The sequence below is a fragment of the Dryobates pubescens genome, chromosome 8, assembly GCF_014839835.1.
Source record: "Dryobates pubescens isolate bDryPub1 chromosome 8, bDryPub1.pri, whole genome shotgun sequence".
Classification (NCBI taxonomy): Eukaryota; Metazoa; Chordata; class Aves; order Piciformes; family Picidae; genus Dryobates; species Dryobates pubescens.
In genome coordinates, this window is record NC_071619.1 from 15,196,309 (window position 1) to 15,321,789 (window position 125,481).

The following is a 125,481-nucleotide window of genomic DNA, read 5'->3' on the forward strand; positions in this document are numbered from 1 at the left end:
AGGTCTCAGTATAGTCAACTTCTATTTTATGTGTTCCTTCTCTTTACATAAAAAAAAAGTTTCTGTTGTAGTTGTAATGATTGATTTTTATTCCCCCCCCCCTCCCCCCCCCCAAGGATTCTGTTCAATATATATGTATTTATTTTCTTTACAGAAAATAGACTTTTTGGACGTCACACGGGGCGATGCATCTTTGACATGGATTATGCCTTTCGTTGTCTTCTACAAGCTGCAGCAATACTGCGTGTGCTACAGGGGATTATGGGAAGAAACAAGCTGAATGCCAATGTTGTAGTAAGGAGCTGGTTTAAAAATGTTTGTATTTTATGTCAGTAATCCAAGGCTGGGAAAGCCTAGTAGCCCAGAAGTAAAAATCCAAAAATTACTTTTAAAAAAACCAAACAGTCAAGAACAAAAAAGTAGTCAATGCATATTTTCCTGTGTGTTCCCTGATTGTTTAGCACTAAATCTTTTATTGCACTGAAATTATGGTGTAAAGTTTGGTAGACAACGCCTCCTGCCCTGCCCCAGTCCCCAGCACACTTCCAGCAACTAGAGGCTATATCAAGATGACCTCTGAGGAGATGACAGCGTCTGTTCTTGTCTCTGTGGTCCAGAGTAAAGTGATACCTGCCCAGTCAGCTGGAGATGAAAATACTGAAAATGCTTTGGACACCAGTGTTATAAAAAGACATACTGCCCGTCTGGGAAGGCAAACCACACATGCTCTCTCATACCTACACAGACTTGAAGAAGAAAGTCTTCAGGGCTCAGTGCCCAAAATATTCTCTCTGGCGAAAAAACGACTGACTAATGACAATAGTAATGAAAACTTCTGGGAGAGGAACAGCTCCATCCCTGATTCAGTGGAATTTCTTAACATTAACTGTAACATTGTACAGAAAAAAATCAAGAGCAGTGTCCCCTGCAGCCAGTTGTATAAATCTTGTGGGCCTTCAGCAGGAGAAGCATGCCTGGAAACTGGAATTCCTGTTTCACTGGAAAGAGCCATGCTTGCTGAAATTCAGTTGAAAATGAATGGACCTCCATTAAGAAGTCAGACAGCAGTAAGTAAGAAGGATGGCAATGATACTGATCAAGTGGCCTTTTTTCACTTTCATTGTGCTAGTGAAAGGAATATATCAAAGGCTTTGTGCAGTTTGCACAACAGCTTCATTTTGGACGACTGCTTGCAGCCAGCAAGTGTTGGCGAAGGTAACACCACCAGTTCCCCTGCTTGCACTTGCAGATTAATGGAGCTGACAAACAATTGTGAGAATGAGAACGGGCAGAAGTTTTATGACGACACTTTAAGGGATAAGTATTTATGTCTGGAAAGAGCACCACGAAAAGTTAAAATGGCATGCTCAGGTCACAACTTCTGTGGAAATAACTTTACTGGAAGAATGCCCTCCAAGCCCTTTCTGAGCCATTTTGAAGACTGTAATGATAACTGTGAAGAAGAGCTGGAAGAGAATTTCTTTAAAAACAAAAAGGATCGTTCCACTTTATTAATAAGACGCTTCTGTAAAAATGATAAAGAAGTGAAAAAATCAGTTTATACTGGAACAAGAGCAATTGTCAGGACTTTACCTTCAGGGCATATAGGAACTGTTGCTTGGAATTACGTTGAGCAAAGAAGAAACAACGCTGACTTGAAGCTTTCTAGGATTACAACAGAACAGCTAACTAGAATTCAGCCCTTAATGAAATGGGAGTTTACTTCATTTCTTGAGAAGTCTTTATGGCATGAGGTAAGTTTTCCATAATGTTGTTTGGTTTTGTTTTTTTTTGCCTGTAAAGGTTTTGATAGCATGATGACCTTATTCAGAAAAGGCCTTCCCTAGTAAAGACATAATAACACAAGATTGGATGTGTCATTTAACCTCACTGAACCTTATGTTGAATGCTGCTTTTTAGAAGCATGTAGCCTCGTCCTTTAAAATACTTTAGAGTTAAAAACATATTATTTTATATCTGTATAAAATGTATACATCTGTATATGTAAATGTGTATCATGTAATTCATATATAAGAATGTAATATACCTATATACAGATAAACCCATATACACATTCTATAGATGTAGAATCACAGAATTATTTAGATTGGAAAATATCTATAAGATCATAGAGTCCAACTGTAAAATTGATGAAGTGGGTTATATCATTTTATCAGTGATAACAGAAGATTAGCCTTGGTGGCTCAGGGGCTCTGTGTCAGTTGTACCCTCCAGTAATATCCTCCTGTGCTTCTAGAAACTAGTGTTTTTTTCTGTTTAAATAGTGTAGGAATTCTATGAAAATGTGTGTCAGGTTTTTGTACTAGGTTGTAAAGTTTGATGGTGCTGTTCATTATTGTGGTACTCCCTATCCTAATCAGTGAAAGTACTATCTTGCTGGTACAGCACATGCCCTGTGTGGTGCCTGGTCATGCTTCCATGAAGGGATGAATGTAAGTCATGTATTTACCTAACGGGATATCTGCTCAGCACTCTCTGTAATTACAATTCACAGAATATTTTCTTATGGTCAGAAGAAACTCAAACCCACATAATTCTAAGTCTCTGTTCGTTCAGGTGATGACTGCAAGTATTTTTCTTCTTAACTTCTGTATTTGATTTCTTTATGTATAATATGCATCAAGCATTCTTAGCATTATTTTAATGTTATTTTAGTGTCAAATATTATTACTACAGTAATATTTCTATGTATTTATGGCTTATATCATTAGCAATATATATTTTTATTTTTTTTTACTCAAACACAGAAACCGACTTAGTGGATGTGACAAATATATGGACCTGTTGAATATATGCACTGAGTTAAAATAATGAATTCTGGGCACTTTTAGGAAACTTTCATGCTAATATTCAAAGGAAGAAGGAGAAAGTAGTAAATGAATGTGGTAATTTGTTCTTTCTTTCCCCTTATCTCACCCTTTGAGCATGCATTCTGTTTGGAACAGCTAAGCGAACAGTAGTTCTGTTCTTCAAGAGGGGAAAAAAAGTTCGAGAAATTAAGTTTTCATAGCAGTACTGGTGTAACGTGGAACAAAAGAGACTTTATGTTTTAAGTAGGAAAATGTGGGTCTTATTTGTTCATAGCCCTTACATAAAAATTCTAGCGCTATGAAAGGAAAAGCACTGAATTGTTGTCTTGACAAATAATTTTTTTATTTCCCTACAGAGGAAGATGGGACTGAGGCTTTGCATTCTATAGAAAATACATGAAATCCTTTATTTATGTAGAATATGATCACTGTTTATAGATATTTTATATGCAGATGTGGACTGCTCTGGATTAGATATGTATTGCATGAAAACATTTTAACGTTGAATATGTTTTCTGATTCTCCGTGTAGTTTTTGCAGCTATATGCAGTGCTGTACTTATCGTACCAGATGGATGTAACATGGCTGTTGTATCTATTAATGAGAAATTTGCTTGTCTATGTTGAAATAGTGCAAGCCCCTCATATTACTGCATGTTAAAGAAATGCAAATGCAAAGAATTTGCCCTAGAAACAAATAAAGCGAGTGCAAGCTTTGGTGTTGGCTTTGCTTGGCCTGGCACAATGTAGCCACTACTTGAGTTCATCTCAGCTGTGTATTATGTTAGAAGTCTGACTAATTACAAAAGTCAGAGCTTTTGGAATCATTGAACCGTCTGTATCTGTGAGATGTTAGGTATGCTGCTGCTTTTCCTCATATGATGATGTTTCTGCAGTGGTGGTAATATAATACAACAAAAGTAGCCAGCTCCGCCACTGACTAGATACTAAATTTGAGCAGCTCACTAGACCTATGCAGGGTGATTCTTTCAAACCAGGTAGTGACCTCAAAATCCCCAGATAACAGCTGCAACAACATAGTTGCAATGCATAATAGCTGAATTCTTTAGTTAAGCTTATTTTGTAGGCATCAGTACCATCTTTGCTGTGTCATTACATTCCTGATGCCAGTAGTTAGAGCTTTAAGAAGCAAGAATTCTGCTGTCTTTTTCAATTCTGCTCAGATTGAAGTTGGCACATTAATATATCTCTTGATTTTCATAGCTGCTAAATCACTGTTGAAAATCCAGATAGTAATAAGGGTGACAATTTAAAAAATGCCCCCCACAGAATGTTAGAGGTTGGAAGGGACCTCCAGAGATGGAGTCCAACCGCCCTGCCAAAGTAGGATTACCTAGAGCAGGCTCAGCAGGCACACATCCAGGCAGGTTTTGAAAGTCCACAGCCTCTCTGGGCAGCCAACTTACTGCAGTGGTCTGTTACACTCACCTCAAAGAAGTGTCTCCTTGTGTTGAGGTGGAAACTCTTGTGCTCTAGCTGGAACCCGTTGTTCCTTGTCCTATCACTGAGCACCACTGAAAAGAGTTCATCACCTTCATCTTGACACCCACCCCTCAGATATTTATAGATGTTGATAGGATCCCCTCTCATTTGTTTTTCACACATCTATTTCCAGATAGAATAGTGATTTTTGTTATAGATTTATGTTGTAGGACTATTTATAGGAATTTTTCATAGTTACTGTAATGATTTGGTCTAGTAGTTCAAAGTTTGTTAGCTTCAAGGTTTTTTTCATCTAGTGTAAATAGTGTTTTTATGATTCATGTGTAAAATCAATGTAATGCTAATGTATGTATGGCTAATGTGAGGAGCCTTGTGTTAAGAATTATTTTAAAGTTGAGCTGTAGTCAGTTGGTAGCATCTGTTAACAAAGAGTTAAGGAGAGGAAAAGGATTTGGAGGTAAAAAAAAATATAACACTGCTCTTTATATTGAAGTTTGTGCTATACTGGTCCTTTTTTTTAAGGCAGTTTGTGTTCTGTCTTGTGGATTACAGACAGATACAGGGATTGAGATTTTTTTGGTTTTCCATTTTGAAATGAAATTTCTAGTCCAACATTCTGGAAGGAATTTACAGTAAGAAATGTAAATAATCTGCAAGTGTTTGGTTTGTCATGCACTCTAACAATTTTTTATCTGACTGTGCATGAGTATTTTGCCTACTACTAATGTTACAATGTTTTTAAACATAAAGGTTTATGTACATATGTTAAAGCAGTTAGTAGGTATGGGTGAGCTGTTGGGTTTTTGTTTGTTGGGTTTTTTTCCTACCTGGATCCTCTGTTTCTTGGGTTTTTGCTTTAGAGTTTCAGTCTTTTCTTTAAAGCACAGTGTTCACAAACAAAATTGGCTATTTGGAAAAAAAATCAGGGGGGCAAAAGAGAAACCAAATAGGCATGAAATTATATTTATCTTCAGTAAGTACTGTGAAAACAAACAAACAAACTTTGTTAAATGAAGCTCTGTACTTATATTTACTTTGGGTTGAGTTGCTCCAGTTTTGAAGACTATCTTTAAAAACAGAAACTATACCCTCTGCATAGGTAGTCAGTTTCATTACCATAATGTGTGATCCAGTTAAAGATAAATCTCTTAATAATTTATATTACTTTATAGTTGTCTCATAGCTTTAACAGTTTGGGGCCAAATTATGAACAATAAGTTTTAGCTGTGAGCACACTTAGGTATTCAGAGCCAATAGTGTGGGAGTTTTGGCAAGAGCAATATTATGCCTTCACTTTTTCCACATTTTCTGACTTTCCTTCTAGTGACTGTTCATTAACTATAAAGAAACTGTTTTAGAAAAATCTCCCTGCAGCCCATTAAAGAGTTCATTTTAGAGTGTTAGAGTTGGATGCTCTTCTAAATTCCTTCTCAGTTGAAACTAAGTTATCTCCATTGCCTATATGAACCATTGAAAAGTTAGGGTGTTTACTCTGATACGAGTGAATAAAAACTGCTGTATAAAGGTCACTCTGGTGGTGAGTGAATAATTAAAATCTGAATTTATGAGATCACATACATGTTTTAATTTGTCTTGCTTTTCTGCAGTCGTTCAGGATCTTTTGAGATCGAGAAGAAAGTTTTCTAAAATGGCATGAGCTCGGGTTGAGAAGAATTGGTAGGCATGTGTCTCATTAGTATGAAATTTCAGAAGGGACTTAGAGGAAAAATCTCTACTGTAAAATTATGCTTGCCACAATATCTAAGGCATCCTCTGTGAGATATGAGATATTGTAGTTGTGAAAAGTTATTTGCTATAGTATGATTATGAGCCTCTGATCATGGTTAATTTTGCTTGAAAATACGGACTGGTGATAGCTTAGAGAAAAGAAAAGCAATTGAGCATAATACAACTGTTAGGTGCTGTCCAAGTACATATGAGCTGGAGTATCAAGGGACAGGAAAGCTTTGAGAGTGCTCCCACACCTACCAAAGCTAATTACCTCAGTGCAGCAGTTGGAGCCAGCGTGACTCAGGGCAGTGTGACAGCATACAACTTTCATCAGGAATGTCGGAAGTGGGACACTGCTGGAAACATAAACATTCAGTTCTGGCATTTGTAACCACTTTTTTGTTCTGCTGTTGTTTTGTTTTCATTCTCCTAATAACTTCACTAAAAAATGATATTGTTAGAAGCTATTCCTTACCTGCAAAACACATGTATCAGGCAGTGCTCATATTGTCCTGCAGTTTGTGTGGAAATATTAATTTCACTGTAACTACATATAATAATTTTTGAACTGAAATTGAAGACTTACTTTTAAGATGCAGTCATCAATCCCTTAGCTGAGTGAGAAAAATATGTTGGGTTGTCTTGTTTTCGTCTTACTTTACAGATGACTATTCTTGTCCTCTCATTTGTGTGGAGCTCAGAAGAGTCTTTCATCTCCGGGATTATAACACGTACTGTAAAAACCTAAGATTTCCTTTGTATAGCAGATAAGTTTGCTGTCATAGTATGGAAACATGGAACAGTAATGGAGAAGTTTTTATCAACATGCATATGTTTGCAGGACTCTGAATAATTAACTCTTGTGAAAATAAAAGATTAGTTTGGTTTTTTTTTAGCTTAAGTGTAATGCCTGTTGGCTGTTACCACCATTTGGACTTTGAATCCACAGTAAAATAATGTGAGCTTCTTTGAAAATGATTGGAAGTGATTTTTATGTGTTCTTCCTATTGTTTTTTACTTTTCTGACACTCTAAAAATGCATTTCAAGAAATCACTACAGATACAGACCTTTGTTAATGAAGTGTGGGCAAAACAAAGGTTCTATTATTAGCTGCTCTAATTTCTTGCTAAATAAGTCTTAGTTCTTAAAGTGCTTAGGAATTCCCTGCAAGTATTAGAGAGTGAGTGAAATCCTGGCTGTAATGTAATCCATTTAAAATCACCTATTGAGGTAACGTTGCTTGGAGGGAGAAAAGCAAAATGGAGCTATTGGCTTCTCGGGAACCATAATTTTACATCCAACATTTAATAGACAAACATGTTAAATGTAAATTAAGCAGTTTTAAACTGAAAATATTGTCTATATACATGTGTGTAATGCATTGTAAACCAATTCAAGTAGTATTGTTAACATGATATACATATCACTTTCTTCAGTACCCTTCAGTTGCATATGCTGTTATTTACTGTTTGTGTTACCATACTGTTTGGAAGCCCTGCTTCTGGACTTGAACTTGCCGTGGTAGGTTTTTTACAAACAAGTCTTGTTCTCATCTGTTCTGTAGACTTAGAAGCAGTTAGTTTTTAGTGAGCTCACTCAGGTTTTGGAGAAGATAAACTTCTCCCAAACACTCCCCATATGATGTGGCTGCATTTTCTTTTATCTCAGCAGGCTTAGTAGCTGTGTGCTGCACTGTAGTCTGCAGAACAGACAAACCCTAAGTTTCCAATGAAGTAAAAAAGAAGAAAAACCATTTCCCAACAGTTCTGACTGTTAGGTAATTTTAGAGTTATATTCATAAGAGCAAAGACAAAACTCTGTGGGGTTTTTTATTGTTTTTTTTTTTTTTTTATGTATGTGGCAAATCAATGCTGAATTGCTTGTAGACTGAATAAAGGTCTAAATGATAATTCTGAATACTTTATTGTTTGGCAAAAACATAAGAAAGCATTTGGGCTGTGGGGAATTGCTGTTAATATGATTGTGAGTTGGATGAAGAAAAAGACCCCTGAGAAAAAAATATCATCAGTCTTCTCTGTTTTAGATTAGGAATTTATCTTGCATAGTTTTGTAGACTTAAAAGCATATTGCCACAAACTTGAAGCAGTTGTAGTTCTGACTGTGCATATATAAGCATTTTGTGGTTGACATGGGAACCATAACATTTGGACTTCTTGTCTGTTGTTTACAGTCTTGGGACTACAGTAAGTAGCTTCCATGTGTAAATACAAACATAGATCTTCTAGAGGGAAAAAGAAATTATTTCATGAACATTCAGAACATTTCCCCTTCATGAAACTAACTTGTATTCTGGTTCACCTATGTGTCCTTTTGAAACTTTAAATACAGTCAGTGCAAAAATAATTTGCTCTGTGACTATTCTGTTGTTAACTAGTGATTTGACATTGGTGTGAAGGAGGTTTTAGTGTAGTAGCACCAGGTCACTCAACAGATTGAGGCTGTAGAAAAGATAGAGGTTATCAACAAGCATGAACTATAAACCTGATCACGTTTAATAACAGCACTGTGATTTTTTTCTTTTCCCCTTTCAGCAACAGATTGGAGATGGCCTTTGATAATCATTTGAATGCCCTTTTTTGAGCAACAGAGTTCCTTAGATTTTCATCTTTAGCAGACCTTTGTGGATAATTGCATATTTAGTTTAGCTTGCACTGTGTTTCCTTGACATTGTAAATGATGAGCAATTATTTTTTTTAGTAATTTTTAATGTTTACTTTTTTTTAAGTTTTAAGCACATTTCTCATCACACTTTAGCTTTGACCGGCTGATTCCTACTGTTTTTCTCCCAGTGACTCTCCTTCTGAGGAGACAAATGCATCAGTGGTTTGTTTCTGAATGAAAACTAACTTTATAAAATGATGTAAGAGTAACACAAGTAAGTTGGACACCATTGCAAGTTAATTTATGGTGAAAATTGGAAGAGCAAGCATTGTTTGTTGTACCTCAATCTTTAGTGGATTACAAAGTTTTTGCCACACAAGTTGCATTTCATACAAGAAAATTAATCCAACATCAGAAACACCAGGATAAAGCTTTGTGTGGGGAATTTGGGTGTGTATGAACAAAATTTTCAAGCTCTTCCAAGTTTTTGTGTTCATGTGAGAATATTTTGATACTCATATTTGTCCTGTTCAGCCTCAGCTCAGTGTTTTTTGGACTGATTTGGTAGAGAATATGTTCATTTTTTGTATTAATACAAAAATTTTGGAATTATATAATGAAGCTTGTATATGTATTTTTGCAGAATAAAGCAAAGCACATTTAACAGGGAACACAGGGAAGCGTTAGTATATTTCCTGTTAGAACTGGTTTGTGCAGTACCCTCTTTCCTTTTGTTTGTGGTGTACCTGCCTGGCTTCAGACAGGTGTTTATGTAGCTGGTAATGAAAATACTACCTTCTGTCTACAGAACTGAGGTGGTCACTTCTGTAGGAAGGATCTCTTGCTGCCCCTACTTTTTTTGTCCTCTTGTGGCAGGCTCTTATGTGACATACAGCATCACTTGTCCCCTGTTCTTCTTTAGTTCTCCCTGTAACCTAAGTGGTCCGATTTTATTTCGTTTGCACTCTCTGGCACTGGCAGAAAAGCACACAAAAGGAGACAGTTTATATCATGTCAGCTTCCAAGGGGCAGGGATGCTTCCTGGATTGAGGGTTTTAAATATTCTTTACCTGAGTTTCTTATCACTGAGCAGCAGAAGAGCTGGGCCTTGTGGCCATTACCACATCCTGTCTTTAGGGCCCTGCAGAATTCTATAAATGCCAGCCTAGATACCATTTACCTTAGGGCATGGTTCTGCTGTTGCTGTTTGACAAAGATCCTTGCAGCTTGCACTGTCTTAATTTCTCTTTGGTTTTTCCATGCTTCTCCCCAGATTCTTTTTGATGGATGACTCCAAGATTGTCTGTCTCTTTCTGGGCTTCTAACCCTGGAAGTCTCCATGGGGTTTCTTATTAAATTCTGTGAGGGGAAGGGGGATTGATCCCCTTCCTTCCTTGAAAGCTCTAGTTTTTATAACTCCTCCTAAGTAGTTTGTACTTCAAGTCTATCTGTAGCTGTCTGTTCCTTAATGCCATTCACCTGCATCTTGCTTAGTGTTCTCTAGACTGGTGGTCTTTATGTAGTTTCTTTTATATTTCAGGCTTTGGTATAGAGAAAAGACTTCCTAATGTGTTTCCCTTTAGTTACTAAGATTACTGAATAGTATTTTTTCATAGTATTCACAATCTATTCTTCAACCAAGTCTAATAGTTAAGGCTGAAGTTCCTTCTTCATGCAGTTGTGTGGTCTTAATGGGCAGTGCTGGTAGCTTTGAGTCCAACTTCGTTGAGCTTATATAAATTTACATGTGGCATCTGTACCATTTGTAGCTATTATGTTTTGGTTTTAGCTTTTTGGGTTTTTTTAAGCCTTGATCCTTTTCATGTTCTTTATGGGGATTTCTCCCCCCCCCAGTGAATTAAAATAAACAGCATTTAAAGTTCACATTGGATGATTGATATGCACATGCTTGTAGTATTTTACTTCTAGACTGGAACTTCCAAAAAGAGCTGGTAGGTCTAACTGAAGGTAAATGTCCATTTCCTTAAAGTATCAGAGAGAATAGTATATTTGTAACTTTTTTCCTATTGTACTCATTAGGAAAGAAGTATTTGTTAATTAGTTATTGGTTTGTGATTGCTATTAGTAATAAGTTGCTAATTCATGAGGCATTAAAGACCAGATTCCTCTTGCTTAATTTAAATTTCTCCAAGCTTCTAAGAAACACAAGGAAATCAGCAGCCAAGATGAAAGCAGATTCATAGGACACACCTATGTGGTTGTGACTCAGGGGGTCCAATAGAACAGAAACTGAAAAAAACTTTTTCATTGAGTAAAAGAAGAGGTAATTGACTTAACAGTACTGGGCAGAATTTGCTAATGAGATGTGAAAGGTAGTTAACTGAAAGAACTAACGAAAAGGAGTCAATGTTCTATGAAGAACTTGGAAAGAAAATAAAAGAGATAGTTGACAAAGAGTCCTTTGAGTTTTGGGACTTAAAAAAATGTAGAGAGCAAAAAACAACAACGAAAATTTTGTTTCCAGATCTAACCAGACCCAAAGAATTTGCTGTTTTTCTGTGCAGCTAAGACACTTGTGAACCATTGCATGATGGTTATGTACAAAGGTTGAACTTTCAAGAGGAAATGTAAGGAAAATTAATAGTATTTAGGGAGACATTGTTAGTCATGATTTGTTTTCTAAACCATTATGAAATGAGGCACTCTGGCAAGGCTGGGTGTAACAAGGCCATTTTGGCTGTTTTGCTAGCTTCTTGGGTTTTTAATTAGATGATGTTTTATAGCTGGTTGTTTGGTGTTTTTTTGTTGTTTGTTTGTTGTTGGGTTTTTTTCTGGAACATTTCCTGCTATGGAAAGTATCTGATGAAAATGACATGCTTTGTAAAAAATGGTTGAGTTAAAAAATTAAAATCTGCAAGCAGAGTGCCTGGGTCTCAGGTTTGATAAAAGTGAATTTCACATTCTTACCTGGACAGCAAATTAAATAGTGACATTGGATGAAACTTAATTTTGGAAAGCTTAGAATAACAAAGTTTCTTAGAAGACTAATATGAGGCGTATGAAAAAAATTCAGCGCTGCTATTGATATCTTGAATCTCTGGTTTTGTTTTTTTGGAGCACAGAAGAAAAGTTGATGTTAAATGTAATTTTACAAAATATATTAAAAAGAAAACCCCCATAAACATGTTTATATTCCTGTAGTCTTAACTTGTGCTTCTGCCCTATCCATGTCCATATTTTCCTGTTTCCTTGTGTGCCTCTTGTCTGCACTACAACCTGCAGTGTAGATCACTTTAAACTTTGGATTTTAAACTGCTGCTTTCTTCACTATGGTCCTTTTGTTAATTTCCTTCAACGTTTTTAGTAGCTTGAGGACACTGAAGCTCAGAGCCTAACTCCACTAAAAGTATGGTTTGCTGAAATCTTGCAGACCTGGAGAGTTATTGCAGACCACACACCATCCACATCCACCATTTTATCCCCAGATAGAAAGGGAGGTTGGAAGGAAACTCTGTTCCTTTTGTTAGCATACCTAAGATGCTTATCTCTTAGGCTTATGCTGAATCACACTCCAAAGCTTCTGTTTGTACTCTGTATGCTTGTGTCAGCTGCTTCTGCTTGAGAGGGAATCCTACAACTGTACTAAGGTGCAGCTTCTAGGCGAGTAAGGCCTGAATCGCACAGCATGCTCAGAAGATAACAAAACAAGTTTTCCAATCATTTAGTTTTGAAAAAACTCTTGCCATGTTTTTAGGCCAAAATGTTAAGGCATTAAAGTCTTCAGAACCCCTTAAGTCTGGGAAACAACTTCTTAATAAATTGTCAAGGTTACCATTGTGGGATAAAGAAGCAGTTTGGGGTGTATTTATCTAGAATCGTTATTGAAAACCATGTCATTTTGGATTCTAGATGTTTGCTTCATTTTTTTTTTTCCTCAAGAAGAAAGGTCCCTGAAATTAAAACAAATTAAACACTGAGACATTATTAACTAGAAATTTGAAAGCACACTGGCTTAGTAAGGTGGAGGCGTTGCTGCCACTGAACATTCTGCAGTTTTGATTTTGTATTTCTCTGATTTTTATCATACATTGTATAAGCAAGTCACTGATACCAGTTTTTCTGTAGCACAAAATATCTGCTTATTGAGGAACGTATCTTGATTCTTTCAAGACGATTTCATCTGATCTCCTGTAGTTTGAAGATCTCCCTATTATGTCTGTTAATACACATGATGTAGCTGTTGATCCTCTGCATTTATTAACATGAGACCTAGGTAAGAATGAAGGATGTGAATGAAATTCTATTCTGTTTCCTGCTTGAGCAAAGTTTGACTGCAGGACTTGACTGGATTAAATGCCTCCAGGTCCGTGAGACTTTGTAGATTCCTGGTGCAAAGGCTCGTCTATTTGCTAATCTTTAGAAGTTACTGCTGTCCAACTAGCTGTTGACATAATGTCTAACATGGTGCCTTTGTCTTGGCCAGATACCATGGGTAGGTGCAAATGATCTGACTGACATCAGTGAAAAAAAGCATTAGATTAGAACTATTCTTTATCAGAACTGATCCCCCAAAACAGGAGGGGAGATGATAAGAGAAAACTTTGTTTATAAAGTAATTCTCATTATACCTTTTGGAAGGTAGAATTCACACTTTAATGGGGGAAAAAAAAAAAGAAAGTAAAAAGTTGTAGCTAAAATTTTTTTTAAAGGCATTTAAATTAGACATCAAAAATTGAGTAGTCTACTGAATAAAACAATAATGGTTTTATAGATGCTAAATGCTTTGGGGTTTTCATAATCACCCCAGCAATATTTACAAGTCTTGGGGATTTACAGGTTTGATTTTTAAGGGGCTTAAATTCCACCAAAACGCTCTGGAAGTGTTGATAAGGTTTCTTTCAGTTGACTATGGTATCTGCATAACTCTTGTCATTGGTTTGCATAAATATATATAAAAACATTCACACACACATACATTCAAATCATAAGTAACTGAATACTCAAAACTGTAAAATCTTTGTCTTGCTGCAGCTTCTATGTTCTGCTTGACCGCAGAACCTTCATTAGAGAAGCTGGATGAACTATAGTGATAGAGGAATCCTTATACTATATTTATGCTGACCCAGATCTCTGTGAGGATAGTTTTACAGGTATCCCTTTCCTGGTAGAACAGTATTAGCATCTGCTTGCTAGAGGAGAAAAGGCTAATGTTTCACAACAGCTCATAAATGACTGTGTATTGTAAATGTGGAAATTGATTCATTTTTGCAACACATATTTGTTCCTTTGATGAAACTGTAAAAATCTAAACTATTACTGAAATTCGTACATTAGAAGAAAGAAATAGCACAAGTCTGATCTTTACCCATATAGCTGGACTGTCTTTGAAGCAAAATGGAAAGCATCTGCCATCTGGTGGATAGAACTCTTCATACAGTTCTATTGATCATTTCATATATCTAACAAGCAGCATCTCTTAAGGTTTTAAAGCAATGTCTGTTCTATGCTGCCTTACCACTTTTAATTGGCATTAACGAATATGTCTTTAGTCAGAACTAAAGGGGAAAAAGCCTGGAAAACTGAATTCAAGAAAAAATGGTGTTTAAAGATTTAAAAATGTATGCCAATTAGACAAGCATCTCTGATGTACTTTTCTCAACCCTATTGCAAATTATGATCTGTTTAGCATGGTTTTTGCAGAAAGACTAGCTAGTCCTCTGTGTCTGCACTGACGTGGCAGGTGTGAATAGAGCAACCTTGCAGAGCCTATAGACGCAAGTTCTTTGCTTGCAGGTCAGAACTGATTTTTGGCAGCCATTTTGTACATTTTCTACAGGATTTTGTGATTTTAAAATCTTAGGCAGTGAGCAGGTGTCAATGTATGTGTGACTTAGGTATTTTAAAAGTGTAGCTTAGGCAGATGCAGTAAAGACTGTGGTCAGTATTCGGTATTTTTCTTTTCACATCATGGCGCATGGGTGCCATGCATTCAAGATAACATTTCAGGATGGGTTTACACAGGAGACACAGCATGGGATAACAAGTAGAGCAGTTAATGTATATTGAGTCTGATAGAGAATGGCTGTTATGTTGATGGGTAGTTTTTATTCTTTGCTCTTTTAGTGGACATGGCGGAGTCTAACGTGCTGTTATCTACTGGAATACTGACGCTGCAACCTCCTCAATTTATATTTAAACTGATTAAACCAAATAATTATTTTTTTCTAAGTTTATTCCTAGCAAATTAGGAACTAATTGAAAAAATACTTCATATGTCTTTCATATGGTAATATTCTACACATTGGATGAGATAAAAGCAATTTTGTGCTTGTAGTCTGAAAAGGAATTAATTATTCAAATACATTGTAATCAATGCATGTGTGAAATTGTCATTACCATGTTATGTCATCCTTCCATTAGCTAATGTAGTGGCAAAGAGAAAGTTGAAATACAACACAATGGAAAAAAACCAACAGGTAATGCTATTGCTTCCACATGCTCCTGATTTCACAGATCTGGTTCAGGGGCCTTGCACTGTGCTGCACCACATTCCCAACTCTGAAGGTTTATTGGTTCAGTCATGGTGCACAAACGAGATGGTGATTTAATTGCACGTGGAAACATTCACGGTTTGGTTTATTACTGGATGTAACTGGCTACTTTAGAAGTGTTTAAAAAAATTCTTCTCGGCTTAGACTCAACAGACTTTATTATACATAGGACTCCAAACTTCATGGCTCTGTTACTCTTCTTGTTACTAATTTATTTCTCAACATGCAAAGATAAATAACGTTTAAAACTCCCGAAGAACGAGTGTTCACATTATTTGCAAAAAAAACAGTTGAAATGTTTTTGCACTGTAGTATTAACAGAGCTTCTTTCTGAACTAAGCTGCTTTGGCACTTTTCTATGTTGAGTATTTCAAGAAAATGGAACAGCATGTACAAGCTTACCCACATTTAACTCTTTCAATGGTCAGGAAGCACTCGTTCAACCAAAATGGCTGCAGGTTTTTACTTCTTCACATGGCCTTGTATTCTTTCTGACAAGAGTGTATGCCACATTGGAATTAAGTTATCTGGTTAGCACTATGAATCTTACTGTGTCTGAAATGTTTTCATAGAATTGTTAAGGCTGGAAAGTGCCTTTCAGATTGAGTCCAACCATAACCCAGCTATCCCCAACTAGCTGGGCCAAAGGCCAGCTAGAACACAACCTGGCCAATGCTGTGAGGGATAACAAAAATTTGTTTTTACAAATACATCAATAACAAAAAGAAAGCCAAGGAAAATGTCCACCCTTTATTTGGTATTGGGGAACACTTCTATAATGGGTGAGCAAAAGGTTGAGTCACTTAATGCCTTCTTTGCCTCAGTCTTTAATAGTCAGACCCATTATCCTTAGGGTATTCAGCCTCCTGATAGGGGTTGAGGGCAGCATCAACTTCCCATAATCCAGGAGGAAGCAGCTGATGACCTGTTACGCCACCTGGACACTCACAAGTCTATGGGGCCAGGTAAGATTCACCCAAGAGTGTCGAGGGAGTTGATGAGGGAGCTTGCCAAGCCACTCTCCATCATCTGTTATCAGATGGTTAACAGGGGAGGTGCCAGATGATTGGAGACTTCCCAAGATGACATGCATCTACAAAAAGGGCTGAAAGGAGGATAGGATAAGATAGACATTGAGGTCCTGAAGCATATCCAGAGAAGAGAAGGATGCTGGTGATGGGTTTGGATGGCATGTCACATGAGGAGTGGCTGAGGAATCTGGACTGTTTAGTCTGGAGAAGAGAAGGCTAAGGGGAGATCTTACTGGTCTCTACAACTACCTGAAAGGAGGTTGCAGTGAGGCTGGTATTGGTCTCTTCTCCCAAGTAACTAGCAGAAATGGATTTAAGTTGTGCCAGGAGAGGTTTAGATGGCACATTAGGAAAAACTTCTTTACTGAGACAATGGTGAGGTATTGTAACAGGCTGCCCACGGAGGTAACGGAGTTGTCATCCCTGGAGGTGTTCAAGCAGTGTGTAGATGAGGCTTCAGGATACAGTTTAGCCTTCCTGGGCCCCTTTGCCCTTCAGGACTGTCTCTCAAGGGACATTCTTAACCAGTGTCCTGAACAATCCCAAGTCTGCCCTCCAAAGTCCATGGTAGCAGTCGCCTTCCTTACTTTTACCAAGAATCAAGAATTCCATCGTGATCATTAAGTCCAAGACAGCCTCTGACCACCACATCATGCACCAGTCCTTCCTTGTTTGTAAACAGTAGGTCTAGCGAGGCACCTCCCCTGGTAGGCTCATTTAACAGCTGTGTCAGAAAATTACTTTCCATACACTCCAGGAACCTCTTACATTGTTTCTTCTCTGCTGTGTTGTATTTCCAGCAGACATCTGGAGAGTAGATTTGTTTTTCTTATGTTTGGTGGAAGGAGGGAAGTGTTTTTATGGTACTTCAAAATTATTCTAGGATTCCTTCCGGCAATTCGAAAAGTTGGGCAGAAATTTTCTTGTTTTCATTTCCAACTTAAGAGCACAGTTAGGGAGGAAGGTGTTTTTCCACACTGTCGGACCAAGAAGAAGACTTAACTCTTTTCATAGCCTTTGTGATGTCATGTAGGTCACTTAGTCTAGATCACACATTTTATTGAGAAGCATAAGGTCCATGACCTGTAAGTTAAGCCTCATTGTGCTGAGATTTCTCCTCTGCTTCCCCTTTACCAGCTTGGGAATCTACCCAAAATGATGTAAAGTTGGAGGTTTGGTGTTTTGCTGACTTTCTTCTACAAACCAGACAAAATAATCTTTCTCTGAGGTGAATTTGCCCATCATGGAGCCAACCTCCCTGGTTTTTTGTGCTTATATGGCTTCAGCAGAGAGGATATTTTTCTCTTGGATTGTCTTATGTCATGACAGCTATGTTTATATGAATATAAACAAAAAAGAAGATTTATTCTGAGCAATTTATCTGAATATAAAAGATGAATTTACTTTGTTTTGTTGCTTAAAATGTCTTCTGTGTTCACTTATATGTTTGAAAAACATTTAAAAGTCTGTGTTTATGAAAATGTGCTTGGCAAAATGATGAAAGAAGAGAGTTTCTGTTTTCATGTAAAGAACAATGCAAACACTAAGATAGATTGTAAAAAATCACTTTAAATTATTTTTTTCAGTCTTCACTGCTACGCATTTCAAGCAAGCTTAGTCTTTAAAGTTAATATGTTTACAAAAAAGTTAGTGAAGCCTGAGAACAGCCTGTGAATTAAAAAAAAAGAAAATAAAATCTCTCCTTAAAGTCTTCACTGGCAGATTTTAAAATGCTGGATATCAAATTGCTTGATGGAAGAAAACTGATTGTCAATTTTACTTTCTACTACTTGAGTAAGATTGTGGGCAAAGCCCTTTTTGCTTGTTTGTACTATTGTCATAGATAGAGAAAACAATTTTTCTACCAGTAGGTGGAATCAGATGAAAGTTTTAACTGTTAAACACAGTGTGTAGCTGTGTTTTTTGATCTGACCAAAAATCTGAGTAGCTCCATTTTGGAAGTTCACAAATAATACCATTTTACTCAGAAGTATACAAATTAGATTGATAGAAACTTAACGTTTATATTTAAGTATAGTATGGCTTTGATACTGGTTCTGTATATGCACTTTCAGGGAGTACTCCTGGATGGGTTAAAAATGGACCATTATTTTTTGATGTTTGTCAGAGGGCCACAAGGATGATCAGAGGGTTGGAGCACCTCTCCTATGAGGACAGATTGAAAGAGTAGGGGCTGTTCAGTCTGGAGAAGAGAAGGCTCCGAGGTGACCTAATTGTGGCCTTCCAGTATCTGAAGGGCACCTACAAGAGGGCTGAGGAGAGACTTCTCAGGATATCAGGTAGTGATAGGACTAGGGGGATTGGAATGAAGCTGGAGGTGGGGAGATTCAGGCTGGATGTGAGGAGGAAGTTCGTCACCGTGAGAGTGGTGAAGCCCTGGAATGGGTTGTCCAGGGAGGTGGTTGGGGCGCTGTCCCTGGAAGTGTTTAAGACCAGGCTGGACGAGGCTCTGGCCAGCCTAATCTAGTGTGAGGTGTCCCTGCCCATGGCAGGGGGGTTGGAACTAGATGATCCTTGTGGTCCCTTCCAACCCTGACTGATACTATGACTCTAAAACTTTGTCCTGAATATTTTCTTGGAGTATGTTCTGGTATTTTTGCATTGTCTGAGTGAAAGAAAATCCTCTTATTTGTTAGTATCCATAGCTATCCAGCAGGCAGATTCTTCAGGGCAATTTATTTTTATTTTTTCATGGAAATTTGAAATTAAAATCTTCAAACTACAAATACTGTTGGTCTTTGTTTGGTATAGGAAATGAAAGCTAGCCTTCAGTCTGAAATCCTTTAAAATGATCTTGTGAATTTTTGTCTTCCTTCCATCTTAACAGTAGTGTTATGGGCTGGGGAGTTCCCATTTATGTTCTTGGAAGAAATAATTTTTCATGAGAATGTTTTTGTCCCTTCACTGAGAAGCAGCTTTCCAGGGGTAGTTTGGATCTAATCATACAGAATATATCTGATGGAGCTCAAAGCATAGCTCACACTTTCTCAGTGAAAGGACTGGAGTACTTAATGTATTGCAAATGCATGTCGTGGTACAGAGAGAGGTTCCAAAATCTCATAAAAATGAAGGCCCTTCGGGATAAACCTACACAGACAAATTTCATTAAAAGTATGTGGGAGAACTTGTAACACCAGAGTTCTACATCTGGGTTTTCAACTTTGTGACAGACTTGGCAAGGAGACCAAAGAGGGTATGTTGGATGTTATCTTAATTTCCATTCCCTCCTCTCTGCCCCCAGACTGTGTAGTGTAGTGCAATGCTGTGCAGGTATGTGCTCTCTCCAGTTCCGTTCATATAGAGAAGTAGGAAGTTAATGAGATGTGTATTTAATGGTTTGTAGGAAACAGGAAGTTTGCTTCCATGCTGTAACACAAATTTTCTGCTCTTGGCAGTGTCAAAGAAAGTCACTGTGAAATTAAAACAATTTTAGAATTGATAGGCTTTTGATTAAGAAGTCGTTAGTCTCCTGCAGAGATGGTTTGTTCTCTTTGGAAGGAGAACAAAGCTGAGTAATAGTGCACCTCCACCTTTTTGTCAAGAAAGTCCTGCAGCTGGGGAGAATGTCATCTTAGACTAAAGCAGGTTGCACCATTTATGCCTCGTGCTGGCACAATAAACTCTAAACTGTCACCCCTCAGGCATTCTGCAGTGGCTTGTTTACCTAAAATTCTTTGACATTATGGAGAAAACAGCTTTTCTTTCTTGAACTGGAAGAACTACAAATAACAGAAGAACTGTCGGTGGGGGTTGGAGGCAACAACATTTGTTGTGTTCCACAGATGAGTGGAATCTCTTAGAAAAAAACCTACTCACGTTACTAGGTCCATTGCTTGTGGCACTGAAAAATAGACTAAAAATGTGTTTTGTTTTTTTTCTGCTAACCTTTTGCGAAGATGAAGAGAGCTAGAATATCTTACTAGTGCTTTACTCCTGACTGACTTAGGCATGCAACACTTAATTTGTATCCTGCATGAAATACTTGGAGTTCCTGATGAGATACTAGAAACAGCTCAGGCCTGAAAACTTAAATGAACATAGTAGCCTTGTCAGCCTCCTTCTCCCAGTCTCCTTTTTTTCCCTTTTGTGTGTAGGGAGGCAGGTTAGGGTGCTGTGAATTTAGTTCAACAAGCCTCTTTGTGTAGAAAAGAATACGTTCAGGACATGAGACATGATGATCCTTAATTTGACTGAGAGAACATTACCAAACTATATATGGAATGTAGATAGTGTTTTGTTCTTCTGCACAAACCCGAAGTCCCCAAAGAGGAAAGAGAATTTCATTGTTTATCTGCCAGAAGTGCACTTAAATTGTATTTGAACAAATCAAAGCAAAATAGATTTTGTTTTGTTGGGACTGCCAAGAACAGATTGGCTGTCTTGAACTATTTCTTTGCATAGTGGATCATGCTGCACATTAAAGAAGCTTAAAAGAGTAAAGCAGTTTCTGTACTAGATGGTATCAGGGTTCACACGATTTGAATAATGACATAGTCATAGTCATTTAGGCTGAAGATTTTATTGTGAGCTCCAGGAGTTAGGAATTTTCAGTTCAAATTACAGCTTTTGTTCAGATGCTTTGTTCTAAATTTTCAGAGGACACAGAGTAGCTATGAAGGAATGTAAGTCTTAGCAGCATATAATATATGGTTAAAGCTACAGGTTCTGGACCTGCTTTAGCTGAATCCATTGCATATTTTTAAGCCATTATCTTTTTACTTCAGTCCTGTTTCTTATAAATTACTTTTTGTTTTTTTCAAAGCCATTTTGCTAACACGTCATTAATATGTCCTTTAAAATGTCTGTGGATTTGAAAATGTCAATACATTATGAACTAAATGCCTGTAGATGTTTGCCAACAAACTTCACATTTATCTTGGAATAAATTCTCCTGTATTTAGCAAAAGCAATTAAAAACACTTATCCAAACTTTATTATATTCCCTAGTTTGTTTAATTCAGAATGGCTGAAGTAGGGCTACTTTTTGTGAAGCAGTTTCAACGAAATGAAGGAGCAGATTTATCATGTAAGATGTCCTTTTTCTAAATATTAGTGAGTAGAGAGTATCTGTAGATCCAGTTATAAAATTGGCAGGCTAGCTAAGGAAGAGTAGCTGGTTTCTGTAACTTGTAGTTGCAAGACATGTATAATGATAGGGAATTTCTTTGAGGAGCTTATGTGTGTTGCAAACTTCAGCTGCTTAGAAGTGTATCCAACCTGTGTTCTGTGGGAGAAGTATCTTTAAATATTTATATGGTATGTCTCTATCAAATATTCTTGATTTTGACAGATGCTCTTCAAGAGAGTTAATCAATAGCTAGAAAATAGAAAGCAGAATGTATGTACCTACTACATGATCATGTAGTAGGCAGTCTATAGCTATCCCTCTTACTGGTTATCCACATGAGCACTCCTTCCAGTGCTCAAATGTCATTGATCAATCCCCGTTTCAAAATAATGTAATGAAATTGGTGTGTGTAGAAGAGGTGTTTAACTTTTGTTTTCATGCTTGGGAGTTCCATGTAAAGGCTTATGTCAGTATTGATATCATGAAAGCAGGTTGTCTTTTAGATGCATATCCTTACAGTAAAAAAGAATGAGATTTAATAATATCCTATATTCATGCCTTGTCCATCAAAAGTATGTTTTCACTGACAATAACAGGTAAGAAATTTTTTCTGGCTTCCAGCACTTGAGGAAATAAATGCCAACTGGGATTAGGGAATTTTGGCTACCAAAGCAGGAGTTATAATATCAAGGCAATTCCAGAAAATCGGTGATTAGAGATAAGGAAATTATTTTTTTCTGAAGATCAATTCTCCAGAGGTGGTAGATGAATGATATTTAATTAGATTTAGTAAAAGTAAAGATTCTGTAGAAAAATAGAAACCACATATTCTAGAAGTTCTTACTCAACAAAAACATGCATGTGAAATGGTCTTTGCTCCATTTTTGGAACAGTGGAAAAAACTGTATTGTAAAGCCAGAACTTACCGTACTTAAAATGGCTATAATGTACTGATCTTTACTCATGACAAGGTTTAAATGATAATTTAAATTTAATGACAAGGTTTTGTGAATATTTGTTGGGTTTTTGTTGTTGTTTTTGTTGTTGTTGTTGTTTTTTAATAGAACCCAGCTATTTCCCACTATTTTTATATTACTTGCTAGATGGCATATTTAATAAGTATACTCTTGATAAGTACTAGTACAATAATATTGAAACATTGATTGTAAGTATTTTTCAGAAATCATTGCATCTGTTTTCTGTGGATAGAAGTCAGGAACAATGGTGTCTGCCGTGTTCCCCTTTTCTGTATTTGTTGCTGTCAGTGTCTTCTTACAAAAATTAACAGAAGGAAGCTGTCAGGTTTTACTGATATAGTTGGATGGTTTGCATTTTTATATTTTATTTTTTTCTGTGTTAGGCCTTAAAGGGGGGGAAGATAAAGTAATGGGTGAGTCCTGTTATTTAAACTGTCACATCTCCTATTCAGTGGCTTTGTCTACTTTTACCTTAATCATCATTACCTTTACCACACTCACTTCCCCCACCACCCTCCCTTCTGTGACTTGTTCTCATCTACTGATGCTTTTCAGTCAGTATTTGTCCATGGATGAAGTTAAATGTTCAAGAGCAGTATTTGAGGATAAACTAAATAGTAACAAGGCCTACTTCTCAGATGAAGTTATTCAGGTTACCAGATACAGATTTATTCAAATTTGATGACATCAGTTGTGTGGGAGTGTTGATCTGCTTGAAAGTAGGAAAGTTCTGCAGAGGAATCTGGACAGGGTGGATTGATGTGCCTAGGTCAAATCTATGAGGATTAGCAAGGCCAAGTACTGTGTTTTAGGTCAGTTAGGTTGTTTAGGTCACAATAACCCCATGAAACTCTACATGCTTGGGGCAGAGTGGCTGGAAGGTTGACACTCAGCTGAAGAAGAGCTAGCATTGTGCTCAGGTGGCCAACAAGGCCAACAACATCCTGGCTTGTATCAGCAATAGTGTGGCCAGTGGGAGTAGGGAAGTTATCATGTGCTTATACTCAGCACTGCTGAGGCTGCACCTTGAATACTGTATTTAGTTTTGGTCCCCTCCCTAGAGGAAGGGCATTGAGTTGCTGGAGCATGTCCAGAGAGGGGCAGCAAAGCTGGTGAAGGGTCTGGAGAACAAGTCTTAGGAGGAGTGGCTGAGGTAACTGGGATTGTTTCATCTAGAGAAAGGGAGGCTGAGGGGAGACTTTATCGCTTTCTACAACTATCTGAAAGGAGGTTGTAGTGAGGTGGGTCTTAGTCTCCCTAGTATCGGATGAAAGAATGAGAGGAAATGGCCTCAAGTTGCACCAGGGGAGGTTTAGATTGGATATTAAGAATAGTTTCTTTTACTGAAAGAGTGGTCAAGCATTGGAACAGGCTGCTTAGGGAAGTGGTGGTGTCACCGTCTCTCAGGTCTTCAAAAAAACACGTAGACATGGCACTTCAGGACATGGTTTAATGACCATGGTGGTGTTTAGGTAGTCAGTTGGAGTCCATGACCTTAAAGTTTTATTCCAACCAAAATGATTTTATGATTCCAAGTTTATTTCAGATGTGACCCGCTTTAAAGAGTCTTCCAGAGGAGCATAAGGCCATGAAACCACAAAAAAACCCCACCAAACCAAACCCCAAAACAACACAAAAACACCCCTTTGTGTTACTCTGACTCTTTTAAAGTAGCATACAGTCATCCTTGGAGTTTTTAGGTCTGCAAAAATGACTGGTGAAAGAGGCCTTTCCTTTCTGAATTGTGCCCCCTTGTGAAGAACAGAGTCAGTAGAAAAGGATGCCTGCGGCATTACAGCAGAGCAGTGTGCAGCAATAGGCTTGGGAATTGTTTCAAGGACAGTAATTAGAAATAATCTTCTTTTGTTTGTATAGTTTGGCTCAGAGTTTTTTTTTCCTATTAATCTGCATATTTTTTGCAATATTATAATTTTATTAGTAGCTTAGACATGAGAAATCAGAAGTGGGAAGAACTGTTTCACTTCTATTTGTAATGAATTTACATCATTCCAATGACGACATTTTCTGTATTTATAAATATATTTTAGAAATTATTTCTAACACTGTAAAGTATTTTTCCTATAACTTCATGCAATACCAGGCATCTAAAGCAGTGCTTTCAGATAAATTTAGCATTGCATCATTTAATTTGCAGTAATGTAAACACAAACTCCAGTATGCCAGCAAAATTAAATATCTCAGATTTTATTATCAGTGTGCCTGTGATTAAACTGAAATCCTCACAGAGTTTTTACAATGAACAGATTTCCACTGACTTGGAAGAGTAGACTTGTAGGAGCTGCAGAGGTGAGGCAGCACCATGAGAAATGCAGCGACGGGATTAAGATTTGGCAATGTACTGCTTTTCTCCCCAAGCTCTTAGGCAGTCTCTGTAGACGAGAACAGACTGTCATCTTGTATTGCTGAAAGCTAACTTGCAGTTTCTGCTTGGTGCAGCTTGTTTAATTTTCTATACTATTTTGTCTTTTTTCCTACCACTTGATGTGATATGGATATGGTGAAACACAGGGGGAAAAGGTATGGTACATGTTATATAAAATATAATAAACTTTTTCTTTCAGCAGGAATAACAGGGAGGCTTGCCCTCTTCAGAAGGGTGAAGTGCTGCAGAAAAAGATACTCTTTGTATATTAAGCAGGATATTTCTTACTGGAACATGCTTCTTTTCCAGGCAGTACTTACCCTGCAGATTTAAACAGCTAGTAATTTCTAAAAGTCTGTGTTATTTCCTTTTTATTTAAACATATACTGTATGTGATTGTTTACTAGCTCACTGTGTTTAATTGATTGTAGAGCCACTTACAGATTTTTAGTACTAAAAGTTATAAAACTTCTATTAACGCCTATCTACTTGTTTGCTTAATACTGGGTTCTAATTCTATAAACAAACTAATATGATTACAGGCTTTTCTCTTTCTTACTTTGCTTTTTGATAGAATGCTTAGTTAATGAAGTCAGCATTAAAGCCCCCAGTGAATACCTCACTGTTATTGTAAATCAGCGAAAAAATACTGTATGTACAGCAAGGATTTGTAAAAAATGCTTGCTATTTTAGTAAAGTGTATTGAAATCAAAGTGAATATATAAGATTTGGGGTTTTGAATAGTCAGTAAAAGTATAAATGATAGCAAATTCTGTACCTATGACTTCACCCAGTGCAATCAGCAGAAAAATGTTCAGTAGAAATAACAATCTGGATGATGTTTGAGTATTGTGCATGGTTTTATGAATGCTAAAAATATAATGCTCATGAAATTAAAATTACAGGCAGTACACTACATACTAGTGGTGATAGTGGGAGAATTTATTTCCTTTTCTCAAACGTATGTAGCACTTCTAGATAGTAAAGAAAAAAAAGAGAAAGGAAGGAAGAAAGAAAATTGTGTAGCATTCAATGTACTGGACTAGTTAGTCTTTCAGTAAAGTACTATGTTTCAGGAATTTAAACTATGAACAGTGCTTTTGACTTGGCCCATGCAATTTATTGTGTTGGTTGGTTAATGAGAAATCCAAGTACCTACTTGCAAAAATAACATAATAATTTTACTTTTTTTTGTACATAAGCTTTAACAATTAGTAAGACTGCTTTGTGATGGTTATGCTCAACTAGCACAGACTCTATTTCTGTGACAACTTGTCCTCGTTTTCATTTACATAGCTGTAGGAGTTTTAGCTCTCTTGATAGTTTTGTAGTTTAGTGTTGTAGCTTTACTATGTTAAAAGCAAATGTGCCGTAAACCTTATGACAAAGCTTTTGAGGTTTTCAGTAAAGGGCTCAATCATCTACTTTGTGACGCTATTAAGTGACAAAACAAAAAGTAACTGAAGGTTGATACATTATGAAGAGTGCTAAAAGTTACATATGCAGTGATAATGTTTGATACCATTAGGCTGTGGGACTTACTTTTCAAGGAGCTGAATATATTCATAGGAAGACAAAATTCCTGTTTTAAAGCGTGTATACTTCCAGAAAAGGTGAGCTGTAGGATATACAAATATAATGATCATATTGATAAGTAGCATGTATGTGAGTATGGACTTTCACTGTTGATATAAATTCAGACAAATAATGCTCTGTAAAGCCAGTCAGGAGATGGAAAAAATAATGACTAGAGTACAATGTTAAATGATAGTCATATGTATGTCAAGTACACGTTAAGGGTGCATTATCAAAACCGTCGCAACTTACTTTATGGAGTAGTATTTGCTGCCATCTTTACTCCTCTTTACTTCTCTATTATCAAGTTTGAGAGAAGCTGTGACTCTTAAGAAGTGTCATTTTTCTATGTTATTTTAATAATAATGAACTAGTGCCCAAACTTTCCAAGTTAACCTTTGATAGGCAACTAAAATTCTGTTGTTGCTTCATTTTCTGTATTCATGTGGTCTTTGATGGATAGATCTTCACAGGCAGGTTTAATTATAGAAGAATGTATTACTGGAATATAAAGACTCAATTTTAAAATAGATTTAGAAGAACGTGTCTTAGATAGAAATTACTTCTTTCCACCACAGCATTGCCCTTTTCCATGCTGGTATTATAGCAGGTTTATACATTTTATGTAGGTTTGGTGTTTGATGAAACCTCTGTTATTTATTAAAGATATGAAAACTTTACCTTCCATGGGAGTTGAATGTTGTTGATACGCTACTGGGAAAATAAGGGCCTGGAAATTCTCTCTGCTTGTTTATTCTGTACTACAGTAAAGATCCATTAGATCTATGTAGCCTTTTTTCTGTTGGTTTTGTTGGAGGGTTTTTGGGTGGTTTTGGGTTTTTTTTCTTCCTGATGGCTTCCTCAAGTCCTTATCATAGCAATATTTGAACAGAAAAAGTGTCCTGCTTATTCTCAGAATGATACTACTGTGACAAAAATGCCCTCTAAAGATCTTTACAGTGTACTTGTCAAGTTTAGAGTATTTGAGACTTCAGTAAAAGGTTTTGCTGTTACTAGAGTTTCATGGAAACACACAGTGTTTTAAGGTTTTTCTGTCCTTGTATGATAATTATTTAAAATGAGAGAGCAAACAACCATTTTTGCTTGGGAGTTAACATAAACATTCACTAAAAATTTTCCTCCCTGAGGCACATGAATACTTTATTATGTATGTGAAAACTTTGTGCAGTTAATTCAAAACAAATCTGTACTCTGCTCCCCCAAGGGTATTGGAGGACACTTGCTCACTAAGGTGGAAGTTTTGAGAAAGTTTTTAAAGTCCTGATTGAGTAATTCTAGATAAATGAGTCAAAGTTATTTCAAAAACTGGTGTGATGGTGTGAAAGAGAAGCTTATAATAGGATTCTGAGTTTTGTCCTTCATTTTGAGAGGTTAAGCATATACAGAGCTCACACATGTAATTTTGTGCAAAGTAATAGCAATTTATAAATGATTGCACTGAGCAGAGTGGCTATGCAGTTTGGTAAGGAAGCTGTTGAGTATACAAAGTGCAATTGAAACTAGCGCTAAAGTAAAATAAATCCTGTGGATGACAAAACTGTAGTCCCTTGGTCTCTAACAATCCCCAGAGAATAGGGAAAGTTAATTTAAAATATTTTTCTTCTTCTGGTCTTAAGCCAGATGCCTTGAATTCTGCAAATCAAGCCTCAAGTGACATTCCACTCCAGTGGGAAAAGAAAGGAGAACATGCACTGTGGTTCTGCAGAACCACGCTCATTAACAATTAAAACGTATAATTCAAAAACTGAACTAATGCTCTCTTTTTCCCACTCACTCTAATCCTCTCTCAGAGAACCCAGCATATTTACTTTTATCACAGTTAAAAGGTGTTTTTTAAAGGAAACCTTTTGAAAACTGAAAAACACTAGATTATCTATTTTATGCATTTCAGGCAAATAGAACTAAATTGGAAATCCAATTAATGAATCATTGTACTGTGTTTAGATCTTGAAATTGGCTTCCAAAACTCCATTTGGAGACAGCAAAGTAAACTAATCAATTTTAGTGTAATCATACTGTTACCAGAATTTCACCTTTTTTAGCAAATTTGCATGAAACTCAGAAACTCTTCCAGTATCGATTACTTTGGTAAATACAGTTTTATTGTAGTACACAGTTATCTTAGTATGTATGGCAATTGATGTGTATTAGGTACTGTAGCTAAGTACATTATCTAAAATAGACGGTAATGAGGATTAAAACTCCATGTCAGAAAGCAGACTGAAGTAATACTATCCAAACTAGTGTCATAAAATAAAAATATGATGTGAAAATTGAGCATGCTGCGTTCTGCAGGTCAGTTACTTAGTTCAAGGCAGTATTTGAACACCCTAGCTGGAAAGAAAGAAAAGAGGAAATAATTTCTTTAGGTCACTGCATTGTGTATTACCTGTTCATGTTGTCTTCTGATCTTAAACTTTCCTAAACTTGCGATATTTTCTATAGCTATAACACAGTCTTCCTTAGCAGCTAATGACTGGGCAAGATAATAGTGTTGAAACTACTATGTTACCGATTCAAGAATCCAAGATTCCAACATCAATTAAAATGGCTTCATTGTTCCATGCTGCATTATTGTGATTTCTTAGTATTAGCTAAAAATTTTCTTCTAAAAAATTTACAAGATAGCCTTTTTGGGATTGTTATTAAATATTCATTGTGGGCAGTGATGAATGAAGAGTCAATTCTTATCAGTAAATGAAGATTAGATGTGTAATTTGAAAATTAAGTTCAGAGTAGTATTATTCTGTTGCTACTATAGGCAGGGAATGGTGCCTTTTCTATTTCTAGGTAATAAAAAAAAACCTTAAAGTGGAAAATCCCTCTTTATAGAACATAGCTATTTTGTTTCATGGAATCATGTTCTGTAGCCTGACCTAAAACTCTATTAAACAATTCGGTCATGAAAACTCTGAGAATTTCCTGGCCCCTAAGTACTACCCAAAATAAGCTTACAATTATGCATGTGACCCTCTGAACCCAGCAGATGAAGTACAAGCAAACAAATAGGCATAGAATCAATGTCTTCAAAATTAGAAAATGAGAACTAGATTTCCTGTGCTAAGGAAAATGCTCCAAGTTGCCCTTTTATTAGCTGTATGCATGGGTAGGACACATACATTTTACAACTGTAGTAATGAACCTACTGATTTTTTACAAAATATCAATTGCAGTTGGTTAGAAATGCAAATATTTATAGATACAGCAAAGCTGTGTTGCACTTTATATAATACCTATGTTTCTGACGGTAGATTTGAACTGTAGACTCTTTTTGATAGATTTGGAAGGATCTGATTTTCAATATAAATCCAGAATGTATAGTACAATAAAATCTCATTATGTATCTTTCTTTTATACAGATGATAGGGATTGCATAAATCTGAAGACCATTTTATTACAGGTACATTGAGCTTTGACACTTCTACTTCAAGCGTAAGCCCTTCATAAGCAATTCCAAGCAGTTCTTTTTAGTCACCATACTATGTGAAACCAGAATTAGCCACTGCCGTGAACTTCTTTAACACCTGCTATTGATTATCTTTCAACTTTTAGTATCAGAAACACAGGAATGGAATAGACTGTATCCTTTCTGAGTCAGTTATGTAAATATACATATTAAAATGTTACACATTTTAAAAGAACAGGTAATGGCAAGAGTTCTGCAGAAGCAGTAATAGGTAACTTTGGAAAATAGATGAAGTTGTAGGAAGAGGGTGACAATCCAGACATGTAAGGGCTGGTGAGACAGGGTCTTCGACATCCATGATTTTAAGGTTTTCTGTTTGATTCTTTGTTTTTAAGATGGCCTTGTTGATAGGAGATCTCTAAAGTTTTTTTTCTGTACTCTCAAATCCTCAAACCTGTTCTGTTACCCCTCATACTTACTGTCAGTTGTTATTCAGGCATATGCAACTAAGCTCATCTTTCAAAGTTGTTTGAATAATCTGCTCACATGTGTGGAGATGCAGTTATTTTTAAATGTGTGAGTTCTTTGGAAGTCTTCCCGCAAATAGGAAGATAATGGTTGGTAGTAAGGTACAAATCCATGCAAATTTCTGCTGTGTAGCTAATGTGTGTGCATTTTTCTGTTAGAGGGAGAAACTCTAGGCTCACTGTCGCTCCGTATGTAGCATAATAGCTAAAAAAAACAGATGTGGGAAGGGGGCTGCTGGGTTCCTCTGCACTGAATGCTTGGCTTTCACCTGTGTTGAGTACACCTGTCATGCTGTCAGCATTTCAAAATGAGAAAGATTAGCATGATGCCAGTTAGAAACCTCTAATGACCTAATTAAAACAATTAATTTATGTCTACCTTTGAAGAAAGTAAGCCTTTAAGGATACACTGAACAGAATTTTGGGTGGCTTCTGTTAATGTTTCTTACTGTTTTTCCACTTGCATTTTGAAAGCTCAGAGATGACTTATAATAGTAGCATGCCATTACAGTTTGATATTCCCAAGATGTACAACAAAAGGTGGAATTTAAAATGAAAATGCTGGGTTGAAATTATTCACTCATGGCACACTTATTATTCTAACATCTAAGTGGTTTGACTGTGAATTATTTGAGTCTGCTTTCTGACATGGAGTTTTAATCCTCATTACTGTCTATTTTAGATAATGTACTTAGCTACAGTAAAACTTCTATTCTCTATTGAAAAGTCAACCTACTAGTCTTTTCTTGTTTTAATTACTTTTTATAGCACACCTAAGATTTATATGAATGGAATCTCTTTGGTTTTCAACAGTGAGAGTTGTCAAAAGTCATTATTAAAATTTATTTTAAAAAGTAATATAATTTTAGAGCAAGAGTTTGTGTGGTGCATCTAATTCCATGTTAAAAAATCAGTAGACAATTTTGAAAGCTAGTAGCTCAAGAAGCTCCGATCTGTGTGACTTGGAATCAGGTGTTCAAAGACATGACCCACATCAGACTAGTAAAACTATCATCTTCTCAGTAAATAAAGGTGTGTATTGGCTTAGTAGTTACATTTAGAATATGTAGTTACTTTTTTGAATAAAGCTGAAATAGCACAGATGTTTGAATGGAGGATGTTAATTCATTTAGAAGGGCAGCATATTGTTTCTCAGTGGATTTGTTGATAAAAGTTGGAAGTGAATAAACACTCATTTAGAAAATAAAAAAAATAATACCAACTGCACAAAGAATTGACAAGAGTAGGACATGTAACAGAATTTTAGCTGAGAATACCAAGTTAGGAACTATTAAAAAATATAAAAATTAATATTTAGACTGAAGAAGTGAAAAAGAGAACTTTGTGATCGAACAATTAATAACTAGTAAGAATTTTTTGTTCTTTATTACGTATCTTTTTGTGCCACCAGAAGTAGAAATAGCTGATCTGGCTGACTAGAGAATTGTATTTTAGGCCTTTTCTGGATAAAATTACTGAAGTCCTTGTCACTGGCAAGGGCAGGTAATGGCTTTAAAAATAATTAGTACCATTACCTTACAGAAATGTAAAATTAGTAAGTAATATCAACCATGTATTATCACAAGTTAATGTGACAACTTTTTAGAGGTTTGGGCCTGCTGTTACATTTTCTTGTCATATGTAAATCCAACTCTCAAGTGTATTTGTATTTTTTAAAACTGTATCCCCATTTTATTATGCTCACAGATGAAGAGATTTCCTTACTAAAGACATAGGGCACATACCAGAACTGAATGGGGATGGCTGCAGAATGTTCAGTTAAGTCAAGACAGCCTAATCCTCATCAAATTCTGCTCCTTCAAATGATCTCATCCTTAACAGGATGCAATTCATAAGAAATATTGGCTGGTGAGGTAATGCACATTCTGTAATTGCAATTGAAGCTGTAGAAAGTTCACAGAACATCGATTAATGAATATTAATATTTGTGCACATCTGTCCTTGTTCACTTTCTTGGCAACCTTCCAGCTGCCATCAATACTGCTGCTCATGTTACCAGGGTGAACTCATCTGTTTTCCTGCTGCTCCATGCCATGTTGCCTGGTTACAACTTGCTGTGTAAAATTTCATACACAGCAAAAATTGTAATTGGGCATTATTGCTCTGTCTCACAGTAGTCTGTCTTGTGCTCTGCCCTGGGACTGTAAAATTCTTTCTAATCATTGAGGAGAGAGCAAAAGTTTGAGAAGCCTTTGGGAACAGACTTTACAACAACAATATTGGCAATACAATTGCTGAAAGGGTGACCTAAGGGGACATATCACTGCAGTGCTTTGTTTAAACTGTTAGAAACTGAAGCTCATTTGTGAAAAGCAAAGGAAAACATCTGGGCCTCCTACAGTGACTGTAACACTAGAGGTTATTAGAAAAGCCAAGAGTGAATTAGTTTGTCATGAATCTCCTGGAATGGTACCTGAAGACTGTTACTCCTTTCCTGTGACGTGTTCTTTCCTTCACATGTGTAAGGGATCTGGTCAGACTCTGCTGCATGCACTTCATCTGCTAGGCATACACACCCTGCCTGGGAGAGGGAAATTTCCTTTTGAATCAGTGGATTTGTGTACTGTGTTCAATGGTGTGCCAGCTGATTGGAGGCTTGCCAACATGACACCCATCTACAAAAAGGGCTGAAAGGATGATAGGGTAAGAAAGATGCTGAGGTCCTGGATTGGGTCCAGAGAAAGGCAACGAGGCTGCTCCAGAGGAGCGGGTCTTGTGTGGCAAATGGGTCTTGAGGGAACTGGAGTTCACAGAATCACAGAATGTTAGGGGTTGGAAGGCACCTCAGGAGATCATCTAATCCACACCCCTCTGCCAGAGTAGGATCACCCAGAGCAGGTCACACAAGAATGCATCCAGTTGGGTTTTGCATGTCTCTGGAGGAGACTCCACAACTTCTCTGGGCAGTCGGTTCCAGTGCTCTGCCATCCTCACAGTGAAAAAGTTTTTCATTATGTTCACGGGGAACCTCCTATGCTCCAGCTTGCACCCATTGCCCTTTGTCTTATCACTGGACATCACTGAGAAAAGCCTGTCTCTGTCCTTCTGACACTTGCCCTTCACATATTTATAAACATCAATGAGGCCAACCCTCATTCTCCTCCAAGCTAAAGAGACCCAGCTCCCTCTGCCTTTCCTCATAAGGAAGATGTTCCACTCCCTTGGTCATCTTTGTGGCTCTGCGCTGGATACTTTCAAGTAGTTTCCTGAGGTCCTTCTTGAACTGAGGGGCTCAGAACTGGACACAGTATTCCAGATGCAGCCTTGTCAGGACAGATTAGATGGGGAGGAGAACCTCTCTTTGCCTACTAGCCACACCCCTTCCAATACACCCCAGGATGCCATTGGCCGCCTTAGCCACAAGGGAACATAGCAGGCTCGTGGTCATCCTACTGTCCACCAGGAACCCCAGATCCCTTTCCCCTATTGGAGAAAAAGAGGCGAAGGGGAGACCTGATTGCTCTCTACAGCTACCTGAAAAGAGGTATAGTGAGGTGAGTGCCTGTCTCTTCTCCCTAGTAACAGGTGATAGGACAAGAGGAAATGGCCTCAGGCTGCACCTGAGGGGAGATTTAGATTAGATATTAGAAGAAACTTCTTCACTGAAGGGGTTATGAAACACTGAAGCAGGCTCCGAAGAGAAGTGGTTGAACCCCCATCCCTGGAGGTGTCTAAAACATGCAGAGATGTGGTGCTAAGGGACGTGGTTTAGCACCAGACTTGGTAGAGTTAGGCTGTGATTGGACTCAGTGATCGTAAAGGTCTTTTCCAGCTGAAATAATTCTATAATTCTATGATTTATTCTTATTTTAAGGAGAAAGTGATAATGTATGCTAGACTGTGTCTTAGCATTGTGTGTCCCCCTAGTTTCTGGGCAGTGAGGGTGTAACATATTGTTTGTTTTTTCTTAGTGCCCGAACTAGCAAATTATGCAAGCAGAGATTTGTTTGTTTGTTTTTAAAGCACAGTCTTGTTAAATGCATTTTTTACAAGGACACACAAAACCAACCAACCAAACACAACAGAAAAATAAAAGCCTTACTTAATTCTACTGTTACTGCTTTCTTTCTTCTTTTAGTTATTCCTTCTGTTGGCTGCATTTAAAACATCCTTGATGCAGTGACACTCAAGTTCTTTCTACTTCAGCTATCTACTCACATATTCTGCTTTCTCATTCCTGATGCTTCCATGCTGGTGTGCTGCTGCAGTAAATAAACTTTCCTATTTCTTGTTTCTCAAAATAGTTCTTGGTTTTCTTCTTTATAGCGTCCTAGGCAAAGAAGGGGCAACACTTGTGAACCACACCACCCTGAGCATGCCTGAATCACCCTATAGTAAATAGTGCTTTTGTCAAGTACTGGGCAAAATTGTAGCAGTATTAATTACTTGTGTGCATATTCTGATCAAGGTCTTCTCTCTGTCCCCATACTCCTCAAGATGCCAGTTTCTCTAGTATGTTATCAGGTACACTTCAGATGTATTCACTGATTTTCTAGGCATTTTTTTCCAACAGAAAACAACGTTTCAGCAGTCTAGGGTTATTTTAAGTTTGTTTTTTTCCATTACAAAAATTAACATCTCATAGTCAAAATACTCTGTTTAAGCACCATGTGAAAATACATTGAGAGAACAGCATGTGAGCAAATTAAGATGTAGAGGACATTGTTAACCCCTGATGTTCTGAAGAGTCTTTGCACAGTTGCATGTAGTTCACTGCAAGTGTGTTTTTTGTAGTTCCAGCTTTCTGCTGCTGCTATAGCAGCTCTGAGATTGCCTGCATCTCTCAAGGTTATTCTTTGCCATCCTGACATGTTGTAGCAGATGGTGACCATGTCACACTGTGACAAAAGAGTATTTTACTGCCTTTAAAAAAACACCAACAAAAACCCCAAACACAAATGCAAACGTGCACCAAATGCCTGTATTCAAGTGATGATCATTCTTTTTCTTCTGCTTCGGACAGGCTAGCTGGCAGGAACCACTGCTGAAATTGCTATCCGTTTGTGCTTTGAAGGGCAGTCGTTGGCTTGCAGAGCCCAATGAAGGGTGACATTCGAACTGTTGAGTATGAAGAAAGAAACCTAATCCTTTTTCTTTCTTTCTTTTTTTTTTTTTTTCTTCAATCTGAGATGATTGTTAATACTTTTAGAATGTTGCTTGTTAGCCAAAAAAGATGGATCGTGAGATTCTAGGAGAGGATATGTGGGAATTTTTGAGTTTGACCCCAGCTTGCAAAACCGCAGTTGCTTCCCGATAGCTTTTTTTTGTATTTGCCACAGTGCACCTAGGGGGAAGCTTGGCAATACAGTGTCATGACAAACAAGAAATCAGAGAAGCTTGAGATAGGTAATTAATCTCACCCAGATTTAAGTGGCAATGCAATTTAATAAATCTTGTGGATGATTATTTGTCATTATCCACTTAGTCTTGATTAGTAAGTTAGGAGTGGGATTTGATTGACCACAGATTTTATCCCTTGACCTACTTGTAAAAATACCAGAACTTAGTAAGACATGTAGCCAAAAAATTCGATCAGCTGTTCTGGTTTGTGCTTGTTTGGTCATGGATCACAGAGTGCCATGAAGAAGATAATGTCCTAATGGTCTAAATGGCTAGCTTTTGTGCTCCAAACACTGACAAATACTTTGAAAAACCCTTGAATTAGTTCGGTTTCTCAAAAGAGTTTCTGAAGGCCTCACCTATTTGATTGCTAATGTGTACAAGACCTGTCAGTGAATGTAGCTGAGAAATAATCCTAACAGGGCAGATATTTCTGCTGTTCACAGCATCATCTCTGTCATAGTAACATCCTTTTAGATTGAACAACCTGTTGAACTGTGTGAGATGGGGGGGGCTCTGGAATGTCTTCTTCAGCAAATCTTAAGTGGATGATAGATATATACATTATTTTAGATATAACAAAAAATGCATTCAGGGTTTAATCTATTTCAGTTCTTATCATTGATACACCATTAGAAATTATTGTAACATATTAAAGTTTTGGATTTTAGAAAGTTACTTAATTAAAGATTTCCTTTTTCCTGAGAATCAGAAAAACAGACATGCTAAATTTGTGGCACACCATTCTTTCTCTTCTGTGAAAGTCATGAAGGGATCTTGGATCTTTTTTGAGTGCAAAACATTTGCAGTGATACACATTTGAATGCAATACTTAATTTCTTCTGCTGTTATGTTATTTAATTTTTTGAATGTAATTTTTTTGGTATAACCCTTGGAATCCATACCTAATGTATAATAACATCAGATTTCTTTCCTGAAACAGGCAGGTGTAAAAATGTGGGAAAAAAAAACATATAGTAAATGTATTACTTTGTTAAAAAAACCAAAAACACCACAAAGTGTTTGCAGATACTTCCAGTTTAGCCAAAAACTTGACTTTTTGCAGGAGAAGCTTGAGTCCTAATGCAGTGTTGCATACAGTTGTTTGTTACCTTGCTGTTCAGTGTTAAATACTGCTTTCTATTAGGCATGTCTTTCATTTAGATTTTCGTGCAACTTAAGTAAAATATTTTTCAAAATTAAGAGTTGTTTTTTTTCCCCCCCTTGAAATCGCAAGCATCCATCTGCACAGAATCTGATTTCTTGCTGTCATAACCAGATTTTGTAGTGATTGTTCTGCAGAGATGCCTGAGGAGCACAGAGAGGAAGTAGATGACAGAATCACTGTAACTAGGTTCTGTATTACTGTAAACTCTAAGCATGCAGAAGCAAGTAAGCATTCTCAGAAATGGGATCGCTGGCAAACACAGTGCTGAGAAACAGGTAATTTGTTTGGAGATAGAAGTCAGAAAGCTGCAGTCCTTTTCTGGAGATGGCCTTTAGAGCACTCTCCAAATGTCTTTTTACCTGCAGTGTTTATTCAGACTTGGTAACTGTAAAATAAAATGTGGAGAACTGACTGTCCAAAATAGTGTGATTAATTTCTGGTTTTGCACAGCTACCATTATTTTTGAAAATAGGAGGTAGATTAAAAACAAGTCTACTAATTACTCTGTATTAGCAAGGAAATCTGTATCAGTTCATGTGACCTGACTTTAATCCCAGATCAGTAGCAGACCTTTTTTTTCAGAATTTCTGAGGATCCCAACTGACAGTTGTTTGTTCCAGCATCTTTGCAAATGGACTGGTTAGCAACTTAGCTTTGCTCTGAGAGTAATTAACTGTCTGGTTCTCTCACATTGACCTTGATCAAAGCATAAGTGTTCAAAATAATTCTGTCCCAAATGGCTTTCGTGTTTGTAGCTAAAAGAAATATCCCTTGGCCTGTTGCCTCACTCTCGTTTTAACAGAATAATGTTGGATGGTGTTTTGAGATTAATTAGCTGAACAATTTTTCAGAGAAGAATGTAGGAAATAGTAGTTTATTAACAGAAATGTCATTATGAAATGTGCTTATTTCCACTTTTAAAGTAGTATTGTGTTTTCAGAAGATGATAATAAGGGCAAACAGGTGATTTTTTGTTGTTTTTAAAACCCTTACAAATCTACTCCCCAACATCCTTAGAAGAAACTGGCCAGTGACAAGTGCTGACTCTAGGCATGCAACATGTTTACAAAAAAGCATTTCTTAATCTATTCTACATTTGTACTTTAGCAGTGATAATGTCATGGGCTAGTCAGTGTGAGCCTAGTCATAACCTGAAAGGGATAAATTTGAGAAAACCCAATACCTTTCCTAAACTGATGTGACTGTCAGCACCTCCTCTTTTTAAATTTTGAGTAATTAAATGCTCCAAAGTGTGATGCTGGAATGCTGGTTATGAAGACACAAAAGTATTGACTAACTGTCTGTTAATGCCTGACTCTTGTGCTCTGAACAAATTCTTACTCTCGTGTGATTACTCTTTCAGTGTCTCCTCCTCTCCACTGAAGTACACTTTATGCATTATTTTCTTTCTCCCTAAAGTGTTTGTTCCAGAGCAGACTGCTGTCTTATGCCATGCTATAGATATTTGAGCTACAATGTGATTGTAACTTGTCCATGGCTTCCAAGAGATTGCTGTTAGCTTTATTTGGTCAACATTAATGAGAGTCTTCTTCTGAAAAACCTTCAGGTTGTTTACTGATTTCAATGAAATTTCTCTTAGAACAAATTTGGAAGAGCAGGACTTCCTGTAACATTGTTAATTATGTTTAGGCTTGTATGTTCTAGAAAAAACTTTGTGTTTTCGAAGGAGTTATTTAGGTGATTTTCAAGACACAGTGTCCTGGGAGTTATTACTTGTTGATGTACCATTCTGGTTTACAGGCATTTAAAATTGCTTCAAAAACATGCAACAAATGAAGGCTTCACGCTGCAGGAATGCTGCACATGGGCAGTGAATTATGAAAGCCCCTTTAGGGCCTATTTTCTATTATATTTATAGCAATAAGCATAATTTTTTATGGCTGTTCTTTACAGTAAACTTCTGTATGCATATTCTGTATAATCGTGGCAATATTAGAGAAATTAATGTCCTGAGAGTATTTGGTCTGTTCTTAATTCCAATTTGGGGGTTTCGTATGTGCCAAGCAGCACTTAGATGTTTTGCAGAGTGCTGACATCCTTCCAGATTCTAACCTAAACTGCTGCAGCAGAAAAAAATATTAAAAGAGAAACAAATAATACTTTACAGTAATCAGGTGGAAGAGTTACATGTAACTTTAAGTAAGAAGTTGGAGGAATTATTTTTATGAACTACTATATCAAATATTTCCAGTGCAGCAACAATAGACGATAGGGCTAAGAATGGCTATGTTGTTCAGGTTTCTGTGTAGTAAACCTACAGTAATATGTGTGTAGAAGGGGACATAATGCAATTTGCAGTTGTAGAGAGAAATAGAAGAAAAGATTCTAAGTGAGATCATTGCAGAATAGTTTCAAGGCTACCATGAGTTACTTGTCCTAATATTTATTTTTAAAGAACATCCTAACAAAATATTGTCACTGTAGGAAAGTTTATTTGCCTAAAGGTTATCAATAAGTTAACTTGCAGATACCATTTTAAGTTGCTAGAAGCAAAACTGAGGGATTTTTAAAGTAAAGTTGTAATGATTTATTGCATACATTATCGAGAGCTAAAAAACCTGGTTTGTTTCCATTTATTTTCCAAATATGGACTTGGTTGTAAATATACAAGGATGGAATTCTGCCTGAATTTAATCTTTATTTTAATTCTAGTTTTTATTTTTCAGTTGAGGACATGTTTTTCTCCCTAGTGGAAACATTTATGTTTCAAATAATATATTTTTTTTTCCTTACAATTTTCCTTACCATTTTCCTTACCATTTTCCTTATCATTTTCCTTACCATTCCTGTTTAAAAATAGAGGAAAGTAAAAAGCTGTCCAAGATATAGTATACTGGCTTTGGAGTGTTTGGGTTTCCAGTTTCAACTTATTTCTTATTTTTAAACTATTTGGGGGAGAAAAATAAAAAGGAAAGAAAAATTATCAAAATGTATATGTTTATTTACTAAAGTAAAATCTTTAAGTAATGTAATGGCATATACATGTTATCATTTATGTGTGTGCTCATTACAGTGGTATAGATAAGAAAGTTCACTCTAAATTCCTTCTTGTTAGGTGTTGGTACTTTGCGCTACTTTAGATTAGTTTTGAAGTACATTAATATTACACTGCTTTTGGATCTATATATTGTACCCAGCATCTTGTGAAATACTGCTCTGTATGTAGTATGTGACATGACCACATCTGACTGCAAGTGACTTTGAAATCTTCATTTTGGTACGGACGCAAAAGTGAATTAGTGTTATGCCTTTGTGAATCTTGTGTTTTTTATAGGTAGCTGTCAGTTTACTACTGCATTACATCCTTCTTGGCTCACATTCACTTTTAATTATGGTAGCCATTCTTTGGTAGTGATACAGGTAAATGTAACTACATCTGCCAGGCTAAACTGTGAATGTTGGCTTGGAATAAACTTTTTTTGTCTCCCAGGCAAGATTAAGTTTCCCCAGTTGTCTAGTGCAATCTGACTGAAAAGTGATTTTCCCTGTCAGCTACTTGAGGGATATATTGCTATCCTGATTGTTTCAGTTCTTTGCAGTTACTTATAAGTATTCATATTTTAAGTCTCTTATATTTTTATAGCCTCATTGGTGTGCAGCAGAAGTAACACATTCAGAGCTTTAAAACATCAAAACAGACAGTATTTTAAAATGTTATATGAAGTACAGAGTCTTTGGGAGGCAGCTCGTGCCCTGAAGTCTACTTTATACAAAAGAGATTAACACCATTTTTCTATGTATAATCTCTCCAGCAAAACACTGTCGCCTGTTTCTGTCAACAAATGGTTTCTTTGCTTTGGCAGCTGAAAGAAACTTTAGTCGTGCACTCAACAGAACATGACTTTATAAGTTGCAGAACCTGATTTAAAAAATATTTTTGAAGGTGGCTGCAGTTTTGAGAAGTTAAATTATTTTCATTAACTAAATATTTTTTTAAAAAGAAGCTAAAAAGACTAAAGTCTGCTAGATGTGACACAGTCATAATCCATGCATGAGAGGGTTGCAATTTTATTGTATACTTTTTGGAAAGGTGTGTCATATGCACATTCCACTCTTCCTTGCAAATAGCCAATTAAAAGGTCTGCATATACTCTATCCAGATAACCCAGGCTGTAAGAGTGCATTTTCTTTCTGAATAAAGGTAGAGATGGGCAGTGTTCTTGCTGAGAGTCTGAGAGTCTATAAACTATTGCATACCAAAGGAAGGAAGATAAAGAGGCTCAAGTGCAGGCTTAATATTTCTAGAAGCCTCAACAAATAAATTTTGGAAAATTTGCAGGGTTGGGAGAAAGTGTGAACTAGACAACCAGAGCGTTTCATTGTGTAGTGAATCACAGAAGCCATTTTTCTAATGGAAGTGAGCTATGAAAGTCATAGTTAACATGTGAAAGACTTTTACTTTCTGTTAATAAGTGTCTGCTCTTTTTGAAATAATTGAACTATGTCATGAGGGAATAAACTAATCTCTCTTGAATAAAACTTTACTTGCTTTCTACAATAAGTTATTAATAGAAAAATTAAAGCTAAGCTAAGAAACACGCATTAAATACTGCGTTATTTGATTTTATGATTGATGGCAAAGATAAATGTGATACAAAAAAAAATTACCAGACTTTGCATTTAGCAGCTGAATCAAGGCTTTGGCAGTTCTCAATTTACATGGATGAAAAAATTACATCATTGTTCACAATCTCTGTTTGTAGAGGGTCAGATACCTCATGAGAGCAGAGTGTTAGAACCCACCTCACTTACATGGCAGGGTGAATTCAGGTGGTAAGGCAGAAGAGGATATGTGCGCAGATCCCCATGCTGGGAGCCGCTTCACTCCTTGGTTACATGGCTGGGCGCGTACATGTCCTGTGGTGAGGGTGACAATGACTCCAATGTGTGGCATGCACAGACTGTGCAAACAGTTTCTTACCCTTTGAGCACACGAGTACTTGCATCATAGGACTGAATGCAATTTCTGCCACTTTGATGGATAACTGTGTTTTGTTTATATATAAGTAAGGATGGCAACAACAAGCCATTAATCACAAAAAAAAAAAGCATTTAATGATGATTAAGACATCAGCTTATTTCTTGTGCACAGCTAAGGACTGATGGAGTTCAACCACATGAAAATTATCTGAGCACCTGTTCTGGTAACTTTCTTTACGCTCATTTTTGTTCTGATAGTTTACAATTTGTAATTGCAAAGCACAGATTGTTGAAATGAATTATTGATGTCAATCAGTAAGTCAGCGAACAAGAACGCAAAGAGTCACGTTTCTTTTTGTATTCTAAATGAAAAGATTTCTTCCAGATTCTTTCTTTGATCATTAGACTCTTAAATAAGCAAACATTACTTAGTTGCTAAGCCACAGGCTGAAGTTCATTAGTGTGTTAGCACAAATATTGGAAAAAGAGTACTAAACCAATATTAGATAGAGGACCTGTGCAGAGGCTGGAAGTAATGCAATGAACGTGACACCAGAACATTTTGAATGATTGCTCACAGTGATTAAAACCACTTCTGTTTGCAAAACTCCACTCAGCAAGGAAAAGTGCAAACCCAGAGGAGACCTGGTTTTCTGCTACTCATGTCTGTAAGACTTCACTGAAAGTACAATAGAGTTAATAGTCTGCAGAATAATTTTGTGTATATTCCTTATTTTAAATGTTGACTAGATCTATTGATGCGGCATTTTTTTGTCTGGTGGTGATCCTTAAAATGGCTTTCATTAGAATGCTTTTAACCATAGCTTGGAAGCAGAGTTCTTTCTTAAATAGCCTATTTGGGAACCCAACTCAAAAGCTTCACAGATCCATTCTGGATTCATAGATATTTCAGGTTCAATGCGTGAATGCAATATTTTAACACAGATCCTTTTTGCAGAGGCTGCTGAAGTTTGCAAGAAGTCATGCTAGTTTGGAGTATTTTGATATTCGGTTTATTAAGTAACTGAACTAATGGTTCATGCCTTTGTGTTCTTTACAGATATTCAATACAGTGAGAGAAGAAGGAGCAGAAGATATTTTTGAGTGTTTTCCTCAGCTTCTGAGAAATCTTCCAGCGTTTGATACAAACTGTATATGCAAGGGTGATGGTTTTTGCGTCAAACCATGTGTAACAGGTGCTTGCTGCCAGTATCGTGCCACTTCACAGAGAACTGCACTCTCTAACTATATAACTGGTGCTTTACTAGAAGCAACTACATCATTAGGAGCAAGAAGTGGTCTTTTGAATATCTTTGGAGGATCAACTGGAAGAACAATGCTTAAAGGTAAGGAAGATACGAATTTTTGAATCATGCTGACTTTTAAGTGTAGTGTGTAATGCAAAATACATAATGCTATATAATATTGTGTACTTATGTACTCATAAGTGAAGTTAACAGATAGAAAAGATTTTCATATTTTCAATAACTGTCTTAAGGACTAGCTATGTTAGTTTAATCATGTAAAAATGCATGCAAAGCTGGAAGAATTCTTATTACAGAATGGACACCTTTTTGTATGGTTTTGGTCTTTGATTTTTTTAGAAATGTTACTGTCTGCATCAAAAATTAATACCTAGGCCATTGTTGTTGAGGTGTCCCTCTGTGTAGTTTCTCTCATCCACCAAACACTCAAGTTTATGGGCTGACTTGGTTAAAGACTCGAGCAAGGTGTATACTCAGTCATTATTTTTGTCATTATACAACTACCTGTCAGCAGTGTGTGGTAAATATGTTCAATTAATTACTGACTTACTGTTGGTTTTCTCCCAGGCCTATCATCTTGCTAGTATTGGATCATTTCAAATAATGTGGGTATAGTCTGTGTGGAAAATGCCTAATGAGAGTGGATGTTACGTACTAAGTTTCCATGCTGTGATTTAATTCGGTCACTTTTGGAAGCTAAAGAGGACAAAGGCATTCTTGGTACAATTAGTGACTACCTTTTATATTACTTTTTAATTAATGCCTAGAATATTTCCTAAGGTACTCAAGGATTTCAGGATTTATCATCATCTGTAACAAAAAATGTCATATCTCAGTGATAGACTTGAAGTATGTGGCTATTACAGCATGCCCAATATTTTACAGGAATATGACAAAGTACAGAATTCTCAGTGTCCTTAACTAGTTCAGATACTAACCTCACTTTTACAGACTGATCAGATTGTCTTATTTTATCCCAAGTAGTGGTCCTGTCTAAGTTTAATTAGTCTCTCTTAGGGTGAATCAAATGGCAAAGAGAGGCACTAAACTGATACTACAGGTACAGATGGCAAGCTGTAGCTTCTGAGGGAATTTCAATCGTATGTTGAGCAATGTTATGTTGAGCAACATTACTAAACTACGTGTACCTTCATCATCTGTGAAAGACAAGGATATGTACAATACAGTGCCCTATTTTGGTAGGATTTTTCCATTTTATTTTGTTTGGGTTTTGCTTGTTCTAGGGAGATGAGCACTTTAGTAAAATAAACACCTACATTCCTGTGGCAGCTCTGGAAAGCCAGGTTGAAAGAAGTGTGTCGTGTACTTGGTGGTGCAGTGCGGTGAACCTTCTTCCTGCAGAGTGGGACAAGAAAGCATAAAGTTTTGGTGTCCCACACATGATCAAGTACAAATGTCAGGTTCCCATGGGCATGTTACTGCAGTGCCTGAAAAGCCCAGCTGGCGAGTCTCACTGCAGAGCTGCAGGCTCCAACCGAGTTCTGAAACTGGAAGTACCGGCAGTAATTACCTTAGGCTCACTGACATGCTAATATGGTTGTATCTTTTTATAGAGTCTGACCTTGTGACTGCATGTGTGCTTTGTGTAACAGCACGCTTTGCACTGGTTTGGGGATCACTGTGATGTCCATATTATATGGTGGTGTTGGATTCTGAACCCAGGGATATGAGAGCATAAAAGCCAAGATCTTGATTTGCAATTCCTCAGGCAGCTTGTGTAGGCAATAGAGATTTTATTTACTGTAGTAGTCTCCATTGAGGAAGAGGTGTCCTGCAGCTTTAGAATATTGAGGTATTTTCTGTATGTAGGTTCACATTTAGGTATATCACAGTGATTTAATACCCCTGTTCAGCCTGGAGAAGGCTCAAGGGAAACTTTATAGTGGTTTTCCATTACCTGAGTGGGGCCTACAAGAAAGCTGAGAAGGGGCTAATTACAAGGGCTTGTAGCACTAGAACAAGGTGCAATGGTTTTGAACTAGAGAAGGGTATATTTAGATTGGACATTAGGAAGAAGTTCTTTACTGTAAGGCTGGTGGAACACTGGAACAGGCTGCCAAAGTACATGTAGACAGACAGATGTTGGTCTCTTCTCCCAGGCAAGCAGTACCAGAACAAGAGGACACAGTCTCAGGCTGCGCCAGGGGAGGTTCAGGCTGGATGTTAGAAAAAAGTTCTATACAGAAAGAGTGATTGCACATTGGAATGGGCTGCCTGGGGAGGTGGTGGAGTCGCCATCACTGGAGGTTTTTAGGAGAAGACTTGACAGGGTGCTTGGTGCTGTGGGTTAGTTGCTTGGGCGGTGTTGGATTGGTGATGGGTTGGACGCGATGATCTTGAAGGTCTCTTCCAACCTGGTTTATTCTATGTATTCTATGTATTCTATGGTGGAGGCCCCATTCCTGGAGACATTCAAGGTCAGGCTTGATTGGACCCTGACTAACACAATCTAGTTGGGGATGTCCTTGCTTACTGCATGGAGGTTAGACTAGATGACCTTTAAAGGTCCCTTCCAACCCAATGCATTCTATGCTTCTATCTTGCTGAAGAATGGAGGGAAGACACTTAATTCTGTTTCAGTGTTCTTGATCAAAACAGTAAAATGTTTCTTGTTACTGTGTTTCATGAGCTGTGGCAGGATAGACTTTCAAGTGTTAACTTGGTTCCATAAAAGCTTCAAGTTATAGTTTTTCAGGTCTTTGTATTTAATAATTTATGTTTTAAAGTTGCGTATTAGAGCATGTCCTTATAGTTCTTCTCTTAAAATTGTACTTGAAATAGGACTTGCAATGCAAGAAGCCATCATACTACAATCAAAGGTCCAAGCATAATGTCCTGATGGCAATATAGGAGAACACTGTTGTAATGGCAGTTTCTTTCAGAAAAAAACAACTGTAGACATCTGGTTTGTGCAGGGTAGTGCTGTGTAGAGACACTTGACCTGTTGCTGACTCATTCAGACCTCAAGTGGAGTATTTTCATGATGCAGGGAAATACCCTGTTTTGCTTATTTGAAAACAATATAGGCAGCCCTAGTTAATAATCCTTCAAAATAGGACCCTTTCTGGTAATGGCACTAACTGAGATGGTGGCAGTTTCGGTATCATTGCACCATACTTTGCTATTCAGAGGCGGGCATGCCCAAAGGCAGCAAATGTATTGGTTACTTGAAATAAATAAAAAGAACCACTATCAAATGAAAATATGAACACCAATAGCACTGGCATAGGTGGAACCAGAATGCATTATGAAAAACAAGATAATGTAAATTTATTTTAAAATATCTTCTAAAGTAATTTGGACTATTACGTAAGTGTAAGTAATTGTTGAACTATCTAGTTACAGTTCTGCCACTCAGAAGTTTGATCTCAAACTTCCTTTGTGTCCTATAAATGTTGTATTAGCGAAAAAACTTTGTGAATAAAAGCTGAAAGAAGTGGTGAATTAGTAGGAAGTAATTAGTGCAAACTATTTTTGTGGTGGATCCAGTTCCAACAGATCTTTACCTTGTAGATACGCACCATGTGAAAGTGCTACGGAAGACCTGCTGTACTGCTTGTGTTACACTATATCCAGTTTTGTGCCAAGGACGTGTAATGCGATAGTTAGGTCCACATATCTTCCACCAGGTAAAATTGTTCCTCAGCTTGCTACAAATTAAGCTTCAGCACAGCCATGAAACTGAGGACACAGTTCAGACCACGAAAATTCTATGGTAATTATTAGTGCACTTGGAATGATTTTCAGGAAAGTTCTAAAAAAGCTTCAAGAAGTGAACTTATTTATTAAAACTGGTCTGTGTCAGCCAGCCTTGAAAAGATCACAAGGGCTGTTGGATTTATGTTTGGAGGACCTCTTCTGGACCAGACAACATTCCACTAATTTTCTTTCAAAATGTTTGCAATTCCTGGAGATAAAGTTCAGCACTCTTTTGCAGAGTCCATTTAAAGAGAAGCCCATTACTTTCATTAGGGTTGTCCTTCCTGATTTAAAAGGACTTCTCAAAACCTTTATGTGTTCTGTAGTTAGGTATTTTTTGTAATGTCTGCCCTGGGAATAAGAATACTGCAGGCAGAGAGTCCCTGATTGTGGGACAGCCTCCTGATTTTATGTCTCTCTAGCATGGAACACATTGCGAGTTCTTCATGTTCAGTCCTTCACAAGTTATTTAGTGACCTGAGCAATGAACCTTCCAGTCTTAAGTGTTCCAATTCTAGGAAATAACTGTTCTAAGTTTTTGTTCTGTAGCTAAGAACCCTGAATGATGTCCCCAGGGTTAGGGTAGTCTTGTGCCCAGATCAGTGTTGTTCATTCCAGAGAAGGCTTCCAAACATAACAGACGTCCAAAGCCAGAATTCCCAGTCACATGGATTTGGGACTGGGAGACTTTAAAAACTCCTATAGGACATGTTCTGTAGGAGACACCTCTTGTGTCTGGAGCAGTGAATCTGCAAGCCCAGCTCTCAAATGGCTCACATTGCTGTCAGGCTCCCAACTGAGAATCTGCAACTCTGGTCCTGGTAGCACAGGGACAGTCTGAGAGTAGACTCCCGGGAACCACAGATGTCTGGAGTTCCCACAGTTGGTTAGTGACATTCACATCCTTGTCAGCATCTTTGTTACTACACAGAGCATAATTTTCACATATGAACACTGAAGATGTTTCAGCTACTCTGTTTTAGCACCTCTGCATGTAACTCAGAATTTCTGGTTAGTAAGAAGGTTTGAGACTGTCCTTCAGTGGGATTTGGATTGAAACCAGATTTCCTGCTGTAGAAGGGAAATCCTGCTTCTCAGCCTGTTCTGTTTCTTGCAAATTGATTGTTACAGAAGGTTTGTTCATAGTTGTGAATGGGACAGAACTTTCACTGGAACCATATTTGAAGATTGAATCATTGTCACAGGACATGTGGTGTCTACATGCAGGAAAAAAAAATGTTTGGGGTCTTTTTTAATCTTAAAGAAGGAACCAGAGTATGAGAAAATGTTTGTGCTTTGTATTTGATACCTGTATCCAGAGTAATTGTTGGAAAGAATCTTATACCCTCCCTTCCCTGCCCCCCTGTATGGTCCTCCCTCCTCCAAAGATAAATTCTGTACCTTTGTAATCTAACGGGGGGGGGGTGGGGGGTGGGAAATAAGTGAAAGTAAAAAAAGGTTTCTGAGGATGGAGCAAACTTCAAACATTTTGTATCAGTATTCTTTTCACTTTAGTGTCTTTAAAAACTGTGCAAGTCTGAGACTGCTTTCTTAAGTGATATAAATCAGACTACACCATTGATCACTGTTGTCCCTCTTCCGGAGAAAGTTCACTCAGAACTTAAGTAGGCAACAGCATATTTGGCCAAGAACAGAAAGAAACTGATTTGTCATGAAAGTGGAGGCAGACTGTATTGGTCTTAAGAAAACCTGCTTCATACATCCCTCAGTATTCAGAGATTACCCCTTTTCTGTAATCAGACTCTGCCATCAGCAAAAGTTGGGCAGCAACTGACACAAGACTCTGTGGCTTTTCCCACTGCTGTTTCTTGTACCCTTTGCACAAGACTTATTGTTACAATATCAGGGAAATTCCAGGATCCCTGAAGCTGGGGCAATTGACTGACAGTTATATGCCAGAGTCATAGGCAATAACAGGTCTTATGTTCACAGATTTAGGAAGGCCAGTATGATTTAGCTGAGCTGTGTGTGTTTGGGCTGAAGATTTAAGGCTATCTATAGTAAAGCCGAATAGAGCTGAGATTCAAACAAGAAAAAGATGTAACATGTCTCTGACTGAGAATCTAAGGTAAGAAGATGTGTCAGATAACACACTGTGGGAGAGGAAGTCAAATCCAGAAGATACATCAGACAGTAAGTAGATAATATGACCCGAGGCAAGGGTGTGAGTAAGGAAATCAAGGATTTCATGCTGCTCTATTGGCTCTGGGGAGTAGGTCAGGAAGACAGGAGCAAGTGCAGGTCATCTGGTTAGGGGAAGAACTAAAAGTGACATGTCAGGAAGCACCGATCAAGGCTGAGATGACAGAATGAAGGAGAAAGATTTGGGAGGAGAGCTGTAGTCAAGGGATACCTAAGACCATCTGGAGCTGGCTATGATGGTTGTCTCTCTAAACTGGCAGGAAGGAAAGATCACTGTGGTCAGTCTCCCAGACCTCTCACCCTCTGGTCAACCTGGTTGCAACCAGGTTGGTCGCAGCAAGGGCAGCAGGAGAAGGACTTAGGAAGATCTTTGCCAACGTTAATTTAACAGAAACTTCCTTTAATCTAACATGTTTAATTCATTGTAGGCACAAAGAATTAAGCTCTGCCAGCATAGCTTTTCTTGAAGTCCATTTTCTGAGTTCAGTAAGGTTTATTACTGTAAGATTAAAAGATATGGAATTGATACAGACATTAGATTGAAGTTAACTATGTGAAAAAAGATTCATCTACAGAATTGTTCCTTTGGACATAACAGGTATCATACTCATGGTACACATTTGTGTGGATCTAGATATCCTCACCAGTGTATAGAGCTAAGTAGTTAAGAAACAGAATGGAGTTTTGCATGGCTTTATGTAGGTCTTAATTCAATAATACTGTGTGGGAGTTTGGGATACTGCTGAGTCTCTGCTTACAGCAATATCTTTGATGGTAGTCCACCAACAGAAAAAAAGATTTTAAATTCATAGAACAAATCTGATTGTGGTATTAGAACTTTGTTGCAAGGAAGGGAATGAAAGACATACTAATATCTGTTGATGAAGGCTGAGAGAACTGAAGTTTGTGCAGTTTTAAAATCAAACTTCTTAATTGTTTTAATGAAGAGTAATTATTCTTTAGGAAAAAAAAGTTGAATAGGATTCTCAGTGCAGAGAGTTAATTCTTGAACTGTTTGTTATTGTTTATTATTATAAAGTCTGAAATTTTGTTTGAATGGGCCCTGTATAAGTAGTATCCATGGGAACTTTTGAAGTGTAGAATGGAACTTTGTCAGTGTGTTTATGCTAGCCTGTCAATCTTAAGCAAAAAAACCCCAAGGACCTCAAGATTCCCTTGAAGTTTCTAGGAAACAAGTTAGAAGGAAAAACCAACTTTGTAGGATAATGCTGTTTTATTTATATCCAGACACAATATTTCTTGGGTTAAATTCAAAGATACATAGTACAGTTTCCTTAGTAGAATCAAGAACATTCTGGGTTATTTCTTTATATTTTCAGATATTTGCATTTATTCTTAGTGGAAAAGTCTTTAGTATTGACCTGTAATGACAAGAAATGTTTAACCTGATGGATTTTTTTTTTATTATTATTTTTTGGGGAGAAAACATTAATAACATGGATATAAAAATAAAAAATTAATTGTTAAGATTCCATACTGTATTCCCATGTTAATTAACACAAATTCTTCAGCGATCTAAGCATACTGATTTCATCTGGAAGTTGGAAGCAACACTAAATTGTCATTTTTTTCCAACTAAGAAATAATAGGCTAGTGTTGTCAATGAAAAAATAATGGGGTGTTGGCTGGATCCCATCATGGTTCCTCCAGTAGAGGTTTTTCAGACAAAACGTGTATTCCCTGTATAAACAACATGACTCTGAGTGTACTGCTCACATTCCAGTTCTGCATGGATCACACTTTGAGACTTTCTGGGGAAATGGAGAAAGATTTCTTGTGGCTGTGTATTGTTTTTCACACTTGTGTACTCTAGTAACTTTTGTAACTAACTTTTCCCTGGTGTAGTCCTGCTGCTTATAAAAGCAATGTAAACTGTATGTAGACAAGGCTGAGGTTAGAGTGCAAAAAAAGAAGTGATAAAAAGTGCCAGCCTGATATTAACGGCTGTTGGGATCAAGGCAGAGTTCTGGTGTCTACTTCGTTTATGAACATAGATGCTGCCTGAAAGGCTATGGTATCTTTCTGAGACTCTATTTTTAATTTCTTTATGGTTAATCAAAATTCTGGAAGCCTAAGGGAGGTTTTCATCTTACTTCCCTCTCAAAGAAAGTTGCCTAAGTCATCATAGTCCTTTTGTCCCGCTAAAGCTAATGCTGTTACCTTTTATTAGAGACTCTAGTGCAGAGGGTGTCATGTCCGTGAAGGTAGGGCATTTGCTAATAAAGAATCCCATGTTGCAGTTTTTGGAATGTTTCAGCTGAAGTTTCCTAAAACAAAACTTAACTCAGTTTATTACTTTTGGCCTGTTTAAACAACAGTGATATAAATATAACTAGTAGAAAAGCTTGGGTGTAGGCTAACTTATTTCTTAATATATTTAAAGACAAAAATCCAACAGCATTTAAATTGCTCTTGTTTATAACTCTGCTGTCAAAATCAAATGCTTTTAGTGTTAGCACGGTGTATGCTTGTCCCTAATTTCTAAACTTCCTTCCGTTGGAATCCCAGTGTTTTAGCTGGAGAGGTGGGTAACCTGACCTTTCAGTGAGCCAGCCAAATGCATGTCTTCTTCATGGCTTACTCAGGGTATGTCAGTTATGCATTTTGACACAGATTGTAGCTTTAAACTGAGCAGCTGTTGCCTGACTGTTAGTTTGAACAAGTGCAGCGTGCTGACTTTGTGTAGCATTGGAAGTATCCGCTCTTCTGGCATTTTAGAAGGAATCTAAGATTCAATGGAGGAAATATTTGCTGGTAAGATTTGCATTTCTGTGCCCCATAGCAACCAGTTCTGCTTATATGCAGGTAGTTAAAAACGTGTGAGCTTTATCTGCAGAGTTAGAAGTGGATTGGGTGGGAGGTTTCTAGTCTAATATCAGGTCTATGATGTCTACATTTACTGATAGTCCTTTAAGGACACTTAAAACTATTGCTACATAGAAAATGAAGCAAAGATTTAATACAAACAATATGAAATACAAAGTCTTCTCTCAGTCTTAAGTGCGTGTTTTTATTTGAATATGTTTGAAATGGAATGCAATATAAATATAATTCAGTTATTCTTTGCATTTATTTGGTTCATGTGGCAATTATTCTGATATTAAACTGAGTTGTGGGACATTCCTTTGTCTCTTATTCTACAAAAATAAGTGATTGCTACTAAAAAAGCTGGACATAATATGAATGTCAGCTATAATCAGTTTTTCATAGTACCAGAACCAGGTAATTATTTTTTTGAACAGAAATCCACTGCTGGTGTTTAACAAGCTTTTGTTCTTGGGTCTTCAGTATGCAAATTTATACCTGGTAACTAGTTTGTGTTTTGTGGATTCTTAAGGCAGTGTTTTTGGTTTTGTTTTCCTTTGTGAATGGCATGAGTCATAGCATCACATAAAAGCACTGGGTTGCTACTATTTGGTAATGAATAAACACCTGTATTTGCTCTTTTTTTTCCATTTTTTTTTTTTTTAACCTGGCATATGTAACTTGAATGAATGTTCATAGCATTTAATTCTGCAAAAGGAATGTCTTTCATGTGTAAACCCTCCCAGCTAACCTGGCTGTTAGCTATAAGGCTATGACGAACATTCACCATTCAAAGAGATGGCATCTCATTGCAATAGAAAGATTGTACTGGTTGTCAACACCTTTATTTCCACCTCAGTGATTTCAGCAGCAGTGGGGAAAAAAAAACACCCAAAAAAAGACATAAAAAACCCAACCCCAACCCTGATATCAGGCGCATCTGTGTTAATTGCAAAATAGTAATGGTTTTAATCCATTTATTTGGTCACTAGTAACCAGTGTCAGATGCCTAGCAGGAGTACAAGAAATGGAGGGAAAAATATCTTCATTAGTTTCCCAAATATTAAAAGAATACATTCAACTCAGACCCTGTGTTTGGTAGGTTGTTTTGTGTTTTGACTTTGATTTGAGGTAAAAGGATGCAAACATTTCCTAGAAAATCAAGTTGAGGTGAGAGTTTTCGGTCGTGCACAATTTTAGTTTTTATTGAAGAAGTTTCATATTGACACAGCTTTCTAATGTTTTAAGTATTCACTTTAGAAAGAGTTGTTTCATACAACAATTCTGAAGTATGTAAATTACCAGTGAAATTTTTTCAAGCATGAACTTAAAATCTTTTGCCCACATAATACCAAAGCAACGATAAAAGAACTAGAAATACAATTTGAGGCTGAAAGTACATTCAGTTGCTTCTTATGAATGTACAGCAGTTAAATATTTCCATCCTTTGTTTCTCATGGACTCGGTACAGGAGATTTCATGACTGTTTTCAGCTTTTTTTAAAATAAAGTGTTCCAATCTTCTTGAAAGAAGATAGATATGATGCTTTTTCACTAGGTTTTCTCTCTTTCCCTGCACTCCTGTCATCATTTCAATTCCTGTTTCCTGTGATGTTTTGGAGTAAAGCACAGACGCACACCTTTTGACTCAACCACATTGATAGCGGTGTCTTCTGAGAGCATTTTTCTTTGGTGGGGGGAAAGAAATCTCAGTCAGAAAAAAACATGGTTTAGATAATGTTACTGTTAGATACAGAGAAGATTTTATCTGAATTTGTTTGCTTGTGTTTGCTTGTTCAGAACTAAATTGTGAAGCTCTGCAGAGAAAATTGGTATACCTAAAGGCATTAAAATACATGTTGGGGTTTTTTTTCTACTACACTTTTTGTTGTATGTGTTGAACTGCAGCCACTGGAACTGCATTAAGACTTCTGCAAATCTCACAAGGGTATAATGCACTAAATATCCAAGTTTGTTTTCATGTGCCCAACTATCCAGAGCTTCACAAGGTCATGCTGGAATGTGTAGGTTAAAGACTTGTTGGATCTTTTGAGAGGTTCTTAACATATCATTTTTATCAGTGAATAAATTAAACAAAAATGGTGTTAAAAATCACAATAAACCATTATGCCATTAATAACTGAAGCTAAGAAAAAAGTACAATAACTGATTCAAATTTTAAAAGGTAAGAAAAAAGGTTAATGTCGTCTAAAAAGAAAACTTTTGCTGCATTTGCTGAGAAGAGTTAAATCATTGTAATTAGTTCTGATTTTCTGTCAGTCTTTCCTGACTGAGAAAATGTAACTACTGCTTTATGAACTTATATGTAGTGTCATGCATTAAACCAGCTTCAAATAGTTTGGTTATTATTTAACTTTTTTTAATTCGAGAGGTAAAATGAACCTTTAAAACACAATTTAATCTATGTTTCAGATCTTCATAACATGCTGTTTTGTACCTGCTGTGAAATAGATCATAGAATCATAGAATCAGTCAGAGTTGGAAGGGACCACAAGGATCATCTAGTTCCAACTCCCCCTGCCATGGGCAGGGACACCCAACTCTAGATCAGGCTGGCCAGAGCCTCATCCAGCCTGGTCTTAAACACCTCCAGAGATGGGGCCTCAACCACCTCCCTGGACAACCCATTCTAGGGTTTCACCACTCTCACGGTGAAGAACTTCTTCCTCACTTCCAGTATGAATCTCCCCACCTCCAGCTTCATTCCATCCCCCCTAGTCCTATCACTCCCTGTTATCCTAGGAAGTCCCTCCCCAGCCTTCTTGTAGCCCCCTTCAGATACTGGAACACCACAATAAGGTCACCTTGGAGCCTTCTTTTCTCCAGACTGAACAGCCCCAACTCTTTCAGTCTGTCCTCACAGGAGAGGTGTTTCAGCTCTCTGATCATCCTCCTGGCCCTTCTCTGGACATGTTCCAGCCATGTCCATATCCCTCTTCTCTACCACATTGGTAAAGTATTGTGCATGTAAAGCCTCCTAAAGTTGTCATGAAACTGTTCAAATATGTGCATGTAACACAAAAGAGAAAGAGATGCTGGATTCAGGTACTGGTTTTCTTGAAGTTGGTAGGAGGATTTTGCATAGAAACTTAGTGTTCAGGAGGAAAAAATGTTAGGAATTTTCTCTAGCCAAAAATAGAGTGAATTGCTTTTAAAAAGACAACAGGGAAAACCTAAACTAGATTTTAAGTTCTGCATGCAGAGATACAGCTACAACTGTGTCTATAACTAGGATTTCTATGTGCTACCAAACCCTAGACTTTTTTTGGTGCAAAATTAACAGCCAAACTCCAAATTTTCTTATGAATAGAATAGAATAAACCAGGTTGGAAGAGACCTTCAAGATCATCGCATCCAACCTATCACCCAACCCACCTAATCAACTAAACCATGCAACCAAGCAACATTAAGAACATTATGAATATTAAGAGGAAAAAATAATCTTTTGTCTATGTGGAATTATATGACTTTGAAATAATAAATAAGTTGGTATTTGTAAAGGAAATAAATGTTTTACAAAAACCATCAACTGATTGCCCTAAACACCTGCAGAAATTAGTAAACCTTTTGGTCACACAGGTATGAAATAAATTTATGCAAATGTGCAGTGATTTCGTTGAACATGCTGACTTTTTTTGGGGAAAAAAAAAGTGTTCTTTTAAAGAAATACCTCTTTTATGTATAAAATGTTGTGTCTTTTAAGAAATGTAATGGCTTTCTTCACATTTCCCTAAGCCTTGTAGAAAGTGTGCAAATGATGGTTTCGAGTTTTACATTTTATTTGACTTACAGCAGACTCTTGCAGGCCATGTTCCTGCTTATTTGCTTTCTCTCATATGATTGAAAGGTAAAGAAGTGTAGGCATTTTGTATGTCAAAACCAAAATTAACCCCTAGTATTTGCATAGCTTGGAAATTGACCACAATTTTTTAAAAAAGGAAACAAAAGTTGCTCTTTTTCCATTGCTTTAGACTGCCACAATGAATGGAAGTTACAGCTACTTGTTTGGTGATAGATTTTTGTTATATGTTTATTTCTCTCTAATAGCTGCAACAACAAAATGGATGGAGTCATGCAAGTGACTGGTTTCTGATTCTAGTGGGCAGAAAATTATGTTACTTTTCATATCAGTGTGGGAGGACTGGTGAGAAACAGCCTGCAAAATAGCACTTGCTGGTTACAGTACATCACAAGCTATCTGTTGATTAAGTATGCTGGTTTACTGGGAGACAAAAATAAGTAGGTCATGTATAGAAGTAGTCCTCTCAGTCTTGTCATTGTTTACTGTTCAGCTTTGAGCACTTTCAAGATACGTGTTAAATGTCACATCAATAGTAATTAGTGTAAGGTGGAAGTAAACAGTTGTCTTTTGTATCTGCATCTGGACAGCAAATGCCTTGCCATGTATATTGTGATAGAAAGGGAATTTGACTGGGAGGGGTCTAGTCAAATTGAAATACTTCTCCACTTAAAGAAAATGGACCCAGGTGGGTGGTGTTGGCTGGCATAACTGCCAGGTCAAAAGCAGCAAAAGTGGTGAGAAAAGAGATGGCATGTGGCTGAATAATGAGGGACTAACCTCAGAAAAATCTTGCAGAAAAGGGAAAGTTTGAGAGGAAAAAAAAGTATTTTCCTAATTGTTCTGTTTTCTTGCAATGGGAACAATACTACTGCCAGAATTGCCCCTAATTTCATTTTAAAGCTTGATGTCCGTGCAGGTAGCAATGGCACCACAGGGAAGGGAAAGAATTTGCATATGCACTTTAAGTGAAGTAATTAGTTTTATTTGAAGTCTTCAGATTAAAGGAGGTACCTTAAAATCTGAGAAAGTAATCTCAGAGTTTACTAGTTTTGAGTTTGATTTTGGATGGCAAAACCATTAATTTTGAAAGTTTTCATATTAGAAAAGGACTGCAAACAGCTTTTCTAGTGTAATCTGCTAAAGCTAATGACAAAGACACCATTAAGAAGTCTTGTGACTGTTTAGAAGAGCTTTTATCTAGTAAGTGTATTAATCCTGTGAAAACCAAGTGGAATAAATAAATTCATTTTTACAAGATAACTAGTTACAACAATGTAATACACATAGCTATGCTCTGTTTGCTTGAACACAATCTTTAGCTTATGCTAATTCCCAAATGACATGAACTAAGCAAAAACAATTATAGAAAATACTTGGTTGCATCAGAATTTAGTCTAACAGAACTGTAGGAGGTAACTAGTTAGCCTAAGAAAGGTTGCATGAATAAATAAGTATTTAAAGCAATTATATTTGAGGTAGGAAGAAGTAAGTGACACTGAGACAAGTCATAGATGTTGAGATCTCCGTCATCAAGTTAATGTTGATATAGTAGTTTGTATAATCTATTGCCTTACTTCTGTTGGCTTCTAGACATGTGCATGAAACCACTGATTTGATCAAACATTTTTGAAGTATATTGCATTCCTTTAAAATTCTTTCTCTGCTAAGCTTTGAGGCTTAAACTTGGAACATTTAATCAAGTGTTGTTGTTTTTACTGGATGTGACTTGGATTAATTTTATTCCAATAATCACTAAGAATAATAACCAAAATACCTTATGCAGCAGATTTGCCTCCTTTGGTTTATGTAGAAAATATGGTAGTATCTCTCATGCTTCAGGTTGACTTTTATATCATAGAATCATAGAATTGTTAGGGTTGGAAGGACCTTGAGGATCATCTAGCTTCAATCCCCATGCCATGGGCAGGGACACCTTGCACTAGATCAAGTTGCCCAGAGCCACATCCAGCCTGGCCTTAAAAACCTCCAGGGATGAGGCTTCTACCATCCCCTTGGGCAACCTGTTCCTGTGTCTTTCTGGGCTGCAAGTGCACACCAGTGGCTCATACTGAGCTCCTCATCCACTAGCACCCCCAAGTCCTTTTCTTCAGGGCTGCTCTCAATCCAGTCTCTGCCCAGCCTATATCAGTGCCTGGGATTGCCCCGACCCAAATGCAGGATAGAATACATAGAATACATAGAATAAACCAGGTTGGAAGAGACCTTCAAGATCATTGCGTCCAACCCATCAACCAATCCAACACCACCCAAACAACTAACCCACGGCACCAAGCACCCCATCAAGTCTTCTCCTGAAAACCTCCAGTGATGGCGACTCCACCACCTCCCCAGGCAGCCCATTCCAATGGGCAATCACTCTCTCTGTATAGAACTTTTTCCTAACATCCAGCCTGAACCTCCCCTGGCGCAGCCTGAGACTGTGTCCTCTTGTTCTGGTACTGGCCGCCTGGGAGAAGAGACCAACATCCGTCTGTCTACAACCTCCCTTCAGGTAGTTGTAGAGAGTAATAAGGTCACCCCTGAGTCTCCTCTTGCACTTGGTCTTGTTGAACCTCATGAGGTTGGCATGGGCCCACCTTTCCAGCCTGTCAAGGTCCCTCTGGATGGATCCCTTCCCTCCAGGATGTCTGCAGCATCACACAGCTTGGTGTTGACAGCAAACCTGCTGAGGCTGTGCTCAATGCCACTGTCCATGTCACCAACAAATCTGTTAAACAAGACTGGTCCCAGTACTGATCCCTGAGGGACTCCACTTGTAACTGGCCTCCACTTGGACATGGACCCGTTGACAGCCATTTTTTGGGTGCAGCCATCAAGCCGGTTCTTTATCCACTGAATGGTCCATCCATCAAACCCATACTGCACCAGCTAGGAGACCAGGATGTGGTGTGGGACAGTGTTGAAAGCTTTGCTCAGGTTCAGGTAAATTATGTCAGTTGCTCGGCCTTCATCTATTAACCTGATCTTCACTCACCATGGGCAGTTCCTTCTTCTAGTCTCTGCTGTTGTCTTCCCTTATTGTGGGAGTTTGGCTGGGGCCCTTGCCAGTGAAGACTGAGCTAAAAAAGTCATTGAGAACCTCAGCCTTCTCCATGTCACTCGTCACCAACTCACCTGTTTCCTTTCTGAGGGGGCCCCCACCTTCCCTATTCTTCTTTTTACCATTATATACCTATAGGAATTTTTCTGTTCCCCTTGATCTCCCTGGCCAGATTTAATTATAACTGAGCTTTAGCTTTTCTAACCAGGTTTCTTGCTGCTCAGGCAGCTTCCTTATATGCCCCCCATTCCAGCTGTCCTCTCTTCCACTCCTTGTAGAGTTTCTTTTTGTGTGCCAGCATGTCCAGGAGCTCCTTGCTCATCCAGGAAGGTCTCCTGGCATTCTTTCCTGCTTTCCATTTTGTGGGTATACTTTGCTCCTGGGCATGGAGAAGGTGATCCTTGAATACTGACCAGCTGTCCTGGGACCGTCTTCCTTCTAGGGCTTTGTCCCATGATACTTTGGCCAGCAGATCCCTGAAGTGATCAAAGTCTGCATGCCTAAAATCTAGGGTTGCAAACTTGGGATACGTCCTCCTAGTTGCCCTGAGGATCTTAAATTCTATTGCTTCGTGGTCACTGCATCCAAGGTTATCCCTGAGCCTCACGTTGGTGACCAGCCCTTCCCTATTGGTGAGAACAAGGTCCAGCATAGCATAGGAAGATTCAAAAGACAAGAATCATTAATCATAAAGAGTTTGAGGATCTTAAAGCCAAAAATGCAATTTGGGTTTGTGGTAATTGTTAAAAGTTGTGCAGCTGAAGAGCAAACTGCAGCCGATCATTAACTAAATGAGGCTGGAAAGGAATGCTTCAAAGCTGAGGATCTGAAACATGGAAAACATCTCTTGTGGCAGTTTTTTACTTATTTGTATGATAAATGCTGTATTTTACTGCAGCTACAGTTTGTAAAATGTAAAAAAGTGGCTAATACACAGAAAGAAAGTAGGAAAAGTCAAGATCATGAGCCTCTGTTTTAATGGGTACCTAACTTGGTATACATGTGATTTTTAACATCCTTGTTTTCCATAGGTTTATATCTATTCTCAAATTAAACTTTTAAAAAACGTTTCTCCTGTTCTCACAGATTCATAACAGAGTGGTTTTCTTCTTGAAACCAATAAAATACGTAATTTCTATTTTATTTAAATGGAGGGGAAAAACATCAATTTAATTTTGATCTGTAGTAATCAAAATACTCAAATGTTGGAACCTGATCTGAGATTCTTGTGCTCTGTTTAACCACTGGATATTTCTCCATTGCAGAGTTAATTCAGAGTTATATGGGTTTTAGTTTAATTTTGTTTTGTCAGTGCACAGAAACGCCTGGTTTGAGGGTAAGGTTAAAAATCTGGTATTGCTTTAACTCAGGCAGTAACTTGTTCATTTTGCAGTGAGAACAGTTCTTTTTCTAGAACACTCTTTTATTCCAAGATAAACTCAAATCTTCCCTTTTAATGATTTCTCGTGTAGTGGACTTTATCTGGTAATTTATACATACATTTATATAGCAGTTGAACTTAATATTCCATGTCCCATGATGTGTTTTTAGCCAGTATTTTAAAAGATGTTGCTCAGGTCAAGATTCTGGTACACTTACCACTGTGACAAACTTCAGGAGAAAGACTTGGGAAGTGTGTATATAAGTGGAGTATTTCCAGAAACACCTCTAGGAGATTGGCAGAGGAGGGGGTTCACTAGATGAGATTTCATTGCAGAAGATAGTGAAAACACTGAAAACACTTCACAGCAACATTCATTGTGTCACAGCCTCTTTACAGCCATTCCACATATCTGTTAAAGTGATATAAAGAGTGGATTTACAAGGCAGGCATTATTTCCCTTAATTCCTTCGCCTAGCCTTCATGATGATAGTTGTGTCTGAAGCAGTAAAATCTTGTGTCTGCTCTTGCACAGCACAGGCTCCAGTATGCCGTGTCAAGACAGATGGCATGTTGGTATCAAACAGCTTTTAAGATCTAATTTTTAACCAGCTGATCAAACACTTGCTGTCTATCTACTGAATTTATAATTGTGTGCCTTCTTCTGGCAGATATTCTGAAATCAGGATATGATTTTGTGAACTATAGCAATTGGTGAAGGTCCCCTAAATTAGCAGGGCTCAGATGGCCCATTGCCAAACATAGAGACTGGGAGCAATAAGGCTGCTTTCTGACTAAACATGTAGACAGTAGATGTCTTCAGGTTTTTGGCAGTGCACACTGTTGATTCGCCTCTCCTTAATGTCTATGAACTTGTCTATGTTCAGCCAAACTTTGCATAACACGAGGTGCCCTTTGTAGCTGAGGTATCCATTTGCTACCGTGGTAGCCTCAGGGTCATTTGTTAGGGCACTTCCTTCAAAGCCTATTATTTCAGGTGCAGAAGAAATGCTTGCTGACTGGGGTTAACCCACAATATCACACTGATTCTTAAACAGATATTACCAGAGCCATTGCTAAACATCCTGCATCTGCATGAGGATGTAGTCCCAACTCTTCGCTAGTGGTCCTGAAATTGAAAGGAATTGGGAAATCAATATCAAAGGGAAAAAAATTTATTCTGAGCTCTGCTACTGTTTTTGCATTCAAAATTACCATGCTCCTATCTACATCTTTTTTTTTTTTCTTTTCTTTCTCCCCCCCTGCCCCAAGTATACAGCCAGAAGCAAAACCAGTGGATTCATTTATTATGGGCAGGTCTGTGATTGTTTTTATAAGCTGTAGCCAGTACTAGCCAAACTGCATACAGGGCAGGAAGTGATTGGTTAAATGTGTTGACAGTGTATGGTAATTCAGAGACAAGCAGCCAAGTTCTTCTTTTGTAGACTGTAAAATATTTCTGTGAATGACTCAAACTAGTGGAGTGGTAAAAGCCCTAGGATACACTGCCAGAAATCTGAGCAGCAGTGTAGATGTAATTACGCAGAGCAGTGTTTAGCTGTACCCTGGGGTTGGTGGGAGGCAGACATGGCAGTCTCAGGTGTGGTGAAATCATGGTGATGCTTTAAGTTTCTTCCACATGTTATGTCAGCACTCATATATGTGGTTTACAGTCAGAATCTTCTGAACCCATTCACAGAGTCTAAATGGGTTTTCAAGTTTGGTAGGAACTTCTTCATATGTAATTGATAATTTAAAGCTAATATATTAGTAAATACTTTTTGTTCATCTTCTTTAATTCAGCTTTAAAATCTGCATTAATGTTCCTCTCTGCATAGGTTTTACCCTGTGAGAGTGTTTATCCACAACTTTTGCAGTAAAAAAAAATAAAAGCTCTTTCCCATGCCTATACATCTCAACTGCCCTCATAAGTATGTGATTTGTTTATAGCCTGTAGATTTGTCAGAAATTGTATCTCAACTTTTTTTCCCTCTTTTCTCATTTGTCTGATGCTCTAACTGCAAAAGATAAAAAAGAGCACAGAATTCAGAGCCAGGCTTTCAAAACTGAACCCTTTGCCACTTCCTGTCAAGAAGTGTCTTTAGGAATAAGTGGTTGTTGTTAAAGTACTCTATATTTTTCTGTTTACTGAGCTGCCAGTTGTGATTTAATTGAGTTCTACCTCAATATGATTGCTGCCTTAAAAAATCTTTTCCAGAGGTTTCACAACTTTATTAAACATGAACATCTCAGCCTTGATAGAAATACCTAAGTGTTATAGTTTCATAGTGATCTATTTTCAGCAAAAGTCTGTTCTACAGATGATTTCTACCTTTTTTCCTTTGTGTTGTGGAAACTGTTGTTCTTTTCACCTGAGCCATTGTCATGACTTGCTGCTGCTCTGCCAGAGAAGATCACTTTCTCCAATGTCTTGCTATTACCATGATCAAATTTAACTCAAAGCAGGTATTCTCAAAGTAGCTGTGAAGTTTGCTGTTTCTATTCCAAACTTGAAAAAAAAAATAATCTTGTGTTCATGTTATTAGTTGGTGTAATAAAAGATTATTTGCCATACAGACTTTGGCTAAATTAATGTTCTTCTCTTCAAGTCATCATCTGGCAATCTTTCTTTGCTGAGAGTATTATCTTCTGCTCACTGATGTTCAGGTCATACTGAACTCCAGTTTTATTTAGTGCAAGTACCCTGTAGCTCCAGAGCTCCCCTGCTAATAATTTATAAAGCATGTTGATACACAGTTTTAAGAGGTAGCTTATATTGCTAGATTTAGGAATGTGGGGAGAGATCATGCACATCTTCTGATTCTTTGAATGACTCAGAAGTAAATTTGAAGAAGAAATGGGATCTAGTAATTTCAGTGATTTCTACAGTGAATTAAACTTGAACCTGATCCTGAGTTCAATCCACCGAGTTCAATATCAGGCCCTTTGATACAGGAGTGAGTTGCTTGCAGTCAGAATTGATAACAGTGAATTCACGTTCATTAAAAGAGAGACAGATGTTTTTAATTATACACAAGAGGAACAGGAAATTAACAAAAGCTTGTTGGCTTGGTTATTAGGGACAGCAAAACAATGCTATCCCAGTGTATTCCAGTTACTCTAGTGTGTGTATGAAGCTGGTGTTCAATTAAACTGTCATACATTACATGTGTAAGTGTCTTCTGTTTGGGAAAGCTCTTTATTGTATTTTTCCTCTTTTTTTTTGAGCAGAACACTTCTGTATAATAATATGTATTCACAATTGTTCACCTGTGGCTCTCTTTAGATTTTTTTTCCATGGTCTGGTTTTATTTTCTCACTGTAAACATGATCCTTTTGTTCTCTTAAAGCATGCTAACATTTTGCAGCATGGCTCGTTAAAAAGATTATTGTTGCAATTGATTTATTGCATTACCTTTTAATGCTAGCTTAGAAGAATAATCCTCTAAGATTTTTATGTAATTTTGGTCACAGTAGTATAATTTGATGTAATTAAAGTCTGTTATAAAAAGCAGCTGAGTTAAAAGATGTTACAATAGGTTGAATAATTACTTTTATTCTTACAACTATAGCAATCTGTTTTCTGCTTTAGGGCACACAAATTCGTCATAATCCCATAACCTTAACTCTGTAGCCTTCTAGAGAGTGAGCACTTTTTGATTGATTATAATTTTCAATTTACTACTTTCAAACTGCTGGATTTTGAATGTATAAAGAGAATACTTTTTTTTCCCCCCCCTCAGTCTAGGTGTAGACAGAATGGCAACCTAGAAAAAAAACTAAGACACAAGTCTAGTTTTGTTAATTTGCCATATGTCAATTCATCAAACTTTGTTTAAAGTCAATTTTCACCTCTTTTACAGGTTTAGTATTTTGAAATTGTGCTCATTTAAAAAATATGGTTGCTTTTCCCTGGTTGTACTGCCATATGCATAGCACATTCCTACAAGTATCATTGTTTTGATTTGGCATGAAAGCAATTCTGTGCCTCTGTCTTTGCTTGGTCTCAGTTCACATGGAAAATGTGATTTTATCAAAATACAAATTGCATGGTTGGCAACTGCAATTTTACGCAGGATTAGCACTTTTGACATTGGTCTGATTACAGTTGGGGCTGTATTTATTTTCCTTCTGTCTTTGTATGAATTCCACTTACTTTGCTCAAACTCAGTCCTGAAATTCTGCTTAGCGAAAATCGACAGCAGCAACCCAACATTTATATCATATCTTAGTCTCCAAGTTGGTGCAGTATGGGTTTGATGGATGGACCATTCAGTGCACAAAAATACAGACACTGTTTTTACATGGTTACAGACTTTAAATTTGGTGGTTTTTTTTTTCAGATTAGCTTTTATAGAGCCTATAAATATACAAGATGTATGAGAATTGTGTTTCATATTAATATAGCCTGTGTTAATTTGAAGTTAATCTCTTGATAGAAAAGCTCCTTAGTAAATATTGCAGAGTGGTTTTTAAAAATAATTCTTGAGATGGTGCTTTCTAGAGTTTATGATGAGCCTGCACTGAGTAATGTCCATTCTGTGCTTATTCTGCCATCCCTAAATACATTATTCTTTTGTTAGAGAAGATGAGACCTTCTTGTTCCCATATGTATCAGCAATGATTAAGTCAACCTATGAGTCCTTTTTCTAAAGTTAAGCAGAGGTTATCTTGTTTTGATTAATAAAAATAGTGCTTGCTATGTGAACAATTATCTACTTCAGCTGTTTATCAGAAGGATAAGCAAAGCTATCGGTTCCAGCTTTGGAGAACTTGCACATAAATAGTCAGGTTCCTAATTGTCATCTTAGCATTAACTTGATGTGGTAGAGCACAAAGAAGAATACCATTTACTGAAGCAGCAACTAATTTTAGTGCAGATTGTATCTTGCCTTAACTCTTACAAAATCTGTGAATTTGGCCTGTATGCAGTCCCATTGTGCAAGTTAACCTAAGGACCTGGTCTTTCTTTGAAGCATAGACAGATATAATCTATTTCCTGAAGAACATAAGCTGACAACAGAAAGCTGGCCAACATGTGGATGAGACTGGTTAGGGAGTTTTATAGCAGAAACAGACAAGTGTAGATCAGTTCCTGGCATGAAAAATTATAGAAGTCTTAGTCAAAAAGGACAGCCAAAAAATGGTCCAGAAAAAATACTAGTTTAATACAGGCATGTTAAAAGAGAGAGAAAAAATGAAGCAAAGTTTTGTGCAGTGTAAATCATGGAAGGTGGTGACGCTGAGAATGAGCATCCTAGATTTTCTGTGATAAAACACAGATGACTGGAATTAGGAAAGAGAAAAATCAGAATCCAAAATTAAATAAGTGAACAACCAAGATTTGAAAAGATGTGAATTATGGATGAAAGAATTATAGCTGTATAAACAGTCAACAGAAATAAGTTGTATTTGTACTTAATACTTCAGCTGTAAGCCTTTGTAATTGCTTGACCTGTGTGCCTTTCCTTCATTATCAGCTTCACTCTTACTGCAGCAGCTTGTTCTGTGGAGACATACATAAAACATGCAGCAGTTGTGTAGTTTAATGGGCAATTGAGAAATGACAGTTTAAAATCCAGAGGCTTTTTAATCAGGAAGAATTTTATTCATTTTCTTCTTCCAAATCCAGTAATACTAGTGGCTGATTTTGTTTAGCCTGTGGCTTGAGTTGCCTTGGCATAGTTTCCACAAGAAGATTTTCTTTTTGACAGGCTCATTTTTCTGTCAGAATGAAACTGCCTTGTGAAGCTTTCATTGCAGATCATAACGGTTTCATTAAAGGCTTTCAAAATCCTCACATTAGCTCCCTGCTGGACCTGATCAATAGTCAGTTAGTCTAGTGAAATAAAATTCAAATCAGATATTCCTAGAAGTTTCTGACAGTCTGGAGATACACTGGGGAGCCCCCTTCTCAATTCTGGTCACTTCAGTGTGTTGAGCCTCGTTTGGAGATGTGAGAGATTGTAGTAAGTGGAGCCTGAATGTGATTGTATGTAGGCAAGGCAATGTACAATAGGACCGTGAACAATGCTCTAGCGAGTTGCAAATTCAGTGTCAACACTTGGCCAGTCTTTGCAGTTTTTGAGCAAAGCTGAAGTTCTGAGACAGTGTGAAATATAGATCTGTTGGAAGTATGAATGTGGCAGTTTTTGTAGTTGGTGTTGCAATAGAAAAGGTGAATTACTGACAATGGACCCCAAACTCTAGACAGCAAGCAATGCATCAGGGAGCAGCTCATCTCCACTAGCATATTCTCTCTTCCTTCAGTTGCTTCTTGACTGGGTACTCCTTATATAATTATGTCTTCCTTTCCTACTATTTTGATAGATAAAAGGTGTTGATAATTGTAGTTACCAAATAATATTGAATTTGCAAAGCACCAGTATTTCTGTGGAGTTGTATTGTCTATGCTACTAGCTGCCTTGTCACCTGTGTTGTGTGATCACCTGCAGCCGATCCATGATGTGAGCTGTCTAGTCCAACTATCCTTTCCTGACCCTGATGGCTTCTACAGAGCTTGGAGGCTTGTTAGTAATTGCTATGTATTAGTTGGGAATTCATCTTCTGGTGCAGTTTTGTCTGCAAAAGGATCCACTTTGTGTGCTGTATTTTCTCTGCCTTCTGGCTGTCAAGCCACCCCATTATTCCCCAGGAAAGTCTTGGAGTGTGAAGAATTGTCATGCATGGAGTGGGCAGCAAGACAGTATGAGGGAGCAAGGTGTTTGCCTCATGCCTTCTGTATTGTTTTCTTTCTGAGATAACACTGGTTGTGATGGTGACAGTTTTGTCTGTATATGCAAAACAGCATACAAGTATACAAACCCTGAAATATCAAATGAATGTTATGTTTTGCATTGTTTTTATTTTGGTATAAAGTGTGTTCTCTTGCAATGCCAAGAGCAGTACAAATGAGCTTTTTCTTACAAAATCTTTTAGCATTTTTCTGCACAGATTGAGGTAGGAAATAGAATTAGAGTCTTATCTAGTATCAAAGGAGACCAGACTAAGAGGAAACCCAAAATCTTGTTGCACTTTACAATATGCTGCCCAGGGAGAAGGTAGAGTCTCCATCCCCAGAGGTATTCAAAAGATGTGTAGGCATGACACTTTGGGCCATGGTAGTGTTAGGTTAATGGTTGGACTCAATAATCTTAGAGGTCTTTTCCAACTGAAAATAGAATCAACATGTCAACATGGTTTTCTTAACTGTCTTTTCTCCCCTGATCTTTTGTGCAGGAGTTTCAGTGACAGAGATTTCTTGATAGCTGCAGATACTGTACAGCAATAGCTTGCTGTCCTGGAAGTTATACCTGATCTCCACTATGTAGCCAGGATATTGCTTGTTACAAGTAAAGTCCTTTATTTTTTCCTTGCTAGTCTGCGTGCAGAAACAATTGCTCTGTCTCTTTCTGAAGCCTTTTACCTATTTGAAAACTGCTGAACAGGTTCTGTTCAGTCAAAGGCTTTATTTAGGACTGCCATAATTTACCTTTTGACTTTTAGTAGAATGTCTTAAGAAAAAGTAATGTTATGTCTTTTTAACTTCCCACTGATTGATATTAGAGTTTACATAAGATAGATGTAAGACAGAGAACCCCATGTATCATATTTTATGTTTATTATAAGAGAATGAATTGTAATCAGTCATTATGAACTTGGATTAGTTTTAGAGAACAGAAAGCATATTTGGTTACACTATGAAAAGAGAGTTTATTGATATTTTAAAAAGGAAGTAAAAGACACATCTGGAGTGTAACACCACTTTTGCACCATGAGTGCAAACAATCTCTAAAGATACTTTGAGAAGCAAATAGAAAAAAATAAACTCCTTTTCCTGGGAAGGAAGAGGAGTACAGAATAAACTACTAAGACTGTTTATACATTTAAGTAATTCTTGAAAAATTATTGTTCAGAGAACCCATTCTAAACTTACTTAGTCAGAAGGCTCATAGTCACTGTTTTGGAATCATCATGTTGATGTTTCAGGCTTCCTATAGGATCTTTCAAAGTCTGGCTTCTTCCTTCTTAGGAAAAGTTTTATTTTTCAAGGGACACCACTGCTAGAATATTATAAAACTACCATGAATGTTTTGTAATAACAGATAAAACACATACCCCCAAATACATGCATTCTCCCAGAGGAATGAAAAATGCTTTGTAACTTTGGGAATTTTTGTTTCACAGTGCAGTGAGATCAGACAAATGGTATCTTACAGGAGGAGGAATATGAAGAAAAATGCTGACCCACATGAGTTTTAGGTGGTCATTATGCATTTTTCTTGTGGCAGTAGAGTTCCGATGTACCAGTCAAGGTTTCAATCCCTTTTGTACAGTGGACTCTAAAGTGGAGCCACACCCTGCTCAGATGATCCTTTTACTAGCAAAAGCTGCAGGTGACTGAAGCAAGCATTTGGATAAGCCAGGAAGCAAGCACATTTTGACAGGTAGTTTAACAATCTCAGAAGCCGCGGTTACCAACTGTCTAGCTAATATGAGGTACAGAGATATGCAGAAAGACTCCAGTTAACAGAACATATTAGGTTGTTTAAATGCAGTTAGTATTTAGCGTGCTGCTGCATAAATGAATGGACATTGCAACAAAGCAAATGGAACACATTACCATGCTTTTGCATAGCCCAGTCCAGGAGTTAAAGGTGAAACTGAATAAATTTTTACTTTGTTTTGTTTTAGAACGTCAAGCGTGTGCATCTATGGCTGGCTCCAGCGTCCTTCCCTCCAACGTGGCTGGTATCAGCAAAGAGCTGATCGAACTGCAGCACCTCATCCAGTTCCCTGAGGAGGTTGCCAGCATTCTGACCGAGCAGGAGCAGGAGCTCTACCGGAAAGTCTTACCCATTGACTACCTCTGCTTTTTAACCAAGGATTTGAGTAACGCTGAATGTCAAAGCAAGCTGCCATCTATTAAAGCCTCCATATCGGCTACTATTCTTTCTTCCTGCAGTGGTGAACAGAATGCCATAGAAGATCTTGTGACAAGGTTTAATGAGGTAAGTTACTTTTCGTAAGGGTTACTACCTAATTTGTGGGTCAGTTGTTTCCTTTATCTCTCAGAGCTGGATTTAACTGTAATGACAAATTTATAAGCCCTAAGTTAAGATCACCAGGTAATTTAACTAAATAACTTCCACTGAATTTAATAGGAGTTACGTGGCTGACTGGCTCAGTGATTTTGGAAAACTACAACCTAAGGGTTTTCTGCATGAAAAGAATTGCAAACTTATATTTCTTTGTGGATACATGGACAGTATGAGGTATACTTTCAGTCAGTTTATTAGTTCGTTCAGAATGTGGAGTTGTATTTGTTTGTTTTGAAGTTTTGTAGACTAAGCGGGATCTTAGGAGTCAGCCTGCAAGTATGCTAAACTAGAAATGTCTGCATTCTGTACAATGTAGGTGCACTAATCTACACTGTTTGATTATTTATTTATTTAATCAGCATGTGTGTCTTGAATATTGTTATACAAAGAAGTGTCATTTGGTGTGGCGTGTTTCCATAAGCTGAATCATGAGTTCTGTACTAAGACTTGACTTTGTTTTTAATAAGATTATCTTCTGATGACTTTAATAGAAAATTGATTAAGGATTGAGAAAACTGCTCAAAAGAGAGTCGACGCTCCAAAACCCAGCCCAACCCAAAACAAAAGAAGCAAACTTTGAAATAAAACCCTGTGGTTTAGCTGTAGAAAAATGGAATAATTTATTTATTCCTTTGTGTGTGTGTGAACTAGACATTGTTGGCAGTTCTTAGATTCGTGGAAGGAGAATAAAATGAAGGAAGTCTTTACTTATGCTCTTTTCTTTAATTATTCCCTGCATTCCAGTGCTTTAATAAGAGATGAAAATTGTGCAAAAAGACACCACAAAATTTAGTAGATAAAGCAGAATATGTATTAACCCCCAGTGAAATTCCTGCTCCTCCTGGGCAAATAAGAATCAATGCCTCAATATTTAGCATGTTTCAAAGTTTTCCTTTTTCTTTCAAGTCACTGAGATTTAGGAGGTGAAATAGTATGAACATGTTGGCTTTTCTTACCTAATTCTATTATGGGAATTTCACAGTCATTTAGGAAAATACTGTGGCTGGTATGTAGCTGGAGAGGAATCTAACTGCTGATGCAGCTGGGTTCTTCCTTCCTGTGGCATTTTTCTCTTAGAGTGATCACCATTGTGAGGGTAGTGGGAAAAGATGAAGTGGTCAAGCTCTAGTATGGTGAGGCACAGTTTCAGAGCAGTTTCTTAGGACATTTTGCAGTTAGCTCTGACTGATCATCGTATGTTCTGACATTGACCAGTCACAGAATTGAAGAACAAGTAGGGGGTGAAGAAATTTTCTCAGAAATGACTAAGACTGTTCTATATCAATGAGAACTTTAACATTAAAGTTGCTTTTTGGTGAAACAGTCAGCATTATCTTTTAGTGTTAGAGGTTCGTGAGCTTGCAGTTTTTGTAGCTCAGCATTGCGTGGTCGGTAATGCAACAGGATCACTTTTCATATAATTTAAGTTAATTCCTAAATATCCAGTGCATAAATTACATAATATTTAGTGCAATTAATTATTTTCAGTGTAGTCTTGAATAACCTTTTTTAAACATAGATGTTATATGTTTAAATGGAGTTATTGTACAATATTTACCGCTTGCAATAAATCACTGTTTTGCTATCTGCTTTATCTTATGGTGGAGTTACCAAAGCCAGTCACAAGCATGAACTTTCAAAATCTCTGTGTTCATAAATGGCAAGAAAATTCTTCTGCAAAGAGTCATGCTTTTGTTGGCAAAAATCAGTGAGCACTTGCTGATTTTTTTTGGCATTGCCTATAGAAATACTGAAGTGTGTTTATAATGTCAGAACCCAGAATGACTTGTAGGATGACAGTCTTCTGATATGTAATGGGAAAAAAGTAATTTCATGCCATCCTTCTGTTAAATAAACAATTATATAGAGGATTTTTCGGGGTGAAGAAATATGCTTTTTAGTAATTTTTCTGACACTACGTATTAATGAGGAACACTTTATGATGCTCGTTTAAAATAAGAGTCAATAATTGCTGGTTTGTGACATAAAGGAGCTTCTTTAAAACAAGAAATTCTGACATTTTTGTGGAAACTTAAATGAGGGCTTCATTAAATAATTAAGATTTAAATATACAAACTGAGTTTAAGTGGAAGTAGAGAGATTTACTATGTAAATTCTAGTAACTGCCAGAAACTTCCATTCATGACAAAAATTGCAAACTCCCATTGACCGCAGAGTGAAAGGTCAAGCAGTAGATACTGGGAAACATCCCATGGTTCCCTTGTACTGTAAATATATTTGCTGTTACAAAACTCTTCTAGATGCAAATTATTTCAATATTGTTACTGGTGAGATACAGAGTATGAATGTCTTCTAATAATTTGCTTATACCTTTCTATTTACTGTTGGTTAGTGTTCACTTAATAGAAATGACAGTATTTAGACCTCTGAAAGGTATAGGAGAGTCTCACACAGGAGAAAGCACTTGTGTTGCGTGGTCAGCCTTGACAGTTTGATATGGAAATGGTCTATGAAGAATTACAGAACTGAATCAGAAATCAGTTGCTCTCTAAATTGGTACTTGAAGACAATTAACATGACTGAATGTGCAATAACTAACTGCTGCTATTTTCCCTGCTCAATTTTCATTTGTGAAAAAGTGTGATAGTGGGCATACTGTCTAACATGGATCAACCTTGCAATGTTAATTTTCTTCTGCTGTATTATCTGAGTAAGGTGTTTTGAGTCAAAGTACTGGAAGTGATTCAGTGACTGCATTAATGCTCGTGATCCATCAGGAGCATTTCCAAAACTTTGTTTCCTGTAAAAAAGCAGGATGATAATAGCTGGAGCTTTTACCAACGACAGCATTTCATTATATCTGTAGCTTGTTTTAACATCTTGAGAGTCTTAACTCAAGAGAATTTCTGCAAATCATGTGTTTTGTTGTGTAACAGTGGAAAATCGTTCTTGTCAGATACCTGTTCTGAGATCATAGTGTGGTAAGCTTGATGAAAGGAGATGAAAAGTGTGAAAAGGATTAAAAAAAAAAAGATAAAATAATTTAAGAATGATATAGTGTGAAATCTGCACCACAATTAACTTAGTGCTCAAGGAAAAAAAGTTGTAGAAAGCCAGAAGAACTTCACATTGCAGTGGGATTTGTGAGCACGTTCCTTGACAAAGGTTGAATAGGCTTTTGGCCAGCCAGATGTTAACCAGTACCTTAGTGTTACTGAGTGACAGTGCACAAAATAGGTAGCTAATTTGTGGGCATTGCCTGATTTCAATTATTTATAAAAAAGAATCTCTGTTCTTGCTTTAGAGGCAAGATAAGCAACTAAAACATTAAGGAGAGTTCCTTTGTTAGTGTCTTTGTGGCAAGGTTTTCACTGCCTATTTACACACAGATTCACAGATTGCATTGGGTTGGAAGGGACTCTCAGAAGGATACCTCCAAGTAGATCAGGCTACCCAGGGCCACATCAAGTCTTATCTTGAATGTCTCCAGGAATGTCTCCACCTCAATTATGTCCCTGGGCAGCCTGTTCCAGCATTTTATCACTCTCACTCTAAAAGATTTCTTCCTTAAGTCCAACTTAAATGTACCCTGCTCCAGTTTAAAACCATTGCCCCTCATCCTATTGCTATAAGCCTTCCTATCCAATCCTTCCCCAGCCTTCCTGTAGGCCCCCTTCAGATGCTGAAATGTAGCTGTAAGGTCTCCCCAGAACCTTCTGTTCTCCAAGCTGAGCGGCCTCAAATACATTCACCTGTCTTACACCTTTAGCTGTCTTCATGTCAGTATCTACTACAGGTGTCAGTGGGCTGAGTCATCTGTCTTGTGGAAGAGGTGCAATTTGTTTGCCTCTGGGCCCTGTAATAACTGCACATCTTACCCTGTTTTACATGGCTTTAGTGAGCACTTTGTCCTAAAATTCATGAATACAGCAAGGAACTCCACTACAGCTGGAGATAGCTTATTTGTTACAGCTGCTGGTTGAAATGAATAATTAATTTTGTTTCTGATATATGATGATCTTAAAAAAATAAAGAATGAAGATTTGAGAGATGGGTTACCTTTATTATCATTCATGAAAGATAGAAATTAAAGTGCTCTCGATCCTTTTTGCACGTTTTTTCTTTTCACTGTGAAGAGTGGTAGGGGAAAAAAATGGTAGTAGAGACATGAAAGATGGATAACATGGATTAAAGCTCCTGTCAAGCATGCCACGAATAATAGCACAAACATGAAACCGGTGAATCCTGTGCTGCTGAGGCTGGGAAACAGAAGCTGGCTTTGATTAAGAGAGTGTGGTTAGGGCTCAGATCTGACAGACAGTTACTAGAACAGATTCAGGAATTAAATTGTCCTGTGTCCTTTCTTGTTACGGGTTTCCAAGTATCAGTTTATTACTTACTGTACTACGGAAAGCTGATAGTCATGGTGGAGATTGTCAACTGAAGTTTAAATAATGTCTGTAATGCTGCTATAAAAAGCCTGGTTAGTACTGTTAAAGAAATAATTCATAAAATTAAAGTTAAATGAAAAAATTATGAGAGTTAGAGAACTTTTCACCAGGTGGAATAGTCACAGTAAGCTTGAAAAAGGAAAAGTTAAACTTAGTGAATAACCACAGAGGAGTGATAGATGCAGACTGAGTCACTGTTACACTATGCTGCAGAAAGAGTATAGATCACTGTGTAATGATGATTGAGTATTTAATGAGGATTAATGGAAAAGGTTAGTCTGCTTAAGAGGAAACGTGTCCTGCTTTTCTGCAATTCACAAGATGCTAATTCTGATGTAAGGAGCAGATCTGATAAATCATTTTGCTTGGAGTGATATAATGTGAGAATGTGGTATCAAACACTGAAAACCAAACCAGGAAGTAACAGAGAAAATTATATTGTGCTCCCTTGTATCCACAGTTCTTTTTAGACATCTAAATACAGTAGAAATTAGAACTTTATTTATCAGAAGTGTTCTTTTACAATAATATGATTAAAACTCTTTTTTCCCCCTAGTTGTTCTTTAATCCTGAAGTCTAAATCAGATTTAACAAATATACAAAGTACAGAGAAGTTAAATTACTAAAAGGAAAAAGTTTAACTGCTAGGCCCCAGATAGGTTCTGTAGTCTATAGAATACTTAAAAAAAAGTACTTTGTAATATTTCAGAAGACTTTTAGCAGACAAACTGAAAACATGGAAAGTAATTTTCTATTTTAATTAACGTAAGAAAGTTGGGCACCGGAATGAATGGATGCTGTTGGGTTTTCTCTCACTTTCTTCTTGTAGCTGCCTGAGGTTTCAAATAGTCTCATAGAAGGGGAATGACCTTTCTGTCCCTTTAACCTGTTTGACCTGAAGTTCTGTTTGTGTTATACAGCTTGTTCCTGTGGATTATTTATTTCCTTACCTGTTCCCATCAGTATTTGTGTTACTTCTTTATAAATGTCTTGAAGGAAGCATTGTTTCAGGTACTCTGAATGTGTTTGGTTTAAATTTTCAATAGCTGCTGACTAAATAAGATCATATATTAAATAAGTTTGATAGAATATTCTGAGTTTGTGCCCACTCTGGTTTTATTGCCAGAAGACAGTACAGAAAGCATTGAAAATGATGGGCTTTTCCTGTTTTGTTGGAAAGTGAATAGCTCCAAACTTGGATGTGTTGCAATATAGGAATTAACATATGTTTAAATATTTTTCAGCTAGTAAAGAGTCTTTCTGTATGTTTCAATGATGTATAGCATCTCTGTATGAATAAGGATAAATGTATTGCTAAGCCAGTTATATTTGAGAAAAAAAATGTGGGTCTGTTACAAGTGCCAGCTTATAGCATGTAACCAAGCCAGTAGTTAATTCAGATTTAGAGGAGTGGAAGAAGCAGATCTACCTGTTGATATTCAAAATACTCTTCAATGTTTTAGGTGTTCAGGGTTTTTTTGTCTTTTATTAACTCTGCTAGAATAATTCAAAGCTACACTATAGTCTGTTCCATGTGTAGTATTTTGCTGTTTGATTTTTATTTATCACGAAGGGTTTTTGCTACATGTGTTCAGTATCGGCACCTATAAATAAAATCCATAGCCTTACAGAGTTTGATTAAAACTGTAGTTCTATAATAGTGTAGACATGGGCACAAGATGTACTCATCAGTGAGACAGCTGGTATTTCATTTGCTTCTAATAATATCAAATTGATCACAGAGAGCTGTTAGACCAATGCAGTGGATCAAACTAATGACAGATATTCTTCTCTCTTCCTAAATGTAGTTAAAAGGTGGTCCTGAATTAGTGGCTAGCGTGGATGGAGGAGAGTGGAATATCATAACATCTAGCTTTGCAAAACTTTTGGCTTTTGGGTTCTCTAAGACTGTGCACATGACAATAATAATACACTTTTTTTTTTTCCTGATCTGATAAAGCACTGACTACCAGAAGTTTAATTTTCATGGATGTATGAAAACTGTGGGAGGAAGCCGTTAAAGATATTCTGCGGAGTTAGCAGAGTGCTGGTAGCTTAGAAGAGGTTGGAAAAATATTACCTAAGTGTGTTTTAGACCCTGAGAACTGTAACAACATACTTTTATTCATCTCTCGTTGTGTACTGCGCTTTTCTTCATTTAGTTCTGTTCTCTGATTCCTGTTTGATATTATGAGTTTGCCCTGTTTCTTTATCTGGAGTGCCATGTGGTCCTTCATTGGTATCATACCTTTATGGTATGTCAGTCTTCCTGGGCACCTGTTTCTTTTTCTGTATCTTTACCCTTCTGGACTCTTGACTTGTTCATGGCTTTTACTCTCAGCCACTTTTCTGCCTCCCTCCAGCAAGGCAACCACAGAAATGCAAGTTCAAAGTACATGTTGTAAACATTTGTGTTTATGTAAGCATTTTAAATAATTTCAAACATTGCTTAAAATAAACATGTAAAGAGTCTCTTGTAACTTGATCTTCCAGGCTACAGCTTCAAGTAGATGAAAAGCAATACAAACTTAAAATAAAAACAAAGTGTTTGTGATATCTTAGATTGAAAGTTGTACTAGACTGAAAGATCATTCAAACAGCTGTCTGAATGTAATCCCACTATGGAACTGAAAATACAAAACAAGAAGCACACATAGTGTGATTTTTTTTGTACATCATTGAAAAATTACAGTATCACAGTATCACTAAGGTTGGAAGAGACCTCAAAGATCATAGAGTCCAACCTGTCACCACAGACCTCATGACTAGACCATGGCACCAAGTGCCACGTCCAATCCCCTCTTGTACACCTCTAGGGACAGTGACTCCACCACCTCCCTGGGCAGCACATTCCCATGACAAATGACTCTCTCGGTGAAGAACTTTCTCCTCACTTCGAGCCTAAACTTCCCCTGGCACAGCTTGAGACTGTCCCTCCTTGTTCTGGTGCTGGTTGCCTGGGAGAAGAGACCAACCCCTTCCTGGCTGCAACCACCTTTCAGGTAGTTGTAGAGAGCAGTGAGGTCACCCCTGAGCCTCCTCTTCTCCAGGCTGAACAATCCCAGCTCCCCCAGCCTCTCCTCATAGGGCTTGTGCTCAAGGCCCCTCACCAGCCTTGTTGCCCTTCATTTACATAGGAAGAAAAAAATACTTGAATTACTTACTCCACTATAGCACTGGAGTAGTGAGGTTTCATCATTCATTAAGTCATTCTTATAATCAGTAAAGTTAACGAAAAATATGGCTATTGAGGAAGCTGACTGACGAGAGTTTTATTTGAAATGGTTTGAATTTTTAAGTTTTCCTCATTGTTCCTTCAAAACACAAATTTGAACCCTCACTAGCAAAACAGAGGCATAGCATTTTATTAAAATAATGGAATGTAAATAAATACTGTGCTCTGTCTCTTAATTCAGCATTTTTTTGCAATGCCTCCATGGGTTTGCATAATATTTTTTAAAAGATTGTGTTTGTACAAATATCCAACTCTTTCCAGTCCTTGTTTGGAATTGAGCTTAATCAGATTTTAAATGGTAAATGTTCTTTGTAAGGTTATGTAATTTCACTCAAGCATGTGAAGTGAACCATCTGTTCATAAGCTATGCAATTTAAAATACTCAAAATCTTTAAATTGCATCTAGAATTGCATCATATTAGACCAAAATCCCGGGAATTTTAATAACAAAGCTCTTGTGAGAGCCATGTAAAACAAATCAAATCTGTGTTGTAAACTGTGATCCTTATACCCATCGGTATGCACTGATAGGTTTGTGTGGAAGTTAGCAGGAAATGTGAAGGAAGTCTCTGTAGCGAGCTAATAGTACTAGGGCTTCATACTAATAGTGTTTATTAAAAGCCTCATAAATCTGAATCTGCTTCTTAGAGTTTTAAAAGAATAACATCCCTCAGCAGCACTTTTCCTTTGTGGAAAGACTTGTGATGTTTTGAAAGGTAGCTTTAGTTACTTTTTTATTAAGTGGGAGAAATCAGAGTGCAGTGATATACTAACAATTCTGCATTTAAACAAGATAATATGTGTTTTTTCTTCTTGCCATAAATATCTGATATCTGATGAGGATTATTTCTTTACATGGATTTTTCATGTTCTTTGATGTTACTCAAGTTTCTTGATTTTATCAAATGCAATAATTTAGACCAGAGTGGCTTGGTTAAATGATTACAGATTAACATGCTGAAAAACCAGCTTCTTGTTTTGTATTCAGGGACTTACACATGTGCTTTATTTTGTCAGTATGAACATTGCTTGCTTTCTTGCTCCAGTGTAGGGAGTGGTTGAATCAACTACAATTTATTATAGAAAGATGTTCATGGTGAATTTTTATATGTTAGGTGTTTGAGAAGGTAGGTACTGTAATCTTTCTTTATGATGAGGCCAAAGATTTTCTTTTACTTGTTGGCATTGCTAAGTGTGAAACTTCAGGTAGCCAGCTGTGTTTGCTAATTTTACCTTGGAAATCTCCATCTCTCAAGTGTTATGAAGTTCCTAAAAAATGTAATATAAAAATAGAAGACATTTCTTCCATGTAGCATCACCCACTGAACTATGTAGCTTGGGAATTGCTATAAAAGCCTTATAAACTTAAGAGCTAGGGAAATGAGTGTAAAGCAGTACAATGATGAAACACTGAGATTTGCAGGTGGAGACACTTAATAGTGTCCTCCCTCAGTACCACCTCTGCATTAACATTCTGTTAAGAGATAAACAATAAATGAATTCCCAGTTTAAAAAAAAATAAAAATCACAGAATGTGTTCTCTAGCAGCTATAGAGAGCAGAGTAAGTAATTTATAGATGTAAGAAAATACTGTAATAGAATCAGAGAATGCTTTAGGTTGGAAAGGACCTTTAATTGTCGTCTGGTCCAACCCCACAGTGAGCAGTTAAAATCATAAGAGGTGATATAGAAAGCTAATTTCAAAACCCCTTAAACTTTACATATCTGTTTGTACTACTGTGCTTGAGATCATTGCACAGCTAGAGCTTGCATTGCCTGGACATCTGGTGCAGATCCTGTGTGCTCAGACTCAGATCCAAAGAAGGCTTGTATACCTCTGAAAATTTTAAATGAGGCTACTTTATTTTGCAATGTATCTGACATCAATTTGGCATGGTGTTGTCACTGCTGCACTGTGTTAGGGCACCAGAAAATATTTAAATCTTAACTAAGTCTCTATTTGGTTTGATTCTTCTCATTTACTACTTAGTATGCAGTAATCCTGAAGGGCACTCATTTTTATCCTTCTGAATGAAAAGACAACTGTTATTATCTACTTCTTTAAGTGGATTGTGTTTTAATTTATTACTTTTCTTGTCTCTTGCAATCATGTGGATTATAGTAATGAAGCCAGGATACATTTTGTCATACTTTTCAGACTCATCAGCAGTGCAGCGGAAATCTAATTATAGGTTTGTTGTGATGATTTCTGTTCTGAAGGGAGTTTAAAATGACTTACATAAACAGAACTATGTAAGGCGAGTGTGAAAAAAGTAAACTAAGGAAATAATGATTAATATGTCAGCATGTAGGTTTTGATCTGACATTAAAGTAACAGTTAACAGAAAAACATAGTCCTAAAAGCATTAGTACTCATTCTGATGAATACTCACAATGTATTTTGATCTTGGCAAGGCTGCTACTGCACACTCTTTTGGCTGGGGTGTGCTGTCTGTGGTCCCAGAGCTAGCTAGTTCAGGCATTGCCTGACCTGTGAAGGCTTTGTACTGCTGCAGTATCAGCCTGATAAATAGGCAGCTGGCTACCTTATAGTACTTCATCCTCAGGTTAGGTACATGTCAGGTGTGATGCATCTGAAGATGTAGCTCTGCAGGCCAACCAAGAATGAACTACTCAGAGGAGGCACCATTCAGTATCCATCTGCTGAAGTGTCCAGAAGTCAGAACTTGCCAAGAACTTGCAGTTTTCCACCTTCCAGAAAACTGCTTTTGGAGGTAGAGATCATGCCTAGTTTTGGTGACAGAGAAACCGTTCCACTCTGAAATACTATCTGTGCTACTTGCTTGCCAAAGCGCAAGCAATGTTCTGAATTTAACTTCCAGGTGAATTCTATAGTCATCAAGAAATAAGTATGAATACAGAGTTGTTCTCTTCTTTTGTGCAAGGTGCATCTAGCTCAGGTGCACACAGATGGCATCTGAAGTATCTTATTTCAGAACTTCTGTTTATATGAAGATCTTGAAAATCTGTTATTTCTTGAATATAATCTGTGCCTCCCAGTTTATGCCTTTTGGGGATATACTCTGAACTGCTCATGTATTATCAATAAATCACAACATTCAAGAGTATGCTTACTGAGTACTGTTTAATGAGTGTATGTTCTGATTAATACACTTAAATTGCCTCTAAGCTGTCATACCTGATTTTTTTCTGAAGAGAGATTGCAGTCCTGTCAGTTTACCTGTATTTCATTGTTGTTTGTGTGTCATTTATTTTATCTGTGGCCATTATGAGTCATTAATGCCATACATGCCTTGAATAGCTTTAGAATATTGTTCTCATGATAAAGTTTTTGGATTTATCAGTTCATTCTGCCTGGGCAGAATAAAATCTTCAGGGTGTTCAAAGCTGGGAAGTGATCTCAGTCAGCTGAGATTCAGCCTCAATTTTCCATTCCTTTAAATCCTATTGATTCAACCACATCGCCCCCCTTCAAAACTTCTAGAAGAAAAGTCTCCTGGCATTTTAAGTGGGTAACTGGTAGTTCTACTTCATAATTCTGTGTTTATTTCCTAGCTAGGCTCCAGGACCACATTTCATTTTGGGAAAATGCCACCCTCAGCTCTTTCACCTGACTGAATTAGCTTCCCTTTCCAGCTGTCTTCACTGAAAAAGCTAGTAGAGAAGCTGTTGCAAATGTTAGGCACAGCACTTGGCAAGAAGCTCACTGAAAGGAGATGACCTTTGTTCACAGCTCTTTGCCTCTGCTCCCTCCTTTCTGACAGTACTGTTGCACTTTATTGCATCTCTGTTCTTGTCTCAATCTGATGAAACCTTCCAAGAAATCAGTTTTGAGGTACCAGTCTGTTATGCTTACTGAGAAGCCCATAATCCCCTTTTCTGGGGGGCTGTATGTTGCATTCAAATTACTTAACAAAGAGTCTGAATAATTAGACAAAATTTATGGAGACCAGATGCTGTTCAGAGCCATCAGAAGGGTCAGTTTATACTCCTGACCGCTGCTAAATAGGACATAAAAGAACTGTGATTTGAAACCATCTATAGCAGGTGTAGAGGAACAATTCTGTTTCATTCCTAAAGCCATCAACACACAAAGCAATACTAAATTTTATGTTATCTGCACCTGACAAGTATCCCAGACTGTTCCTCACACTTTTTCTGATCTCAAGCAAAAATAAAAATACCAGATGTTCTAAAGCAGGCATGTTTATAACTTTTCAGGAGTGGATTGTGTCTTTAGATACTCAATTCTGTCCCCCAATTGTGCCTGATTAATTGTACCCACCTTTGTCCATTCTATTTTAAAATTTAGAGACTCAGACACTTTATTTTTCTTCTTTCATAGTAAAAGATTTAAAAAATATTTCCTACTCTTACTGTAAGAGAAGAGGACAAGAATTCATGTCCTGGAGAGAAGTGAGCATCAACTTCATGGCACATTAGTGCCTTTTGCCCCCTTATTTTACTCTTACATATGCATATGCCATCTCAAGGCTTCAAAGCCTTGCTCATGATGATCTTTATAGTTTTGGGGTTTTCTTGCTTTAACAGAATATTTGTAGGAGTTCCTCATAACTTTTTATAGCAGTCTTAAACTCTCTATTAAATAAAATTTCAACAAGTGTCTGTCTTAGTTTGAAGGTTGCTTCTTCATAGGGGGTCTGAATTCAATTGCCTTTTTGGACAGTCTTTATCAATTTTGATACTGTTTTCTTTACATATTTACTACCTTAGATTAAAACATACCTCTTTAAAGTGATACTATTCTTTGAAATGTTTAAACTCATATCAATCAAGCTGTCATTACCACACTTGGTATTTCATACCAAACATTATATTTTTTTTGTGAGATTGCATGTTTGGCATTTGCATTCCCTAACAGAGCTGCTTCTGGAAAATGGGAATACTATCCAAAACCAATATGTAATTTTGTTCCAGCATAGACAAAGAAATGTATGCCAACCTTGAATCACCGAGGGTTTTAAAATGTGTTTATTGCATTTTATTCTGCTTTTGCCCTCATTTTACCTCTGGGTCATCTGCTGCCCTTGGTTGTTTCTTTTTTATGTTTCCATGTCTTCATGCTCTGCAGGTATGTGCTTCTTTTTTGATCCAGTTTTTCCATTTTATAAATAACCAACTTAGGACTTAATTTTTCAGCTAAATTCAAATTCTCATTCAGAGCTGGTGCAACAATTAGATAAATTTTGTATAGGGCAGCCAATACAGAGAGCTTTTTTTAATTTATTTTTCATTGTTGCCTCTACAGAAACAGTACAATGAAGATGTGTTTGGGAAAGCTTCTTGAGCATGTTTCCATGTATGTCGTTGGGTTCTGATACTGGAGAAGAGGAGGCTCAGGGGAGACCTTATTGCTCTCTACAACTACCTGAAGGGAGGTTGTAGACAGGCAGGGGCTGGTCTCTTCTCCCAGGCAACCAGCACCAGAACAAGAGCACACAGTCTCAAGCTGCACCAGGGGAGGTTCAGACTGGATGTTAGGAAGAAATTCTACATAGAATGATTGCCCATTGGAATGTGCTGCCCGGGGAGGTGGTGGAGTCACCATCATTGGAGGTGTTTAGGAGGAGTCTTGATAGGGTGCATGGTTTAGTTGATTAGGTGTTGTTGGATGATGGGTTGGACGCGATGATCTCGAAGGTCTCTTCCAACCTGGTCTGGTCTATTCTGTTCTGTTCTATTCTATTCTATTCTACTTGTTCTACCTTTGTTGAAAACTCTGTATCTGTTACCTGCTCCTAATCTTTTCTGCTTTTACATGTTAGTTATAGAAATCTACAGTAATTACTGAACAGTCCTTAACCTATTTTCTTTTGATTCTGACTGTGATTGTTGACTTGGAGTGGATTTCTTCCAGCTCTTGCCTTTCATACCCAAGGCCAGAGCAGGCAGAACACTTTCTTAATTGGTCCATGGTCCCCTGCTTCTCACGCAACTTTAGAATATCTTCACCCCCAGGATACGCAATCCTGAGTATATCTGTACTGTATGTAAGCCAGAATGATTTTATAACCTCTTTTCCTCTGGAATTTGGTCTTTAAAATGTGATATTTTGATGTTTTATTTTACACACTGAAACACGCATGTATTAAAGGTATGCCTTGTTTTTTCATCTGCACATTTATCTGCACATTTCTCATTTATTGTTCTTGACTCATGTGGGCATCAGAAAGATTAAATAGTAACTTAGATTTCTCATATTCTTTGACTGTTCTCCCTCAGGAATGAGAGATTCAGAAGTCTGCATGGACTTGAATGAATGGAAAGTCTGTGTGTTTTTTGGTGGGGTTTTTTGGGTGGTGTGTTTTTTCCTGTTAGTACTGATGCATTGACACTTTATTTTGCATGCTTGTGTTCTCTTTCTCTCACTCCCTTTTTTTTTCTTTGTAAATAAAAGTCTGTGCCCCCTGAAGAGCAAACTAATACATTCTGATGTTTCTGAGGAGGATGCCTCTGGTCACTCAGTATTGTCTGTAAACACTTGATTCCTTCAGGACCAAAGAATGGAACTCAGTGTCAGTAAACAAATGATGTTTATTACTTTCTAAGTGTTTACACAATGACAAAAATCAAGCCCCAAGGGAATCATATTGTAAAAAGGAACAGTTGGTTTAAATTAGGTTTCCATGTGAAATATAGATACTTTTTATGAGTGTTGTGGGAACATAAACTGGAAAGAAAATCTGCGCACTGATAAAATGAAGGTTTGATTTTTGTTTGTTTAAATACAGAGTAACATTCTAAGTTAATTTCTGATTGTGTCATTAATTAATCACCAAACAGAAGTCAGTACTATGGTCACACTTAGGAAGGTGGGGTTTTTTAATTTACTTCATTTGCAATCTTGCAGATGAATGGTGTGAGGTTTTTTAAATGTTCAGCGCAGCTCACTTGTGCACTAAATGCAACTGCCAGTTTTATGAAATGAAGCTAAAATAAAAATTACAGTTTATCAACTTTGACTGTCCATGTTGTAAGAGCAAAGGTTATTCAGTGTGAGACTGAGATTTGTAGGCTGTGTTCATGAGAATCTACGCTGTGGGACTCTTTGGCAGCTTCAGAAATTGATGCTTCATGAAGCTGTCCATTTTCTCCCATTGCCTGAATGTATATTCAGAATATCTGATACTAAGATGCAGTAGTTTTTTGTTAAATAGAAGTATTTCTACAGTAGTTAATAATTTGACTATTGTAATGGATGTCAGGTTGTAAGGTGTCTTTGCAATGCTTATGTGATTTGGTCGTGAGTGTATAAGTAGAATCAGAAGAACCCATGTGCCTCCATCATGTGTGCATGAATGCTCCAAGTGACATCACTTTGGCTGACTGTATTGTCCATTTTATTTTACAAGGTGAGCTCGTGGGTTACTTGGCTGATCCTGACTGCAGGTTCCATGGAGGAGAAACGAGAAGTCTTCTCATATTTAGTACATGTGGCAAAGTGCTGCTGGAATATGGGCAACTACAATGCTGTAATGGAATTCCTGGCAGGGCTAAGGTACTGTCAATTCTTTTATAAAATGGCTTTTCAGTGATAGATTATGCTGCAGCTTCTGTTAAACAGATGTCTCTGGAGAGCAGAAAGCTAAACAGAAATCTGTGGCTAAATCACATAATCTCACCCTGTGACTTTCTAGTAATCCCTTTTGGAAACATGAAGCACCCTAAAAGCTGTTTTCTTTCAAAATGCTCTGGAGACACCATCAGTTTTCCTGCTACCTGCTAAGTGTGCTGCATGCTAAAACACTGGGGTTTTTTTAACTGAAGTTTTTAAAATGTGAAAAGAAGATGGGAAAGCAGTTGTGGTTCATGTGGTCAACTAAAGCTAATATAACTTGAGGTTGGAGTTTCCAGAACACAAATGAAACATTAGTGTGGTGATTTAAAAAAAAAAAAAGAAAGAAAATTTTAAAATCCCAACTGAAAACAGCAAAAAACCCCAACAAAACCAAACAAACAGCTAAAGCTCTTGTTTTTCAAACCTCTGCAATTTATTTATACTGATTGATGTTGGGATCTCATGCTGTCATGGTCTTAGATAGCCAGGTCTGCAGTGTCTCCAGAAGAGTACGGGAGTAAAGAAAGGCGATTCACTGCTAGCTTTTCTACAGATCTGTAGGTTCATACAGGACTGCTAAGCAGGAAAGCAGTGCCCTTGCACAGGCAGTTCAGAACAAATTGGACTGAACAGGGAGAGTTAAGATCAGATTTCCTGTCTCTCAGCTTTGATCCTCCTTGTATTTTGTGTTTGTGTAACAAAACTTTAATGTCTTTGTATTGTCACTCTTTGTGGTTTAGTAAGCATTCTCATTGAGCTATTTGTTTACTTTTTTGGTACATAAAATACTCACATGAGCAGAGTGCATCCACAGTCTCAAAGCCATGTAAATTCTAAGGAGGGAAAAAGCAAAGCAAATTAAGATCTTGATTTTGTCTCTAATGCATCTGTGGGGCACAAGGGAAAGAGAGGAGAGGAAGGATAGTGCTGATGAGCTTAATTTTGGGTCAGAAAGTGGGGTTAAGGATGTTCTGCTCTTGGTGTCTCTGCAGACATTTTGGTTTGTCTGGTTCCAGGGGAGGGCAGAAAGGCAATATCATTGCACAGACACACAGTTGAGAAGGCAAGAGAACACCCAGCAGTACTCACAGTCTTCAGGTAGCATCAGGAGCTATTTCCATTGGAAATCAAAGATTCTTTTCATGTACAGCACTGTAGTGGTGCCTGAGAGCTGAAGCATAATCTTGACTTACTAATTACTGTGAAAATAAATAATTTATTTTGTGAGTGAAATGCCTGAAAAAAAATTATGGTAAATTAAAAACCTGTGATTTAAAAAATAGCCAGACATCTTTTGTTAAATCTAGGGATTGATCATAATACAACTAAAATACTTTTTCACTCAACCATCTGGCATGTTGTTATTTCCATATCATTATTTCTTCTCAGGCCCTTATAAATTTAAGGCAATGACATGATGAAAATCTTAGAAGTCCTACTTGTATGTCTTATGCACTCAAGCTTTTATTTAAATGCCCAGAGTTACTCTAGTAAATCAGACTGCTTGTTTCTCCTTTTTATTTCTGTTCTTTACTAATTTAAAGGGGGGGGGGGAATGGTCCACTAATCAGGATTTTCATAAAAGTAATGAACTTGATTTCATTCCTTCACTTCTCAGTAATGATAATCATTTCCTCAAATATATATATATATATATATATATATGCATGCTGTGGGTGTTGTACTTGAATGTAAATTGTTTTTAATTTTCTGAATAAATGCCACAATCTCTTTTTTCAATAGGTCAAGAAAAGTTTTAAAAATGTGGCAATTTATGGACCAGTCTGATATTGAAACCATGCGAAGTCTGAAAGATGCCATGGCCCAACATGAGTCATCCTCTGAATACAGGAAAGTGGTCAACCGGGCACTCAATATTCCAGGCTGTAAAGTTGTTCCTTTCTGTGGTGTATTTTTAAAAGAGCTCTGTGAAGTTTTGGATGGAGCATCAAGCCTCATCAGACTATGCCCACGATATAACTCCCAAGATGAAACATTAGAGGTAAATGAGATTGGTATTCTAAGAAGTTGGGTTCATCGCCAACAAGTGCTTTATTTTATAGTGTTTTATTTTATGTAATTAATTATTTTGTACAAAGGCATTATCTAGTTAAAATTTTCTAAACCAGGCTGTTACCAGGCTGTTCAGTTATATGGATCTCAATTTCATGCCCCTGGTTACTGTAGCAATTTAAATTGTTTGTTTATGCCTAGTTTGGTACTGGGGTACTGAGAAATTAACATTAGTAGCAAAGGATTATGTTTATACTTTAGGTAAAGTAAGTAGGTAAATCCTTAAAGGTGTAACTATTTTCTGTCAAATGCTCTGACCTCCCTCATAAGTCATTGGGAATTGGAAGTTTTTCCAGTTCCTTAAAAATCAAATTCAGAAGTTTAGTAGATCAAGCTTCTCCTCTATGAAAAACTAACAATTCCTTTGAATTCTGTAATTTTGCTTTTAAAAGAAAAATGCCTCTGTTACATGAAAAGATTAAAGCTTTTAAAAAGTTTTCAGGAGGTATTATGATTTGTGTTACCCAATCCATTTGGGATTGGAAGTAGGAACAAAATCTAATAGAAAATGTATGCTAAATATTCTTCAAACTTGTGAAAATTTCTCCAGTGAGAAGTAGGTAACACAGTATTCTGTTTATTCCCATCCTAATCTTTTAGATATCTCTAGTTTGTTTCAGATTACAGTGGACAAGACAATTTCTTGCAACGAGTAGGCCAAGATGGTTTAAATAATCCAGAAAAAGAATCAACAGCAAACAATATCTTTCAAACCATTCGGAGCTGCAATCGCAGTTTGGAATCTGAGGAGGGTGAAGATAATTTGAGTGAAGGGAGTGATTCGAGAAAAAACTCTTTGAAGGACAAAACCCGCTACCAGTAAGTCTCATTTTATTTTCTATTGCCACCTGTGTATTTCACATTTTTAATCTTCAATCTCCTTTTATCAATGCTTGCCTTTAGAAGTAAGGGAAACTTTAACATCTTCCCTTCTATTTATCCTCTTTCCGTTCAGAACTTTTCTTCTTCACAGTTATGCTAAGTATCTAGTAGTCAAATGCCTGGAAACTGTCTATATCGTGGTATTTTCCCTCATGATATATTTACTTCCTCTCATGATAAGGGTAAATCTTTTTCCTCTTACACACAGAGCTTTAAAAATCCACAGTTACGATAACAATTTTGATCTGTGGTGACAGGAATAGCTCCAGGACATATCCGTTATCAGAGCTCAGAACATTATATTCTGCATGCTTGGGGAACGTTCTGCCTCCTTCAAAATAAAGGTTATTTATTATCCTTCAAAAGACTTCTTCTTTTAAGGACATTTTCAATTAAGGCTTTAAAATTACATCCAGAAAACTTTTGTGAGTCAGTACACATTTTGATGTTCAGGTTGCTGTAGTCCTTCTATGCAAGTTTGCATAGAAGTTTACTTTATTGAGCCCAAATTGTGCAGTGATCTCAGGGTTTCACTTCAAAGAGCAGGTATGTTCTCTGGTAAATGCAACATTTAAGAGATCGACTTGCTTTGCAGTAAAGTTGCAGCCCATGTAAAGTTAGGTGGGTCAGATTTAAACTAAATAACTGTGTTGGAGTAACTTCAAATTAAGTAACTGTACCATTTAGCAGTGAAGCACTGTAACATTACACAACAGTTTGCATAGAAATGTATGCTTAGGTAACATTACACAACAGTTTGCATAGAAATGTAGGCTTAGGTCACTGCTTGAGTTTTTATTGATAATGTGTATCAGAAATGTCCACATGTTCAGAAGCAGTCAACATATTTCACCTACTTACACATAGAATCTAATAAGTGACTGCCTGAGGAGGAACAACCATCTTCCTGCTTTAAATGCATTTATTTCATTAACATGCAATTCAAAATTTAATTTCAAATAAATCATCATTATTTCCTGAAAGAATGTTTTCTAATATAATTATACACATCTGGCTTTAGTTGCTTCTGGGAAGTGGAACAGTAGATTAAGTAAAAGTACACAGACCCACTTCTCTGTCCATTGATGTTGTCTCTTGACTTACTTCAGTTCAAATACTTTCTTCCAGGAATTAGTCTTCATAATTAATATATGGACATTCAGATGTCTGTGTGAGGCATAGGTGCAAAGTGCTGCAGAGGCAGAAGGGCTATATTCTATTTTCCCTGTTGTATGGAGGCCGAAATGTTCCATTTATTTTTAATGCAGTGAACAACTGAAGAGTTCTAAGGAAGAAATGCATGCCTCTTTCTTGTGGCATATATTTGCATACACTATTATAGAATCCAAATTACATAAGAATTATGCATTACCCAGTAATTGTAGTACTGTGGTCATAAAGGCAGAAAAATACACTGTATAGCATGTTTCTTGTTACTTTAAAATTGCAAGAAACATTTTCCATTAGTTGACAGTTTACTGATTTGGATTGGAATTGTGGAGTGTGAACCCAGCAAAGCTGGTAGGTTAGTTTGGAAAAAAATGAAGGGCATCTGATGAAGTCAGTGGGTAGTGAGTATAATTACTTTCCTAGTTGTGTTAGCAAATCAACTCTTATCACTCTGTCGTTGGCAACCTGTCTAATTACCCTGAATCTTTAATAGCATTCTGTCTTGACAGTTCTCAAATAAATAAAGGTGGGTAGTAAAAGACAAAAATTTTAAGTTTGAAATACAGTTTTTATAGAATTGTTAATCGAATGACTTATTGAGATACTCTGATGCATCACTTTGTTCATTTCATCTCAATTTCACTTTTAAGGTTTCCTAATTACACTGAATACCTTTTGAAATAATAGAGAAAACCTCATGTTTTTTTCCTTTTTGTTTCCCACACATTTTTCCACTCTGAACTTTCAATCTGTTTTAATGTTTCCTTAATCCTTTATTTTCCTTTTCTTGCATCTCAGTGCAGCACACATAAAGAAAGCTTCTGATTCAAACCAAGTTCTGTAAGTGTGTTCTCAGTAATTGATAGCTGTGTTGCTTTTGGCAGCTGATGTCAGAGGTTATGGCTTCTGTATATGATTATGTGTGTATGCTTGGCTTACCTGCTTCTTGTACACTTTAATCTGCAACGTGCCAGTGCTATCAAATGTGAAATAAGGCATAAACAAAACTTTGCCATTTCTGTTTTCACTATACTAAGCTCCCTCAGCCACGGATGTCTAGTCTCAGAATACCTTTTCTAGCATTTTTTGCAGACATATTTAATTGCTTTGAGGGCATGGGGGAGAAAGAGCTGCTTTAGTAGTTTGTTTAATTTGAAAATTGTTATCTTGTATAATACAGGCAAATATTTTAATGTACATGACTCTGGCAAGGCAGGTTATACCAGCTCAGTTACAATGCATGCCCTTTGTTTTTAGGAAGATGTCTTAAAGAAATAGAGGTACAGTTAAGGCTGATACAGTTATTCTGCCTTTGTGAGTCCCCTCACCACAAGAAATAAATTCTCAGTCTGTTGGCCAGTTTTCACTAAATTTGAGGGGGGAGGTACATATCTTGTTGATTAATAAACTGCCAGAAGAATTATCAGAATTGATGCATAGTATAAGGGAAATTTTCAAATTAATTAGTGTTGTGGGTAGAGAAGAGTTTGAGGAAGAGCACAGGGTTGTATATAAGTATATAAGGACATGAAGTTTAGTGACAAGTCAAAACATGAACCTTCCTTTGCTCAGATGCTATGACAGGATCTGAGAGTACTGTGGTGATAGGAAGGGAAAGCACGTGAGGGTATTAGGACAAGATGCACAGAAGAAAATGCAGAGGCATCTGGTTTGGGTTCTGTTAGCTGGATATCCTTAGGAAAATGTGCTTCATTGGTTCTCCTGTACATGGAACAGTTGGCTCCTTTTTATGTTCATTAAAGCAGTATCTGATAGGTACTATCTGATAAAATTCTCAATGCATTCTCATGAGGAAGTGATGTATTTTAACCACTAGCTACAAGCATTAATTATATGATGTGAAAGGGCTGCAAATTAAATCAATAAAATAACAGAAATTAGAAATCCTATCTTCAGTTCACTAGATCCTGCTAACAGTTTCCACAGATGGTACTTGATGCTCTTTCAATCTAAACTACAGCAGAATAAATATCCATCAATCACAGCATGAGCCAGCACAGGTATCACTAAATGTAAGTCTCTCATCTTTGTTCACACACAGATTTATAATTGGAGATCTTTCAGATTCTGAAAATGACATATTTGAGCAGCAGAAGGAGTGGGACACAAGTTCAACAGAAGAACAACAAAAGGCATTCTGCCATGGGATAGAACTCATTCCCTGGTACGTGTTATCTATCAGGGCTGATGTCTATCAGTTCATGCAGCAAGGGGCAACTGTCATTCATTATGACCAGGAGACACATCTCTCGGCACGTTGCTTTCTTCAACTTCAACCTGACAACAGTACTTTAACTTGGACAAAACCCACAACAGTTTGCCCTGCAAATGCTAAGGCAAAACTAAGTGTGCTGGGTAACACTGCTGAGCTTGGTAAATACCAGTTTCTTGGTAATACTGGACTGGTGGAAGGTTTTTTGGACTTGTTTTCAGCCAAGGCTGTATATATGGGACACTCTGGCATTGATATGCACACTGTGTGTGTTCAAAATAAACTTTGTAATATGTCCCTTGAAGAAAATGGTATAACACTACTTTATGGACTTCAGACTACTGATAATAAATTGCTGCACTTTGTTGCTCCAAAATACACTGCTCGAATGCTGTATGATGGATTGCTGGAATTGACTAAAGCTGTAAGAAAAATGAGGAAATTCCCTGATCAAAGACTACAGTGGCTACGGAAACAGTATGTCAGCCTATACCAGGTAAAAGATACTATAATTTTGTATAAGAAAAGTTCAAAGATGTCAACAACTTAATCTAATGCAATCGGTTTCTGTTATTTGTAAGCCAAAATGAAAGATGAGCACTGGGTCTTCAACTTTGTAACGTGGCTTAGGTCAATAAGATCTGATTCTCCACGTAATGCTCTGTCAGACCTCATGTACTTTGAATACACTGAAGTTAAGTATTTTTTTATTATGAAGCTCTTTATATATGAGTTTTGGAATAAGTATTTCCTTAAAGAAAAAGCAATGACTCTACTTGAAAAGGGTGTTAAAATACTGAGTGATGAGTGCTAGGGACCACAAATCCCCACAAAATAGCAAACAACAAAACCCTTTGGTATTCATGTAGTAATTAAAAATCATCTCCTCTTGATGTTTTGTCTTTCAATGGCTCCTTAGAGATGTCTATATTATTGCTTAAGAAAATGTGTCTATTCTTACTCTCCTTGTTTTGGTAATGCTGAGATTTTTTGTAGGAGGATGGAAGGTTTGAAGGCCCAACCTTGGCTCAGGCTGTGGAACTGTTTGGAGGCAGACGATGGAGTGCAAGAAACACAAGCACAGGAACTCAGACCAAAGGCATTGAGAAATCTAATGTACAGAGAAACAACACTCTGGGAATAAGCACAGCTAAGAAAAAGAAGAAAGTACTCATGAGGGTATAGTAGTTTTTTATTCATGTTTTTGTTGCTTCTCTGGATGGTTTATTTCCTTCCTGTAGTGACTGTGTAGCTAGCTGTATTCTGAACCAGACAAAAGAAGTTCGATGATAATTTTTAACCTGTTGATTGCAGTTTCACATTTGGGGTTTGTTGTTTTCCAGTAGCTGTGTTTCTTGTCTCATGCTTGAAGCATTCTCTAGATATATGAGCCCTGTGGATAGCAAAAGGGGATAGATTCTTTTGGAGACCTTTAAGTGCTACCTCAGTATAAAGGTAAAATACTGGTAATAATAAAAATACTTATGTGAAAAGTGTTGTTTGGAGGCTGGTGTCAGTTTTTCTACAGCTTCTTTTTTTTCCCCTCATGTTCCCAAAAACATCACCACAGTTATTCTACCTCAGGTTGGCATGTGGTTTTATCTTCCATGGGTGACAGGAACGCTGGACTTTGGCAGTTTCCTCTCTTTTCCTGGACTCAATCACTTTCAGCAATAGCCAGGAGAGAAGAAAATGCAGGGACTGGCAGCTCTGAGCTATCCATATGTTCTAGTGGGCAGGTAGGGGAGATCCTCAAATGACAAGATCCATCTTCTTTAGGGCTCCTGTGCACCAGTGGAATACTGTAAAACCAGCTGCACTACTTTAGAGAGGCACGATCATTGTCTTCTGTGTGATGTCAAACTGAGGTAACACCTAACGGTCCCACACTTCACTATGTATCCTGTTTAAGTTTGTCCCTTTTCTGCTGGTATTGTCCTTACAGGAGTCTGTTTCATAAGGAATAGCTGATTTATCTTATGGGTTTTTTTTTACAGACTGCACTGATACAAAGAGGGCACAGTAGTGGGTTTGGGATATTTATTATGGTGCTCATTATTTCTAGGGTGAAAGTGGAGAGGCCACTGATGATGAAATGGCAACTCGGAAGGCAAAAAGCTGTAAGGAATATCGTAATAGAAGTGGTTCAGATCCTCAAGATATTGATGAGCAAGAGGAACCAGGTAGATATATGCTTCAGTACTCAGAAGTCCTTCGGGGTTTTTCTCAAGGTTTTTCTAACAGAGATTTTTTGTGGTGTTAAAAACACATTTCTGACACAAAACTACTTTTGCAGTTGAAACTCCAAATACTGTAAACTTTTAAATGTATGTCTGTAGTTGTTCATGATTGATTTAGTTTCAATAGCATTTCTTTCCATTCAGATTAAATGGGTATATAAGTGTTGTTCAGAATGCATCTTTCTGACTGTCCTGGAGCAAATCTAAAATTGCTTTAGTGTCTTTATTTAGTGTCAATGAATTACAATGTGGGTCTTTTGGACAAAAGCATTTTTGTTGTGTCAGATGTTGCAGTTGACTTTCATTTTCTCCCTAGATCAAAATATTTTTAATGCTTCTCCATCTAACAACCTGCCATCAAGAAGAGCTCACTCTCTGACAACATCTGGATCTCCTAATTTAGGAGCTACATCTTCACCAACAAGGCCAGTGTCCTCTCCTGTAATGTCTTCAAGCAAGAGTCAGTCTAGGTAAGAACAAAAATCAATGCTTTAATTTTAAAAGAAAAAATATTACTGTTACTTAATTATCATCAATTATGGAGCTATGCCAAACTGACAAAACCTGCTAAAAACAGTGCCAGAAATGTTATTAGCCTTCTGATAGACATCTAAACGACATTGTAGAACAATAGAGGACATTTAAGCTGAAATACTGTGAGTGTGAGGATGGCGTTGTAGCAAGTCTCTGAGCAGCAGTTGAGTTTGTTACAGAAGCAGACTGGAATGCTGTTCCGAAACTATATAAATATGGAATTTAACTCTTTCTTCAGATCTTCTCCCTAAACATAGCTATAGATGCCTTCTGTGAAATGAAAGCCATCAGAAATATTATGGATGTGTGAAGTTCTGAGGTTTCTCAGCACAAGTAATTTCTGCCTGGGGGAGTATTAACTTCCATTGGTGTTCCTGGTGATGATTGCAGTACCATCTCAGGGAACTGGAGGAACAGATTTTAAATCTTTCTCTTATAGGCCTCTCCTCCTTGAACATTAATCCTTTTTTTTTTCCCTTTCTTTTTGTCACATAGGTAGTGCAACACTTATACTGTAGGTGTACGGTGACATAGAGCACTATTGACTAACTCTATCAATAGTAATAATAATTTGACAGCACTAATATCTCAGGGATATGCATGGTACTTCATGGCATACAAGAAGACAGTCTCAACAGGGACCTTCCAGTGCCTTTTAAGAGGGTAAATACTGAGGTCTCCTTTTAACATTGCTTTTACTACATTCTTTACTTTTTGTTCTTCGTCATTCAGAACCGTGGGTTGAACATGTCAGACTAGGATTTATCTCTGTAAAACATCTCTTTTTTTTTTTTTTTAAAGGATTGGAACAGCTTTCTTTTATGTAAAACTGAAGGAATACTTCTTTGCTACCTTTGGAAAATGCTTCTCTGTTTTGCAATCTGCTTTTTGCTTTTCTGCCAAAATAATTGCCCTTCTGTAAATGAGATTAAAAGGCTCAATGAAGAACTCGTGTTCGCAGCAGTGCAGCTAATGTTCTTCTAAATCCTCTCAGTCCTGAGTTTCTGCACAGATCCCTGTGCAGCTTAGCACTGTGGGCCTCCCCACGTTATGACAGGTTTTCCCTGGCAAAGTTGTCTGGAAACTGTACAGTGTCACTTAGAGCTCTCCCCATCTTGATATGAACCTTCTTGCTAGAATTCACTCAGGATACAGCTGTATGGCTGTTCAATCTGCCCTCAGGAAATCTTCCTCAGAACAGAATTACATCTTTTATCCATTGCCTTGGCCCTATTTTCCTGAGCTGTTAAGAGACTTGGAGCACTGGAGAGAGTTTTTCTCTTGATATTTACCCTTTCAAACCCTGTTTGTTGTGCACGCTGCATGCATTCATGCAGAGGCCTCAGCTGGGTTACTTCACTTTCTTAGTCTTTCTTGATTCCCTCGAGGTGTTTCATGGGAGTTTCCTTGCTGGCTTCTATTGCCTCAGGAGTCTCCAGAGAGATGACCATCTGGCAGGCCTGATTTCTTCCCCCTCCCCCTTCACATCTAGTTTGAAATTCTATCAATGAGTTCCACTAGTTCCTGGGCAAAGACCCTCCTTCCCCTTTGAGGAAGGTGGCTGCCATCTGATGTCAGCGTGCATGGTGCTGTGTAGGTATTTTTGAAAGAATTTTAAATCATATTCTATTTTCAATTGCATGCATTCATCCCAAACCAGGAGTGAACTGAGGAATCTGATCTAGCCTATTTATGCTAAAAGTTGCATGCTTGCAGAGGGTGACTGCAAAAGTCTTTAGGAGCAGTGTACAGCACGGTGGTCCTGTTTTTCCAATATAGCCTTTGAAACTGTAGCTTTTGTACCGAACCTGATGTCAGAATTCATAGATTAGAGGATTTGCAGGCTTGGACATTACAGAGCAACAAAGTCTGACAGACAGTCACGTAGTGTGGTATTTTGAAACAAACGCTGTAACTTCTGGAATTAGTTACAGTTTTAAATAGACAGTTCTTGTTATTTGTGCTGGCTGCTTAGATCCCTCCCTTTTCAGGATGCTGGAGCGTGTGTTCATTGGTGTTTAGGCCCAGGAAGGGGCTCAATTGCTCAGCCCATCATTGCAGATTAGTAAATGAAATTCACTAAGGACTTGTTAACGCTGCTCAAGGGATAGTTCAAGTTGGAGCCTAACTATATCGGGATGTGGCTTTCACAAATGCGCTGCTTCTGCTTTAAAATTTTGTTCAGCTGCAAAACTTAGATTAGCAATTGCAGTTATAAAGAAATTGGCTGGGGTTGGTATTACTCAAGTCAGCTAGTTGTTTCTGTGATCGTTTTCTGCCTTTGGTCTTAAGAAATTCCATTCTGCTTTCCTTCCTTCAGCCCACTAAGCTGAAAGTAGGAAATCATTAGAACCTCGTTTCTGAAGGATAATGGCCTCCAGGGGCTACTGTCCAAGCCTAAAAGAAGAGGACTCTCTTTCTTGACCTCTCTTTGTTCTTGGGAAATATGTGAGAAACCCATGAGTGGGGAACAATGAAGGCACCTTTAGTGCTCACAGATACAAGAAACCCCAAATGCATAAGGAGAATACTTGTTTTTAATGTACAACCGGACACAATGTTGCTATTTTATTTTGAGAGTGCAGATCTTTAAGAAGTTTCCACAACATTTTAATTTTCCCTCATCAAGTCTTCAATGAACCTCATAAACAGTCTGCACTACAAGAATACTGTCATTGTTTTATTTAAAGGGAAAATGAGAATGCTTTCATTTGTGCCATTTGTATGAGGCTCTTGTACATGGAAGAGTTTTAAACAGCTGCGCATGAATTATGGCAAAGTCTGCAGTAGTCTTGAGAAAAAAGAATAGCTGCTAGAATACAACAAAGTGCAAACTGTTGTTATGCACCTTATAAGATACTGCTTTACTTGCTTCTTCCATTGGTAATAAATGCATTAAGTAGGGCACAAATAAAGTGTTAATGCAGTAATGCATAATCTTTCAGTAAGTAGAAACTTAACATAACCAACCTACAGCAGTCTTGTTCTGATTTAGCACATGGAGCAGCAGTAGCTGGCATGGCCGTGTTAAAGGAGGAATGAAAGGGTTTCAGAACTTCATGGTGTCTGATAGCAACATGACTTTTGTGGAATTTGTAGAGCTCTTCAAGTCTTTCAGGTAAGATGTATTTTTATTCTGTACTGACATCATTCATCCATGTTTATAAAAAAGCAAATATTGAACTTTTTGTCTCTCTTCACAGTGTCCGTAGCCGCAAGGATCTGAAAGACCTTTTTGATGTCTATGCTGTGCCTTGCAATCGATCTGGTTTAGACCCTGCTCCACTTTACACTAATTTGAAGATTGATGAAAATAGCAGTGGATTCCAGCCCGATTTAGGTTTGTTAAAGAGGAAAATACAGCTGTTAGATTTCTGAACAGCTGTGGTTGTTGGCCTGAAGAAAAAGTGTTTCAGTCAATCTCATAAAGAGCTATCAAGTATGGAAACAGAATCATAGAATTGTCTTTGGTTGAGGGAGACCTTACTGCTCTGTACAACTACCTGAAGGGAGGTTGTAGACAGATGGGGGCTGGTCTTGTCTCCCAGGCAACCAGTATATTCCCCAGTTACCATAATCTAAGTCTGAAGCTTTGTCCACATTTAAAGAAAACAGTCTTTCTGCCAAGCACCCTTTGTGGGGTGGGTAAAATACAATTGGCATATGACCCTGGAAGAAGATATGTGTATGTAGTGGTGAGGGGAAACAGAAGAGTCCCAGGTGACAGTATGGAGGGAATGTGGATACATACTAAAGGTTCCAGGATTTTGTTTATAGTAACTGAACAGTGGTCTGCTGCCACTGTTTTCATACATACTTAGCACTCTTTCTTCTATTAGTGAATAGAAACGAGATGGGTTTGTTCTACTTTGCTATGTTGGTGCTAAAATATTCTGTCAGATGTTCATGTATTATACATTATATTCTATATGGTAAATATAATAAACATATAGTTCTTATTTTGTTTTGGTTTGTTTTCAGATTTGCTAACTAGAAATGTTTCAGACCTTGGTTTGTTCATTAAGAGCAGGCAGCAACTATCGGACAACCAGAGACAAATATCTGATGCTATTGCTGCTGCCAGTATTGTAACCAACGGTACTGGTGTTGAAAGCACATCTCTGGGAATATTTGGAGTGGGAATCCAGCAGCTAAATGACTTCCTGGTCAATTGCCAAGGAGAGCACTGCACCTATGATGAAATCCTCAGTATTATCCAGGTCTGTGACACAAACATCTCAAAATTCCCCTTACTTGAACTCTCAGTACTTCTGTTTTTCCTTCTAGCATGGTCTGCTGTGTAGTCAGAATAACTTATCTGTGGGGATATCTCCTTTCACACTGATGTTGTCACTGCAGTTTCCTTAAAATTTAATACTGTCTTTATTCTGGACTACAAAACAGTCCATAAAGAGGAAAAAATAAATAAATAATGCAAATAATAAGTTTTGTTGGCTGTGTATGGATCCTCCAGAAAGGAATGTTACCACTTGGAAAAGCATTCATGAGAGTGTGTTGTTTCCTCCTTGTCTGTGACCACCTTTGGTAGAATTTAGCCCTAATCTGGAACTTAAAACCCCACAATTTCCAAAAGATATACCCAGAGAAGACACAGATATTTTATCCTCTTATGTAAAATGACTGAAGGAATTAGGAAGTAGGTAGAAAATTTTGAATTCCTCCAAATGTATAGTGAAAATACTCCAAAATGAAGTCCTCAGTTAACGACAGATTTCAGCTATCAGCATGCAATAGAAGATTGCAAAGTTTAAAAGACAGAAATTCTGGAAAAAGATCAGGTTAGCATCTGTTTTATTTGAGGTGGTGGTGTGCTGTGTAAAAAAACATGGAACAAAGAAGGAGGATGTCTGATTATAGATCCTTCTTAATTTTAGCATGAGTGCTGACTCTGAACTTTAATTTCAGTCAAGTGCTACTTTGAACACGAGGTTGAATTAGATGATTTCCCAACATCTTTCCAACTTGAATTACTCCATGATTTACGAGTTCAGTATGTTTGTTTAGAGATTTGTAAAACAAACATGAGTGTACCACCGGCACCCAATTTATCCACGAAAAGACTGTTTTAAAATGCTAACTGGTTAGCTCAGTCAGCAGACTACACTATGAAGATATTAAAAAAGCCATATTTCTAAGAACTGTTGTTATGTATTTCTTACATTTCTTCCTCTTTACAGAAATTTGAACCCAGTGTAAATATGTGCCAGCAGGGGCTACTATCTTTTGAAGGATTTGCAAGGTAATTATTTATGTGTTAATTTTATACACATATATGTATTAATATGACACCAGTGTCTTGGTACTTTTATGATAGTCACAAAATACACAGCATAACATAGAATTTCTTCACATCTTCTCATCTCCAGATTTTTGATGGATAAAGACAACTTTGCTTCTAAAAATGATGAGTCACAAGAGAGTGCTGAGGACTTACACTTTCCACTGTCTTATTACTACATAGAATCTTCACACAATACTTACCTTACTGGCCATCAGCTTAAAGGGGAGTCCTCAGTAGAGCTCTACAGCCAGGTATGTAGGATTGTTGTGTGGTTTTCAACATGAACTTGTTTGTTTAACTGGCAAGTCACATAAACATGACCTTTTTGCTTTGAAAATCTAAATGTCCTAAACCCCTGCTTGCAAAACGTTGGAAAACATGATGTGTGGGAAAGCTGCCTGTAAGCACAGTTGTGCTCAAATGCCTTTTCTAAGGCAAAAAAAATGGGCTTAGTTTGAGATTCATAGCATTTAGACACCAGTCAGTCTGACCCAACCTACTAAAATTAGACTTTCCCACAGGAAAGACTGATCTAATATTTTAGTTCATTCAGATGTCAGAAACACTACTCAAATACTGTACATTTCACTGCAAAGGCAACTTTGAAATGGAACGATGACTTCTAAAAACATTGCTTCTAGGAATATTCTGCAGTTTTTTAGACTATGCCTGATTGGTGGTGAACAGGAAAAGAGATTTCTCCCTAGAGCTTTTGGTTGTGGGTTTGGTTTTGTGTGTGTGTATGTATATGTTTGTGTATTTACTTCAATGCTAGAGAAAGGATTAAACTTCCTGTGAGCAGTGTTTTCATTACTCTAAATATTAATGACTCACCATTGAGAAGGGCTGATCTAGCATCCCATGCACTGCTTTGCCTCAAGTTATATGACAGATGGATGAGGCTGTGTTAGGAAAGGCTGAATGACACTACTGTACTGAATAGTGCAATTGAAAAGGAGGTTCCTGAAGTAGGACTGCACAGACTGATGTCAGTATTGTGTTGGTGATGGATAGGAAGTGAGAGAGAGCTGAGCTGGCTCCAAAATCTGCATGCTTCAGAAATGCTTCTTCCAGTCCCTCAAGTGCCGCCTTGTTCTGGAATGATGTGTCTGGTTCTCACAGAAGTGGTGGTGCACCAATTTTTACTGGAAGTGGTTTTGAATTACCAAGATCTTTGTTTACAGTTAAGCATTTAATTGTAGTACAGATAACTCTTGCATGCTGAATATTGATAGCAATAATAAGCTGGGCTGCCAGCAGGTGGGCTAGCTTATCTTACCCTCCACCCTTCCTCTGCTTTCTTCAGTGAGTGGTTTTCTGGCAAGTAGGACTTTACAATAAATACATGAATAAATTAAAAATGGGTGGGTGGATGACTGGCAGGCTGGCTGCAGATCAGCTTAGTAGTATTAAATAAGATGACCTGGCACATTTCCATTCTAACTATCCACAGAGATGTCCATTCTAACTATCCATAGAGATTGCTCTTTCCAGCATCTCGTCAGATTGCTGGGACTTCATTTAGCTCTGCAGTATCTGTCTTCTGCTTTGATGGCATGAGACTGTAGCCTATACATGCTTACACTGTTCAATTGCATTGTAGGTTCTTTTACAAGGCTGCAGAAGTGTCGAATTAGACTGCTGGGATGGTGATGATGGGATGCCTATTATTTATCATGGGCACACTCTTACTACTAAGATCTCTTTTAAGGTATGTTGATAATTGCATATGAAAAAATGAGAAGGAAATCAGTAACTTTCTCTCTAATGAAGGGAAAAAATAATCTACTGGAAGAGTACAAATCCAAATGAGTTAAATCCAAATAGAATATCAACCGTGGACTATGTCAGACATTAACTCCTCAATTGTAAACATTGTGCATTTCAAATTAGTTTCTATAGCATATGTACTGCAATTTTCTGTCTTTTGTTGTCAACATAACTAGCATAAGTATCTGTTACTGTTGTAGGTTAATCTGTAGGAGCTTGTTTCAAAGGCAAATTATGGATTCTTTCTTCATAGGAAAAAAAATACGCCTCCTTTTCCCCCCTTTCAGCTAAGAGTAAGTTAAAGCAGTTAATGCTGCAAAATAATCAATCACATATTCTTTCAATGACCTTTCTTTCCCACAGGAGGTAGTTGAAGCTATTGATCGCAATGCATTTATCACCTCAGACATGCCCATTATCATATCAATAGAAAACCACTGTTCGCTGCCTCAGCAACGCAAGATGGCTGAAATTTTCAAGGTAGGCCATAAATCGTGGTAAATTATTTTAAGCACATGCCTTGGGTTTTCCCATAACTTATCACACGTTCTTTATATTTCAGAATGTATTTGGAGATAAGCTGGTAACAAAGTTTTTATTTGAGAGTGATTTTTCCGATGATCCCATGCTTCCTTCACCTGGCCAACTGAAAAGAAAAGTCCTGCTTAAAAACAAGAAGCTGAAAGCCCATCAAACACCAGTGGATATATTGAAGCAAAAGGTAAAGTCCTTCCTTAACAGCAAAGTGAGACCTAACTTCTGGTAGAAATAATTTGTTTGAAGTTCTTACGATTTCCATATGTACAGGGCTGACCTTATTGCTCTCTACAACTACCTGAAGGGGGGTTGTAGTGAGGCAGAGGTTGGTCTCTTCTCCCAGGCAACCAGTACCAGAACAAGAGGGCACAGTCTCAGGCTGCATCAGGGGAGGTTTAGGCTGGAGGTTAGGAGGAAGTTTTACACAGAGAGAGTGATTTCCCACTGGAATGGGCTGCCTGAGGAGGTGGCAGGGTCGCCGTCGCTGGGGGTGTTCAGGGTGAGGCTTAACAGGATGCTTGGTTGCATGGTTTAGTTGATTGGGTAGTGGTGGATGATAGGTTGGACATGATGATCTCGAAGGTCTCTTCCAACCTGGTTTATTCTATTCTATTCTACAGCAGAATAATGTAGTGCATATTCATTCTTGGAAGAGTCACAGTGGATTGCAACACTTTCAAATAAGTAGGCAAGACACATAGTACTGTATGGATACAGCATAGCAAAATTTTACTGTAATTTAGTCTTACAATACTGCATAATATTGTAATTAGTGCCACATGCCCTATGTGATAAATGTAAATCAAGTTTCCTTCTGAGGCTGTAACATTTACTATTCATATTTGTTGAGAAATAGTGATGGAATCCTTGAAAATTAATTGCTTTACCAAAAACATAGACACAATTGAATTGGAATTGATACATACACTGATCATATCAGTGTATGAATATTCTCTATCTTCTAAACAAAATTGGACATTTTCCCATGTTAATTAAATATAATATCTTTTTGGGTGTTTTTCTATCAGTATAAATTATATTCAAAGCTTTAAAATGGTGTTTTAGTTTGATATTAACAATCTTATTTCTCATCATGTATATTTAGTATTTATAAATGCATATGTATGCTGAGACAGAAATAAATTAAGATGCAAACTGTGGTGGAAACTCTTTTGTTTTTTAAAAATACTTAGCAGTTGTGTAATAAGTGGTTCTGTTGGTGTAGGCTCACCAGCTGGCTCATATGCAAGCACAGGCTAACAACGGTGCTGGCAACCCAACACCTACCAATGAAGAGGAAGATGATGAAGAGGATGAGTATGACTATGACTATGAGTCTCTCTCTGATGGTAACAATATATATTTATTTATTCATTACAGTGCTGTTGTTAGAACTGTAGCAATAAGGCATGTAAATCCTACTTCAGGAATGATGTAGGTAAGTTGATCTTCTGTTGTGAGAGGAAGGTCTGCTCTGTGTCTTTGGTGGCAGTTTGGGGCAGTATAATACTGTGAAAACAATTTGCCTGCATAGAGGAAGGACTTGAGTGTGACTGTAAGTCTCACCTATCCTAGCCTTCAGGAACTGGCAGTTTAGTATAAATCCACCTTTATGAGCATTTTATAGCTTGGATATAATGTTTAGAATGCCAGAAGTGATAAATGATACTGCTGTTAGCAGTTTCCACTGTTTCCTTAGCTCTCCAGTCTTCTGACATGTTAGATTCAATTACAGATGATGGACAGAATGTGCCACAGTGAGGTGGCTGAGCTGAAGTCATGCATCTTTTTTTCCTTCTCTTCCCTGTGGGGCTGATAGATTCTGATAGAGCACACAGCTGGAGTCGCAAGCATTAATCCTTTCAAGTTTTGTCAAAGGACATTTGTCAAAACGCTATTGTGTGGCTTGAGCAAGCTGGACACATCTAAATGGCTTGCTCATTATTTTTAATTGCTAATTTTCAGAGAATGTATCAAAGCAGATCACAGTGCATTTGCCCAAATAGAGCAGTAATGGCATAAGTGAAACTCTTTGGTTACTTAAATGCTGCACCAGTGTTAAACTTCATAAATGGGTCACAAAGCTGACTAAGGAGCAAAATAATTACAGGTGTACTTTAGTGTAGATGAACATAAAGTAATACATTTAGGAGAAAAAAATAAATCTTGCTTGTATGATTCTAAGATCAGCAATGGCAGTATCAATTTGGGAGATCATGGAATTATTGAAAGTTCTCTGAAATCCTCAGCTTGGTATGCAGTGACAGCCAAAAGATGGGGATCGTCAGGAGCAGTACTGAAAACAAACCATCTTTTGGCTTTTGTGTAAAAATTCTATGTGCAACAACTTCTGTGTCCACTTCTAGCTTCCACATCTTGAGAAGGATCACAGAGTCATAGAATGGTAGGGGTTGGAAGGGACCTCTGGAGATCATAGAGTCCAACCTCCCTGCCAAAGCAGGATTACCTAGGGCAGGTCACACAGGAATGCATCCAGACAGGTCGTGAAAGTCTAGAGGAGACTCCACAACCTCTCTGGGCAGCCTGTTCCAGCACTCCATCATCATTAGAATAAAGACATTTTTCCTCATTTCAAAGCAGAACTTCCTGTGTTCCAGTTTGTATATGTTCTGCCTTGTCCTGTCACAGGGCACCTGTCTAGTTCTAGGTACCACGTTCAGAGAAGACGTAAGGCTCAAGCATGCCCTGCAGCGCAGGACTTTCCAGTTGGTTGCATATTTACATTACTTGCTCCTGTGTTTAATGACTTTAAAAATAGTCACAAAATTAATGAAAGCAGTTCAGGACCTGACACTGCTTGTGGGTTAGCCATATTATTTATGATAACATCAACATTTATGAGTTTGGTGCCAGTGCTGCCTTTAGTTGTGTTTAGCTAGAAAATTGGCCTAACAGCTGCTTAAGAACACTGCTTATGTGGGACAAGGTGGAGATACTGTAGATGTAAATTGCCGTGAAAAACAGATCTTTGTTAAGACATAGAGCAGGACTATATTATATTGCAAGCTAACTGCAGTAAGTAATGTTTGAGCAATGTTTTAGTTAACAGAAGGTTTGAGAAATCCAAAGCTAGCAAGAAACATTCACACGTTCCGATATATGAAGAAATCTGCAGCATGGTTTACTACTTTATTTCAGTGATTGTTATTCCTTGAGATCTTTAATTACATTACTATTTTGGCAAAACTAATCTAAATAATGGTCTGTAAGCTTTCTAAGAGATTTTCAGTTTTATTTTCCTTACTGATCATAAGTCTAATAGATTTTCATAAGGCTAATAGTTTTACAACTGACACTTAATTTTCATTTCTCTGGCTGTAAATCTTAATTTCCTTTACTCTTATTCCCTCTCTGACTCTGTTTCCCTATAGCTGATGTCCTTAATGCTTCTCCTGCTCCTAACAGCCAGGAAGGTAAAGGCCATTTGGTTGAGCATTTTAACTGCATGTAATCAGCACTGCATCTCCAGCCTGTTGAATATGACAGTGTGAATATATGGTTACTACTTCATATTAAAGATGCAATGAGTTATTTTCAAATGGTATTGTTAACTGGCCAGGAACTGTTAAAAGGCTGCATGTGTGACACTGGTTATGCATAAAAAGAACGTGGTTAAATCATCAGGAATATCAAGAATGAAATAAAACCATTCCTTTTGTGACAGTTACAATATTTCCATCCAGAAAGACCAAATTAATAGCTGTGTTATTCTCTGATAAATATTTAGCTTTGAAGAGGAATTTCTGTAGATGTAAAAAGTACTTCTTCATGGTGAATGTAAGGAGAGGAAGGCTAACACTTGCTGTACAAAGCTGTCTATGTGATGTGATTGTGTTTGGACTTGAGCAATTTTTTGTTGTTCAGGAATATCAGTTGTTTTCAGATGGCAAGCTTAGTTCATTAAATGATTTTGTTTTAAGTGTCTTCTGAGCACAAAAGGATGGGCTTTAAAAGAAGTGGGACATTAACCAGAGCAAAGCATTATTTGACCAGTAAATGCATTATTTTGGCATCTGATTATTCAGATGATTTTCACTGTCCACAAAGATTGTTAAATTCAGATTAAATTTCCAGTTGAAATGGTTTGACTTTGTGTTTATTAAAGTCCCATTACTTTTTTAGATAACATTCTTGAAGACCGACCTGAGAATAAATTACCAAGTGATAAACTGCAGTATGAATATAATGAAGAGACTGCCAAACGAATAAAGAAGGCTGATTGTGCTGCTTACAATAATAAAGGAAAGGTAGTTCTGATTTTTTCCCCCTTTCTTCTCAGCCACATGTTGATATACAACCAACTTCAAAAAGCATTTGAGCAGTTTAGCTAACTGAGACATCAGATGGCAAATGCACTTTGATGAAGACAAATAGTAGAAAGTGTGGAAGCACACCATAAGAAATAGAATAAATAGCACAAGTGTTCATTATGCTCAAGAGAAGTCCTCAAAGGTTATTGTATATACAGGCTGCTTGAAAATCTTAACTGTCATTGATCTCAGTGAAAGGATTCGTTGAAGTTAGATCCAGAAGTTTATTTAGGTATCTGATTTCCGTCAACATGAATGGAAATGAAGATGTATCTGAATTTTCAGCATTTTTGTGTATCTAAATAACTTTAAAATACCACACTATGATATCATATAGGCACATTACCTTTTGTTAAATCATCTGACAAGTGAACCAGTGCATTGCTGTTCAGTGAACTGTAGTTTCTTCTGACCATGGATGTTTTTTGTCCAAATGTTTGTAGAACTGTCTCTGAGACCTTTGCACGCTACCACAGTATCAGTAACAGGTATTGATTCATAAACCTGCATATAGAGAGACAGTAAACCATATAGGAAGGATTTTAAGGATGTAAGTGAGATATGCAAGACTACTTTCAGTCATTTTGTTGTTTTATGTTCTTGGAATTGTCACTTAGGTTTACGATATGGAGCTGGGTGAGGAATTCTATCTTCCCCAAAACAAGAAGGAAAGCAGACAGATAGCTCCAGAGCTATCAGATCTTGTCATTTACTGTCAAGCTGTAAAGTTCCCCGGTAAGTACACTGCCCTGGTTTATTGCTTTAAGCTTTCTAATCCTTGGAGACATTGTGTTTATGTTTTGAATAGGTTAGTACAAGCATTTGCAAATTGAAGTAGTTGAGGAGTCTTTTTCTTGATGATTTGGTAGTCTACACAGTAATAGCTCCTGGCTGAGAAATAGTATTCATAAATTATGTGGAGACGTTGTTTATTATATTAAAATGTTTACAAAAGTGAAATTTGCCAGTCTTCACGACTTAGACAGCTGCCTCACTGCCAAATGACAGACAACAGAAAGCTTTATCTGAAGAGATCTGAGTTTCCATGTAAGGACAATACTCAGTTAGGAAGGAAAATGTTCTTAAAGCCTTGCAGGAAGAGCTTGTCACGTTTCTTTGTGATCTCAGTTATGTGTTTCACGTTCGCTTATAGCTTTGTCTTTGGTTCTTTCCCAAGTGGATAGCAGAGGAGCCATTTGGGAGTAGGGGGTAAAGCAGCCTTTTAATGGGGTGGGTGAGGACAGCTGATGGAACACTCAGACACAATCTTTGTGGAAGGGGTTATGGAAAAAGGAGGGGTCTTCTTTTGTATGGTAGGAAGAATAATGTTTGCAGAGGAAAAGGAGAGGGAATAACTAAAGAGGAGATCACTTGTTCAGTACTCACACGTGAAGTTGAGTAAGTTTTGGCTCATACTGTGTACATAAATACTTTTAAATTGATTTATTCTTAATTATTATTAATTAAATTATTAAATTTATTGTTTATTGATGTATTTAATGCTTTCAATGAAAAACCTGCTTTTTAAAGGGGTGGTTCTCTGCGGAAAAGTAACCAATTCTGCCAAATCATGGTCTTACACAAACAGAACTATAATCAGATCAGAGAAGCTAATCAAACATCAAATAGTGTCAAATAGGCAAGATAAACATGCTGAAAAATAGAGACACATTCTTTTATCATTTTTTATAACTTTAAGAATAGTAGGTGTCGTTTGTAAAAATAACTTCCCAACATGCAAATCTGATAGGCTGTTAAATGAAATCTACAATGTGATATCATTCAAACAAAATATTTTTTTAAAGAACTATATTCAAGATTAAACAGAGATATTTCAAGGTCCTCCAGGCATTTCAACACACAAAGAAGTTCTGAAGTTCTAAGAAAACTTCAAAGTATTTCATTGTTTTAATGCAGTTGTAGTTATAAAAGAAATGCCTGTTTTCATTATTGAACTTCTTCCTCTAGCTTTAAAGGGGACATAAATAGAACAATTAAGAAAATGAGTTCCTTCATAGATGAACACATGCAGCTCTAGAAGTTGGTTTTACAACAAACATTGTCTCCTTTGAGACAAATGCTGCCTCCTGCGCAAGATATGTAGGCTTTCATGGCCACCACATTGCCGATTAGATTCCTCTGCTCAGCCGGAGGCACAGACATGGTGCACTGCTACTCTCCAGTATTGTCCATTAATAATGAGAACCAGAATGGTAGATCTAAAACTATGTAGCTGTATTGATTGGGTTCCTAACCAACTCAGGAAATGAAAGAGTTATGGAAATAGACTATATGGTTGATCAATGGTATAAAATATTTTATTTCTCCTGTCTTCATGTATTTCTACTCAGTGTTTACAGTTGCCTGTGTCCCTGAATGTTAATCACTGACTTGTGACTATTAAAAAAAGGACAAGGACCATTATGTTCATTTGCCCTAGTGTTACTGGGTAACATAGATTTCCTTAAGTGCTCCCTGGTCAAAACAGAATTCATCATGTGGAGAAAATAACACTTCTTGTTTATAAAATCTCTGGTAACAAGGAATCCACCACAGCTCTTTGGTGTTTCAGTGGGATTTGACCCTTACAGTCCTTTCTTAAATTCAGTTCCAGTCTGTTTGATATCATCATACCATTATCTAAGAGGGTGAAAGTCTGTTTTTTTGGGGGTCACCCAAGCTGAGGGCAGTGAAGCAAAATGGAGCACAGTAGTGCTACAAACCACTGGCACATAGCTCATTGCCTTGGTGCTGAGGATCCTTACACAATGAGTAGAGAAAGCTGAGTACATAAAACCAGGATCTGCGTAATGAATTGCAGAGAACAGGGAGTCACCTCAGCTAACCAGCATGGAATTCAGTTACCATCTCCATCTCTGCTCCTATGCTATCACTGTTCAAGAAATTAAGGTGAAGCACACCCTACCTGCAAAAGTACTGTAAATTCTTTTTCAGGGCCTGCAAACTCACAGACTAACTGGCTGTTGGTCTGAGACATGTGATGAGAAGGTGACAAGCACAGTTTAACCTGTTCCTTTTGCATGGTTAGAGTATGAAGGGCAGGGTAGTTTGCCATCCTCTGGTTTAAAAATCTAAAAGTTTGGTTTGTTTATAAAGTGGGCACTGAATTCTGAAACTCAAAGAATATAGCATAGGGACTGTAGGGAAATAAAAGACTTTGTGGGATCTAAGCTGGTCCTGCTTTGACTGGAGAATTGGACCAGATGACTTTGAGATCCTTGTCAACCTCCATTATTTTATGAATTTATGATTCTGTGAATAAGTGTATATAGGTTGGAGTCAAGTTTAAACTGGAGTGAAAAATGGTGCTTGCCTCTGGAAGGAGATGTCACATGCAAATCATGGCCATGGGAAAGACTGAAAGAAAACTCCCAGCTTCAGCTTCCCCCATTGCCATCACTTTGGGTTCAGTTAACCCTCGTGTTTTGCATTGCACACTCTGGTGATTCATGAGATTAATCTGTTTCCTCAGTGATTGTCTCCACAACAGGATTTTGAAACCTGGGTCCTGACTGCCAAATCCATTCGATCCATTGAAAACTAGGATTAAATAGTTGAGAAACAGACAGTGTACAACTCCTCATTATTCTAGTCAGTTCAATATTCCCTGATCTCACCTTCTACCATCATCTGTGGTTTGTGTTTATGCTTTGGCACAATAACACAATACATCTCCAACACTGAGAGGATATGAAAGCATATCCTAAATTTTACTAACCCAAGCAGTTCCATTGAAGCAATCAGCATAATTTTACTAAGTACCCACAGGCATCCCATAAAGATAGGGAGATGAAAATTTACAGCTGTGGAGAGGCTTTGGTAGAAGAAAATCCAATGTATCTTCTGATTTATATTTGTAGGTTCAATATTGATATTAAATACAGAACTGTCTTTAGGCAGGCATGAACTGAAGTGAGTTTATGAGGGTCCTTTTTTTGTGTGTCCCAATGTACTTGCTCTGTAATAATTTACATCACAAGTACATTTTGGGTCTCAGAGAATCCCAGACTTCATTGGTGTGGATGTTAGAATAACAATCATGCTTCTTGACTTTAATTCTGCTCTGCCATGTACTCTTTCCAAGCCAACAGAAAGAAACTGACCTTAAAGGGGATTAAGTCTGTTTACTTTACTGGGATTTAGGTCATGGGTTTGATAATTACTTTACTAGAATGCATATGTTTCAATAATAGCTATAGTAGAGCTTTCCAACTCTGCTTTTAATATATATTGACCATTACATATTTAATGGATTTTACACACCTACCATGTTTCCCATCACTGAAATAGACATTTTAAACAGAAGAGAGCTCTGGAAACATCTTGAGGTTAAACTGTTTAATCAACAGCATTTGGGCTTTTCCCTTTACCTCATATCTTTGACTCCTATTCTTGCATTTATTTGGAGTTATGTAGACATCCTGTCCTAGGTGGCTTCCATGATAGTCACTATTGTACAGATTGTATTGATTCTCTACAAGTGATTAATTTATTCTTTTAATTACTGTAAGGATGAATATATTAGTACTTGCTGCTGCAGATATTTTTTTTAGTATTAATAAGGAGCATTTGGTAATTTGAGACAGAGCCACTACCTTCCTCAAGCCGAAAAGTAAAATGGGTAAAAGTTGTATCACAGAAAGGTAACTGTGTGTTGTATTGCTTAATGTAAGTTTTCATATGTACCATATATATAAACATACCTAGTATATACATCTGTAAAGGCATGTATGTATGTTAAGATGTTAAAATTAAGCTACAGTGAAAAATACCCTGCTTGCCCTGTGAACTATATAACAGGAGTATTCATGCCTTCAAAAATAATATAAAATATGATGGAAAATGTCATGCCCTCTTGGTCATGTTTTTTGGCTCGTTTATTTTACATTTATGGGAACAGGCTTGTCAACTCTAAACCCATCTGGCTCTAGCAGAGGAAAAGAAAGAAAAAGCAGGAAGTCCATTTTTGGCAACAATCCTGGTAGGCTGAGCCCTGGGGAGGCAGCTACTCTTGCCAAAGCATCTGGAAAAGGTAAAGTTAGCATCTTCTTTCACCACTCACATGGAATGACTCTATAATCCAGCAAATGCACCAGACCAAGTTGTTGTAGATCAAATACTTTACAATGTGTAAGATGTTAAACTTTGGGATGGTTTTTCTGTTGTGCAGCAGCTATTACAGTAACGCTGCTATAACTGAAACGCTGACTGTGGAATGTTAAAACAGGGTAATTTGGTCAGGAAGATCAAGACCTCAATTCATAAACTATTCAAAACTAATGTACATTTTAAATTATGTATCTTAAAGTTTGTGTTTTAAAAGCTATGAATGAAGGCAGAATTACTGGAGCAGATCCAGAAAAGGATTTTTAGTGTCTGAAGTGTCTGAGTTCCCTAAACTTCAACTAAGTCCAAGTGTATAATCATGCAATACCTCCTTGGAGGTATTTACACTCTGCAAGTAATTCAGTCTGTGACTTTCAAAATTGTACTTCTGCCTATGAAGAGATGTAAAGAAATATAAAGAGAGCAGGGAAAAGGTTCTGAAGCAGGGATGGCACCCAAATACCCTGCCTTTCAGGTGAATGAACAAAAAGTTACAGTTGTACCCTTTCTTGTACTCATTTTATGGCTCAATGAATATGGCATTTGTTTCAGCTCAAGGGCACTGCTGCAGCAGACATTCCCTTCTAGAGGCCAGTGTCCTAAAAATGAAGACCTCTAGTACTCAATTCTGAAGTATTTTGCTGGCTTTGTCCCCTGAGTCTTAAATGATAGCTTGTTTGAAGATTTAGCAGATGGGTTTCAAACTTGCTTCCCTTCCTCCTGTAAAATGTATAAATGAGAAGAACAGCATTGTATTCATTTATTCTACTGAGGCAAATGACAATTAAGTATTTATTTATGGAAACAGCTGTTAGTGCATCTAATCACAGTATCAACTCTTACCATTATGTGTCCTCTTGTGGTCTGTTCTCACTGTGTAAGAATGAATGTGACAACACTGAGTAGTGTCATTTTCCAGGATCATCCTTTTTTACAACAACAAAGGTGTGCATATGTGCTTCACTGGAAAACATTGACGTTTCAGAGGCTTTGGATCTGCAGCTGTAACTCGAGGGTACTGTTTATTTTGCAGGCCCTTTTGATGCAATGCGGCAGACCTGGGAAGATCCTTGCTCTCCTTACAACTCTCCAGCTTCTCTCAGTGCTATCATAAGGACACCTAAGTGCTATCACATCTCCTCCCTGAATGAGAACGCTGCCAAGCGGCTGTGCAGGCGCTACTCTCAGAAGTTGATCCAGCACACCACCTGTCAGCTCCTGAGGACCTACCCCGCTGCCACACGCATCGATTCTTCAAATCCCCATCCACTGATCTTCTGGCTCCATGGCATACAGCTTGTGGCTCTCAACTACCAAACAGATGGTATGGGTACATGGAGGCATGTTTTAATATGTTGATGTGAAATAAGTCCTTAAACTGTGAATTTGTATTTGTTGTTTGGTTTGACCTGCAGTCACGAGGGGCTGTACCTGTCTATGTGCCTCAGCACAAGCAGTGTCATACTATGACAATCTGGTCCTTGCTAGTGCAGTGTATCTCCTGATAGCACAGAAGTGCCTGGACAACAACAGCTTCCATTTTATCCGTTTTATCGATGAAGGTTGTTCTTTTTTCTCCGGTTCAAGTAACTGTTTTTCCTTTCTAATAACAGGTGCTGAACTTTGAAGTGCTGCCTTGGATACTATTTTAACATTGCTCAAATCATCCTGGGGCCATGTTCTGTCCGTCTTATGTTCCTTCACCTTTTTGATGGAGGTTCCATTAGGTCATCTAAAAAGCTACATGGTCAATGCTTTTTCATTCTGCAATTCAGGGCAAATACCTGGAAACTTATAAGAGAATAGGTGTAGGCAAGCCCTACAGTTGGATAAAGACAACGGAAAGAGGGGGGCAAATTTCAGCTATCTGAAACCCAAAAACTAATTGATATGACTAAACCAAAAGAGATACTTAAAACATGTTGTCTTCCCTGTTACAGTTTTTCCACTGTCCCATTGCTGTTTGTCAGTTTTGACTGCCTTACTTTCACAGATCTTCCTCTGCAACTTAATGCAGCCATGTTTGAGGCTAATGGTGGCTGTGGATATGTTTTGAAGCCTCCTGTTCTGTGGGATAAAAGCTGTTCAATGTACCAGCAGTTTTGCCCGTTAGAAAGAGATCTTGATAATAAGGAGCCAGCTATATATTCTTTAACAGTAAGTACATTAAAGGGGAATTTCATACAGTCAAACAAACAGAAGTAGACAATGTTTAATAGTCTTTAAGCAGCATTGCAGTCATACTTCTGTATGAGAAGATTGAACCTTTCATTGTTGCTTGTCCTTTTGAAGGTCAGCATAGCCAACAGAAATTGGAGAGGGAACAAGCAAATAATTGCCTTTATTTTACTTTATTGGCTGGTTTGTACCTGAAGTTGCTTTCGCTGTTTCCTTCACAGTAGTCATTGAAATCCATTCCTGAAAGCATTTTCCCTGGGTCTACGCACCTAATTTTTGTGTTATGTATGCCAAAACAAGCCAAAGGTCGCTGCCATCACCATGGAGTAATGAAGACAAAAATCAGATCTTTTTTGACTAGATTAATGCTAAATTCATCTGGATTAGCTTTCAGATACTCGAATGGTTACAGTCACGATGTGTAGTGTATTTTTTTCAAAGCAAAGGTGTCATGGGGGGTGGTTGAAGGATCTCTGGTTCTGAAATTACTGCCCTGGCAATTACAAAAACAGGGAAGCACTGTAATTAGGTCAGCATGTTAGCAAACTGTGCTTAAGAGTGCGCTGAGTAACATTTAGCTCAGGATTGTGACAGTAAAACAATTGCTCCACTAACTGGTGTTTCCATGTACTCCTCGGCTTCAGATTGTGTCTGGGCAGAACGTCTGCCCCAGCAATAGCATAGGCAGTCCGTGCATTGAAGTGGACGTCCTGGGGATGCCTCTGGATAGCTGCCACTTCCGGACGAAGCCCATTCACCGCAACACCCTCAACCCCATGTGGAATGAGCAGTTCCTTTTCCGGGTTCACTTCGAGGATTTGGTCTTTCTTCGCTTCGCGGTTGTTGAAAACAACAGCTCCGCAGTGACAGCTCAGAGAATCATTCCCCTGAAAGCTCTGAAAAGAGGTACAGTGCAGTTTGCAGTGACACCCCATGCCAAAGCGGTCCAGCAGATTCCTGGACTGATTCCTGACAGAGGGATATTTTTAATCAGCTGGTTGCATTTATCTAGAGGAGACAAGGAACAAGTATCAGAGAATATACTTTGTCCTGGCAGTGTGATGCTCCCTGGGAGCTGGAGGCTGCCCAAGTGACTTCTAAGTCAGATCCTGTGCTGTTGCAGAGACTGGGCTATCTTGTACACAGTTCCTGCCATCCTGAGCTGTGGTGTCATATTGTGTTCACCTCAGGACTGGCTGCTCCCTTAGGAAGTGTGGAGTATTTCACGCTCTGCCCTGTCCTTTGCCCAAGGAGCTGCTGTAATTTCTAATCACCATGCAGAGGAGAATTGCACTGCTTGCAACTGTAGCCGTAGGAGAGGTAAAGGAAGGATGAAAAACTGTGAGAGAGAAATAAGGAAGCCTCAGCTCTTCAGAACAGTAAAAACGCTTCTGTATGCACTTTGTGCTACTGTAATACCAGGCAACAGCTTTAGCATATGAGGGGATCTGGCCATGCACACGCATTTTCCCAGAGAGAATTTGTACTTGTTTCATTATATTCTGCTATTTCATATTGAATATTGTGGCAAAACAGGCAGGCTCCAGGGAGATACTAATAGTGTCTTTCCAGTAACTGAATGGTGCCTACAAGGCTGGAAAGGGACTGATGGCAAAGGCCTGCAGTGATAGGATGAGGGGGAATGGTCTGAAATTAGAGAATGGTAGATTTAGGTTGGACATTAGGAGGAAGTTCTTTCTCATGAGGGTAGTGGGACACTGGAACAGGTTGCCCAGGGAGGTGGTTGTGGCCCCGTCCCTGGAGCTATTCAAGGTCAGGCTCAGCAGGGTTTTGGGCAACCTGATCTAATGGAGGCTGTCCCTGCTAACTGCAAGGAGGTTGAGCTAGATGACCTTTTGAGATCCCTCCCAAGCCAAACTATTCTGCAATTCTGTGGGCCACTCAGCAATTCCAGCATTTGGGTTACACTGCTGTACAGACAAAGAGTTAATGCAGCGTTACTACAGGGCATAAATCCTATGGGTGTGGCAAATTGTAACTATAAATATAGGAAATTTGAGTTTGCCATTTATGAGACTTGTATCCTAGGATATCACAAAGTACTTACAGAAGGTTTTTTTCTTTTTAGGTTATAGACATGTCCAGCTCCATAACCTGCACAATGAAGCATTAGAAATTTCTAGTTTATTCATAAATAGTCGGAGAATGGAAGAAAGTCCCTCTGGAAACACTCTGCCTGCATCTATGGTAATTTAATTATTCTTTGTGAATGCCATAGATTTTTATGACTTCTAAATCCAGACTGTTCAAAGATGTTAGCCCTTAAACCTACACATATTTCAGGAGTACCTTCATGACTACTTCTTTTGGGCTTTGGTGGAAGTAGTTATCCTACCTGGCTGAAACTGTGGTAAATCTTACCAAAGACTGGCTTCTGGTGTATTTAGGTATAACAGCAGAACTCCCGTGCTGGAGGAGGAGTGTGGTTGAGTAGTAAGGTTCAGAGCTGCCTCATGGATTCCTTTATGCATGAATCCATAAGCAATGCTTTTGGGACACAAAAAATGGGAAGATGCAAATTACCAACAGTAGGATGAGAGTAAAATTGAATTCTGTTACAGGAAATGATGGAGCCTGTGTTTCCATAAATGCATACATATTTATATATGTGCATGTATAGGAGCTTGTGTAAGATATACATCTTTATATGTACATGTATACAGATACAGATGTGTGTAGAATAGAATAGAATAGAGTAAACCAGGTTGGAAGAGACCTTCAAGATCATTGTAATATATGTATATATAAAAAATATGTACTGATGTCATTGGGTTTTTTTTTAATAGCCCTTAATGTTAGCTTCCCTAGGTTACGTGTGTTTTAGTTACCTGAAACATGCATATTATCATGTTGCAGTTCCTAGACTGGTAGAGAAAACCCGAGCTACTGCGTGTGCTGCAAGTATTATCCTCCAGTAAATACATGCCAGACAAGTGTCTTGGTGAATTAGTAGGGCAGAAAGGAAGAACACAAATGGTTTGGAGGGTAAAACAGTGCTGTAGATTTTTTTCTCTAGTAATTTGTACGCTGAATCCATTTAGTCTGAACTTAGCTGAAAGGGATGAGTGACGGAGGTCTACCCTTTGGCGAGTGTCAGTTTAGGTATTCTCACTGGAAAACTTGCTTTTTCTTTCTTTTCACCTTAAAGGCAGGGTGGTGTGGGATCTTTTGAGGGGTTGAGTTGTGTTTGGTTTGGGTTTTTTAATGCTTTGACCTGTAGTGTGAGCATCATGTATTAGCTTGATAGCTTTGCTCTGTCCAGGTCCTTGCAACTTGCGTGTACAATTTCCTTTAAGCAGCTGAAAAATAACACACCTGTGTAAAACCATTCACTAACCCCTTGAATGTTGTCTGAACAGTTGTTTAGCATGGGGGAAAGGAAAGCTGCCATGACTTACAAAGTGACAATTCATGGAATTCCGGGACCAGAGCCTTTCACAGTTTTTAATATAAGTGGGGGGACCACAGCTGCACAGCTTCTCCACCAGGTATGTTGCCCACTGAACTGCAGGCTCTAATGACAGGAATCCACACTGACATCGTTTTGGACACATACCTGCCTGCATTTCTCGCATGCAGTTCATTCAGCACAGTAAGGAGGCATTTCAGAAATGCATTACTGTGGAATTCGTTCTATTGCAAAGGCAGAATATCATCAGTGAAATTTTCCCAATCTTGGCATCAGAGAATGGGTTCATACTCTTACAAGATATCCCATATTAGTTTTTCACTGTTTGTGTGCATGAAGATGAGCAAAGCAGCCTCTCTGAGCAAGGGAGGCATGGGCTGCCCTTACAACAAGGACAAACAATTCTTCGAACTTGAGCACCATAGGAAGCAATAGAGTAAAAGTTAGAGGGCTAAGTTCATGAGTAGAAAAATCAGTTAACTCAACAGGGATTGTTATTCTAGCAGTGGGAAAAGACTGTACTGTCCTGGGATTATGAATAAATTGTCTGGGCAGCCAAACAGGACAGAAATAAGCTTAAATAGTACTGCCTTGTCTGGAATAGTTGAACTGCTTGGCCGGGGTAAAAAGAACAGTACATTACCCTGGAGTAAAGTATCTGAATAATAAATAGCACATCAGAAATCTTGCCTGCACTATCAGCATAGTTATTGATTCCTAAAGCTTCCTTATTCATTCTCATTTATAACTAGAAATAATGCAGTGTTTATAATTAGCATTCTAATTGCTGTGTGTTTATTGTGGTCTGTCTTAGCTCTTGGCTACCACAAAAGGCACTGAGTCATGTGCTGCAGACTATTTTCTGATGGAAGAGAAAAGCTTTATATCTAAAGAAAAGAGTGAATGCAAAAAACCACCATTCCAGAGGGTGATTGGTCCTGAGGAAGGACTAGTGCAGCTTTTGAACAGTTGGTTCCCAGAAGAAGGATATGTTGGAAGGATTCTCTTTAAAACCCGAGAGGAAGTAAGTCTGTTTTAAATAAATTGTGATTTACAAAAGTAGCTAAGAATAGCTGTTAGCACCGGGAAACAAAAGGGTGCAGTATTTGTTTCACTGCTTGGTGAGTAATGTGAATGCTGTGCACATTGTTTGAAAACAAACATAACTCTTGAGTGAGCACAACTAGATTTCATGCACCTGTGTGACACTAATTTGGCTTCACTCAGCTCTAGTATCAGCTGTGTGGTCCTTAGTCAACAGTTCAATGACACCAGGCTACTGCTTTGACTGATAGTTCTAATTTAATGGAAATCTGGATTTTGATGTTACAGGAAATGAATATAAAGAAAGATAATAGTTAATAACAAAGGCTCACAGATAGCAGCACTCTGGACTCAATTTTCAGTCACTTTAGATGTCGGCAACTTCTCTGTTCAGAAAAATGAGAAAGTGTTTTAATATTAAAGAAGTCTTTAAAAACCTCAAAGGATTATTAAATTAGCAATAGTAGCCTGAAATAATGAAATAGGTGATTTCTTCTGATTTAAAGGAAGAAGATGGAATGATTACTTCAAACTGTAAGCGGAACATCCACAGCTTGAAAATAAGCTTGTGAGAAAGAAACAAAAAAAGCAGGAGAAAGGCATTTACTGATCTCATTTCCAGAGGCACTTCCTTTGGTCAGCTCAGCATGATACTGTGTGCTTAGTCATGGACACAAAAATGTTTATGTACACAAGGTTTACATGCAAAAGTGACAGAGATCCTTTGGGATCCTCTAAAGTTAAGAAAATATAATTGTAGCTGATTATTTTGATACTTTTTTTAAATGCTTCAATGTGACAAATTATCATTATATTACTCAAATCTGTATTTTGTTTTCTTCTGTTCCTAGTAGCTGAAGCAGTAATTACTAGGTAGAAGTTTGCTTGTGGAAACAGTAGCCTTATTAATTCAAATGACTGCAACATTTACTTTGGAAGTCTATGTGACCACAAACGTGCCAGGGCCAAACCCCATTCTTTCAGAAAACATGGGTTAAAGTACATCTTGGTGCATGTGAAAATTGTGCTGTAGTTTTGTCCTGTGATACTAGGACCTCAAAGCATTATCTGCAATTTTGAGCCTTACTGCAGAGCTTGAAGCTGGAAATGAGGCTGCAGATTTACATGAAAATGAACAAGGAGTGAGTGACTTGCAGGGTGTGATACAGTTTATGAATTCAAGCTTGCTGAGAAGGGGATGGAGAGAAATGCCCTGAGAGAAGGTGCAGGGGAGAAGTCTGTTTGAAATCTGCAGTAGCCATAGAGCTGAATAAGGACAGAGATACAGGAGTCTTCCTCTTGCTCCACAGGAAAGTGTTCACTCAGACTTCTTGTGCTCTAAATTCTTCTGGCTTTAGTGCAGGGACAAGGAGGAAAAAGGACACTTGCCGCTGTCCCCCATCTTAATGTCACCATTATGTGACAAAACATTATTTTGTATCTGTAAGGAAATAAAGGATTTAAGTGACCACTTTTGCATAATGTGGTACTATGCATGTCTCCAATCCGTGCCTACTCTGACAAGTATTTCAGCTGGTGATTTTGGAAACACAGGTATTTTAGCAGCAGTAGCTTGTCAAAACTTATATAGAAGACTTGAATTTAATGAAATGGAGCTGGGGCAACAGCGGTCTCCTACTGCAAAGTCATAAAACCCACCTGTGACCACCAGCTATTACTTCCCCCTCTGAAGTAAATGAATTTGGCTCTCCTTTTTCACCCCTAGAATTTAAATGAGAGAAACGCCCTTCAAGAAGCAAAGGAAGATGCAGCCATCAGCTCTGAGGATGACAGTTTCTTTGTTCAGGTACACGATGTCTCTCCAGAGCAACCACGCACTGTCATCAAAGCTCCCCGCTTCAGCACAGCTCAGGATGTCATACAGCAGGTAAGCAGCTTCTTTCCATTCAGTAGGTCTGTAACATGCAGGGTGGAGGCTGGTTTCACACAAGATAAGGTGGGGTTTGTTCTCAGGACTAGATGAAGAATCAGTTTAGTAAGCTGAATCTGAAGGAATGCCTTCCTTTTTCCCCTCCCTGCTTTTAAACAGACTCTGTGCAAAGCGAAGTACTCCTACAGCATTTTGAGCAATCCGAACCCAAGCGATTATGTGCTCTTGGAAGAGGTGACAAAAGAGCCAGCAAACAAAAAGTCCGTGACATCTAAACCATCTCAAAGGATTCTCTCTGACCAAGAATGTGTGTTTCAAGCCCAAAGCAAGTGGAAGGGTGCAGGAAAATTTATTCTTAAACTCAAAGAACAGGTTCAGGTAAAAGGTTGAATTCTTTGCAGCAGGTTGTATAGATGGTGCATGATCAGTTTAATGGGAACCTACTTCCAGTGGGAGGGAGAGACGACTGGCATGATGGTGGGTGGGAAGATGAGACTACAGCAAAAAGCACATTTCCCTGTTCTCCATACCTCCCTTAATTTTTTCTTTGCAAAACTGCATCAGTTATGTCTAGCAGCACAATTCCCTCACAGTCTGCAAAACCCATGACGACCTTTCTCTTTTGCTACCAGCTTTCTGGCTCCCCATCATAGCAAAGCTGGGCTATTCAAAGGGGCAGAACTTGAACACTTCTGGAATAAAGTCCCCTTTATTCCTGCCCCGTGAAAAAGTTCTTCTGTTGCTTTATCTCAGGCTTTGAAAAATGGCAGGAATGAAGCACGAGCCTGCTGGGGGATGGAGCTGTGTTCTCTCTTCCAGCAGATGCCACTAATCCACAGCAGCTGTCGCTTCAAAGTCATTGTGTCATAAGCACAGACTTTTATACAAGGTTATACCACATATGTTAAAAACGTATCTTTGGCAATGCCCGATTTTCAATTAAATTACTCAGAACAATCAGAAGAATGTGTTGGCTGTGCCAGCACAGCCATGCTGTATTCAGAAGGAAGGCCTGCTTTACAGCCTCTTAAACTGCTTCCGTGATTTGTCATTTATTTGTTAACAGGCAGCACGAGATGACAAAAGAAAAGGCATTTCCTTTGCCAGTGAATTCAAGAAGTTAACCAAGTCAAGTAAGCAGTACCGGGGATTCATATCACCACCTCTGCAGGTCCTGCCAGACAGTCCACAGAGCAAGGATGAGAGGTCTCCGTGCAGTTTGACTTTTAGCGACCTTATGGAGTAGCAGCCACTGCAGCCTACAGTACAGTACGGTCCAGTCAGGTATGAGATACCGATTCTGACCCTGAGCACTCACTCAGGGTCACTCACATGATTTACAGAGTATTTTTTTCCAAGTCAGAGTTGTTACTGTGGTGCAGTACAAGGCACTGACAGAAAGAGCTACAGAAGCCTTATACAATGGTGCTCATGGATGCAGTAAGATCAGCCCTGAGATACCATCCGAGAAGTTACAGCTCATTGGAAATGAAAAAATCTTTTTTGGTTTGGATAATCCCAGCTTGCATATGGCCCACTTAAGATTACATTTATCTTTCCACATACATCTAATTATTAAGGCATTAATTGGCATGCAGTGTCACACTACTATTAAATTACTAAGAGAATTCAATACCTTCATTTACAAAATATTCCAAAAAAGATGGGACAAATCTGACACTTTAGGCTACTATAAAACCCTTAAATTATCAAAGCAAGAAAAGCAAAGCAAGTTATGTAAAGATCCCAGCCACATTCCCTCTTCTGCATTTGTTATTTCATTTATTGTTCAAAACTGGTATTTACATCACTGAATCCTTCTGCAGTGCCTTTGAAGGAAGCTGCTGTAGATGCTTAATCCAGGCAATGCTGCTGGATGAACATCCACAATCCAGGGATCCTAAGTGAGATGTTGTGTAGATTGGACAGATGCCTGTCAGCTATAGGAAGATTCTCCTCTTCCCACATCTTCACAACTGCAGATTCTTGATAGGTGGATGCAGAAGTTATCTTTGACTGTATGTTGTCAACAAACGTGTCTTCACCCTCCCCTTTTTAAGCAAAAGATAATTTTCACTAGCTGCCTCTACAGAAACTGAAGGCAGAGTGGGGGTTTTATGTGTATTATAGTAAAATAATGCACTTTTATCTGAAGAGTTCTGTTAAACACTGTTAAGTGACTGTAAAGAGATTTTAAATATACTGTAACTTCATTTGCATATCTCTCTAACTTTGGCGAGCATACACAAAACACTTGGATTATTTATGGTTATTATTTACTTCAACAAAATTAATGTACAATAGCTACATACACCTGACTGCTAATGACACTTTGACAAGGAACAACATAAACGCTGTTTTTCCAGGCTTGTGGTTAAAGACTATTTATTAGCATGTTCCAAAGCACACGCCATTGTACAATGTATTTGTCGTACACTTACTTTGTAGGAAAGGCAGCATTTTGACCTCTCTCTGAATTTAGAAGGAAAAAAATAGTAATAGTTGAACTTTTCTGGTTGTTTCTTTTCAGCACAAGAAATTTCATGCCCCCAAACTGACCAAACTCAAAATAATGCATTGATAAATGTAATTAGCATTTCAAAACTCTGAATTCCAAATACATTTTTCTCTACAGTAAGGAAATGTCTTTTTACTTGTCTGTTAAACCCAGAGAGCGTCGAGAGCGCTTACGCCGTAACTCTTGACTTTTTCGTTTACATAGAAACCCTGTGGTAAGTTTTATGTTTGCTGAATTCACCTTTTGATATTGAAGCTAATTGTGGTTGTTCATTTTTTTTTCCTCCATGGAGGTGACTAATGTGATTAGTTAAAACAATCCATACCGACTCAAAGGGGTACAAATGAAACAATTACTGAAATCAGTTATGCCTTTGATTTCCCACAGGAAGAGTACCTGTGGTGAATAAACTGCTCTGCATGTGTTCTGTCTCCCCAGAGCAATCCCTAAGCAAAGCATTTCAATACCTGCTGTGACTAAATCAAGAAATCCATTAATACAGAACACTCAAGCCCTTAATGCAGAGCACTCAAGCCCTCAGCTCACTCCCCATCAGCACAAAACACTGCTACCCTGAAGAGAGAAGCTGCATCATGCGAAGGATAGAACAGTAGTGCAACTAATATGATGCTTGGTTTTGATAATGCAGGGACAAAAAGTAAAAGTTACAAGCAGTAGTCTTATGACAACCACCACCTCGCCTACAATAATTAGAAAATAAAAGGAAAAGTCATTAATTAGCTTATAAACAAGCAGGCAGAATCTGCACTCTGTCACCAAAAGCTATGAAAGTATTTACTGTACTCAACAGAAAATTCCTATGAAATAGCCATTACCAAAGCAAAGAAGTGCCCTCTTGAGGTCATTTCCAGCTCTTGGGAAAAATAAACCACAGACACACAAAAATGAAACATCCCCATGGCATATTCTCCCAGAGGCCAATACACTTCCCACTGCTTATCTTCAGTATTGATGCAGCACAGCAGCGATTTGGTCAGCAATACGATCCAATTAAAAAAACCAACCCACTCCTAGCTCAAGTCTCTTCACTCAGGAGTTCTAACTAGGCAGAACTGGCCCCTGGAAGAATGAATTCTGTGCTTTCCCTACCCTCCACCCCTGTGGCACATGCATAATGCAGGACTGATGCCGACTAAAATGTTACAACTCACCCATTGTTTTATATGCATAGTGTGCTTTGAAATACTTTGGTGTCACTAGGAAATACTACTTGCATCGGCCTACTGCACAGTTCAACTAAGGCAACCCTTTTTTTTAATGTTTCTGTCTGTTACTTTAATAACAAGATAGCAGTTTCACATCACTAGGGATTTGTGTGTGTGTGTTTTTAGGGCATTTTAGAAACAATAGTTACTTTCCTGTAGAATTTGCACTTACCTGTTTGGCTGCTTTCCCCACCCCCACCCCCCACCCCCCAGCATTCAAGCAGCACTGAAAATAAAATTCCTGGCCTCACCTCTAGTGTCACAGTAGTCTGGAACACACGCTTGCTAATTGATGAGATTCAGCATGGAACATTCTTACACCCATGTCTTCATCCACTAGTGGTTTATTTGTCACAGGAATTTACAACGCAAAAGCCCTTGGGAAATCAAGGGAGCAGAGCAGCCATGTCACATTGTGTGATGCAGGTCTAGCACTGGCCCGAAGTTCCGTAGCACCTTGAGTAGCTGTGTACTATTTCTGCTAACACACCAATCCTCTAGATTTGGGAACAGTTTATTAATACAACTATGGATCTTCCTCAGCAATCAGGCTAAAGCTGCTTTTGCTGCTTTATCACAGTGAAAGAGAACTGCAAAATCCTTGGCTTTCTTTTAAAACCCTCCAACTTTATAGGCACGTAGACAACTGAAATCATCTAAGGGCAATGCCACTGCTCCGCTATTTTCATTGATGCACGTATGTCACTTAGTTTCAAGTTGACGTATTGGTAGACAGCCAAGCAGATTTTTGTTGGTGAATTTTGTTGGGTTTTGGGGTGAAGTTGGAAAGGAATACAGTATCCTTCCTTTTCCAATCTGTGTTGGTTCCAAGTATCCTAATAATGAAAATACAATACCACTTGCAGCATTAAACAGTTTATTTAAGGTTTGTTAACTTGTGTGAAAGCCCAGTTAAACAGATTTCACAGGCTGAGCTATCGTTCTAATAGGCAAGCTTATTCTGCCTAGCCACAGGTTTTATTTTTGCAGCAATGCTTGTCCACACATTGCTATGACAAGACTGACAAAGTGACTTGGTCCCTTTCTGTACTTTTGGCTGGGTGTGGACATCAATTAGGAAAACACATTCATTTTTACACTATAAACTATTTACAGGAAGCAGCCTCCAGGATAAAGTTTGAAGGAAAGGAATGTAAATCATCAACACCTACCAGAAACAGGAAGTCTCTGAGTGGTAGCAGGCCTCATGCTGAACAGTTTACAGGTGGAAGTGTCACACCCTGTTGCCTGTTAGCTATTCTATACTATTTAAAAACCACTGCTACCTTTTCCTTGTGTAGCACGTGCTGCTTCCAGTGGTGTGACTGTATGGGACGAAACTGGGCAGCCACAGATCCTGGCCGCGCTGCTCTAGTTTGCATGCTGGGAGGTACCTCCTACTGCCTGAAGGTTTCCTGCTTCCCTTATTGATCCCAAGTTTAGCAGTTAGAAGAATAAAACAAAACAGTATGTCAGTTTTAATTTTTAAAACCTAGTCACATTATTTTTATTGCTCCAAATGTTAAGTAGATGAACTGTCTCAATAGCCATCTTTAGAAACCTTCTCCTTCTGGAAACCATGTGCTTTCAAGAATTAAAGACTAACATGGAAATACCTAAGTATTTGAAGAATGCATTCTCCTACATTCATAGTTTTGTCTTTGAAAAAGAAGAACTTGCTGGTAGCTTCACATTTCAGTGGAAGGTTGAGTCTGCAGCTTCTGAAACTGAACTGTCTGTTCTGCTCTAGCTCTTCCAATGCTTCAATTAACATTTGGCTTTTAATCACGGGCTGTTACTATTCCACTATAAAACTTGGTTTACTTTTAGGGTAGCCCACTACATGTACCAATGGTGGTATTTTTTTTCCTGTCTGTGATAAATATTTTGTACCTTCAGTAGTGCTAGGCATTTGGCAGAGTTAGCAAATTAAATGCAAAAATAAACAGCAGTAAATAGATTTTGCTCCAATACATGTATAGGATATTTCAGAATGACTTAGTTGTACATTTTTCTTCGTCTGCCTCTTAAAAACATGTCCAAGTATTCCGACAATGCAATATCACTATGTGCCAGTCTTTATTATTGTTTGGAAACTATGTAAAATGAACAACTTTAAAAGTGACTTTTCCACCTGGACTATTTTATCTCTGCTGACTTGAATTTGTATTTGTATATGTTGTAAAATAAATAAATGGTTTAAGATGTTGGCTCCTTTGCTTTCGCCTTCCTGAACTCACAAAACACTGGCAAATGGGACCCCCCCCCCACATCCATATTTGCAAACATGTAACAGCTGAAAAGAACTACTCAAAAGCTATGGGAGCAGCAACCTAAACACAAAGAAACACACATATTACTGTTAGTATTATGTAGGCAGGTTTGTAATCTTCATAGTAAAGTATGCATTTTCTAATCCACTCACAGGACAGGTGTCTGCTCCAGAAATGTTTGGGAATTTAAGTACTTGAAATTTGGTGAACGGGTCTGATTAACACTAGAAAAATGTATTAAAATAATCATTACTTCTAAAACCATCTAAGAACAAAAAGTCAGGATACAGAACTAAATGCCCTCAAGGAAAAGGAGTGTTTTTTAATTATGGTAAGGTTAAGCAACACAGAGAAAAGTTTTGCAAAACTTAACAACATCTATCATTATCACACTACTAAAGTCATTAGCCCCTAGTCAGGGACAATAGCCCACCACACTCCCCTTTAGAATGGAATTTGGATGAAGTCAGTAGTCAGTTTTAAGTTATTTCATATGTTTTACTTAGTGCCTGCAAAGCTAACATGCAGCTGAAAGT

The 125,481-nt window shown here is 37.7% G+C and overlaps 1 protein-coding gene across 3 annotated transcripts; it reads left to right on the forward strand.

Moving 5' to 3' along the window:
* Positions 1–251: 251 nt before the first annotated feature.
* On the forward strand, positions 252–120,555 carry PLCE1 (phospholipase C epsilon 1). 3 transcript variants are annotated; one of them, XM_054163386.1, is made up of 32 exons: positions 252–1,754; positions 42,700–42,985; positions 68,572–68,888; positions 83,981–84,126; positions 85,930–86,188; positions 86,870–87,078; positions 90,374–91,040; positions 91,541–91,723; positions 92,610–92,727; positions 93,101–93,254; positions 96,314–96,436; positions 96,522–96,658; positions 97,300–97,538; positions 98,517–98,578; positions 98,706–98,871; positions 100,224–100,331; positions 100,754–100,870; positions 100,953–101,111; positions 102,153–102,276; positions 104,320–104,361; positions 105,071–105,195; positions 105,876–105,993; positions 110,180–110,311; positions 111,419–111,709; positions 112,379–112,542; positions 113,208–113,469; positions 114,653–114,771; positions 115,944–116,072; positions 116,808–117,017; positions 118,764–118,925; positions 119,088–119,306; positions 119,995–120,555. In XM_054163386.1, exons 1-32 carry the CDS (start codon positions 570–572, stop codon positions 120,172–120,174), a joined length of 6,912 nt encoding a protein of 2,303 aa, XP_054019361.1. In that variant the 5' UTR covers positions 252–569; the 3' UTR covers positions 120,175–120,555. The 3 variants fall into 3 exon arrangements, with proteins under 3 accessions (XP_054019361.1, XP_054019363.1, XP_054019362.1); XM_054163388.1 differs by lacking the exon at positions 110,180–110,311; XM_054163387.1 differs by lacking the exon at positions 104,320–104,361.
* The last annotated feature ends 4,926 nt before the right edge of the window (positions 120,556–125,481 follow it).

Coding starts and splice junctions, on each gene's coding strand:
- PLCE1 (XM_054163386.1), top strand. CDS start 570: ATGACCTCTGAGGAGATGACAGCGTCTGTTCTTGTCTCTGTGGTCCAG. Junction 100,332..100,753: donor CTACTAAGATCTCTTTTAAG/GTATGTTGATAA, acceptor TCTTTCCCACAG/GAGGTAGTTGAAGCTATTGA. Junction 114,772..115,943: donor ACACTCTGCCTGCATCTATG/GTAATTTAATTA, acceptor TTGTCTGAACAG/TTGTTTAGCATGGGGGAAAG.